Source organism: Panicum virgatum, chromosome 3K (assembly GCF_016808335.1).
Source record: "Panicum virgatum strain AP13 chromosome 3K, P.virgatum_v5, whole genome shotgun sequence".
In the NCBI taxonomy this organism is placed as follows: domain Eukaryota; kingdom Viridiplantae; phylum Streptophyta; class Magnoliopsida; order Poales; family Poaceae; genus Panicum; species Panicum virgatum.
The window spans coordinates 54,471,069-54,612,056 of NC_053138.1; the positions used below are offsets into that span (position 1 = coordinate 54,471,069).

A 140,988-nucleotide genomic window follows, 5' to 3' on the forward strand; every position below is an offset into this window, starting at 1 on the left:
CCATGCTCGAATATGCACTTGACAATGTGGCTGAATCAGAACCTTCTACCCCTGCAAGAATCAAGTTGTGAAAGAAACAAGCAGAAAATAGGTGAAGGCAGCGCGCGCGCACACACACACAAAAACTCAAGTAACATGCAACCGACCACCTAAACTTGGAGGCCATCCATGTGAGAGTTGGTAGAATTTGAATGCTGACACGCAATCCAGTCCAGAGAGTGATGAAGAAGCGAGTGAGCCAGACTGTTGAATAATTTTCAGTAGCCCATGCATGCCCAGATCCAGATGGGCCAACAGAGATCTAAATTTAGAGGAGGGCACAGCAGCTAGCCTAGCACCATACACAAGAATGCATACGCATGGACGCATGGTCCATCAACCAACTCAATTTGTCGGGGGCGGCGGATACGGGCCGTCCGATCTTCGATCCGACGGTTGAGTGAGAGGTGGAGGATGCATGGGCACTGCATCTCGTTTTGATCAGTATTTATTTGGCACCAACGGTGTGTACAGTGTTACTGTGCTATGGTTGGAGTTTCAGGACCATGTATGCATACACATCATGTGCCATGGCCATGGGTCACATGGCATTGAATTAGTATGCTGGCACCCTCACCCATCCTTTATTATTGTAGTAATATCGGTTGCTAATTGCTTGTGCCTGTGTGATGACCTAATATACATAGAGCTCGAGCTTATCTTCTTGCCGGTGCCAATTCGCGCCCATCCCCCCCTCCCGTGATTCGCGCCGCCGCCCTCCGTCCCACCCCGGGCCACCTCTGGCCGCTGCCGCCGCCGCCGCCGACCATCCGGGCGGTGGCGGCGGCCCGCGGCTGAGCCAAAGTTGGGGCAGTTCGCCTTTCCCTCCCTCTCTCTCCTCCCCGCACTTCCTTCCCCACGACCTCCAAACCTTGACTTGCTCGTCGACGCCTCTCCGCCGGCCGCCGGGGCCGGATCCGGTTTCGCCCTTGCCGGATCCGGTTTCGCCCCCTCGGGCCGGATCTGGCTGTTGCCGCCCTCCCTCCCTTGGCCGGGCCGTCGGCGTCGCGCTTCTTGGCTCGGCGTCCTGGTGGCTCGCGTGCATGGGGCTGCCCGTGGCGGTGGCGCCACGTGTGTGGGGGACAGGTGCTGGTGCGTGCAGCGCGGCTGGGATCGTCGCTCGCGGTCGCGTGGTGGCCCTCAGCGGCGGGTGGTTCTTGCGCGTATTCGCCGCGCGTGCCCTGGCTCCGCTGGCCGCGCCTTGGTCACCTACCCCTGGGCCTCCTACGCCCGGCGCGCCGCTCTCGTGCGTTGCGCTCTAGTGGGCGCGCTGTCCTGGGGCCGGTGCTGCCGGGGGGGGGGGGTTGACGCTGCCTCGGCTCGGTGCCGGCCACCGGTCTTCGGCCTGGGTGTCAGCCTTCTGCAAGCTGGCAGGGGCCGATACCGTCGCCCTCCGCGTCTCCGGGGCCGCCGCCATCTCCGGGCCTGTCCGCATCGGCGCCCTTGCTGGCCACCGACGTGGCTCGCCCTCCCTTGGTGGCGTCCGCCACACTGGGTCGTCCTGGCATGGAGGTTGTTCCCCAGTGAAAACCATGTCCGATATTCCAGACCGGCGACGATGGCGCCCGTGCGACATGTCCCTGATGGGTCGTCGTCATGGGACACCTTCATGCCTCCTCTGCCGGCCCTGCCCAGTGACCCGTCCTCCCGGATCGGTGTGCTTCTTGGCACGGCTGCGGTGCTTCGCGTTCAGCTCTCAGCGGTCCTTGGCTTGGGGTTGGATCCCTGGTGAAAACCATGTCTGATGCTTCAGATTGGCGATGTTGGCGCTTGGTGTGTCATATCCCTGTTGAGGGCATCGTCTTGGGATTCCTTCATGCTTATACTGCTAGCAGTCTGATTTCTTTGCAGCTTGCTGTGGGTGGTCGTCCTCGTCTGTTTCGCCTACCTGTGTTCTATCGATACATCATCACCATGTTCATTGGAGCTGCGACTATTAAGACGGTTGCTTTGCCGTCGTTGTGCTGGCGGATGCTTTGCCGCCCCCTGTCGCGTCTGGCGGATGCTTTGTCGCCCTTGCTACTCTTACTCCGATGGATGCTTTGCCGTCATGCTTGCTACTTGTTGGTCGTCCTCGATGGATGCTTTGCCATCGTGGTGATGTTCTGGTGGATGCTTGGCCACCCTCATATTGTTGCAGGGTCTCAGTCTGCGACTTGGTGATGGTGCACTATGTGTAGGTTCAAATGCTTTATGTCGCTTGGTCTGGCTTGGTGGGTTGTGTGGAGCTCTCCTCCTCTTCTGTGGTTTTTGTTCAGCTAGTTTACAGGCCGTTTGTTTTTCTGGCTTTTTTTCATTTTTTTCTTTTTTTTAGTCCTTTGTGTACTTGGGTAGGTCAACTTTTGTTTAGCTTGCTGTAAGAAATGTCTGTAAATTGCTTCTTAATGAAATATGTACTTAGACAAGGTCGCGAAAAAAATAACCTCATACACATGTGAATGTTAATGCCTGTAGAACAAGTTTGTGTTTCAGTTTGTATGGAGATTATGGTTACGTATGATTTTGGCAAGGTAAATGCGGGTACATGGGGTCTATTTGTTTTTTATTATAATCGCCTTATAAGTGGAAATAAACTGTAATCCCACCAATCATGAGATCCCGGGTTTCTGAACACGAACCAGAGCTTTCTCGGATACCATCCGCACAGAAGATCCCGGGTTGGCTGCATACGGTTGGCGTGGCTACGCGTGCGTAGTGTGCAGGCGGGATTCACTGCGCGTCCGCTGAGCTTGCTACGCTCCAAGATCCTCACTGAAAACGTCGCTCCCACTCTTGTCTCAATCGCAAGACAGGAGACGAGAGTCAAATAGATGAGCCCAAACATGTTCAGATACTCTCTCGGTATAAGTCATTCTGGAGTTTCTAGAATAGATTATAATTTTATATAAAAAACTCTTCTATATCTAATTATTAAATATTAGAAATATATTAATTAAATTAGCATGCTCTTTCTCATGCATCTCTCCCATATGCACTTCTCCTTACATGGTTGTATGCGCATTTTTCTATCAGGAAAGACCCGAAAATGATGCGCAATTAAGATGTTTAGGTCTACTCTCAACCTAGAATGATTTATATTTGAGGACAAATTTTAAATCTCAGAATGACTTATATTTGAGGATGGAGGGAGTATGTTTCTTGAAAAAGGTATGAGATAAACAAGATTATGGTTGTGTCCTCAGCACTCAGTAATGAACCATTAACTGCATGTACTTAGGATAAAGTTCCAAACCTGTAGTTCGGCCTTTCGGAGGAGTTCATGTGGGCGCATGGTTGCTACCTTGCGTGCCTATATTCATAGAGATGAGTGTGCGTGCATGTTTGTAAATATTTAGGTTTGTATTTATAGATGTCCATGAAGCCCGAAGCCCGATGACCCGCCCGAAAGCACGTATTTTTGGCCCGGCCCACACCAGGCACGGCCCGGTGGCCTTCGTGCCCATGCTGGCCCTGCCTGGTAGGACGTGCCAGGCCTGAGCCGCCACTCCCGCTCGTCGAGCGGCACGGCACGGCCCGATAAAGAAGGACAGGCCCATTAAGGGCCCACTCTCCTCTCCCTTCCTGGCCTCCCTGGAGTATAAAAGAATAAAAACTGTAGCCTCCAAAACACATCCGCCTTCCTCAGACCACCGCCGCCTCCCTTCGTCTGTGACTCTGTCTTCCAACTTTTCTCCCGACTCCCGACATCCGGCGCTCCCCACCCCTCGCGGCCTCGCCACCGGCCGGCTCAGCGGCGCTCGCCCCGCCCCTCCCGTGCTGGCGCTCACCCCGCCCCTCGCCGCCGCTCGTCGGCTCCGGTGCCCCTTGCCGCTGGCCCCTCCTCGCCCCACCTGCCCCCGACGTCGTCGCTCGCCGGCTGCCACTTGGCCCGCCCCTCCCCAACGGCCGCAGTTCGCGCGCCCCTTGCCGCCGGCCACTGCTCGTCCCGGTGGGCGCAGCTGGCGGGAGGCGTTGCAGACGGCGCCGGTGCGCGCAGCAAAGGCGGGCAACACTTGCTGCAGCGGGATTGCGGGAGGCGCACGCGGCGGCCAGCAGCACAGCACAGCCTGTGATATTTTGTTTTGCTAATAACTTGTGAAATTTGGAATTAAAAAAACTTTTGAAAGTTGGAGTTGTTTGAGGTTTTTTTTTAAGTTTGGACTTCGAGCGGCCCGGCTGTGCCGTAGTGCCGGGCTATGTCGGACTGGCCCGGCATGAAATAAGCTCGTGGGCCCATGTCTGGGCCGTCGAGGGAGCCTGTGGGCTAGCACGGCACGGCCCGCTGGGACATAGGGCCGGGCTAGGCACGGCCCGATAAAGAACGGGCTAGGTCGGGCCCGTGCCTGGGTCGGGCGGTGCGGCCCGAATGGCCATCTATATATTGTATTGTGTTTCGTTAAAAAATGGCAAGAAAAACAAACTTCTGACAAACCAGACAATGAAACGTGGTGTGGAGACCCTGTTTGGAAATTGCTGCAGTTTTACTAGGATTACACGCGAAACAACAAAATTCCTAGTGATGGAGTGAAGCACCGTGATATATTTTTCTAGAGCAATAATCCCCAACACAAAATTGAAAGCCAGAACTGCCTAGTGATTTTTCTAGTGTCGTATAACCCATTCAAAATGCCAGGTGCGACATTCTAATATAAAAGTCTATCTATGCCACCTGATTTCAATTTTATGGTTATGTACTCCTTCCGTTCCAACTTATAGTTAATTTGACTTTTTTGACACCAAATTTGACTACTCATTTTATTTAAAAAAATTTGTGCAAACATTGTCAAATTTAAGCTATCTTTGAAGAATATGTATTGATAAAGCAAGTTACAACCAAAGAAGTAATATTTTGCACATATTTTTTTAATAAGACAAGTGGACAAATTTGAAGTTGAAAAAGTCAAACGACCTATAATTTCGAATGGAGGGAGTACATTGTAAACCACGCTAACGGCCAAAGTATAACGTGGAAATAGTACCTCAAAAAAAAGTACCCAAAAAGTGTACCTCCAAAAAAAAAGTACCCAAAAAGTGTTGCACCTTGAGATGGAGATTAACAACAACAACAATAACAACAACAACAACAATAATAATAATAATAATTTATGGGACCTAAAAGGGTGTTCTGGTGTTCTTCGGTGTCTGGTAGCAAACGAATTCAAACAGTTATTTTTTTTGAAATAAAAGACAGGAGCACTGCCACATCATATAAGAAGAAGAAGCATTTGTACAAAACGCGCCGAAGCGAACACCACCACCACACAAACAACGCACACAAACAACACACTCAACAAAACAGTACACCACCACAAACTGGGAGAGGAAGCGAAAGAAGCCGCCGCGAACTGCGCCGTCGTCGCCAACATTGTGCCATGCCAAAAGCCGTGGCCCGCTGCAAGCCCGAGCGGCAACTCAAACTCCTCCACCAAGGGACTATCACCCTCAAGCCGCACACACACGACCGTCGATCCCCCTGTTCTAGTGGTGCTTCAGCAGGACACTCCCATCGCAGCGCCGATGAAAAACACTGATCCTGGCCACTCTGCGTGGGGGTGTGACACCCTAGGTGTCTGCACAGTAGTTGTGTATCTATTATATGCATCATGTGCTTGAATTGCTTGAAAAAAGATCTTTTTGTAAATATAAAAGGTTATATGTATAATTATGATTTTATGCAAGGTCATTTCTATAGTTTAATTTGAATAGGGTGTGCAATTATTACTTTTGTGGAGGGTGTATTTGCAAATTTCAGTGCAATCATTGCTTGGCAGAAAATCTTACTTTTTAGTCAGCATTTGAGTTGAATTTACAAGGGAAAAGACAAAAGTCCTTTGAATTCAAAATCCCTCTATGTTTTCAAAATTAGCTCTTTATCCTTTAGTCAAATCAATTTTTGCACAACATCAAAGTTGTAGATCTTGAAAAATTGAGCAACTTTCATGTTGGTCACTTTTTCATTTGAGCTTTAGTTTAAAAGTTATTGCTATTTTACAGTTGGGTCCTTGGACTTTTTGAAATTGTGTTTTAGTCCACTTTTTCTTCTTCCTCCAGCTTGCCTGCTCTGCTCCTCTGTCGCCGCGCAGAGCGCCGCCCGCCCGCCGCTCTGGGCCGGCCGCAGGCCAACTCCAGCTTCACCACCGCCCCACACGTCACCCCCTTGACCCCCGGACCTACCTCCCCACGCGCTGTACCTCTTCTCCCCATGCCACGCGCCCCCGCCGAGCCCAGCGGCCGCCACCTCGCCGTCGCGGTGGCGAGCTCGCTGCAGAGCCCCGGCCCTCGATTTCTCGCGCGCAGCCGCACTACAAGTACCCCAGAAAGCTTCTCCCCTCGTTCTTTTGCCATTTCCCCACTCCCAGAGCTCAGAACGCCGCCGCCGCTCCACCCCGAACGCCGGCGAGCCCAGGCCCGCCGTCGACCCGCCTCACCACAGCTTCTCCGCCCGCGCTGACCCCGCCGTTAGCACCACTTGAACCTCGCGTAGCTCACTGGCCTCTTATCGTCACCTATACTCTACCAGAACCCCTAGTCGTCGAGCTCCGCCATCGCTCAGAGCTCCGCCGCCACCTGCTCACTATGGAACTCATAGCTCCGGTCCTTCTCCGCCCGCGCCAACCCCTCCATTAGCTTTGCCTCGTCTCCGCGAAGCTAGCCAACCACTCCTCCTCGCCCAATCCTCACCGGAGCGCCGCCTCCGCCATTCTCCTCCGCCGCCGACCCACCCTACTCCGTTGAGCCGCCGCCTCTGAGCCCCTCCCCACACCCCAAGACCACCCAGAGGTGCGCCTTGACCCGGTGAAGCTCCCACTCCTCTTTCCCCTCGCCGCCGGTGACCCCCTCGCCGGGATTTGGCCGGTCAACGCCGCACCCCCTCTCTGACCACCGGCCAGGGACCTCGGGTTGAGAAGAAACAAAAACTCGGGGGGTTATTTGAATAGCTCGTGACTCAAATGAATAGTAGCAGCAAGGACCTTTTTGCTATGTTTTGCAGTGAACTTTGAAATTCAATAGAAATTCGTAGAAAATTCATAAAATAGCAAATCCAGTTGTTCTGGAATCCTTGTGTAAAGCTCTATGCAGTAGAATCAAAATATGGTGGATGTTTGTTGAAAGTTTTTTCTGTACAAATTAATTTGTGTCACTAGGTATATAAAGACTAGTTGTTTTATCTTTTTCTTAATTGATGATTGAAGCCATGTCTTGCAGTGAAATTTTTATGGTGGTTTTTTCATGTGACACTAGTGTTTCTATAAAACTTCGTGGTCAGATCTCATGTGTAGCTATTTCTTTGTTTTAATCTTTGTTTAGTAGACTTTAATTATGATAAATAGTTTATGTTGATGTTAAATCATGAAAATATTTACGAGTGTTCTTTTTGAATGGTTTAGCTTGTACATGAAGTTTGAGCCCCAGTTCATGGTTATAACATGAGCTAAAAATGAATCTTGTTAAATTGATGTTTGTTTTGTTTATTTTCTCAGAATTAATTGTTTGTAGATAAAATCATGAAAACTTCAAAGTAGCTAATTCATCCCTTTGTCGACCTACCGTTAAATTTTGAGATTCTTTTTTGCTATGGTTTAACCTGTATAATTCAATCTTGTTCTAGGTGTTGGCTAAATGAATGAATTGTTCTGAATAAATGGCTACATATTTTGGCATGAAATTTACAGGATAGCTTAGTCTGTTCATATTCTATTTAGTGTAATTTTTCTAAATTTATTACTGTTTGTTCTCTGAGTTGTCTATTTATTAGCAAACCATGATTTAATTGCTATAGGAAACTACTCCCACTTGTTTAGGAAGTTAGTATAGTTTTCTTGTGCTGTTGATCATGATGCCTTGTGTAGTTAGATATGTTGAGTTACTACTCTATAAACGATTGCCCATGTGTGTATTAATTTTGTTTGCTTAGCTTCACCACATCGTGAGTGTGTTTATAATACTGTTCTTGCATTACATATAGATACGACCGCTTTATCGGATGGGACGTACGAGCTGATCCCGGATTCCGAAGGAGGTAATCTCGAAGCTCAAGTGAACACGGCTGTACTAACTGAAGCCCCGGACCAAAGTTCGGAAGAGCCCAGAGCTGAAATAGTTAGTGACTACCAAGAAGACAAGCCCCGGATATAATATATATTTCAAATTATTATCATTTACTATTATTATTTACTTGTGCATTTACAGTTCTTAGGATTTGAATTAAAACCCTAGATACATGATCCTAGGAACCTATGTACTGAACACTAGACCTGAGTTCGATTAATTGATAAGCTTATAGGATCGGTAAAAGTCAAGTGATTGCCTGTCACTCGCGAGCTCTATAGGAATTGCTTGTTTACTTTCTGCTATCAATATAAGGACGACGGACGGGGTTGTGTTCGATATCATGACTTTATGTGAGACCCCGTCTGTGTTGATGAACTTGCTAAGGTCGCGGTGTGTGTTAGGTCTGACTGGCCGGGTTAACAAATTCGATTCGAATCGTCTGCTTCTCACAGTTTGGGACTGCTTGATCCCTTTGCCACACAGAGTAATAAGAGCAACAATATTATGATCAATCTTGATGTTTGCTTAGAGTTCTACCATGATTGGATAGTAGTTGCTTACATAGAATGGTTAATCAACTAGAATCTTGAAAGCTAAAACTTGAAAGTAAGGACCTACTCTTTATTGCTTTTCAGCAAAAGAAAAACCAGAGCCTCACAGAACCCTGCATAGTCTAGTTAGGTGGGCTACGTATACCCGTTGACGGTTAAGTCTTGCTGAGTATTAGAATACTCAGCCTTGCTGTTGAAACCTTTTTCAGGTATGAGTTTTGAGGACCAACTCGCTAGTTGTCTTGGCCCTGCTCCTTGCCTCCTGCCTGGTCCGTAGAGTGGGATCCGTCTTCGGCCGGCAATGACCCTGACGAGTGATACCATGCTTGGGCTAGCCTGGTATACTTTTGCGACGTGTTGTAGCCGTCGTGTTTTATCTTCCGCTGTTTTAACTCTGAAGTTTTACAATCAAGGCTTGTATAACTGTTTTACTAAAGTTGGTTTTGTAATAATGGTTTGAACTGGTTTGTAATCATTACTTTGCCTGTGTTGTAAAATTGTGGTTGTAATATCTCTGGACTCGCCTTCGTGCAGGGTATGCTTGTTCGATCCGAGAACCGGTGGTTGTATCAGGACGTTACTCGACAGACCAAGAATTGTTCCGTTTGAAGTGCGTTTGAGCTGGTGTTGTCTTTATGGTGATGGCCTGCGCACTTGAGCCGGGATAATTCAGGTGGTTCTACCACAGGGGGCCTCACCTCTCCCACCACCTCACACTCATCTGTCAATGACTCAGATATCTGAAACCGCTCTGAAAGCAACAATATCCGCCCAGCCGTCACCGGGATCTCCACTGCACCAAGTGCGCCAGCTCAAGACCTCCAGTACCCATGGGTCCTCTGCACCTCCCTGCCAACACGAACCAAGCGCACCTCCTCTGCCGCTGCGCGCGGGCGATACCACCAACCAACCGCCGCCACTGCCTAGCCAAGGCGAGTCTCCAGATGCGACGCCTCCAACGAGGGCACGACGCCAAAGGCGCCGCCGTCGCACGTCCATAGATGGACAGAGTTTTCACCCTAAAGAATTCCGTGCAGTAGGAATATGGTGCCTCACAATGGTGCCCCCAACAGGGAGACGACGCCACAAGAGCGCCGCCACCATCGCCACCGACAAAGCGTCAGTGAAGGCTTTCGCCCGACTCAGCACATTGCCTGCCACAAGTTCTTGGCCAAGCCCGTAGCCCGCTCCAACCCGCCTCCGCAACGTCACCACCGAAAGAAGTCCGGCACAGCTCGAAGCACCACCTTGGCGCCCCCAGCATGCACCAGCTAGCCCCCAGCCCCACCACCAAGGCGGCGTCGGACCGACATCGCCGTCGAGGAGGAGAAGAGGAGCACACCACAGATCCCGTCGCCCGTCGCCCGTGCGTAGCACGCCCCCGCCTCCCACCATCTCCAGGCCGCAAGACCCAGATTTGGTCAAGGCAGAGGTCCCCAATCGCAGCCACCGCCACCGCCGGCCACGGCCAACCACGACCGCGGCCAACAGCGGCCAGCCAGAGCCCGTGCCAGGCAAGCCACGACCACCGGCCAGCCGCGACCACGGCCCGCGTCAGCCACGGCCGGCCATGGCCGCCCGCGTGGCCCGCGCCCGCCACAGCCACCGCGATGGCCACGGTCGGCGCACCCATCCGCGCAAGCAGCCGCCGCCGAAAGCCCCCCCCCCCACACACACACCTTCATGCGCCCCCGTCGCGCCGCCACCAGATCTGGCCGGGGCGACACCGAATATGGTGCCCCCCCCCCGCCGCCGCGCAAACACCCGCCGTCGACGAAGGAGCTCCGGGGGAGCAGAGGCGGCTGCACCGACCCCAAGCTGCCGGGGAGAGGGGGGAAGGCCCCGCCGCCGCTTGCACCGTAGGTCGCACGAGCTTTTGGCAGCCCGCTCCGGCGGCGGCGCGGCGGGAGGGGGGAGCGGGAGGTGCAGCGGCTAGGGTTCGAAGGGGCCGCCGCGTCGCCCGAGCAGGGACGACGCGAGCGGACGCGAGCTCGTGTGCGGTTGCGGTTGAGGCCTTCGATTGCGGGGTGGATGTGGGTGCAGATTCAAACAGTTATTTGTAAACCAACAAACCAACAAGTGACAAAATTACGAAAATTTGAAAACGTTAAATGCGGTTTCACATCGAGGTGTAGATGACGTTTACAGCACCTTCTAAAACGGCCATTCATTCATTCCTCCCATGGTCCATTGACTGAGAAAACGGTGACCAGGAGTGACTGACCAGCAGAAGGGAGAGAGGAAGAACCAAGCCGGGACAAGCTCCCCTGTTCATCCGCCGCCCACAGAGGACGAAAAGGCTGCTGCCGCCGCTGCTGCAGATCACACCGCCTTTCTGCAGCCTCTCTCTCTCTCGCTCCCGTTGTTTTCGCTGCAGATTTTGGCTGCGGCGCCGCGTCCTCTGCGGTTCTGTCCCCCATGCTTCACCACCAACCCAACCCCAAGAGGTGGTGCTCCAGTCCAGCTCCTCCTCTCCCTCGTCTTCCTCTCGGGATCGTTCTCCACGCCCTTGATTTCCTTCCTGATTTCTCCCGCATTTCCGGCGTTTGCTGGTCCGCACTGCGATCCGATCCGTGTGGTTTTCGTTTGAGAGGATTTCTTGGTAGTTCCTTTGGGGGCCAAAGGTCAGCATTTTCTGTCTTGTCGGGAATGCTGCTTCTTGGAATCCGAACAATGCGGATGCGTCGCTTCCTCCCAAACGCCTTGCCTCTTGATTTATCCTCGATTCCTGCGCATGTCTTCATGATTGAGCTTTTACTCCCCTTTGCGGTTTCTTGTTCTTCCTCACTACTAGTACTAGACTAGATGGTGGCATTTTGGGGACGATTTTTTTTTCCATGGATTTGTCTGCGGTTCTTGGTCCCCCTGTTTGCCGTCATGATTCGGTCTCTCAACCAACCCCATGTATTTTTTTTTCTCCAGCTGATCTTTGCATTGACTTGACTTGTTTGCGGATAACAGGGGAGGCTGATACCCTGCCCGGCGGCTCGGTTCTGAGCTGGACTGAACTGAACTGGAGAGAGAGCACAGTCCGGAATATGTTTGGTTTCTCGCGGCGCCGGGTGAAACTTGGAAGGTGAATATTACGCCCAGCTCTTTGATTTCTTCGTGCCATGTTTCTTTTTTTCCCCCCTACCTTTTTACTCCTAACTCTTTTTGTACCTGCTGTGTGATGATGGCAAGGGGAGCTTTGACCTGAAACTTGGTTTCTTTGTGTGCTTGAATATCAGTACATCATTTTAGTTTTCGCAGTTAAAGTTGTAACCTTCACCTGAATCGATTCATCACCCGGCGCTTCATGATTATCAGTACATATTGTGAGCATTTTGTTCTTTTGGTAGGCTGTTAATTGATTTGGTTTCACTGACTACCAAACTGCTATGTTCGGTCAGAATAGTACCGTTGATAAAAATTGATGGGATACATTCTAAGTTCGTGAGGTCATGCAGCTTCATGAATCTGAGTCAGCATGTAGATCCCACCATATAAATACATGTTGCCGTGTTCTTGTAGCATTGCATTCAACTGAGGTCAAGCTTCCTTTTACATTTTGGTGCTGATGATCAATCCTATTTCCACATTTGCTTTGGTTGCTATATCCTTGTCTTGATCCCTTGGGGGTTGCCTTTCTTTTTCCAGGTTGAAGGGTGACCATAATGATTCTTTGAATAGCTCCAGGAGTCTTGGTGGCCCCACGAAACAGCTCAGCCTACCTAATGTGAGCCTTTGTGACTGAAGTAATTGTATGTAGTATTGATCTTGTTGTATTTTGGGCACATCGTGACTGTTAGCTCTTGGAATTTTATCTTCATCAGGGGGATGACGCTGCTACAACATCAGTGAGCGGCCGTGCAGATGATCTTTCCTACCGCTGCTCTTCAGATACTTTCAATCTCGACAGTCGTTCTTTCAATATTTCTGAAAACTGGACTGTGTTGTCCACAGAGGGAGACAAACCTATTCCTCGTTTCTATGTAATCGACTGAATATGTAACTAGATAAGTTCATATACCTTGACAAAATTTCTGTCTTCGATTAACACATCTTCAACTATGGTTAAACAGCATGCAGCGGCCATTGTAAGTAGCAAGATGGTAGTGTTTGGTGGTGATTCTGGTCGTCACTTATTAAATGATACAAAGGTAGTGGGATCTTTCTTTTTTTTGTTTCGATTGGAACTCTGCATTGATTATCATGTTATTATCAATTAATCTTATGAATTTACTGTTTATATTAATTAGATACTGAATTTAGAGAAGCTTAGCTGGGATTCTGCACCGCCTAAAGTTCGGCCATCACCAAGTGGACGTTCTACCAAGTTGCCAGCCTGCAGAGGTCATTGTCTGGTATAGTTCTTGTAAATCACTGTTGTTGTGTGCTTCTCAAAACCTAAATTACCGATATGGTCATTCCTTCAAGATGAAAACTTTTAAACTCTTTCAGCTAGATTGGCAGTTGTCCCCAAGTATTTATGGTATGCATTTCTGTTGGTCAAGATTTTCTTACGCCCTTAGCCAATTATGCTAGCTGAAAATTTACAGTGGATGATATAACTTGCACTTGACATCATCTAAACTTGAAGTTACGAAAGTTGGAACACTGGTCAGGGATCTATTAGCCAAAGAAAAAAATGAGTGCTATCGGTTATACACTGTCGTATGCACTCTTTTTGACACTGTAAGAAACATTTGCATGATATACAGGTTCCATGGGAAAATAGTGTCATTCTTGTTGGAGGTAAAACTGAGCCTGCTTCTGATCGTTTATCAGGTTTGCAGATGCTAGATAAATCCGAAAAATACTTATAAGTGTTTGATGCCTTCCTCAACTAGATAATGATTAATAACTCCACTTCTACTGCAGTATGGATTTTCAATACTGAAACAGAACTTTGGTCCCTTGTTGAAGCCAAGGGTGATATCCCTGTAAGTTCTTTTATATTGGGAGTCAACTTTTGTCAGTCTGGCAAACTTTCATGTGAATTGACTGAATTGTCTTCTGGTCCTGAGTTAAGGCAGCTCGAAGCGGCCACACAGTGATCAGAGCCGGTGCTAGATTGATACTTTTTGGCGGCGAGGACACAAAAGGAAAGAAACGACATGACCTTCACATGTTTGATCTCAAATCATCAACATGGCTTCCATTGAACTATAAGTAAGTCATTCCTAGATTTTTGGCCACTACATTTTTGGTACCGATCTATTGTCGTCCCAACTCTCAACATTCCTCATCTAAGTGCATCTGTTTTTTTTTCCAATTTGTGGTTAGATTTAATTCGCACTCTTGGGTTACTGATTAAAGATCATTGTTGTAGAGGCGCTGGACCTTCTCCGAGATCCAATCATGTCGCTGCACTGTATGATGATAGGATCCTCCTGATTTTCGGAGGCCACTCAAAATCGAAGACCCTTAATGACTTGTATTCTTTAGATTTTGAGACAGTAAGTTTGTGAGCTTCCTCTATTCAGGTCATCTCAGTACATTTCCATGTTGCCGGATACTCACAGTTTTTGCTTCCTAACAGATGGTGTGGTCAAGAGTGAAGACTCATGATCATCACCCATCACCCCGAGCAGGTTGCAGCGGAGCTCTGTGTGGAACCAAGTGGTACATAGCTGGCGGCGCAAGCAAGAAAAAACGTATGTCTGAAGCTCTCTACTTATGAATACAGTGACTGGAAAATGATTTGGTGGTTATATTTCTTATACGAACAATACATGTATTGTTAGAATGATGTCCTGTCTTGCTTCATTTGCGATTTCTGACAAGATATCTAATTCTCAGGACACGTGGAAACTTGGGTTTTTGATATCCAACAATCTAAGTGGTCTGTTTGTGTAGTGCCCCCTAGTTCATCAATAACTTCAAAGAAAGTAAGTCCATTTGGTTTCTGACTCCTTTTAACTTCGATAGTGTTAAAACATTCCATGGAGCAAATACTAAAATAGTGGAAGGAAATGTTAACCTTCATGTTTGGATTCTTGCTGATAACAATCCAAAAGATTATCATTATCACTTCAAAATCCTTCTTTCGTTTCCATTGTGCTAAGCGCAGTTTAGTGTCTCATACTCTCACTACTTTAAGTTTACATTATTTCATCTGACCAACCAAAAATCTAAAACAACTGCTCATGCAGGGTTTCAGTATGGTTCCTTTCTACCACAGGGACAAGATCGCTCTTATTGCTTTTGGAGGGAACAAAAAGGAGCCGTGCAACAAGGTGAAACAATGAACTTCGATTAAAGAACCGATTGTCACCTTGCAAAAAGAAAAATGGAGTGTGACTTCCCATAATCTTGGGTTCTGAAATTTTTTTTTGTCATTCCAGCGTCTGTAACATTTAAGATTTATGTTTTCCTCTTACTAAATCATGTGCAGTTAACTGAAAAAGGTTTGAATCTCGAAGCTTTCATATCAACTTGAACTGTATCCCTAACCATATGACCACCTGCAGGTTGAAGTATTTGTGGTACTGCAAAATGAGCATTCTTTTAGTTGGCGGTCAGCCCCAGAAGTGGACCATGTGCTGTATGAGTATTCTCCGAGCAATAAGGAGCTTGTTGATCATCTCAACAAGTGTGCCCCCTTGTACTCTAACAGTTCCGTTGCAAGGTATAGTCTCACTTCTGTGGTAGAACAGCCACCTAGAAGGGAACCCCTCTCTGAGTCACTGTTGAAGCAACACAATTTAGGCACTTCACTCCATGTGAATTTGGATCAAGTAGAAGAGTGCAGCTTAGCTAAAAAACTGCAGAAACCGATCGATGATGACAGATATGACGATGCTGATGACTATTCTTCATGTCAAGAAAGCACTGTAAGTACTGCACCTACTAATCACTTGAGAAACATATTTTGTGGTTCCCTGCATAATAGACTATCTTGCAGCCAAAAGGGCATCGGAGCACAAGGACAGGAGCTGGTATTCAGAATGACCTGGCACAAATAGAAACTATGGTGACTGGGGGATCAAATGTAAGAAGGATCGCTAGATGCTCTTCAGACGTGAGCCAGAGTCACCTATACAACACAAAGATAGCAGATTTAATAAGAAGAAACACCGTGCTCCAAGACCAGCTAGCGACCGCGTTCGCAAGCAAAGACCAGTTGGAGAACAGCCTATCTTCGGTCATTCAAAGCAGGGAGCAGCTAGAAAAGATGCTTGCCAACAAGGATAAGGAGGCGGAGATCTTGAAAGAGAAGATAGCAGCCCTAGAGCTGGCTCAAGAAGAGTCAAACAGCCTTTCGAACACGGTCCATGCCGATAATGTGCGCCTCGAGCATGAGGTGGCGTTCCTGAAGGCCGTTACAGATGAGACCCAGAAGGCAAGGCAACTTGATATTTATAACGTTTGGTGATCTTGTTGTGGTTTGTACTTAGTTGTTCTTGTTGCAGGAGCTGCATTCCACTCGCAGGGTTTTGGCGGGAGAACAGTCGCGCGCGTTCCAGCTCCAGGTACCCCATTTGAGACATATTTTACCCATTCATCGAGAAATTGAATTCTATCAAAATTGTTTTTGTTATGCAACTGAACAAATATACCAACATGGCTGATGATCCGTTTGCGGTTTGCCAGATTGAAGTGTTCCATCTCAAGCAAAGGCTGCAAATACTAGAGGGGAGATCAGGGACGCCCACTAAACAACCCCAATAACATGTGATCGCATCTCTACATTTGTGGACAATTGTTGCGAGCACTGTAACATCGCTATGTAAATTGTGTACTCCCTCCATACCCAAAAAACCTGACGTTTAGGACATGATTGCGGTAACCAAGGAGTGATTAATTTGGGATTAGTTTTCCATCTCTACCCCTAATAAATAGGGTTGCGGTTGCTCTTTGTACGAGAAAGTAAACTAGCCCAACTGGCTAGCGAGCGGAGGAATGAGAGTGTTGAGCTGAGTTCAAATCTCAGGGGTTGCAAATTTTTTGCTGGAGGCTTGATTTGCATGGAATTTTTGCATGGCGCTGTGGAGGCCGCGTTTTTTTTCATCCTGGCGGGCGGAGGAGCACTGGAATTCCAAAATTTTGGCCTCGCGCTGTGGAGGCTCATTTGAGGCCGCGTTTTTTTTTCAGCTGGCCCAAATTTTGTTCCTTTGGCGCTCTGGAAGGCCGACGCTTGGAGTGCTCGTTGCTAATTCTATTTAAGAGCACTCGTTCACCCCTTCATCTACTAGTACTACTCCATTGCCTTGCTTGCTTTTGCCTTGCTTGCTTAGCTAGCTTTTCTCCTTCCACTACTACTACTACGGCGCATGGCTCATTCCTTGTTTGGCTTTGATCTCAACGTTCGTTTAGAGGACGATGACGACGGCGACATTCCCTTGGATTCCAACGAGCATGAAGCTGATGACGGCAACGCTAGCTTTGATCTGAACGAGCCTGTACATGATGAGCATGGCAACGGTACTACTCCTACCTCTTCTTGTCTAGCTGCATGTACTGTACATAATATTCTTCTCTTTGTCGCTGAATTACCATGTTCTATTTTTTTTATAGGATTCAATTTGAACTTGCCACTAGATGAATTTGGAGCTGTTGATTTTGATTATGTACAAAACCTAGCTGGTAAGCATACCTATTATATTGATTATGAATAAGCTTGTTTTTTTCCTATATTTAGCTCATGCCGTGAGTTCTTTGTACTATGAATAAATTTGTTTTTTCCCATATTTAGATCATGCCGATCAAGTAAACCAACGGAAGCATGATTATTCTGATAATGTTAGACAACAAGTGTACCAAGCACTATTGATGAGAAGCAAGAGCGGGAGACTAGGCAAGCACGATTCAACAATTGTTGGTGATCAGTTTGGAGTAAAGATTCGAACAGTTCAGCGCATATGGCAGCAAGGTAAAAACCAACTTGTTCAAAACATTCCAGTCAAGGTTCCTAATCTAAAGAAAGGTAGAAGTGGCCGTAAAGCAATCCCTCTTGATTTGGAAAATTTGAGGAACATTCCTCTCCAACAAAGAATGACCATAGAAGATGTGTCTAATAGACTTGGTATTAGCAAATCTAGGATACAAAGGTATTTGAAAATAGGTGTGCTTAGGCGCCACTCTAGTAGCATCAAACCTTACCTCACTGATGCTAACAAGAAGACTAGGTTGCAGTGGTGCATTGACATGATTGACCAAGGTTTGCTTGATGATCTAAAGTTCAAGGATTTGTTTGACTTTGTGTTTATCGATGAGAAGTGGTTCTACCTCCATCAAAAATCGGAGAGGTACTACTTGCTACCCGATGAAGATGAACCACACCGCACTTGCAAGAACAAAAATTACATCCCTAGGATCATGTTTTTGTGTGTTGTTGCTCGGCCAAGATTTAGAGATGGAGTATGTGTGTTTGATGGCAAAATAGGTTGTTTTCCACTAGTTACTATTGAGCAAGCAATTAGAGGTAGTCATAATCGGCTGCGTGGTGAGCAAGTAATCAAGCCAATCCAATCAATCACAAGGGATGTCATAAGAGATTTCATGATAAATAGAGTGTTGCCGGCAATTAGAGCAAAGTGGCCAAGAGAAGATGTGCACAAGCCAATTTTCATACAACAAGATAATGCTCCTACTCATTTAAAAGTGGATGATCCTCAGTTTTGTGAGGTTGCAAAGCAAGATGGGTTTGACATTAGGCTTATATGTCAGCCACCCAATTCTCCAGATTTTAACGTTCTAGATTTGGGTTTCTTTCGAGCTATCCAAGCTATTCAATACAAGAAAAATGCTAAGACAATGCAAGAACTAATTCCAGTGGTGGAAGAGGTAAATGATCATCCATTTGATTGTTTCAATACAATAAAGATTATAAAACAATGAAAGATCTAATTTTTTTACCACATGTTTTGTAGGCATTCTTGGAGTACAGTCCATGGAAAGCAAACAGAATATTTGTAACACTACAAACTGTTTTGAAGGAAACAATGAAGATTAAAGGTTGCAACAATATAAAGATTCCTCACTTGCAGAAGCAAAGACTAGAGAGGGAAGATAGGCTGCCATTGCAAATCCCTTGTGAAGCTTCACTGCTAGCCGAAGCACAAGCTAGTCTCCCTGCATGAAAGCATTAGAAATAGCAGACTTGTTTCCTAGCGAGATGTGAGATGTAATGCAGACTTGTAACACAGACTTTCCTAGTGGTACTAATTGTCATACATGAAGGAAAAAATAATCTTAAACATGGACATCTTAACTGCTTCAGTATTCTTAGCTTCTGTATTCTGGTCAGCATCCACGATCTTTGCATCCTTGCCATGGTTGCCGTACCCATGACTCATCCAAAGCAGGGACGTTGCAGCACTATTGACGTCGTCATCGTGCTCTCCATACAGGCGAGGCAACAACACAGGGAGCATCAAATTGCAGGCTTCATGTCTTACCTGGTCGGATTGAAACTTGACTGCAAACGACTCTAGGGCATCCACAGCTTCAGTTTCATCATCAAGGTGATCCATGTCGCTCTGGGAATCTTCGGCAACGTCGGCCATGAGGTCTTCATCTTCATCGGTAGAATCAGGTGCCCAATTCACACCTCGCACGTACTGCACTGGGCCGTCGCCATGGTCATCAAGGTGATTCATCGGCAAGGAACAACGAGGCGAGCGAGCGTGTGCAGTAGTGCTGAGGAGATGAGGGCACCAAGATCCCGCGGAGCGCGTGTGAGCAATGCGGCCGCGGCAATGGCGACGCGGCGGCGGCCTCCGGCGACGCGACGGCGGCCTCCTGCGAGGGCGGCAAACGCAATTGGGCGGCGCGTGCACGCGAGCGTCCGTGAGCAAGAGACGTATGATGAGATGAGAAGGGAGGCGAGCGAGCACGTGCAGTAGCGATTCAACGGGTCACGAAAGAAACGATGCGGCGCGCGATTAATGCTTCCAGCGGCGTGCGCGATTAACCAAGGTAATTAAGGTAGGCAGCCGAACGGACTCAGGGGTAAACACGTCCACGAAGGGGGCGCGCGTCCAGAACGTCAGGTTTTGCGAAAATGAGTACCACGCCCAGGACGTCAGGTTTTTTGGGTATGGAGGGAGTATTTGTGCAACAAGTTTTTTCTCTTTTTTTTTTGATCTTATGCAACAATAGGTGTCACCATGTCACATCTGCTGATATGTAATTTGCGGGTATATGATAAAATTATAAATAACTGATGGATTGAATGCAGGCTCTATTTGATGTTCAAATGTACATTGCATGAATTATATTCCTAAGGTATTATTGTCACAACAGATGTTATCTTCCTTTCTCAAAGGCCAGTTTAAATTAACAAAGTTTTGCACCACAATGACACTACTTGTCAGTCCGAAATTTCAATATTTGTAGTGTTTGTTACCTGGACCAAATTCAAACATTGCATCTGAAAAGAATTTTGTTGCATTATTAGTATTAGGTTCTGAGCAAATGTGCAATTACAACATCACTACTGTGCTCAACAGGTAACCCTAAATATAAAATTAGTTTGGTTACTTGAGTAAATGTAAATTCATTGGGAGAACCAAATTAAAAATGAGGCGAGTCAGCAATTTAGTCCCATCCTCCACAAATAACTTAAAACTGAAATGGTACCTTTGTCCAAACATTATCCACTGTACATTTGCCATCACAACATCTTGACCCAACATGGCGAATTACACATGGAGACCACATAATAATCGAATATATTACTATTCCTCATCTTCATCTTCATCGTCATCATCTGGTATGGCTGTATCATCACCGATACCTTGCAACAGGGTATCCACGTCTTCGCCAAGCTCTGCCAGCCTTGCACTTAGCTTCTCGACCTTACTTTGTTCCTGCCCAAGGCAGACGAGAAGATCATTCAGTTCTGCCCCGCTGTCCTTCTCGGCCTCGTCCTTGGCTTGTGCTTTTATCGCTTCCACGTCAGGATAGGGCACACTGCCTCCCTGCCGCAAGGTTTTCACCTCGGCATCCAAGCGGTAGTTAGCCTGCTCAAGGCTGTTGTATGCGTCTGACAAGCTCTTGAGGTCAGACTCCATTTTTAGTGCAAGGTTTCTTTGGTGGTTAGCTTCAGCTTCAATCTGGGACTTCTCAGTTTTGAGCGACTCTATCTGCCGTTTTGCTCCCTCGAGTTCTTGTCTGAGGGCTTCCATCTGGACCCTTTCTCGACCACTGCTAGGTTTCTGGGATGTATCTGCAGTGCTGCCACCACCAGTTTTCACAAACTCTTCTGCTAACATTGCGTTTCGAGCCAGTAAGTCCTGAAAAATACAATTAGCAATGTCATCACTACCTTTTTATTATGTGCCATATACTGCCAGGCAGAGCAGTGCAGTGTCGAAAAAACACTAGCAACAACACACCTCGGTGCTGACCAGTTTCAGAAACCCATCAACCTATATGCAACTATTTATGGCCACTTAAACAAGATATTATATAAGGATGGCCATTCACAACTTATATTGAAGACAACTATGTTAACGAAATATTATCTAAAAGGTAACTTTTCAAATGTTGAATCAACTGACTTTGCAAGAACCAACTCTGCCTAATTAAAAATATAAGATTAAAGTATTTTTACAACTTAGAAAGTACTCCCTCTGTCTCATAATAAGTGCACTTCTAGCTTTGTCCAAGTGAAACCATTTTAAATTTGACCAAATTCATACTAAAAAGTAAAAACTAGAGGTGCACTTATTTTGGAACAGAGGGAGTAGTCAGTACTCGGTAGTGAATAACCTCAGTTCTCATGTAAGAACCACTTGCTGATGCGATAATGGCAGAAGACCCTTCCTAACTGACTTAATCTTCACTTTGGATTATTGAAATACAAATTATGTTCAGGAGTCCCAAAAAATTAATGCCATTTCATTTTTATGGCAATGCATAATAAGAGATTATTTCTTATCTTCAAACTTTCGAAGTACTAAGTAATATAGCAAATGGGAAAGTTTTTGCTTAAGAGCGCACAGCAAGTGGAAACATACCTGCATCTCATTGCACTGTTTCTCCACAAATGACTTTAATCGCTTGATATATTCTCCATCGACCTCCCCATTCTTCTGCTCCAACTCAGCAGGTAGAACTGCAGTTGCAGTTTTTGTCCGACTAAATATGTCCATTATGTTTTCTCTAATATCAGCCTCAAACTTATTGAGGAAATCAACAAACTGTGAATCAAATATTTCTGAGAGGACAGGGTGTTGATCGTCTTTATTTGTTGCATCCTCCTCAATCTCTTGGAAATCTGACATGCTATTTGCACTTGATCGGGAAAGCTCCTTGCGGTGCCGCTGCTCTGACGATGGATGTGCCAAGCTTTTCCGCAATTCATCAAACCTCAAAAAGTAAGTTGTTAGGCCAATCTTTTGACTTATAGCATCTGCAACAGCAAAGGTGTCACGGCCCTTCTCACGGCTAGCATTGTACAGGACGCAAGCACCTAGAACAACAGCAGCCAGTCCACGAACACAAGCAGTGTAACGTTTGCTTGAAGCAAGCTCTATTATGTAGTTCAGATGCACTGCTGATTCCAAAAGGCAGTTGACAGCATTTGAACAGTCAACAAGCCATACGATGAGTAGCCGAAGAATAACAGGTTGAATGTACGATTCTTCTAGGTGGCTGCTTTGGTCATTTTCTCCGTCTGCTGAAGCTGCAATGGACAAACATGTAACAATACGGTGCAGTAGCGGCTCTGTGCGTCCCAAGGATGGTGCAGGTGTCCCAAGCTGGATTTGCAGTACCTGAAGGAATTTTAGCTGTTAGAAAACCTTCTATCTAATGTTATACAGACAATGAGACAAGAGATATAAAAGAAATATGAGAAGCCATAGGATCATGCAAGTGGTCATACGATTGGCAAAAGGAGGCACTTAAGCCCTCCAATAATTTATAGTAAGAAAAATAACATGAGTAATTAGTAGTTACTTTAATATAAAGAAGAATATACCATAATTGTTGATGTATATTGAGCCCATGTATAGAAACTATATATCCCACCCTTCTAGGGTTTGGAGGAAGACAAGACATTATTCTTTCCTACATGGTATCATTAGCCTAGATCTCTCTCCGTCTCCTCCCTCTCCTACCCCAGCCGCCGCCGCCGGCAGCCATGGCCGGCCGCCAGCGCCCCCTCCTCTCTCCCCTTCCTTCCTCCCCTGCTTCGGCAGCCGCTGCCGCGTGGTCCTGGCACACCGCCGCCGCCTCCTCCCTGGCCGATCCCGTCGCCGCGGGTGCAGGGGGCCACACTGCCTGGCACGCTGCCGCCGCTTCCTCCTTAGCCGATCCCGTCGCCGCGGGTGCAGGGGGCCACGCCGCCGCCTTCTCCTTGCCCGATCCCGCCGCCTCTGCCTAGCGCGCCAGGGCCGCGGGGGTCGCAGCCGCCCCTGCAGCGAGCGCTGCTGCCGCCGCGCAGGCCCTCACTGCCGCAGCGGGCGCTGTTGCCGCTGCCGGGCGGCCCCCCTGCAGCCGCGCGCCCTGGCCGCCGCCCTGGTCATCCTTGGGCCGGCGCCAGATGCGGGGGCCGGGGGGGCCGCGGGCACTGCCGCTGCAGCTGCCACCACCGCCGACGGGCAGGGCCCCCAGCTGCCGCCTCCGCCTGTGCAGCCCGACGCCGCTGCTGCAGCGGGTGTGGGTGACGATGCTGCCGCCGCACAGGCCGCAGCCCACCGCGCCACCGGCAAGCAGCCTGCCGCCGACGCCGCGCCCGATCCCGCGTGGTCTGGGCTCAGGATGTCTCCCGCGAATGCGCCGCTCGCCGCCGCCGCCCTCCGTGGGCAGCAAGCCGACGCCGCTCTCGCCGCGGCCCTCCTCGCCGCCATGTCGGAGGCTGCCCTCGCTTGGGAGCGCGAGCGCACCACGGCCGACGCCCTCGCTCTCCGGGTCGCCGAGGCGAAGCACTTCCTTCATGTCTCCTCCGACCAGCTGCCCGTCGTCCCCGAGCACAGCGTCTCTTCCTCCGACCAGGCCCCGCCCGCTAGATCTGGACACCCCGGCCGCGACGTTTTGGCTCAGCTCAGTCGTAGTACCGATGTTCCATGTACTAGGGCTCCTGCTGAGCACCTCTGTCGTGCGTGCCAATTAGGTCGTCATGTCAGACTTCCCTTTTCTTCTTCTTCGCATGCTGCGCATGTTTTTGATCTTGTTCACTATGACATGTGGACATCTCCTGTACTCAGCATGTCTGGCTATAAATATTATCTGGTCGTGGTGGATGATTTCTCTCATTACTCTTGGACTTTTCCTTTGCGCACCAAGTCTGAGACCTTCCCCACCCTCCTCCACTTCTTTGCCTGGGTGTCCACTCAGTTCGGCCTCACCATTAAGGCCGTCCAGTGCGACAATGGGCGTGAGTTCGATAACTCCACCTCCCATTCCTTCTTCCTCTCTCGAGGTGTTCAGTTGCGTATGTCTTGTCCGTATACCTCTCCTTAGAACGACAAGGCTGAGCGGATGATTCGCACGACGAACGACGTCGTGCGCACCCTTCTGATCCAGGCCTCTCTGCCCCCGCGCTTCTGGGCTGAGAGTCTCCACACCGCCACCTACTTGCTTAACCGTCTTCCGTCCACTGCTTCTCCTGCTCCCACCCCACACCACGCTCTTTTCGGTACCCCTCCTCGCTACGACCACCTTCGAGTCTTCGGGTGTGCATGTTACCCTAACACCTCCGCCGCCGCTTCTCACAAGCTGGCGCCCCGCTCGACTCGTGTGTTTCTTGGGTACTCCCCTGACCATAAGGGGTACCGATGCTTTGACCTCACCTCTCGCCACGTCCTGATCTCCCGACACGTCGTTTTTGACGAGTCGAATTTCCCCTACTCCACCTCCTCCACACATTCTCCTGACCCCCGAGTTGGATTCACTGTTTTCGACCGACCCGGTGGTTCAGCCACCGTTACCTGTCTGTCCTTTCCCTGCAGGTTTTTCCGGTACACCGGCACCGCTTCCAGTGATCCATGCTGCGCCGCGCGCGGCACCGGTGCCCGCGGCCGCGCCACGCGCGGCACCCAGACCTCCGGTCATGCCGCGCGCTGAACTGGTGTCTCCTGCTGCGCCACGCGCGGCCCTGGTGCCTTCCCCTGCACCTGCGCGGTACGCTCAGCCGGTGCAGGTGTACTGGCGTCATTTGGCGCCGACACCGGCGCCGCCGCGGTACGCTCAGCCGATGCAGGTGTACCGGCGTCGTTCGGCGCCGACACCGGCGCCGCCTCCGGCTCCGAAAACTCCTGCGGCGCCCACGCCAGAGCCGTCGATGCCGTCTCCTACACCTAAGCCGTCGCCGCCACCGCCTCCGCCGACTCGCTCTCGAGTCGAGCCGGCGGTGTACCACCCGCCAGTCATCCATCGGGATCCTCGGCATATCCATCCCATGGTGACCCGGCGGATGGCGTCTCAGGCCGCGACTCTCTCCGCCTACCCTCCTCTGTCCGCGACGCCTTGGCAGATCCTAACTGGTGTCGCGCGATGCAAGAGGAGTACGCGTCTCTTCTTGCTAACCAGACATGGGACCTCGTGCCGCGTCCGTCTGGTTGCAATGTGGTCACAGGCAAGTGGATCTAGACGCATAAGCGTCGGACTGACGGCACACTGGAGCGCTACAAGGCTCGCTAGGTTCTCCGGGGTTTCATTCAGCGGCCGGGTGTGGACTATGATGAGACATTCAGTCTAGTGGTGAAGCCCGCTACGGTGCGCACGGTCCTCTCGCTTGCGCTCTATTGCTCCTGGCCTGTACACCAACTGGATGTGAAGAATGCGTTTCTTCATGGCACTCTGTCCGAGACTGTCTACTGCTCTCAGCCAGCGGGATTTGTGGACTCCAGTCGTCCGGACATGGTCTATTGCGCTCAACAAGTCTCTCTATGGTCTGAAGCAGGCTCCTCGGGCTTGGTATTCTCGGTTCGCCACGCTCTTGCTGACATTGGGGTTCACCGAGGCCAAGTCTGACATGTCTCTTTTCATCTACCGCCGTGGGGATGAGACTGCCTACCTACTGCTCTATGTCGATGACATTGTGCTCACAGCCTCCTGTCAGCAGGTGCTTCAGCGTGTCATCTCTCTGCAGCAGGAGTTTGCTATAAAGGATCTTGGTAAGCTCCACCACTTCTTGGGCGTCACTGTTGAGACTCGCCCGTCTAGCCTTCTTCACCAGCGGTAGTACGCACTCGATATTCTGGAGCGGGTTGGGATGACTGATTGTAAGGCCTGCTCCACTCCTGTCGACACTCAGGCGAAGCTGTCTGCTGATCTGGGTGATCCTGTGGCTGATCCTACTGCCTACCGGAGTCTGTCCGGTGCCTTGCAGTACCTCACCTTCACCAGGCCGGACCTCACCTACGCTGTTCAGCAGGTCTGTCTCCATATGCATGATCCCCGGGAGTCACACCTTGCTGCGCTGAAGCGTCTCCTCCGCTACATCCGTGGCACTGTGGACCTCAGCCTGGTGCTTCACCGCTCGTCCTCTGCTGAGCTAGTTGTTTACACCGACGCTGACTGGGCTGGCTGCCCGGACACTCGCCGCTCCACTTCCGGTTACGCCGTCTTCCTGGGCGGCAACCTGGTCTCCTGGTCGTCCAAGCGGCAGCCAGTTGTCTCCCGCTCCAGTGCCGAGGCGGATTACCGTGCTGTCGCTAACGGCGTGGTGAAGGCGTCCTGGCTACGACAGCTTCTGGCGGAGCTCCACAGCCTGCTCGCCAAGAGCACGCTCGTCTACTGCGACAACGTCAGCGCCGTATATCACTCCACCTACCCCGTTCAGCATCAGCGGACGAAGCATGTGGAGATCGACTTGCACTTTGTGCGCGACAGGTCGCCATCGGCGATGTTCGGTTACTCCATGTCCCGACCACATCCCAGTTTGCCGACCTCTTCACCAAGGGACTACCCTCCTCGACCTTCTCGGAGTTTCGCTCCAGCCTCAACTTAGCATGTGGCTAGTTGTGACTGTGGGGGGTGTTTGCCCTTTGTACTTTCTTCTTATCCAGTCTTGAACACCGCTGCGACGGTAATTCAGACTGCGGGGGGTGTTGGTTTTCTTGTTGTCCAGTCTTGAACACCGTTGCGCCGGTAGTTCAGATTGCGAGGGGTGTTGGTGTATATTGAGCCCATGTATAGAGGCCCATCTAGAGGCCCATATATAGGAACTATATATCCCACCCTTCAAGGTGTTGACAGCCAATTCTGACAGTTTAGAGGCCGACTGGTCTGTCCAGTTGTAATCCGAGTAGGCTTCGTTTTATTTTGGAAATTCTTGTATAAACCGACTTGGAGAGGGGTACGACTTCCCCGGCCTATAAATATAAAGGCTAAGGCCGATTGAGGTATTCCCAATCGAATCAAATCAAAATATCGCATTATTTTTTGTCATCAAACCCTAGCCTTTTCCAACCCTAGATTGCTTTCTTCCTTCGTCTCTACGGCGTTTGAAGACAGAGTGGCCTACCGACTTCAGAGCAACCCTAGCTGCGCAAGCTCCGACGGGGTCCCTCCCGAGCTCGCGTTTCTAGGTCTTCGCGGTTCTCTGCTCCACACCGGTCAGACCGGTCCGCGGAACCGGTCAGACCGGTCTGCCAGGGCATCGCTGGTTCAGATAGTTTTGACGATCTCCTGCGCGTTCTAGCGTATTCGAGTGTGTTTGCGCGATTCTGTGTCAACATACTTTTTGGCGACTCCGCTGGGGAGAGATTAATCTGTTTTTAAAACCGATCTAGTCTACTCCTTGAAGAAGATGGGCTCTTCAGAGATCGACAAGGAAAACATCATCACGGCTACAATGGAGGAGCTCACCGAAGAGGAGCGCAAGGCTTACCTTCTTGTGGAGGAGCACGTCAAGGCACAATTCTTGAAAGGCTTCAAGAAGGATCGTGGTGGCCTCGTCAAGAGGGTATAGGAGTTCGTACTGCCGTCTCTCAAGCTTAGCAAGGATAAGATTGAAGAGATCCCCAATGTAAGCCTCTCTCCCTCTGATATGTTTGATCGAATGTCATCTATAATGGATCAAAAGATTGTTGCTGCACAAGCTACTGCGGGTGATATTTTGATTAAACTGAGTAGTGATGTTGATGCGCTTAAAGGTAAACAACCAATGTCAGATCCTAACTCATTAGATTAGAGTTCGGCTACCCCTGAGTTCACATCTGAACCACTTTATGGTATGCCGCCGAACTCGTTCTCAGAGCAAACCCCGCCACTGTCGACCGTGCACACAGCACCAGCCGGACCGGTCCCACAGACCGGTCCGACCGGTCAGACCGGTTATCAAACCGGTCAGACCAGTCCGACCGGTCAGACCGGTTATCAAACCGGTCAGACCGGTTACTCAGTACCGTCGCCGACGCCTCTCGAGACAATTCCAGGTTCGGCTGCCCCTAGCCGAACTAATGAATTGTCACTGTATACACCACCTCGCACTACTACTGTAGCGGGAGGGCCACGAGGATCTGGATCTAACCAAGGACCGATCCCGACATCTTCACAAACAATGGCGCATGGAAATTCTAATGCACATCGTTTTTCTAAGTTTTATACCAGCAAGCACTATCAGGCCGATCTCCTTAAGTTCAAAAAGGATCTGGCAAATGCGATTAAAAGTAAGCTTGGGGTGGATATGGGTACTACACGTTTATATCAAAAACCTTATCCCGCTGAGTTTGATTTCTCTTTTTCCTGCTGGTTAGCGTATTCCTGAGTTTACTAAATTTAATGGTGATAATTCTCGTACAACTTGGGAACACGTTAGTCAATATGTCTTGCAATTAGGAGAAGCCGGTTTCAATGATGCTTTGCGTGTGCGTTTATTTTCTTTATCTTTGACTGGAACGGCTTTCTCTTGGTTTTCCTCGCTTGCTCCTAATTCTATTCGCAATTGGGCTCAGTTGGAGCATAAGTTTCATGATCATTTCTTTAGTGGGGAAACCGAAGCAAAATTGTTGGACTTAACATCGATTAAGCAAGGATGTGATGAATCTTCTTCAGATTATTTTAAAAGATTTAATGAAATTAAAAATTGGTGTTTTAGTTTGACAATTTCCGAAAAGGATTTGGCGAATTTGGCATTTAATGGTTTACGTTCTTATTTGAAAGAGAAACTCGAGGGCTTTGAATATCATACTGTGAACTTCTTGTAGGTCAAAGTCATGGGTTTAGAGTTTAAACTTAAAAATGCCAAAGATACTTTCAAGCCTCATCGGTCCAACACACATATTCTTGATCATGATTCGGATAGTTCGGACGATGATAGTAAGGAAGTATATGCTGCTGAGTTTGTTTGGCCATTAAAGACCAAACCCGGTTCAGATCCGTCTCTCAAGCCGATTCAAAAGAATGGCAAGAGGAGCTGAAATTTACTTTTGATGTTTCTAAGTGTGATCGGATTTTTAATGAATTGATTAAGAATGGTAACATCCGATTGTCACATGCTATTCCGTCTCCCGACGAACTTAAACGACATACATATTGTAAGTGGCATAACACTACATCTCATGCTACTAATGATTGTAATGTTTTTCGTCGACAGGTACAATCGGCCATTAATGAAGGACGATTAGTACTTTCTGAGATGCAAATTGACAAGGCTCCTTTCCATGTTCATACGCTGGAATTGAACAATCCAAATGTGCTCATTCGGCCGGAACAAGCCGAAGGAGCAAAGGGGAAGCATGTTGTCATCGGTGATCCAAGACCGATGAATACAAGTGACAAGATCTTTGCCCGGGAAGTTATCAAAAAGAAGACTGATGATGGCAAGGATACTCTGAAGATCATTGTCAGAAATCCCAGACTCGGAGGGCAAGTAAGCTCTCCACCAGAAAATCGGTCTGCTGATCAGGCACGATCGGTCAGACCGGTGTCTCCGACCAGCCAGACCGGTCCAACCGGTCAGACCGCTCTGGTGACCATCCCCGGACTTTCAAGCCAAAGCGTCCGGAAGTGGGTACTTGGAAGACCAACGAGGTGAAGGTGCAGGGAAGGGCTGCTAATCAGAAGCCCACCTTCGACCAGTTGTTGAACAAATACACAAAGGCCGTTCAAAAAGATCGGCCGCTAAAAAAGAGACCGCGATCGCCACCGCGCCAAGATCGTCCAGTGTCTCCAAGGAGGGAATCCAGCAGGCGCAGAGGTGATGTCGTCACATTGTATCCTCCCCAGAAGATATATGCTACCATGCCATGGATGCCACCGGCGTCAAGTGCAACAAATCCGGCATGGGAGCATGAAGGGATATGGATGCAGTGTTTCCCGATGCCTTATCCTCCACATTATCAAGGGGAAAACTCCAGGGTGCCCGTGCACGACCGATTGGGACAAAACCAATCTGGTCCAGTGCAGCCGGTCAGACCGATCACCTCTGACCGGTCAGACCGGTCTCACCAGAGGCCGGGCTAGGTTCCTGCTCCAAGATTCGAGTATCGCATCAAGGAAAAGAAAGAGGAGCAGAAGCTTGTTGCAAATCCAGAGAAGCCTAAAACCGATGTTGTTCAAATCAGTGAAGTCAAGGTGCCCATAAAGAATACGGGCAAAAAGACGATGGACATAGAGAAATCGGTTGAGGTTCCTTCACAAAAGCCGGTCATGGCCAATGATCATGAGACCAGTGGCAGTAAGAACGCAGCGGACAAGTACCACCAGCCTAGGTGGTGCCCTTCAGGTTTAACTCATACACAGAAGAGGAAATTGCAGCGCCTTCGCAACAAAGAAAAGGAGCAGGATAAAGAGAAGATGAGGGATGAGGACTTCAACAAATACAAGCCCATGTTCCCTCAGAGCAAGGTTTGGAAAGTCAAGACAGCTGATCAGCCAGCTACACCGGTCGGACCGCCGCAGCCGACCGGTCAGACCGCTCTGACCAACCGGTTAGACCGGTAGAGCCTACTGCAGAGCCAGCAACCGAATCGGCACCGCCCGTTTCGGTTACTTCTGTAGACGAAGCCCCAGCAGTTCCTCTGACAGCAGAAGACGAGGAATTGGTGGATTATGAAGCGTCTCCGGAGCGCACCAACTTGGAGATTAATGTGGTGCACTTGTCTTCGGATTACTTCGTGGTTCCAGAAGAGGATTTGACTCATCTTCAGTTTGGGCCCCGTGAAGCTGTGTTCCAGAAGCCAAGCGAGAAGACAACCATCTGAAGGCTCTTTACCTGAGGGGACATAAATGAGAAGCCTGTGGCTCGCATGCTAGTGGATGGTGGGGCCATTTTAAATCTTATGCCCTACTCGCTGTACAAGAAGCTCGGTGGCCAAGACGAGCACTTGATCAAGACAAACATGACGGTCAGTGGTGTTGGAGGGAGCGAGCCTCTTAGCGCCAAGAGAGTTGCTTCCATGGAGCTCACCATTGGGAGCAAGACGCTTGCTACGGCTTTCTTCGTCTCCGAGGTGCAATGTAACTACAATTTGATTCTTGTGAGGGATTGGATTCATGCAAATCAGTGCATTCCTTCTACCTTGCATCAGTTTCTAGTTCAGTGGATCGGCGATGAGGTTGAGATTGTCCATGGGACACTTCATCCTTTGTTGCTTTAGCCGATTCGGATTCTATTAGTGCACACGACAACGTCAAGTGTTTATCGGGCGTGGATCTGTCCGATTATGATTTGATTAGTTGCACTAAGGATGGTTTTGTTTCTGCTGTACTAAAGCCGATGGATAATCGACTAAATCATTTAATGTAAATCAGATGAATACAACAGAAGCTCCAGAAGCGACCGGTCAGACCGCTTGTGCCGACCGGTCAGACCGGTCCAGTCCCGTTCAGTGCACAGAGCCGACCGGTCAGACCGGACACCCCGATCGGTCCAACTCAGAGTGGTTACAGCAGAGGCTAGATCAGTATCGGGCGCGTACGAACAATATGTGTGAAGCCATTGAAGATCCTTTAGAAAAGGTAGACATTGGTGACGGAACTATCCCTAGGCCGACCTTTGTAAACAAAAATTTATCGGCTGAATATAAAACCGATTTGGTTAATTTATTGAAGGAATATGTTGATTGCTTTGCTTGGGAGTATCATGAAATATCCGGTTTAAGTCGTGATCTTGTTGAGCATCGTTTACCGATTAAAGCCGGTTTTAGACCTTATAAACAACCAGTTAGGTGTTTCAATCCCATTATTTATGACCGAATTAAAACTGAAATTAATTGTTTACTTGATGCTGAATTTATTCGGTCTTGTCGTTATGCTGATTGGATCTCTAATATTGTGCCCGTTGAGAAAAAGAATTCGGGGAAAAATAGAGTATGCATTGATTTTAGAGATCTTAATAAAACTACTCCCAAGGATGAATATTCTATGCCTATAGCCGATATGTTGATCAATGAGACTTCCGGACATCGTATCATTAGTTTTCTTGATGGTAACGCCGGTTACAATCAAATATTCATGGCCGAAGAAGATATATCTAAAACGGCCTTTAGATGTCCAGGATTTGTCGGCTTGTTTGAGTGGGTTGTTATGACTTTTTGTTTGAAAAATGCGAGTGCGACTTATCAAAGAGCTATGAATTTAATCTTCCATGATTTGTTTGGTGTCATCTTGGAGGTGTACATTGATATTGTCATTAAATCGGCCGGTTTGGATCATCATTTAGCCGATTTGAGACTTGCTCTTGAGAGGATGCGCCGGTATGGTTTGAAGATGAATCCACTCAAATGTGCTTTTGGTGTATCGGCTGGAAAGTTTGTTTGCTTCATTATTCATGAGAATGGAATAAAGGTTGATCCTAAAAAAATTGAAGCCATGAGGAAGGTTGAAGCCCCTACATGCAAGAAGGATTTACAGAAGTTCTTGGGCAAGATAAATTTCTTGAGAAGGTTTATATCTAACTTGTCCGGGAAGATCGATTCTTTTACTCTTATGCAAAACAGCAAGAAGCGTTTGAGAGGATCAAGATTTATTTGTCTTCGCCACCCGTACTCAAAGCACCTAGGAGAGGAGTACCTTTCAGACTTTATGTGGCTGCTGAAGACAAAGTTATTGGGGTTGTTTTGACTCGAGAAACCAAAGAGAAGGAGTATATCATTACATATTTAAGCCGAAGACTTATTGATGCGGAGACGAGGTATACATTTATTGAGAAATTGTGTTTGTCTCTTTATTATGCTTGTACCAAATTAAGACATTATCTACTATATAGTACTTGCATAGTGGTATGTCAAACCGATGTGACCAAGCATATGTTACAAAAACCAATTTTGTGTGGTAGAATCGGTAAGTGGGCTTATGCTTTGGTTGAATATGATTTGGCTTGTGAACCTTTAAAATCTATGAAAGACCAAATTGTAGCGGATTTTATTGTTGAGCATCGGATTAATGACAAGCATAATCTAAAAGTCGGCTATATTAGTTGCACACCATGGAAGTTGTACTTTGATGGATTAGTTTGTGATGATGGTTAAGGGATTGGTGCTGTTCTTGTTTCTCCAAATGGTGCTGTTTTTGAATTTTCAAACCGATTAGAAGAAGAGTGCACAAATAACCAAGTTGAATATGAGGCTCTTCTATTTGGCTTGGAATTATTGCAATCCATTGACGTGAAACATGTTGAAGCCTTCGGAGATTCTCTTCTCGTGGTGCAGCAAGTCTCTAAGGTATGCCAGTGCTATAATGGTTCTCTAAATGCAAATCTTAATAAATGCCTCAATATTATTTCTTCCTTCGATGAATTTATTATCAAACATATTCCGAGAGAAGAGAATGAAAAGGCAAATACTCTGGCTCAGCAAGCATCTGGCTATAATGTTACGAAAAAATATTTCAATATTCGCAAGCCGATGCAAACGAAAGCTGAGTGTCTGGTTCTGGACGCACCGGTCCGACCGGTCAGCGAGACCGGTCTGACTGCCCAGACCGGTCTGACCGGTCCAGAGACCGGTCTGACCGGTGATGCAGATTCGGCCAAAAAAGATGATTCAATTGTCTCGGCCGAAGCCTATGATTGGAGGGTTCCTCTTATATCGTATTTGAGAGATCCTGGTCGTGCAGAGAGAAATATTCGGCGTTTGGCTTTGAAGTACGTTTTAATTGACGATGAACCTTATCGTCGAACTGCCGAAGATTTGCTTCTCAAGTATTTAGACTCGGATCAGGCCCGGGTTGCTATGGGTGAGGTTCATGAAAGTATTTGTGGTACTTATCAATCGGCTCCCAAGATGAAGTGGTTACTTAGAAAAGCCGGTTTCTATTGGCCCACCATGATATCCGATTGTTTCAAGTACTATAAAGAATGTGAAGAATGTCAGCGATTTGGTGATTTGCAATTGGTCCCTGTTGCGCTGATGCATCCTATTATTAAACCATGGCCGTTCCGAGGTTGGGGGTTGGATTTCATTGGACAAATTAATCCTCCATCTTCAATGGGGCATCGCTTCGTATTGGTTGCTACGGATTATTTCACTAAATGGACCGAAACGGTTCCTTTGAATAATATGACACATAAGGAGGTAATTGAGTTTATTACTGAGCATATTATTCATATATTCGGCATTCCACAAACTTTGACAACGGATCAAAGTTCTTCATTTATATCAAAAGAGATGCGTGCCTTTGCCGAATCTTACAAGATTAAGTTGCTCAATTCATCTCCATACTATGCTCAGGCCAATGGGCAGGCCGAGTCTAGTAATAAGATTTTGATCAAACTTGTCAAGAAGAAGATAGAAGAAAATCCTAAGAGGTGGCATGAAGTGTTATCCGAAGCATTGTGGGTTCATCGTATATCTAGACATGGTGCTATTAAGATTACTCCTTTTGAGCTTGTGTATGGTCAAGAGGCCGTTTTACCTGTTGAGGTAAATCTGGATGCATATAGATTGGCAAAGCAAAATGACCTCTCCGCTGTTGATTACCATGATTTGATGATGGATAATATTGATGAGGTGACCGACAAGCGTTTGAAGGCTTTGAAGGAGATTGAGAAAGACAAGCTTCGGGTGACCAGAGCTTACAACAAAAAGGTAAAACTTAATCTTTTCAGGTTAGGGATCTAGTTTGGAAGACAATTTTGTCTCTTGGGATGAAAAGCAACAAATTTGGCAAATAGTCGCCAAGTTGGGAGGGTCCATACAAGATTATTAAAGTTATCTCCGGTAATTCGTATATGGTGGAGACGGTGCAAGGTGAGCGTCTACCAAGGACTATCAATGAGAGGTACTTCAAGAAGTTCTATCCTAGCGTATGGCAAAGTGCATGAGGACGAAGATGGTCGGTATTGGATATGCCCTTAGTTTTATTTTTAGACTTGTATGCTCTGTGTAAAACATGTACATCAGGATAGTTTTTGCTTTTTGGCTTGTGAAACTCACCAAAAAATAGGGGGCATATGTTGACAGCCAATTCTGGCAGTTTAGAGGCCGACCGGTCAGACCGGTCTGTCCAGTTGTAATCCGAGTAGGCTTCGTTTTATTTTAGAAATTCTTGTATAAACCGACTTGGAGAGGGGTACGACTTCCCCAGCCTATAAATATAAAGGCTAAGACCGATTGAGGTATTCCCAATCGAATCAAATCAAAATATCGCATTACTTTTTGTCTTTCAAACCCTAGCCTTTTCCAACCCAGATTGCTTTCTTCTTTCGTCTCTACGGCGTTTGAAGACGTTCTGAGTGGCCTGCTGACCTCAGAGCAACCCTAGCCGCCCAAGCTCCGACAGGATCCCTCCCGAGCTCGCGTTTCTAGGTCTTCGCGGTTCTCTGCTCTACACCGGTCTGCGGAACCGGTCAGACCGGTCCGCCAGGGCATCGCTGGTTCAGATCGTTTTGACGATCTCCTGCGCGTTCTAGCGCATTCGAGTGTGTTGGCGCGATTCTGTGTCAACACTAGGGTTTAGAGGAAGACAAGCCATTATTCTCCTACAATAATAACCAGCAAATTTAGTAAATCTCAACAAAAGCAAGGAAGGATGTACTAAGGAAGAAAGACCATGTGTCACATCGTAGATACTTATTTTTTATTTTATTTTTTGAAATTATGAACAGTAGTACAGTAGTGGAGTCACTCAACAGTAAACTTTTAGCAGTTGGATAGCTGCTTCTCTACACAGGTAGAATGACACTAAAAGTAAAAGGACAAAGGCTACATACACGATCCTTGCTTTGCAAGTTGTCCTTTATAATGTGAGAAAGAACACTAGATGCTCTGCAACATGCCTGCATATTTTAGGTTGCAACGTCAGAGAAACTTGCTTACAACAATGCTAAACAGGAACCACTAGTAGAAATTTCCTGTAAAGTGGAGTTTAGGTTTACAAAGCTTCACCTCCATATCTTCATTAACATCACTTGAAACCAGAGCTTGCAGAAGTATACTGTCATTAAATAGCAATGTAAGGCAATGCACAATGGTGCAGATGATGAATGATGAAATCAATACTACAATGAGCCATTAAATTTGGCAGAAGCAACAAGAGCACTGCCAGAATGGAATGGCAAAATTATCTAATAGTGAAGATATATGTTATTCTACCCTTGGCCAGGCAATAATTTATAAATGTAAGAGAAGGCAGCAAAGGCTAATGTTCGCAGTAATGTAAACTGCTGCTACTTGTGTACAACCAACAGACCAACCTTCCAAAAGGCATGTCACTTGCAGCCCGATGTGTATCTCCTTGGTTCGGATGTGGAGCAATAGTTGATGCTAATAATGCTTGACCATTGGGATTTTTCTGTTTCACAAATGACAAACCATTATACACTTTGTCTAGGGAATTAACATTAAAGGCGTAGTTTAACACAAATACTAGCCAAATATTTTCATGTCAAGAATTTAGAACATTATTATAATACTGAACAAGTAATCCTAGATTACTAAAAAATAGAAGTATACTTTGTGAGTTCCAGTCATGTTAGTCCTATTTCTAGTTTGTCTACAATGTTATGTAGTTTTATGATGGGCCTTTCATTCCGACTTTTCATCTTTTATTTCTGATTTACATATGTGCTAGCAATGATTATTGTGATCCAGATGATAATAACGTAAATTGAACATTTACTTCTATGATTACCTGCCTTCTTAGTACTCCATTACAAATTAGAGGTCGTTTTGACTTTTCTAGATACATACATATGTTTTGCTATGCACCTAGATATACACTAGAAGTGTATATCTAGGTGCATAGCAAAACATATGTATGTATCTAGAAAAGTCAAAACGACCTATAATTTGGAACGGGGGAAGTATTTGCTAGTTTAGACATAGTTAAATAAGACAGACAAATATCAGAAGAACAACCACCTCACAGAAACACTTGAATACAAAATCAGCAGCAACAAATTCCTGTGCTATAGAGGTCCGCAAGATTATAGACAAGATGGCATTCAGTGCAGGCTGAACATGAGGCTCCTCTCCAACTTGCTTTTTCGCAAGAGAATCAAGATTCTGAGGATTTCTCAACACCAAATTGCCAATACATCGCAGTGCCTAAAAAATATATATGGTCAATGCTAAACAAGGAAGCAGAATTCACAAGTTGGAAAAGACAAATACAGGAACTAATCAACCAAATAGAAAGTAATAATGCACAGAACTAAGGGAATTACCATACAGCGAAGAGCAACAGGGGCCCACTGACTCTCAACACCCAATAACAGAAGATGGTCCAGTATATTTTTCTATCATTATAAGGGGGATTCATATAAATCTTAGTTACAAGTGGTTCAGATGTCACATAAACAATGTGAAGGGAGAAAAGGATACCTGAGCCAATGCAGCTTGATTGGCGTTCTTGTTAGCATCTTTACCTGATTCGCTGGATGGGCCCCCCCGTCAAAAGTAATTCAACAGTATTTAAAGCACCAAGAAGATTTACTGTCTAAATAGACACAGTTTATGGCTTCAGTAAAGATGCAGCTAATGCAAACTAAGAAAGAACTTTTGATATATAATCCCGAGAAATCTATCATAAAAAACAGATAGGTGAATAATACCTTTTGTTGAGTAAAATTAAATGCACTGCCTCTCCTGATCTTTAGTATTGCTATCAATGGGTCAAAGCCCATTGTCTCTTTTAAAAGCATCTGATTGTCGGCACAAAGTAAAGAATGGTGTCAAAAAATAGATCTGAAGAACTAAAACTTCAGAATGGTTTTTGGGAACGAGGATGAACCTGATTGGACGAACTGTGTCGAATTAAATTATTTAGCAATTCAAGGCAATCCTGCTCGATGGAGGAACATATTAGCATTAACTAAACTTTATATACCCATAGAAAATTAGAAATGGCTTAACTGAAACAAATACGTTTTGCGGCCAATTTCAGACAAAGAACACCAATAAACAAATTTTCGAAAGGCCAATCATGTTGTTCCAAGATAATCACCTGAACAACTACACCTCCATCAGAGGAGCCCTCCTCTCTTATAATGCTAAATATCTTCTCAAACACACCCTCAAATACAACAATTTTTTGAATTTCCTGGAAGAAAGAGAATTAATAATTAATTTAATTATAGGAATCTAGAGAAAATATTATTAACATAACAGATCAACATTGAATGTTAAAAAGGTTTAACCTCTGCATCACGGGTCAGATAAGTAAGAAGCAACAGTGCTTCATTCCTTATGACCTGCAAGACAACCAAAAATAGGCAATCATATGAGAAACGAGATATACCAAAAGGGCTGGTGGTGATTAACTGATTATTATTACAACGAACTTTGGATAAAAAAAGAAACCTCATCGGGTAATACGTTGTTAGCATTTACAAGAGAAATGCATTTTTCAAAATTGTAACTCATACTGGAGTCTATGACAGAATTAGGTGCCGATAAAGTAAAAATATTTTTCTGTGTTAGTAGAAAGTCTGAGTACACACGTAACAGACCTTTAGAAAACGATAGATAATGATCCAGACTTAATGATTGCATAGTTATTGATTTAGGACCACTCTAGTCTGAGCACACAAATAATTTTCATACAAAAGAGCATGCAGTCTTCCCACAGAGGTTTATACAATCCTCGTACAAGGATAAATAATCAATAAAGCATATGAGGAATGGCATGTGTTCTTCCTAAGAGAAATTGAGAAAATAGATGAGACCTCACGATCCATAAGCATGTCCATCAGAACTGTTATACCACGAGGAATCAATAGAATTGCCTCCTGTAATCTGACATACCGAAAGAAAAGCAGTTACATGGGATTCTAGTGTAGTTTTTGCATCTCAACAGGACACACAAGACTTACTGGGCACCTTTTCAGCGAGTTTGTAAGTAAAGCTGTTAAAAGTTGGATTGTGTAGTATCTCACATAGAAGTCTTCCTCTGGCTTCAGACCAAACAAGAGCAAAAGTCAGGACCCAGGACACATGAAACAGGTGATGCCAGTTGCATGTTTTGAAAGCATAAGATGCGCACTCACCAATAAGCTCAAAAGAAGGGAAATATTTTCTGTTTCTCGGGAAAGCAGATCTGAGTTCAGCGATGCAGGTTGAACCTCAGTCTTGGGCCCTTGTGACGTCTCAATAGGAGTCAATGCACTCACAAAGGTCTCCAAGGCACCTCTCACAAGCTCTACGTCCTCCCGATCCTCTTTCAAAACATTGAGGAGGATAGGAAAACCTGTTTCGCAAATTAGCAAGAAATGTAAACATGCATCAATCTTGCCAGAGCGTCTCGGGAGCAGATATCAGCATGACGAGAGAATACCCATTGCTCCAAATGACATCTGCGCGGCGCGGCTCTCCGCCACCAGCGACTGCAGCTCGGTCATGGCCGACCTCCGGTCATCGGGTATGGTGCCATTGCTTATCCGGTCAAGATATCTCTCGACGTAGCTGCATCCACAGGGCACAATAGTAGGATAACTGATATAAGTAATGCACACCAATCAATTTGCTACTTACCTTACATTGGGCCAGTATTACAGCAGTAGTGAAGCAAAAAACAAAACATGGAATTTGCAAGTAAACCCACCTATCTTCCTTGGACTCTGGACCCTCATTGCCGAAAACGAATTTCCCCATCCCCTGCAAGGACACACGCCAGGAGAAAACCCGAGGTTAGTAAGCATCGAACCGGCTCTACAAGCCACTAGGCACCACCGGGAGACTGCACTTGACTCTGCCACTACGATAGATCACACCGTGCGAGAATTCAAAACCGGTGAACGCCCAGCAAGCAGCAAGGCAGCGGCTAGTCCCCCAGCCGCCGCAGCGGGAGCTAGCTAGGGGGTCGGTCAAGGGGCGTGGGGGAGGCGAGCGGGCGGGCGGGCGGGCGTACCTGCATGATGTTGCCGGCGCTCCCTGCGATGCCGCGGAAGTTGATCGACCGGTCCATGGATCCGCCACGGCGGCGCCCCTGCGGGAGCGCGGGGGCAGACGGCGAAGGGAGGGAGGGAAGGAGGAGGGAACCGCCCGGGCGGCGGATCAACTGGCCCGGGGAAGGTCCTCGGCGGGAAGGGAGAGGTGGGGGAGGGAGGGGTCGGCGCCGGCGCCGGCGCGCGGCGGCGGAGGAGATCGGAGCGGGGGAAGTGGGGTCGGATGCGGCGGAGGCGAGTCGGGCAAGCTGGCTTGGCTCGGGAGAGAGAGAGAGAACGGAGCCGATCGGGTCACGGGGGGGTTAACGTCTTGCTTTGCTTGATTTTGCTACTCCTGTAAGCGAGATGACGTGGCAGCCCAGGTTGCGATTTGGAGTATACTCGCTCCGTCCCAAAATAAAATTATTTTAGAAATTGTAGAACAGATTGTCTAAAAGATAAAATAATTATATTTGTCTTTATTTATTACAATATTTGATATTAATTGATTTTTATATATACATGTACTTTCTAAATAAAAAAGTGACTTGTTTGTTGGAACAAATTTTGAATCCTAAAATGACAAGGTTTTTTTGGAACGGAGAGAGTATGCAGATACTAAAGACTCGTATGAGTTTTCGAATCTTGTTGACTCGCCAAGTTGGATCTCGTCTACCATCCAGCATTGCCAACATCCAGATTTGCGAGGGTTTTCTTCTTGGAACTCATTTTATCCTTCTTCGTTGCGCATTACTAGTTATGTAAATTTCTGCAGAACTTGCTAGTTCAGATGCGTATCGTAAACTTACTAAAAATGCGTATCAAAAACTGCTAAAGACTCCTGGCACTATTTTTTGTGTTTGATAAAGATTCAATAGTTTTGTTCTTCCTCCATGAGTGTCATCCCATGGCATCGCCTTAACTCGCATGACACAGTGGGGTCCTATTGAAGCCTCGCAAAACCACTGTATTACCCCTATTATATCATCCTCTCCATTCTACCCCTATTCAGCAATGTTCATTACTGCTACCCTCACTACTCCATGCCCATCAGCAAGCCTACTATCGCCCGCTATCCCCCTTTGTAAGCCCGCCAGCAACAAATGAAACCCTAGCCAAGTCAGGGCTCGATCATCAATCTCCAAACATATCTCGTTGGAGATGATAGAGGGACTTCATTGGATTTGGACGCAAGCAAAGAACTAACCAAGTTTAGAATGTGCATGACTTTTACCTTATATAGTGCAACCTGCATGACACATCAAACAACACATGAAAATGACAAATATATGAGGAGTGACAAAAACAAACGCCGCAACATATATGTAGGAAACAACTAAAAATATGCTACTTGCAGCCTTGAAGAGGTGAGATTCCAAATGCTCGAACGGTGAAGGTTCATACATCATCCAAAGGTATAATTGTATAGAGCTAAAAGAAAACAATCAAATGCAACATATCCCTTTCGTGAAGCATTTCATTGTATTTGGATATAGGATCAACAATGTATGAAAGCAATTGTTGGCCATGAAAGACATGTTAGACTATCTCCAACAGCGGATACCTAAATGCGAGATGCATTCGTTCGTTTGGGTCACACGCAGGAAAAAAGGGTCACCACCCAAACCTTCCATTTCCAACACCCAAACACGCAGGAAAAAAGGGTCACCACCCAAACCTTCCATTTCCAACAGCGGACCCAAAAGGAGAGCTCAGATCCCCGCCGAGCAGATGGCTCGCCGCCGCCATCGTCATCGTTCGCGGGCCGACCTTGCCGTGGTCGTCCGTGGGCGGCCTGGCAGCGCTGGCCGCACCCCATCGCGGTCCCGCCTAGCTGTTGTAGCAGCACCGTCTAAATTAAACCGGCTTAAGTGCACTAATCATCATCTTAATACTTAATCAAGTTATTGTGCAATTAAAACGGTGTAATCTGACAGGCTGTCGGGTAAATCCCGATTAAACTACTATACTCCAGGATCACAATTGCACTAGTAGACCCGTACGAAGACGAGCACAGGTGATACAAGCATACAACAAAACCAAATTAAATTACAACAATAAGTTTTACGGATAAGTTAGATAGATCAAAAATACAGAGTTTTTAAACGTACAGCGGAAGTTTAAAACGGAGTTTCAAAAACCATACGGTAGAGACAAACGACGATATAAGGTGAACTCCACATCCTGCCCACCGATGTGATGCCGAGCTGCCCGACCTTCACGGAGAAGACGGGACCCACTTGACAGTCCACCCAGGAGGAAGCGGTTGTCCAAACCAGGACGCACAAACCTCCTCGAAGTCAGCAGAGACACAACCTGCTCAAAGGGGTTACAACAACAACCCTGAGTATACTAATACTCAGCAAGTCTTACCCGACTATGGTATATACTTAGCCGACTCCTAGACATGTAAAGATGTTTGGCTCTGGAGTTGTTTTGCTGAAAAGCTACTAATAGTGGATCCTTACTTTCAGTATTTTAGCTCAAGTTTATTATACCAATACCGACTAGATTTGCCTATACATCTAGAGCACACATGGTTGATCACATTATCTTTGCAGAATACCACAGCCATACCTCATATTCTCAACTTTCCATTCCCAATTACATCATTTACTACGATGTGACAGAGAAATCAAGGTTCTCATATCCGCGAGTCACGGCGAATCGATTCCATTTAACCCTGCAAGATAGACCTAACCAACACGACACATGTAAACCCCGTCGGGCCACACGCATCAACTGTTTCCATCGTTACCACAACATCTGAATCGCGCCTGCTAAAACCCAGGTGTTGGGCCCCTAACGGCGAACTCCCAGAGAACCCGAAGGTGGCATCCATCCAACACCCGCCAACTCCCACGCCCAGCGTAGCAGGTAGGGATTCAAAGTATCGTTGTAAAGCGGTACACAGCTTACCGGTTTCGACTACCTCCTACTTCCGGCATGTGGTTAGTACTGTCCTCAATCGACACAGGCGGAGACTCACTTTCCATACCTTTCATATCCATAACCAAATTCATCTCCGCCCGGTCTCCATTTTTCCTTTCTGTCCCAAAGATTCATTCTCTAGCAACTCTTTCATAAGTAACAAGGACCTATATCTCGCGAGTGACAGGGATCACTCGACTTCTACTGAATCCTGATTAAGCATTGCAGTACTAACGACCTGTACACTAGTAGAGACTCATAGGTACTTAGGGAGACATGCATACTAGGGTTTCATTCAACTCCTAGAAAACTTAATGCACAATACTTAAATAATAACATTGGATACTGAAAGTAGGGGTTATGCTCCGGGGCTTGCCTTGCAGGTCAGCAGGGTTAGTGACTTCTTCGGGAGCTTGATCAACTGACTTCTCCTGGCTGCGGTTCTCCTGCGGAAGGCTCCTGGACCGGCTCGGCAATCAGCTTGTAGGTGACTTTGTTTTCAGCGTCTATACGAATAAAATATGCCATGCACGAGACTCATGAAATGATGCAATGCACTATGCACAATGAAAGGCATGGACCAAACTCCAAAAGCGTCTACGGAGCAACCTCCCAACTAGGGTTACGACAGAAATGGTTTAGAACTGATGTACAAGCTTTGGTTCTAATGCCTTTTAGCCTGAAGTGTTTCCTATCAAACAAAAGTTACTAAACTCGCTTTGAAGGATTAAATACAACCCTAGAACAACATGGATCAAAATAATCAATGGCTTGTTTTGTTGCAAAAACACATGCATGAAAGAATTAATTACCACAAATATAAAAGAAAAGAGCCTAGCTAGGAACAAATTAAAAGCAAGTACCCAACTTGCAGATATGATCAAGCCACAAGAATTTATCAAAATAACATGATTTGGATAAAGCATGCCACACAATTTTTCCAACATTTATTGCTAACCGAAAATATTTATTTTAACTCTAGCAAGTTAAACTAAACATAAATAGATTTACCCAAAAGTGCACAGCACCAACACATAAAATTTTTACAGTGGATTACACATGCAAAGATTAGGCTAATGCATAAATTTCATGATTTTTAGAACAACGAAACAGCAGGAATAAATTAATTATGATTAAACACAAGGCAATTTGTAGCACAAATACAACTGATGTAGCACAAGCAAGGATAATTTTCCTCTGAAGTTCGGAATTTAACTAAGCCAATAAAATTGAATTTGCATTTTTTGCATTTTTCTATGATTTTCTACGAATTTTGGAAGATTTCAGTCATTTAAACAAATAAATAAAAGAAACCATAAACCCTAAACCGGCTGACAGCTGGGCCCCACATGGCAGTGGAAGGCCCAGCCCAGCCTCCTCTGTTTTGCACCCGCACGCCATGGCCATGGCCGTGGCCATGGGCGGACGCGGCGACGGCGGCGTTCCCCACCGGCGGGGCGGCGAGGCAGCTCGGCAACCAGGGCGGCTGGCTGGCCCCGGGGTGCGCGGCGGCGGCCCGCGGGCTCGTGCAGAGCAGCCCCGCGACGGGCGAGCGGCGGCAAGCGGCGGCGCGATGTGTTCCCGGCGATGGTGGCGCTTGAACCCAAGGGAAACCAGGTCAGAGAGATGGAGTAGGGCATTGGGAAGCTCACTGTGCTCTCGGATTGGATGGAGGAAGGCCGGAAGATGGACATCGACGAGAGGGGGCGGAGCTTGGGTTAGGGTTAATGGCGGCCGGCAATTTCGGGCGCGATTCCGGCCGAGGAACGGCAAAACCGGCTCGGGGCAGGGGGTTGGAGGCAGAGGATGGGGTGGAGGAGCTTCTGGAGGGTTCGAGGCATGAGGAAATGGCGGCGAGACGGTGGAGGGCGGCCAGCGCAACTCCGGCGGGGGGGGGCTTTGCGCAGCCCGCTGCGTGCTCCGCACGAGCGAAGAAGGGGAATCAGGGAGGCGAAACTAGGGTTGAAAATGGGACGGGAAAATCCCGTCCCGACCGGCTCCGTTTACTATTTAAACTGACCGTAAACCGTTTCCGCGGAAAAAATAGGAAAATGGGAAAACAAAATGGGAAAACGGGCGGGAACGGGAACGGTTGGGGTGTTTTCCCGACCGTTTTCACGGTTCCCGTTTTCAGCTGGGAAAATTCCCGCGGGAATTCCCGTATTTGTCGTAGTCGGCTGTGTTACCTGTGTTGGAAACGTGAATTGTTGTTTGCATGTGTTACAACGTGAATTGTGAATTCGTGATTCAGTTTACCTGTGTTTCTTAGTTATATGAGTCTTGTTTCCATGTTATTTATGCATAGTTGTAATTATTTTATCGAGTTAAATGTTTGAAGTGGTTGTATGTATTTTCCCGTTTTGAGTTATCGATTCCCGATCGTAATCGGCATGCTCCCGACCGATTGATTCCGTTCCCGATATCCCGTAATACCGATTTCGTTTTCCCGTCTGATTTTTCCGTTCCCGTTTCCATTCCCGACCAAAAAATACAGTTGCGGGAACAGTTAAGGGGTTTTCCCGACCATTTTCATCCCTAGGCGAAACTGGACTTGGCGTCCGACTCGACAGCGGGGGGGGGGGGGGGGGGCTTAAGTGACGATGGGCTCGCCGGCGCGATGCGTGGCGACTCCGACGTCGAGATCGGCGTGGTAACCGGCAACACAGGGGAGGCACCGTGACCGTTTCAATTGCATTTGAGCTTCTTTTGACCGTCCAAACTTGAAATTTCATATTGGCACCTGAATTTTGGCCAAAATAGAAGTTGCAGAGCCAAAGAAGAGCTACAACTTTCGTTTTGGGCGAAAGTTGATTTGAGGCTCGGATCAAGGAGAAAAACATAGTCGATCACGGCTAAAACGATGTTTAACACGCGAACTCGGTTAACGCTAATGACGCTCTTAAGCCATGATTAGCGATTAAACACATGATTAGCGAGCACAATTAACACAGGGGTGTTACAGCTGTGCCCCGCCGCAGCGGCTGCTCCTCGCTGCGGCCGGTCTTCGCCACGCCGGCTACTCCCCGCCGCGGGCTCGCCCGCAGGAGCTCCTCGCCGTCGTCGTCCGCGGGACCGCCTGGCAGCACCGGCCATGGAGGAGATCGGCCCCGGCCCAGTCATGGAAGAGCTCGACCGCCTCTCAGTCGTTTGGGTGCGGGGCACCGCCGGAGGACGAGCCGGCGGCGCAGAGCAGTGGGAGGACGAGGCGGAGGGTGACGCAAGGCCGTGGGATGTGGGGGTGGCGCAGCAGAGGCGCACATTTGGGTCGAGACGAGAGGAAGACGCATATTTGCCTATCCTCTCACCTACGACGCAAAAATGGGTAGTGTGTTTGGGTGCTCCGTTGGGACAACGGTTTTGGTACCCAAAACACTGTGCACGATCATTTTTGGGTTTGGTTCGCCGTTTGGGTGCTCTGTTGGAGATAGCGTTAGGCAGCTATCCATCCATGGTTGTAGGCCCCAATACAATGTAGATTGACAATTTGTGCCCTCATCGAGGCAATCCAACAACAATAGCAAGCCGGAACCCAATCACACATCAAAGCTCTCCTCAGGATCAGTCGATCCGAAGCAAGGGAGAAAAATCCTTCTGACATTTTTTTTCTTATGCCTACTAGATACTTCAAATGTAATGATTTACCTAATAGCTTGAGGAAATAGGATGCGGTAGCTTTTTCTTTCTTATTCATACATTCAAGTGTGCCTCGAAACTTCTAAGAGAAATGTATATGAGACAGAAAAACACTATAACATTAAGAGACTATAACAGACTCCACTTACCTTGGACTCTAATGGCAAAAACAGTGTGCAAGCATGCATTGTCATTTTGTGCTTATGACTATTTTCCATCCATGGATCCCTAGCACAGCATGACTAACCAGTCTACAGGTTTGTGTGCATTGCAATCAGTAACCATTCTTGCATGAAACTTATACAAAAGAGGATATAGTTCTTGCTGTGAACAAACAATCAGTTTGAAAGCAAGCATGATATTTCCTCTTGTGTAGATGGACAAAGAAATTAATGACAGTTTCAAATTTAAAATGAAGTACTACAAATTTAGATCATATCAACAAACATACTAATGAGCTGCACAGTTGGTATGTTTCATCAGTGGTATAAAGAATGTAGCGAATAACCGATATACCCACTCTAATACTGTAACAGGTTCATTTTGTTCATGACCCAGACTCACAGATATGCCTACAACTTCAAATGTAAGTTTTCAAGCAAAATACTGTAGATAGCATGATAAAATAGGATGCGACAGTTCTTTTTCCTTGTTTGTACATTCAATTGTCTTGCAACTTGTAAGAGATGTAAAATTGTCAATGAGGCAGAAAACTGAGTCTGTGCCACAAATTCATATAGTCCTAGTAAGATAAATGGGATGAAAAATCATCACAAATTAAATGCTGGAATTACTTTGATCATCTTGGCTAAAATAGTTGAAGTAGTATGATGTGCTGCATAACAAAAGGCACACATACTACAAAAACAAACCAAATCTCTCACATGTTTTTCTGCATAATACAAATTAGTTCTAGCCAACTATTCGTGCATCATATCGGCATATTATAATGCAAATTAGTTCTAGCCAACTATTCGTGCATCATATCGGCATATTGCACATAAGCAGTCTAATAAAAAGGCCTACAGTTCATATGGCAAAAAAACCCTACAATTGTCTGAAATCTCACATCCTCCACTGCCACTCACCAAGATGCCTTCATGGGCCCATCAGTCCTTTCATATCTAGCCCCATGAACTCAGCACCCACCATAACCCTAACTCACTGAATATGATGAGTGTGGTAACCAAAGAACACAGCTGCAAGAGCACAAATCTCGAGGAGAATAATTAGATATCCCACTAGCAACCAATGATTGTCTAAACCTGTAATAACGATTGGACATATAGGGCCAGGGTTAAGAACATTCAGTTGATGTTTGTCCATGGCAACTGTACACAGTAGACAGGCACAACATATAATAAGCAAGATGGCTTAAGGTATAATCTTGGTTGATCACTGCTGAAATTCCGTTTACCTCCATTTCAGATCAAAAGCAGCATTTCTGTTGGGAAGGTTGAATTGGCAATAAACAGCATATCAAGATGAAACATTTTAATGAAAAAGAAAAAAAGCATAATCAGACCAAACTAGGAATGTTTCCCATGAAACTCCAGAGCCTATGCAAACACGAGTGTATTTAACAGCAAACAAATAAATGTCACAAATCAACAGCCCATGCCCTCAACAACTCATGAGAGGTGGGCTAATTTGGTGTTGTTCCCTTCAACTTTGTTATTAATAACTATTATAATCCATCTAAAAAACATGCATAGTTCATCACCCTAAGGTTGAATCGAACGTAACTAATAAGTCTGCACCCAAACCAAAGCAGCAGTAGGAGATGACACATAGTAAGATTATTTTTATTTTTATTCAAAAAAAAGATTATTTTTATTCCAGCATCATCAACCATTGTTCTTGGATCGATGTTGCTGGCAACGATGGCTGGTTAGTGACGAACATCTGCCAGATCCTCTCCAGCTACCTGCCATGGCGGGAAGCGACGACGGAAATACTCCGCGCGCTCCTCCGCCGTGTGATCCGCCCACTTGGTGAGCTGCTTGGTGTAGGACGCGCCGGACTTGTTGAACTCGTGGATGCTGCGCGCCTTGACCTTGAAGCCCCCGAACCGCCGGAGCATGCCGTCGCGGCCGCGCTCGACGCCGTGGAAGGCGCACCACCGCTCGTACATCCCCCACATGGCCTCCTCCGACGCGAGGTGCTCCTCGCCGTAGTTGAAGTAGGTGGCTGGGTCGACTACAGCGGCGGCGCGCGCAATCAAAATCAACAACGGGGATTATTAAGAGTTCATCGATCAACTCGGTTGAAGCGGAGGAAATTGCAAACTGCGCAGCCATGATTACGCGATGAAGCTGCTCGGAAAGGGAGGAGAAGAGGGACGAGATCGCGGAGGTCCGGTACTCCGGTTACTTGGGGCTTCGGGGTCAACCCAGCAAAGGGGCACGTAATTCATGGATCCGTGGTAGTAGTAGTCGTCGTCGGGGGTCGTCGCCAGGCTGCGCCGAAGAAGGCGGGTGGCTGGTGGTGGCGTGGCCACGGCGGCAGCGGCGGCGTGCGACGGCAGCGGGCGTGTCCGGGCAGCGGGGAGGGCGGTGCCGGCCGCGACCCCACGCCGAGGAAAGCGGGTACTGAAGCGGCCGGTGGCCGAAGCGACGTGACGGGCAGCGGCTACGCCGGCGCCGGCGCCGGCGATCGAACGGGCCGCGCTGGCGGCGGCAGCGATGAATGCCATCTCTAATGAACGAAACCTGCGGAGTAAAGTAGGCTCGGGCTGCTCGTTTGTAAAAAGTAAATAGTTTTAATTTCAATTAGATCATTGTAACAAAATAATAATAAGGAAGTTATACGTTGGTGTTCTATAAAAACGCTTGAATTTTTTACTATATCTATTGTTGGGTACCACAATTAGGGACGCCCTAATCGGGGTACTAAGACCGTCTTTAAAAACGCAAACACCTGACAAGGCAGCTGAGCCCACGAAGGCCCACGGCCTGCTTCCCATTCAGAGGAAAGGAAAGGACTCAAAGAAGCCCAGCGTGCGGCCCATTCACATCCCCCTCGAACCCGCGGAACGATCTCCGCCTCGCTCGAGGGTCCCTCTCAGGCCCACTGGGCAATCTCCGCCTCGCTCGAGGGTAGCGGATCTACCCTCGAGCAGGTAACTCATCTCCGCCTCGCTCGAGGGTAGCGGACCTACCCTCGAGCAGGCGACTCATCTCCGCCTCGCTCGAGGCCACCCCTCGGCACAAGGGACAAACAGCCCCGCCGCCCAACCGCTCGCCGTACGAAGACATTAAAGGCGAGCCGCTCCGCCACGGCTCAGAGGACAGGCGACATCAGGCCGCCACTCCCACAGTAGATGTGACCGGGGTCCCATCCGCTGACTCTGGTCACCACTCTGCCATCCCAAACACTGTAGCAGCACCTTGGGACCAGCGACGCAGGACAAGACAGGCTCGGTACTGCTCCCGTCGACCATCCGGACCCGCCTCCCACTGGGGAAGGGGTCCGGCGATGTCACATGACCGACCAAGAGGGGCGCTCAGATCACATGGATGGAGTCCCGGACCTCCCCACTTTAGGAGTCCGGGTCCCCCACGTGTCCCCCGGACCTTCTGGTGTGCACACCCGCACTCCGACCAGGGGGTCCGGGGCCGTCGCGCGCCACCACTACCACGGGCACATGCAGGACCCTCATTCGTAGGGCCCACCGAATGCCACCACGCCAAGTACCATGCACCAGCAATGACTACGCCGCCTGCGGGGGCTGGCAGGACGACCGCCGCAATCTTCACAGGACCAAGGACGATATCTAGGATGACTGCGACGCGCGCCGCCTTCTCACAGTGTACTTCCTACAGTGTCCGACCACTGTACCCCCGCAATTTAGGGGAAAACGACGACTTCTGTGCTCCCACTCATGTACACCGCCCCTTCTTACAACTATAAAAGGAGAAGGTGGGCTTCCTTTAGAAGAGGCTGGCTGGTCTCCTTGGTCACGTTGGTCTTTCGCTCTCTGGTTTCTCTCTCCAAGAGGACGTTCAGGGACTACTGAGCACTCATCTCAACCGACTCCACTCCTAGCAGAGACTTGGGAGCTTCCCTCCCTCTCTCGCCTCGCTTGTAAGATAATATAGTGCCCTCACAAACCCCCTTTGCTGGACGTACGGCCCCGCGGCCGGAACCAGGATAAACCGTGCGTTACTGTGTTGCCTCTTGCATCATCATCTGGGACGAGGAAACACGCAGCATTCACTAGTTGGGATCCGGGCCCCCGGGTCGGGACACCGACAGTTGGCGCGCCAGGTAGGGGCCGCGGCGTGACATTTTCTCTCTTTTTCCCATTTGATCTCCAGGGATGGCGGGCAGATCCTACCCATACCCCATGGGTGTTTCGGATCCGCTTCCAGCAGGACGCGTGATCTCATTCGGGAATCTCGAGTTCAGAGCAACCGACAACGGTTACCTCATGCAGCTCCTCTCGCCCGGATGCAACCCCATCACCCCGACTTCACCAGCCCGGCGCAACGAGCGCTCGAGCCGACGTTCGCGACAGGCACGGGCGGAGCGGCGTCGCGCGGCACGCCACCACTCCCCCACGTGGGTCGAGGCTGGCATGTCGCAACTCAGCATCACGGCCAACGGGGCCACCGCTTCGTCATCACATGCCTCGGCGTCCTCTACGTCGGCATGGTCACCTGCTGCGGCACTAGTGCCTCCCAGGGGGGGTTCGACTTCGGCGTCGCCCTTCCCCTTCGGGATGCGCAACACTGCCGCCCACGCCTCATCAACCGGCGCTATCTTCTTCAGGCATGAGGATCTGCCGGGTAATCGTCCTCTGTCGATCCGCAGCCTCATCACGTCGTCTCCTGACGAATCCTACCCCGAGACGGCGACCTCGATCGCCGACGACGTCAACTTCTTTATGAACAACTTCACGGCCGAGGAGGCCGAGGACTACTCCGGGGTTCGCGACCCCGACGCTCTTCGTTCGTTCCAGCTGGCGACGGCTTACTGTCTCACCTGCTCCGAAGACTCCAGCGAGGGGGATTTCGATCCTTCCCGGGAGTGCTTCATGGCGGACCTTGCGGATGAGCAAAACGACAACGCCCCGAGCAACGGCGCGAACGGCAGGGCGGACGCGCAGGCAAACCAACCAGTGGTCCCGCCTGCAGCCCCTTCCACGTCAAGCTCGGCGGCGCAACTAGCTCAGCTGGCGCAGCTCAATGAGCTTCAAGCCAAGCTCGACGAGCAGCGTCAACAAACCCAGGAGCTGCGCGCCGCACTCGAGTAGCAGCGGACCGCGCGTGGTGCACTTGCCCAGACGGCGGGACGTGTTGCCCGGGAGCGCATCCTGGCCGACGACAACGCCGATAAATCTCCGAAACTGAAGACGACTGGCAAAAAGCTCGTCGCTGCAGCCTACCTACTTCAAGCTATGCCCGAACCAGCGACACCTTCGGGCCGCAACCTGCGCCGCGAGGCACAGGAGCTCATCGAGCAAACTGCCGTGCAGCAGGCCGAGAGTTCTGTGTCTCGCATACGCTCGAAAGCCCCGGAGCAGCCTGATGGGACTGCGCACCAGGACCGCGAGGTTTCTGTGCACACACCCCCAGCAGGGAAGGGCAAGGCAGCAGTAGCGCCCGGTGCGAAGGCACCTTCGGTGCACGAGCGCATCGGGAGAGTTCCCGTAAGGGAGCGAATTCGTGACACTCGCGGGCACGCTGGCGACGGCGACGCCCGCAACGTCATCGACGGCAGGAGGTACACCCCTCGAAGGGGTGGACGCTTCAACCCCGAGCACGACAGGGGTGAGTCCCCGGAGCCTCCGGGCACCCGGGTATTCAGCCGGGAGATTCGAACTGCACTTTTTCCCCCGCGCTTTCGACAACCCAACACCCTCGTCAAGTACTCGGGGGAGACCGATCCTGCAGTCTGGCTTAATGACTACCGCCTAGCATGCCAGCTAGGCGGCGCGACGGAGGACGCGGTCATCATCCGCAACCTTCCTCTTCATCTTGCTGACGCCACACGAACATGGCTCGAGCACCTGCCTGCGGATCAGATCCACAACTGGGTCGACTTGGTCCATATCTTCGTGGGCAACTTCCAAGGCACGTACGTGCGCCCTGGGAACTCCTGGGACCTCAAGGGGTGTCGCCAGAAGCCCCGCGAGTCCCTGCATGACTATGTGCGACGCTTCTCCAAGCAGTGCACCGAGCTCCCCAGCGTCACCCACGTCGAGGTCATCAACGCTTTCCTCGAGGGTACGACGTGCCGGAACCTGGTGCATGAGCTTGCGAGAAGCCGACCTGTGAACACCAATGAGTTGTTCGATGCTGCCACCAACTACGCCGCCGGCGAGGAGGCTGTTGTTGCCATATTCGACGACAAATCGAGCAAGCGCAAGGACGATGCGCCCGGCGAGGGTAGCAACGCCAAGCCCAACGCCCCCGCCAAGAAACAGAAGCGGGGGAGGAAGGGAAAGAAGCCAGTCCCACCAAATCAACGCGGGTCGGGGCAGGCAGAGGACTCAGAGGAGGCCTTCGCAGCCGCCCCAGACCGCAGAGGACCTCGAGGCGGTGGTGGCCAGTTCGACGACATGCTTAAGAAGCCGTGCCCTTACCACAAGGGCCCGGTCAATCATACCCACGAGCAGTGCGAGATGCTCAAGAAGTACTACAACCGCGTCGCGCATCGCGATGAAGACAAGAAGAAGGACGCTGGCGACAAAGGTGGAGATGACGAGTTCCCCCAGTGGAGAACGCCTTCTTCATCTTTGGAGGAACAACGACGAATATGACTTCTCAGCAGCGCAAGCGTGAGCGCCGCGAAGTCTTTTCCGTCACCAAAGCCACGCCATCCTACCTCGACTGGTCGAAGGATGCCATCACCTTCGGCCGCGAGGACCACCCCGACTACGTCCCACATCCGGGATGGTATCCGCTCGTTGTCGACCCCATCATCGGCAACACCCGCTTCTCCAAGGTGCTCATGGACGGAGGCAGCAGCCTCAACATCATGTACGCCCACACCCTAGAGCTCATGGGGATCGGGCTGGACAAGTTCCGCCCCAGCAAGTCGCCATTTCACGGCGTCGCACCGGGAAAGCGAGTCCAACCCCTCGGCTAGATCGACCTGCCTATCTGCTTCGGCACGGCAGCCAGCTTCCGCAAGGAGGTACTCACTTTTGAGGTGGTGGGGTTTCGAGGGTCCTACCTTGCCATCCTTGGTTGTCCTTGTTACGCCAAGTTCATGGTCATCCCCAACTACACCTACCTCAAGCTCAAGATGCCGGGTCCAAAGGGCGTCATCACCTTCGGCTCTTCGTTCGAGCATGCCTACGAGTGCGACGTCGAGTGCGTTGAGCGTGCGGAAGCTCAAGCGGAGGACGAGGCCCTCGCAGCCACCCTCAACAAAATGGCAAGCGAGGCCTTGGACTCCACGCACCGACACGCCGGGAGCTTCGAACTCGCCGAGGGTATCAAGAAGGTGCCCCTCGATCCGAGCCACTCCGACGACAAGATGTTGCAGATCAGCGCCACCCTCGACGGCAAATAGGAAGTGGTGCTCGTCGATTTCCTCCGCGCCAACGCAAACATCTTTGCATGGAGCCCCTCGGATATGCCTGGCATACCGAGGGAGGTCGCCGAGCACTCCCTTGTTGTCCGACCCAACTCCAAGCCGGTGAAGCAATGCCTGCGACGCTTCGACTAGCTCAAGCGCCGGGCGATCGGCGATGAATTGCAGAAACTTCTGGCGGCCGGATTCATCAAAGAGGTATTCCATCCCGAGTGGCTAGCTAATGCAGTATTAGTAAAGAAAAAGAGTGGAAACTTGAGGATGTGTGTAGATTATACTAGTTTAAATAAGACATGTCCGAAGGTTCCCTTTCATTTGCCACGAATTGATCAGATCGTAGATTCTACTGCGGGGTGTGAGCTCTTATCCTTTCTTGATGCTTACTCTAGTTACCACCAAATCAAGATGAAAGAGTCCGACCAGCTCGCGACTTCTTTTATCACACCTTTCGGCATGTACTGCTACGTTACGATGCCCTTCGGCCTCAGAAACGCTGGAGCCACCTATCAACGGTGCATGCTCCACGTCTTCGGGGACCATCTCGGGCGGAGCGTAGAGGCATATGTTGATGACATCGTTGTAAAATCCAGGAAGGCGGACGACCTGGTTGCCAATCTCAGGATCGCATTCGACTGCTTACGGGCCAAAGGGGTAAAACTTAACCCCGAGAAGTGCGTGTTCGGGGTGCCTCGAGGTATGCTCTTGGGCTTCATTGTCTCCCAGCGGGGCATCGAACCCAACCCTGAAAAAGTCTCGGCCATCACTCAGATGGGACCGATCCGAGACCTAAAGGGGGTACAGAGGGTCATGGGATGCCTAGCGTCTCTTAGTCGGTTCATCTCGCGTCTCGGCGAGAAAGGCCTGCCCCTGTATCGACTCTTGAGGAAAACCGAACGCTTCACATGGACCCCCGAAGCTCAAGAAGCCCTCGAAAGGCTGAAGGCGTCGCTCACTCGTGCTCCCATTCTTACGCCGCCCACGGATGGCGAGCCCCTCTATCTGTACGTAGCTGCGACGACCCAAGTGGTCAGCGCGGTGATCGTGGTCGAAAGACAAGAGGAGGGCCATGCTCTGCCCGTCCAACGGCCGGTGTACTACATCAGCGAGGTGTTGTCTGAAACTAAGACACGCTATCCACAGATTCGGAAGCTGCTCTACGCAGTAGTTCTGGCCCGGCGCAAGCTGCGCCACTACTTCGAGGCCCACCCCGTCACCGTGGTCTCGTCTTTCCCTTTGGGAGAGATAGCCCACAACCGGGAAGACGAGGGTAGAATTGCCAAATAGTCTGTGGAGCTGATGGGAGAGACACTCACCTACGCCCCCCGCAAGGCGATCAAGTCCCAAATCTTGGCTGACTTCGTGGCTGAGTGGACGGACACTCAGCTACCCCCATCGCTGTCACAGAACAGTCCAAATAATACTGATCAAGTGCACTAAATAACCATTTACTTAATCCTCCGCTACTGCACTTCACCAGTACACTCAGACTGCCTGCTTTAACCAGGATCGATTGCACAGGAACTCTCGCCAAAAGACGAGCACAGGTGATTACAAGCAACAAAAGTTTTCAAACTTAACTTACAACCAGGGTTAAATAAAAGTCCCAAATTAAATTACAATAAAGTGCTACAAGCCAGGGTTACAATTAGAATACAGAGTTCAAACGCAGCGGAAATACAAACAGGTTTGAAACAAGCTTCAAAATACAATACGATAACTAACGTCGATGACCAAAAGACGAACTTCACATCTCGCCCACTGATGTGAGGCTCACCTGCCTTCACTTCACGGAGAAGACGGAACCCACTCGACCGTCCAACCTGGAGGAAGAGGCTGACCACTCCAGGACGCACTAATTTCCTCGAAGTTCTCCGGAATACAACCTGCTCAGAAGAGTTACAACCAAACCCTGAGTATTCTAATACTCAGCAAGGCTTACCCGTCTATGGGTATACTTAGCCCATTACCTAGACATGCACAGCTATTTGGCTCTGGGTTATTTTGCTGAAAAGCTACTAATGCTGGATCCTTACTTTCAATATTTTAGCTCCAATTGTTTTGATAGCTAGAAACTAGGTTTGCCTAATTCTCTAGGGCACACATGGTTAATCATATTATCTTTTCAAGAATATCAACAAAAGTCCAACTTTTCTCTTTCTGTCCTTTCAATCCTTACTACGATGTGACGCATTGACCAAGGCTCTCATATCCGCGAGTCACGGCGAATCGATCCAATTTAACCTTGCAAGGTGGACCTAACCAACACGGCACGTATATGCCCCATCGGGCTATACACACCAACCCTTCACATATGCACACCGAATAGGCGAACTGCCCTGCGACCCGGGACTGCTAGCCCCACCGATACCAACGAAGGGTCAGCCATGAGTTTCTGTACTAGCTCCACTGGTGAAGACAGTATCAAGTCCGCCTACCAGTGCACATATGGTACTGAGTTTACCGGTTTCGACTACCTCCTACTTCCGGCATGCGGTTAGTACTGTTCAATCCTCAGTCAAAGGGCCAACAACGGAACGGTCCTCAATCGACGCAGGCAGAGGCTCAACTTTCCTTAGTCAAAATCATATCCAACTTTACCTCCGCCCGGTCTCCAATTTCCCTTCTCATTGCATTACTTCTCATAACACTGCCTGAAGAACAACCCTATATCTCGCGGGTGACAGGAAATCACCCATCTTTTACCGGTTTACTTAAGCATAGCGGTGCTAATGATAACTACACTAGTAAGGACATTGGGTATTCAAGATTATGCATCTATGGTTCCAATCAATTCCTCAACGTAAATGAACAATACTTTAATATAACAAGGAGTAATTAAAATAAGGGATATGCTCCGGGGCTTGCCTTGCAGGTCAGCGGGGTTAGCGATTTCTTCGGGAGCGTGTTCGACTGCGTCCTCCTGCTGTGCTCCTGCTTGTGGCTCCTGGACCGGCTCAGCAACCAGCTCGTAAACCGCTTCATTCGTGACGTCTACACGTATGAAAAGATGCCATGCAGGAGTTACAACGGTGCAAGGCACTCAGGAGGTAATGCAATGTGAGTAAAAGAAGATAAGACTGGCAATCATTTAACGAACAACCATGAAACTAGCGATAAAGGAAACGACTTGGTGCTGCGTGGCAGGTTTAATTTCCGATTGAGCTTAGCCTGAAGTGTTTCCTTTCAACAACACTACTAGACTTGCATTAAGAAGGCTAGGTGCACCACAACAAAAAGAAGCAATAAGGCATTGCTTAGACACGGTGAAAATAAAGAAAGACTAAAGCTAGGAACTAGCTAAACACAAAAACTTAACAAACCACAACGATCTAGCAGCACAACTTTTCTATCAAGAAACACTACTGATAAGGAGTGCATAAATAAATTACCAACATTTATTGATATATAAAAGTATTTACTTTAACTCAAGAAAAGGAAATCAAACAACAATAGATCCACAACATGTACACAGGCTATGCACCTAAAACTTTTCCAGTGTACTACACATCCAAAGAGTAATTTACTGAATAAATTTCATAATTTTTAGAGCAACGGAACAACCGGTATTAAATAAACTAGACTAAACACAAAACACAATTTAAGCAGGGGCAAAAGTGACATTTTTCCTGCATGAGTATTTTTCTTCTGACGATCTCGATTTTAGAAACCTAACAAAATTTATTTTGTATTTTTCTCATTTTTCTTTATTTTTCTACAAAATCTTGAAGTTTTCAGCCAAAAGATAATAAAGAAAATCTATCCTTAACCCCCCCTCTCACTGACCCGCGGGGCCCATCCGGCAGTGGGACAGAGAGAGGAGAGGGGGGCTCCCCTGCTTCGCTGCCCCGGCCGCGCACGCCGGCGGCGTGCCGGGCGCGCGCGAGCGCGGTGGCCGCGGCGGGTCGGCCGGCCAGGAGGGCCGCGCGGCGGTGCGCGCAGTGAGGCCCGCGCACTCGCAGCCGCGCAGGGGCAGCGCGATGGTGGGTGCGCACGCAGTGGTGCTGCAATCCGGGCGGCCGGGGAGCTAGGTGGCAGAGGAGAGGGGCGGCGCGACGGTCAGTGGGGGCGGGCGGGTCCGGGGCGCGCGGGAGCGCAGCGCAGGGGCGCTCGACGGCGGCCCGTGGCGGCGCCATGGCAAGAGCGGGGCGGCGCACGGCATTCTAGCTCGGCCGTGGCCGGTCGGCGACGGAGGAGGGGTACACCGCGGCCAGGGTGCCCAGGCGACCCTAGGGCTCGCGGCGGCACTCCGCGAGGGCGCGCAGAGCGGCCCCGCGGCGTGCGCGCGGCGGAGGCGGCGCGACCACGGCGGGGCGACGGCGCTGCAGTGGCGGTGGTGGGGCTTTCGTGCGGGGAAGAGAACTGGGAGGTAGAGGTGGTTACAGGGGAGCTCACTGAGGCTCGATTCGGGCAGAGGAAGGCCGGCGGTGGGGGCTCGGCGAAGAGGACGGAGCTCAGCAGGGACAGCAATGGCGGACGACGGCGACGGCTCGATTTCGGTCGGGAAACGGCTCGAACGAGCACGGAATGGGGTAGAGGAGGTGAAGGGCGAGGTTGTGCGGCTTGGGGCGCAGCGAATCGAGGCACGGCGGCGAGGATGGCCGGCGTGGACGCCGACGGGGCACTGAGCTTGAGCTCGGCTTGGTGTGAGTGCGAGGAAGGAATGGGGAGGGCGAAAACGAGCACGACTCCGTGCGGATAAGGATGGGTGTGTGAGCACGAGGGGCGAGGTTCGTCGGCACGACGCGTGGACACGGACGTCGAAGAGCGGCGACGACTCCGGCGGCGTGTCGAGCGACGAGCAGAGGAGGATATGTAGCAATGGCATTTCTATAAATAGCTCAAAGTTTCAAATTCCAGTTGGTAAATTTAATTTTCCCCTTGTTCTTGAACTCAAATGAAAAACTTTTGAATACGAAAGTTGTTCAAAATTTTGAGATCTTCAACTTTTGTTTCTGGCACTTTTTCATTTGAACAATGGTTTGAAAGATAAAATTTAAACTTGGGTGCATTTGCAAATGTCCTATTCAAAATAAAATTAAAGATTTTCTTTAAATTTCGTGATGAAACTTGAATTTTGGCCAAAATGAAAGTTGCAAAGGAAGAAAAGTTCTACAACATTGATGTTGGGCAAAAATTGATTTAGAGCTCGAATTAGGGAGAAAAACAAGATCAGACGTACCTTAATCGAAGTTACTTTGCGAACTCAATTAGCGCTAAAGACGATGATTAGCCACGATTAGCGATTAAGCACAAAGTTAGCACCAAAATTAACACCGGGGTGTTACAATCGCAAATCCAGGGCGAATGCTGGACTATGTACTTCGACGGGTCGGTGATGAAAACCGGCGCCGGTGCCGGCATCCTCTTCATCTCACCCCTCGGAGAACACATGTGGTACGTGATACGCTTGCATTTCCCTACTTCAAACAACATGGCGGAGTACGAGGCCCTCCTCGGTGGCCTCCGCATCGCCATCGAACTCGGCGTCAAGCGCCTCGACGTCCGCGGGGACTCTCAACTTGTCGTCGATCAAGTCATGAAGGAGTCTAGCTGTCATGACCCGAAGATGGAGGCGTACTGCAATGCAGTGCGCCGCCTCGAAGACAAATTCGACGGCCTTGAGCTCAACCATGTCCCGCGCAAGTACAACGAGGACACCGACGGATTAGCCAAGATCACATCGGGGCGGACCACAGTCCCCCCGAACATCTTCACTCACGACATCACCAAGCCCTCCGTCGAGTTCAAGGAACCGACGGAGCCAGGCCCCTCGTCCACCGGGCCCCCCAGCAAGAACCCACCGGCGGACGAGGCCGAGGCCATGGACACTGACTTCGGGACAACCTCCGCGGACGAGGCCGAAGCAATGGAAGTCGACGAGGCCCCCACTTCGCGAGACTGACTCGTTCAGTACCTTGACTAGATCATTCGAGGGGTCTTACCCTCGAACCGCGCTCAGGCGCGGCGCCTCGCTAGGCGGGCCAAGTCCTTTGTCCTAATCGACGACGCGCTATACAAGCGCAGTCCCTCGGGCGTTATGCAGCGATGCATCCCCGTTCCCGAGGGCAAGGAGCTGATCCGCGACATCCATGCCGGCATCTGCGGCCATCGTGCCGCGCCGCGCACCCTCGTGGGTAACGCGTTTCGGCAAGGTTTCTACTGGCCCACCGCGGTCGCCGACGCCATTGACGTCGTGCGGACTTGCGAGGGTTGCTAGTTCTACGCTCGAAAAACATACCTCCCGGCCCATGCTCTGCAGACCATCCCCATCATGTGGCCGTTTGCCGTGTGGGGACTAGACCTCGTCGGTCCGCTGAAGAAGGTCCCCGGGGGCTTCACCCACTTGCTGGTGGCGGTCGACAAATTCTCCAAGTGGATCGAGGCTCGACCAATCGGCAAGATCAAATCCGAGCAAGCAGTTCTATTCTTCACCAACATCGTCTTCAGGTTCGGGATCCCGAACTCGATCATCACCGACAACGGCACCCAGTTCACAGGCAAGAGGTTCTTGGCGTTCTGTGACAGTTTCCACATACGTGTGGACTGGTCGGCTGTGGCACACCCACAGACGAACGGGCAAGTGGAGCGTGCCAATGGCATGATCCTCCAAGGACTAAAGCCAAGAATCTTCAACAAGCTGAACAAGTTTGGCCGGAGATGGCTCACAGAGCTACCCTCGTCATTTGGAGCCTGAGGACGACCCCAAGCAGAGCCACGGGCTTTTCCCCGTTCTTCCTCGTCTATGGCGCCGAGGCCATACTCCCCACTGACTTGAAATACGGATCGCCAAGGCTCAAGGCATACCAAGAGCAGCAAAACCAGCGACCTCACGAAGACTCGCTGGACCAAGTGGATGAGGCTCGAGACGTGGCGCTCCTCCACTCTGCGCGCTACCAGTAGTCCTTACGAAGGTATCAAGCGCAGAAGGTCCGGTGCCGAGACCTCAACGAAGGGGACTTGGTGTTGAGGCTTCGACAGGACAACAGGGGCCGCCACAAGCTCTCACCTCCATGGGAAGGACCGTACATAATTGCCGAGGTGCTCAAACCTGGCACGTACAAGCTGGCAAACGAAAACGGCGAAGTCCTCACCAACGCTTGGAACATACAACAGCTACGTCGCTTCTATCCTTAAAATTTCAAGCTATTCGTACATTGTTCATACTCGCATTTTCAATTTTCTGAAATAATAAGAAAGTACGCTTTACTTATTACTTTTTGGGAACCATCCGGGCCCTCGAGGGCTAGGATGCGCGCTAACACTGAGGTACGCTCGGCTTTCCCCTCGGCAAAGCCGAGCCTCCCTCGAGGGCTACTACGGGGGGAACCCCCGAACGTCCCCAAAAAGTTGCTAATGTTTTTCGAAATATTTCCGTTTTGACCCTAAGCTTCTCGTATCCTTGGAAAAAACGGAAGTGAGGCGTAAGCAACTACGGTACGGGGCTGGCCGAGTCGTGGGGCCGCCTACGCCTCCTGGATACAGCACACCCCTCACCACCCTACGCCTACGTTGCTTATGAACGCAAACTTCCTCGCAGATGTTTATCTAAGTCGCATACGAAGAACACGGAAATAAAGTAAAGAAATATAGGCTCGAACGCACAAGGCCTCGACGGGCCACACATTCAAATTACGAAAGCAAATCTCTTATATTCATAAGGTGCGATTACAAGGCATGACTATGATAGATTCACTAATCTATTTACATGGGCTTCGAGGCCCAGCTTTCCTACAGGCTACCATCCCCCCTTGCGGGCCCTCAGGGGCGTCGAATTCGGCGATGGGAGGGATGTCTGCTTCGAGCTTCTCGGCGAGGACGGTGGTGAACTCCTCCGCGGCCGTGTCGGCTTCGTCCATGATAACCGACGCGGCGTCCGCATCAGCATCATCGGGAACGACGTACCCCGACGACACCCTCTGGAGGTCCATGAGGTAATGCGTCGAGGCCACAGCGAGAGCTCGCAGAACGCCAAGACGGAAGGTGCTCTTGGCGTGCTCGGCAATCCGGCTGCCTAGCGCGCGTAGGCGGCTGATCACCGAACTGCCCGAGACAGCACCCTCCCCTCGAGCTCTTGACACACGCTCACGGCGGTCTGCTCTAGCTCAGCAAACTCCATCTGTGCCACCGTGAGCGCGGTGTCGACCGCTTCCTTTGCCGCGGTCTCGTCCGCCACCTTCTGCCTCAGCTCTGGGCAAAGGAAATCAACGTCAGCTACGAAAAGAAACAAATCAGTGAAAACTCGAAGGTACTCACCCGTGATGTTCCTTTGCGCCTCCTCCCTTTGGGCTCGAGCGGCCTCTTCGAGCGAGGACATGGAGGCTTCCTTTTCCTTAAGGGTAGCCCCCATGTTTTGGAGGGCCACCTCCTTCTCTTCGAGGGCCTCGCCCTGTCCCCGGAGGGTCCCAGTGAGCGCAACCACGGCCACCTCCTTGTGGAGGAGCTCGGCCTTCTGCTGCTCAAGCGTGGTGCTGAGGCGCTGCAGCTCGGCGCTCTGCGCCTCAGCCTCCCGAGCTCTTTCCTCGAGCGCCGTCCGAAAGCGCTGCAGCTCGGCAGCTTGCGCCTCGGCCTCCCGAGCCTTCTGCTCCGCTGCAACCCTCTGGGCATTCCGCTCATCAGTGACCCGCGCCGGCTCCTCCTCCAGCGCCTGCTGACGCGCTCCCAGATCCGCCATTTTCGTATTGGCGTCGATGTTCTTGAGCACCAGCTCGGCATTGTGCTGACCGAGCTGGCTCATCTGGGAGTACAGCCGGGTCATCTCGGCGCTCTTTTCGCGCGAGATTTCCCTCAGCTGCTGCAAAGGGGAGGGCGTGGGTCAAGACACGTTAAAACTAAACCGAATCCGAGCAAGTTTCGGGGGGAAATATTTACCTGGCTGACCTGGTAATCCGCATTCTGGTGGAGCTAGAAGACGCGGTCGAGGGCTTGCAAGATCTCGCGACCGACACCCATATGCTTGTTCCAGGCTTTCTCCTCCTCTTGCTCCTTGCGGAGGAACTCCGAGGGGACCCCGGACGGGACAATCGCCCCGAGGTGGCCCCCCTCGGACGTCCCCGCCTCGAGCATGCCCGCGCCGGCCGACGCGAACTCGGCGATGTGCGCGGCGGCGCTTGCCGCAGCAGTGGGGTCGATGTCCATCGAGTCCCCGTACTCCTCGCTGCTGTCCGGCAGCTCCACCACCACCGTCGCGCCCTCCTGTGCTGTTGGCACGGGCACTACCGCGACGGTACTCTCGTCCCGGGCCTCGGTGGTCTCCGAGATAGGGGCTCCTCCCACCCCTGGCGCCTCCTGCGCCGTCTCCTCCTCTGCGACACCCTCGCCCTCGGCCCTCGGGGGCTCGTGGACGAGGGTATCCTCCTCTGCTTGACCGGCAGGGCGCTCCTGCGCGCCCCCGCCAGTTTCTCCTTCCGTATCTGGTCGGGCGGCACTGGCCACGTCGCCCTGACCGGCCTCAACTTCAATGGCCGCCTGGGCGGCGCCACCGGCACTGTCCCGGCCGATCTCCTCGGCGTCGTCAGCCCGAGCAGCCGCTTCGGCACCGCTCTGGCCGGCGTCGCCCTCCTCCTGTGCCCGCACCTGCTGCGCCGCCCGGGCCCCTCGGGCCAGGGCCTCCCGTAGCCTCGCAGCCGCCACCTCAAGATCCACAGCATGCGAGGGCTGCGGCGCCGTGTGCGGCGTGCTGCGTGCCCCGGTCTTGAGAGCCTTGGCCGGGGCAAGCTGCACCGCATCTTTGGGAACGACCCCAGGGCTGGAAATCAAGAGACACGAGTTGAGGACAACAGGATCGAGAAACCCACCAAACACGCAACAAAAATGAAACCCAAATTACTTACCCAGATCGAGCACTCATTCTCCACTTCCTCGTGGCGCTCCTTCGAGCCCGGGGCACCGTACCGCCCCTCAAAGACTACCCCGAGGGCGCCCCCCTCGTGTCAGCCTGGTGGCTCGAGGCTGCCAGCACGGACGACTCCTCGCCCGCCGCAGCCTCGTCGCCACGGATCAGCACCTGGGGCGCGGGCGTCTCCCCGCCGGCCGCCGGCGGGGATGACTCCCTCTCTGCCCCCTCGAGGGATGGACGCGCCGAGGCCGTGGCCCTTGTCTCTTCTCGCGCTGCGGGCGCCCCCTCGTCATCATCCCACAGATAGAACGGCGGGGGCCTCACACCCGCACTTTCCCCGTCGCTCCTCAGAGCATGGTCCTCGGCATCCGAGGCCTCCTCCTCGTCCTCCTCCGAAGACTCGGGCGTGGCGGGCTGCGGCTTCCCCTCCACGCGAGCGAACTTGCACGCCTTGTTGTGTCTCGCCGTCCTCTTCCTCTTCCTCTCGACCTTTGCCTCTGCCGCGTCCTTCCGCCTTTTCATCTTCTCCGCGTGGAGGCGATTGATCAGACGTTGTTCCGGGAGCGGGGGCTTCGAGATACCACTCGTCAACCCCTGCAAAGCATGCCCAAGATGGAATCAGGAAAAGAGGGCTACACGACGCACGCAGAGTTCGAAGCCAAAACTTACCAGAGAAATGTACCCCGGCTCGGGGCGCATCTTGATCCTCCAAAGATCCTCGGGATTTTGGGGGAAATCTGCCACCGCGTACTTCGCTCTCCGGGCGGCGGTGGTGTGGGGGAGGAGCTTGCTTGACGTCCTCGAGCCTTCAACCCGGCTCCCGGGAGTGAGCTGGAAGATCGGTAGGGCCCTCTCCACGAGAGGGATCACCCTCTGCTGATGGAAGTTCGCGATGACGGCCGTCATCGTCAACCCCTTCTTCGCCAAACGCGTCAGCGCATCGGTGAGGCCCTCGAGCTTGTCCTGCTGCGCTTGGGGCGACACCCCCCAATCCCACTTCGCCGGTCGCTCCCGGAGCACCCGGTTGGTGAACGCCGGGAGCGCGCCACGGAAGTTCCGAAGGTAGAACCACCCTCGGCTCAACCCGGCGTTGTTTGTCGTCATTCTGCTGTGGATGTAGAGGTTTCTCCGGGAGTGGCGCACGTGGAACGTCAGGCCACCGGCGTGTGCAAACCGCCTCGGCTGGCCCCGCCCGCTCTCGACAAAGAGTTCGCCGCGGAACAGGTGGATCCAGAGATCCCAATGCACCTCTATCCCGAGGTAGGCCTCACAGACGGCGACAAAGACCGCCGCCTGCGAGATGGCGTTGAGGCTGAAGTTGTGCAGCTCCGCTCCATAGTACTCGCACAAGGCCCTCATGAACTTGCTGACGGTGATGCCGAAGCCTCGTTCGTGGAGGCGCATGAAGCTTACGACGTAGCCCTGCGGGGGCTTCGGCTCGGTCTCGTCCGGGTGTGGGGAAATCCACGCCGGCACCCCCGCGTCGGGGTTCCGCGGCAGCAGCCGGTCGGCGACCAGCTGCTCCAGAACCGCGACGGTGGCGGAGGACTTCCCCCACGGCAAGGGCTCCTGGATGTCCGACATGTCTTCGATTCGAGGGAGAATGTGGGAGCAAAGGCTCTGGGATGGCTAAGGTGCTCTAGTTTTCTCTCTTTCTCTCTTCTCTTCCTCCTTTCGCTCTTGGCTGCGGGCTCAGGATGCAGGGGAGGCAGAGAAGGCGAAGCAGGAAGGAGACGAATGGCCAGGTGAACCCAAAACACACACTCTCTCTCTTTATTTTTATTCACCATGACGGGCGCAGCCGCAGCCGCGGCCCAAATCTACCGCATTGAATGCGGTAGATTTTGCTATCACTGACGGCTGGGCCCCACGACCGTGGAGTCTCCCACGCGCGCATGCGGCAATAACTGCGGCACGGTAACCGGCGGGCACGGCGCGACTGTTGCGCTATCCCATCCATCAGCCGCCGCCCACGCCGCTTCACTTACCCGAGGCTGTCGCCTGAAAAGGCGCGCCCTCACCGCACCGCACAAATCGGGCCACGTCGCCCACTACCAGCGGAAGACCCGCGCGCGTGACTCGCGAATTTGCGACGTTTTCGAATCAAGACGGAATATTCCTTCGGGGGTTTCTTTACCCTCGAAGGAATCGCATTCCGAGGCCTTACTGATCAGGGGTTCGAAGCCTGGCCCTTCAGGGGGTTCGACAGGCGCCCCAGATCGCCAGAGTCAGGGACTGTAGGGATGTGCCATACAAGCTACCCTCGAACACGGAGTTCGAGACATCCTACGCGGTGTTCAAGGCCAGTCGAGGGTGCCTAGAAGGGGGATCCCATCGAGGGAGAGCTTCGAGCCCTCGGACCCTATCGAATGGGTCCGAGCCCCGCCTAGCGAACCTTCGCAAGCGCTTTATGTGACGTGTCTATGGACCACGAGCCGACCCCTATCGAATGGGGCACGGACGTCCGCTTGAACAACCCGCTAATAGCTCACTGAAGCAGCCATGGCTCACGGCCCGGGCATGGTTAGCATGGTGCGTTTCACCCCTCCTCCCTGCGGAAGGGCGACGAGGGTCGTAATCGAAGTCGAGGGTTCCCCTGAACGCCTTCACATGAGCCTAGGCTCGGGGGCTCACCACGGTTCAAACCACACCCTCGAATAAGTCAACAACCTTCAATTGCGAAGCTCCACGTGTCTAAACAAACCCTCCGCTGTTGGCGTACGCTCCCCTGATGGTTAAGCTAAACACCGAGCCACTGTTCCAGCACTAAGAACGCCGAGGCCGGCTGAAAGAGTGCCAATGCCGGCTGAAAAAGACGCTGGACGGCCACCCCAGTAAAGCTACCCAGTGGGACAACGTTTATAGCCCTTGGACGAGCACAAACTCTCCTCCAAGGCCTCGGGGGCTACACCCGCGGGTGCGCTGACGCGCCCCCGCGGAGGAGACTTCACGCATATTCGAGGGTCGTAACTCTCTGTTCTCCCCTATACCCTCGATCATCCTCCCCATAGAGGAGAAAGGGGACTTTATTGCTCAATGCAAATAAAGATTACAAAGGGTTACCGGCGCGAAGCCATCGAAAGATACAAACACATTGCCACCTACGTGGCAATTTTCCCTGTCTTGGGGAGGAATGAATGACGAAGAAAAGCACCGAGCCCCTGGCTAATGCAATGGCCAGGCTGCTAGGGATGCGCGGAACAGCCCGCGGACCGCACGGGTCCAGCAGGACGCTTTCCTCGCAAGCCTTCTTCTAGCGTCTCCTCCACCGAAGACCATACGGGGGGTCGAGCTGGCGGACAGCGCCCTCCGCACCGTCTCCCCGAGAGCAACCTTGTCGCGGGGGGGGGGGGGACGATGCGAAAACAACCACCGGACCTGGCGCCAGCGCCACGGAACAGACGTCTCCATCCCCCTTCAGGCTAGGGGACATCGCAGGAGCAGGACCCCACGGGCCCAATGCTCTTCTGCTGATCCCACTTGACCTGAGGGATGGAGCGCATGCCCACTCCGGTCTTCCCCTACCGCTCGCAAGCATTCTTCTAGCACCAAAAGCCTAAAAAAGCCAGGCCACCCCATCTGGGGACCGGCCACAAAAAGGCAAAGAAAACATTCCAAGAGTTGGGTAATGCTGGAAAAAAGAGCTGGGAGGTTGGAAAGGAAAGGGAACCCCACGACCCTTATTTATAGCTTCACCAGGCACCAAACTTCAAAGCTCGTCGAAGAGCGGAGGCTTGTGCCACCCGTGACGACGCGGCGCTCCATGAGCAAAGGATGTCCTCGGTTACCACACCGAGACACGACCGAACGAAATAAAGCAAAGCTGAGCCCCTGGACGCTAAGCAGCGCAGCATCGGCTCAGGCTGACCGGCATCGAACGGCACGCCACAAAGCAACCAGGGAAGCCAGGGCCAAGGCCCTGAGCACGGGACAGCGAGACGAAAGCATCCACTGCCGAGCAGCAGGCACCATCGTCGCCCTGGCCCCCCCTTAGCGTGCGGACACGTCTTGTCCTTTAAATAAACAAACAAAGAGGCGCGCGCCTCGAAGTACTCCCCCCACGGGCGTACTACCCCGACCGGCGTATTGTCACATCTGCCGGGCTGGCGCTCAGGTGCGTCAGGCGGGTGCGCGGCATCGACTGATCACGTCAAAGGGGAAATCGTCGAATCACCCTTTGGCTGAATCCATTGACTCGGCCAAAGCCTCGGGGGCTACTATCGGGTACCACAATTAGGGACGCCCTAATCGGGGTACTAAGACCGCCTTTAAAAACGCAAACACCTGATAAGGCAACTAAGCCCACGAAGGCCCACGACCTGCTTCCCATTCAGAGGAAAGAAAAGGACTCAAAGAAGCCCAGCGTGCGGCCCATTCACATCCCCCTCGAACCCGCGGAACGATCTCCGCCTCGCTCGAGGGTCCCTCTCAGGCCCACTGGGCAATCTCCGCCTTGCTCGAGGGTAGCGGATCTACCCTCGAGCAAGTGACTCATCTCCGCCTCGCTCGAGGGTAGCGGACCTACCCTTGAGTAGGCGACTCATCTCCGCCTTGCTCGAGGCCACCCCTCGGCACAAGGGACAAACAGCCCCGCCGCCCAACCGCTCGCCGTACGAAGGCATTAAAGGCCAGCCGCTCCGCCACGGCTCAGAGGAAAGGCGACATCAGGCCGCCACTCCCACAGTAGATGTGACCGGGGTCCCATCCGCTGACTCTGGTCACCACTCCGCCATCCCAGACGCTGTAGCAGCACCTTGGGACCTGCGACGCAGGACAAGACAGGCTCGGTACTGCTCCCGCCGACCATCTAGACCCGCCTCCCACTGGGGAAGGGGTCCGGCGACATCACAGGACCGACCAAGAGGGGCACTCAGATCACATGGATGGAGTCCCGGACCTCCCCCCTTTAGGAGTCCGGGTCCCCCACGTGTCCCCCGGACCTTCTGGTGTGCACACCCGCACTCCGACTAGGGGGTCCGGGGCCGTCGCGCGCCACCACTACCACGGGCACATGCAGGACCCTCATTCGTAGGGCCCACCGAATGCCACCACGCCAAGTACCATGCACCAGCAATGACTACGCTGCCTGCGGGGGCTGGCAGGACGACCACCGCAATCTTCACATGACCAAGGACGATATCTAGGATGACTGTGACGTGCGCCGCCTTCTCACAGTGTACTTCCTACAGTGTCCGACCACTGTACCCCCGCAATTTAGGGGAAAACGATGACTTCCGTGCTCCCACTCATGTACACCGCCCCTCCTTACAACTATAAAAGGAGAAGGTGGGCTTCCTTTAGAAGAGGCTGGCTGGTCTCCTTGGTCACGTTGGTCTTTCGCTCTCTGCCTTCTCTCTCCAAGAGGACGTTCAGGGACTACTGAGCACTCATCTCAACCGACTCCACTCCTAGCAGAGACTTGGGAGCTTCCCTCCCTCTCTCGCCTCGCTTGTATCCCCTACTACAAGCACTCTGGGTGCAAGATAATATAGTGCCCTCGCACACCCCCTTTGCTGGACGTACGGCCCCGCGGCCGGAACCAGGATAAACCATGCGTTACTGTGTTGCCTCTTGCATCATCATCTGGGACGAGAAAACACGCAACATTCACTAGTTGGGATCCGGGCCCCCGGGTCGGGACACCGACATCTATCTATATTTATATTTATATCTAATCTAATACTATAAAATCTATGAAACAATTGAAATCCTTTTTCATCAAAATTAGACTCACCATATTTCTCACGGAGGTCCCATGTGTTGGACCAAAAGTTTGACGAAAAAGAGTATAGACCAACGAAATTGATAGAAAAAATGTTTATTTTCACCAAAATCTTAAGGGAAAATTCGATTCATGCCACCACAACTCCGTGAAATTGGGTTTCACGTTGAAAATCATGCCACTCAATGGCATGGATTTCAACATGAAATCCAACTTTGTGAAATTGTAGTGGCATGAATCCAACTGACCCAAATCTTAATACTTTTTACACTAAGCATTCATCTATCCATCTTTTGTATCTATATATTACTTTCCTTTGGTATACACTGTACTTTCTTTTACACATGCACTCACTCATAATTCGCCTCGTTATTTATTTTGGAAGATAATATTTGACATCATTATTTTATAGAAGGAAAAGAAAGACGTGCATTATTTTGGGAAGGAAAGAAATGACATCATTATTTAATGGAATAAAAAATTAAATAGTCAAAATAGGCACTTTGGTCCTTCAATTTTGCTCTAAATTTGGCCCCTCAACTTTCAAAAAGATTAATTTGGTCCCTCAACTTTTGTTTTTAGGTCAAATTTATCTCTATACTGATGTAATCCTCCATAATAAGTCATCTTTACCTTTGGCTATTTTCTCTCCTCACAATTTGTATGTTTAGCAGTGGTGCAACAAGTCAATCAAATATGTACATGATATTCTTATATGACGTAGAGTAAATTAAATACGAAATGGCATTTCAACAAATACGAGCGACATCAAACCAGTAGACAGAATAATAGATCTATTGTGACCTATTATTGATTAATTACAACTATACAATAATGGAAATTGAGTATGAAAAGGGACTAAAGGTAAAAATAAATTTTCACATCTATCTCATAGTATTATGGAGCATCATATCAATATAGAGACAAATTTGACCTAAAAATAAAAGTTGAAGGATCAAATTAATCTTTTTGAAAGTTGAAGAACCAAATTGACCCTTGAAGCAAAATTGAAGAACCAAAGTGGCTATTTTGTCAATTAAATACGTGCATCTTGGCCTTGTTTAGATGCAAAAATTTTTGGGTGTAAAATACTGTAACACTTTTGTTAACTAGGGTCAAAAGATTCGTCTCGCAAATTATAGACAAACTGTGTAATTAATTATAGACAAACTTTATCTTGTATGTGCGGCAATTTATATTTTATATGTGTGGCAACTCAAGTGTATGAAACATTGTGTTTTGTGGCAACTTATGTGTATAGTATATAGCAGCTTGCTATCTGTGCAAAATATTTTCAAAATATATACAAGTGTGATCTTATTTTGACCGTCTCATCACGTAGAACACAGTGGTGCAATCGATATTCAAAACGGAGCTCATACGAAAGAAATAAAATATTTTTTAAAAAATTATGTTATAAAAAAACTTAATGTAGTATATTTTTATAGATCAGCACGAAAGCTGAACACAGATTTGACATGACAACGCTACGCATGTGTAAAAGCAGACGGGAATGGTGTCGCGCGCTGCGCCAGCAGCTGGCGCAGCGCGACCGTCGCGTCGCGCATTAGCGTTGTCTAGAGGACGCAAATAATCGCAACGGGCCGAAAACCCAACACGTCGCGCCCAAAACCGCCGACCAAGGCTCACACGCGGCGGCTCCTTCCAAACCCGCCCCCTCCCTTCTCCCTCCTCCCGCTCGCCGCCGCCGGCGGCGGCCGGAGGCCCGAAGGCGCATGGGCCAGGCTCTGCGCCGCGCCTCGGGCCGCGTGAGGCCCCCTACTCCGGCGCCCTCGCCCCCGGCGAGGCCCCCTCCCCCGCCTCCGCCGCGGGCGCCGCCGGCGGCCGCGGGCGGCGCGCCCACCAATGGCGGTAAGGCAGCTTCCGCTTCTCCGGGTTTCTCTCCTCCCGCTCTAGCTTTGCTCGCCGCGTTGCTATATCGCGCGACGGCGCGGCGCCCTGCTTCCGGACCTCCGATTTTCCCTAGGTTCTTGGTCCACTGGGCCCGCATTTCCTTTGGTTAGTAGTCTTGACAGTATGATGTTGTTGTGGATTGAAGTCTGCTCTACAAATTGAGGGCCGAGAGTGGTATGCTGCGGCAATTTTGGTTGCTTAGGAAGCTAGCTCTTGATCCTCGACCCCTTCTGTCATGTCCTGTGTCAAGGCATTTAATCAGATGTGGGGAAATGTATGCTGATGGTTAGAACAAGACACCGGTATCTTGGGCCATGGTGATGTTACTTGTAGTGTTTACTGTTCAATTGGAATTTGATTTGTTTAAGCAGGTTCACTGAACCTAGTGTGACTATTAAGTTGAGTTGTATTTAATTTACAACTGCGAATTCCTACTGGTTACAGATAGCTTTCGAAATTGAACTTATGCACAGAGTTATCACATCACACTAGTATTTTAGAAGATGGAAATGTATCATACTGTTTTGTATTTCCCTCTTAATGAAAAACATGCTTAGGCACGGTCGCTAAAAAACCATACTGTATTGTATGATATATATTTTTACTGGATACAGCATAATTTCTACAGTTCCTCTAGTTTTTAGCTTAGCAAGATGCTGTATGGTCTAGTGTTCCACCAGAACTCAGTGCAACTATTTATTCACAGATCACAAATCATATTGATTTAAGAATCTGATCGGTTGTTCTGCTTGATGGCTTCTGTTGATCTGTAAATCCTTTCTTATTTGATTTTTCAAGGTGTGAGCCCCATACACCCTAGATTATACAAGGTGCCATATCCATGCCTATTGTAAACTCCACTACAACAGTCCTCTGTTTTGTGCCCTGCAGTACAAGTGTTGACATAATTTCATTCAGTTCAGTGCTGAATCCTGCTAGATATGGATACCGGTGTCAAATGTGTAATCAAAGAAAGGAAGATTAAAACAGCTAAGAGTAGACAAGAACTGGCATCTATCTAATCTGCACTCCTGAATATTTTAAATTGATTTGCGCAAGCAGTGTTATCATACAAAATAGGCATTAGACACCTTTTAATGTTTATGGACGTGACAACCAGTGCCGAACTAGCTGGTAGTCAAGAGCATAAATTTTGAGATTTAAGATAGTGTTTGATCCACGTTGTAGTTGCATGGCATTTGATATCTCTGTGTTGATGCTTTGAAGAAAAAGATCATTGTTTTTTAGATCAAAATCTACAATACTGAAACATTTGTGTGGGTGATTGGGTATGAGTTTTAACTAATCCCATTTTAGTCGTCTTTGGATAAGGTTTATTTTAGTAGCTATAAACCAAGCCTTCATATACCTTTTTTTTTGCAGCATAAATGATTCCATTTTGTTAACTGCAAATAAAATCTTCAATGAAACCTTTTACTGTAATATACTGAGGCATCTGTTTACTGGTTTCATAAGCCAGATTGTTGTGGTCTATTTCTTTTTTCTCACCAGTCTTTAACTTTTTGAAGTGTTTCGCGGATGTCACAGAGCCAACAAAAAATGCCCATGGTGTAGTTGAGGAGCGTGATCCAAGTTACGAGGAGATGCTTAAGCACATGGTTGGGAGAATCACTACTAAGCCTGGAGGAAAACCAGAAATGGGTGACGTAAGTCTTCTAATTCCAAAATGCTCTCCCTTTGTTAATAAAATGTTAGATGAAGGAATGCTTGCAACCATTATATGTCCGAATCATGAAAGCTCTATTATTCCTTTTCAGATACTGATATAGTAAGTATGTGCTCTTCTTGGTGACCTTTATATGAGAGAAAACATTGGCCAACAAATGTTTGAGTTGAACAATACTGTAGTCGTATGAATTGAAGTAGCATGTTGTCCGCTTACTCCAAACACTCATTTCAGTGGAAACATTTTAACAGAGGTTGCTATGTTACAGGCTTCCGTCGTACAACGGTATGACAGGCCTCTCCCAAAGGTCAGAACATCAAAGGCTGACCCTGGGCAAAGCGGGAGCAGGCAGCTACCATCAGGAGCCCTGAACGTCCAGCACATCCAGGAGATCATCCAGCTGTACCAGGGCAAGTCCAGCACCCACAATGGTCCCATGAGCGTGGACGACATCGCCTCGAAGTTCAGGGTGGAAGCCTCCGTCGTCCGGAACATCGTGCAGTTTGTCTCGTTGCCCCAGGACGAAACCGCCCAGAAGAAAGAGGACTTCTGAGAGTCCGGGTGGCCCTGCTGCTGACGCTAAGCCTTTTTCTTGCCCCCAAGTTTCATAGTGCCTTTATGTTTTTGTTTGTTGTTGCTCCTCCTCCTGCTGAGATGAGATGATGGAAATCAAAATGTGTCGTGTTTCCTTACCTGAATAAAGATGACAGCCTGCGTTTTTTTTTTACCCCACGGGCTTGTCATTCTTGTCATGGATATGAACATTGGTCTGGTTTATACTTAGTCTTCTAAAAGAACTATGAACTACTGGAGATCAGTGTCAACAATCAAAAGCGTACAATTGTAACGGTGGCTTAAATACTTAATGTTGCTTTTGCACCCCCTTGTGAGATTGTTGCGTTTTGCTTTCATGCAGCTTCTCTACTACAGGTGGATCAACCCATATGGATATCCTCCTTATAAAAAAAACCATCTGGATATCCTAATAATCTTTTAAATTTTATTATAGTTGCAACCCTGCCAGAATAGTTTGGTCGGCGACACGGCAGCTTTGCCGGACGCCTTTGAATCTCACTCTTTCTTGCTGATCCGCGCCCGCACGAATCTCGACGCGCTGGCCCATTTCGCGGGTCGCCGGCGCGCCACACGAGCGAGCCCCGCCCGGCCGCCCCGCTCCCCCTCCGGATCTCGGGGCTTTCCAGAATCGCCGCTCCGGCCACCCCCCAGCCTCCGCCGGATCCAGAACCTTCCAGAACCCTGCGCCCCGCCCTCCTCCCCTCCGCCGGATCTCGACACCCCTTGGCGGGCGCGGCGCCGGCCGCAAGATGGCGGTGAGTGAACCCCTCGTGGGGGGATTAGCAGCTTTCCGCAGCTGCCGCTGCGGCGGCCGCCCAAGCTTTAGCGGCGTGGAAACACCACCATTCGGGAGTTGTTGTCGGTGCCCGTGCAGCAAACCACTCGATGTTTTAAGCTCTTTATCACATCTTGGCACCTTGCGGGGGGCGGTTTTCCCCTTTCCATTCTGTTGTTCCTTTTCGATCAGCATCTGTACATTCCCGTGATTATGGTAGGCTCTGACAATCCGGTGCACGGAAATGCTGCTAGTTATCAGGATACTGGATTCAGGACTGCTTCGATGTGTGATCATGACTTCTCGCTAACATAACGTAATTGCTTACTGCTTGTCTTCTTTGTTTCTTTCATCTTGCGATAGGCTGTACAAGAACCAGTGCCCCTTGGAACTGCTAGCCGCAACGGCATCGCCTCTGAGGAGCCTAAACTTGTCGTGGCAGAGAATGGGAAGACGGTTGATGTTCAGGACAAGGAAGTCTGCACGGAAGGCCTCTGCTCCATAAGTGCTTATGATCAGTGGACGCCTCTCTCTGTCTCGGGGCAGCTTCCAAGACCCCGCTACAAGGTCCTCTTTGGCTTTGTTGACCGCCTGCTGCTTTCACTTCTGCACATGTCACGACCTGTTGCGCCTTGTTGATTCTGATGTATTTGTCTGTGATGGTTGCAGCATGGAGCTGTTGTGGTTCAGGAGAAGATGTATGTCTTTGGTGGCAATCACAATGGCCGTTACCTTGGCGACATTCAGGTAGGTTGGATGCCTTGCTCGTCTTACAGAAGATTGTGCCTCTAGGTGTTGTATTGTTGGTAGTTGCGTTTACAGTTAGGAATTCTTGTGGACAACGTGAATTGAGATGTTATAGAGTCATCACCTCAATGGTTTTCATCTTACTTACAATGGCATTGTTAGGTTCACCTCAATGGTTTCAGTCTTATTTACAATAGCATTGTTAGGTTCACCTCAATGGTTTCAAGCTTACTTACAATGGCATTGTTAGGTTCTGGATTTCAAAAGTCTTTCATGGTCAAAGCTGGAAGCTAAATCACAATCAGGACCTTCAGAATCAGCTGAAGCGGTTTCATGTGCTGGTCATTCACTGGTAACCACCAAATGCTCTGTACATGTGCATTGAGCGAAATTGGTCGATTCCCAATTGGTTAGCTTATAACTGTATAGTGTATTCGCATCTGGCTTTAATATCTTCCAGATTCCATGGGGAAATAAGATCCTATGTCTTGCAGGACATACCAGGGAACCTACAGAAAGTCTCAGTGGTTAGGCTAATATTTCTCTCTTTTTTTCCTATTCATTTCTCAGCGTATTCGTTATACTTTTAGCATTTCTTATACAATGTACTTTTGACAGTTAAAGAATTTGATCCACAAACATGCACTTGGTCAACCTTGCGTACTTATGGAAGCTCACCGGTATGATTGCTCTATCTGTATTTTATCGTTAGAAAGCTTCTAAAGTATTTGCACATATTACCTTACCTGAAACTTGCTTCATGTATTTTCCTAATCTGTGCTGGTATTTTTCTATTTACTTTAGAGCTCATGTGGTGGTCAATCAGTGACTCTTGTTGGCGATACATTGGTTGTGTTTGGCGGTGAAGGTAACGGGAGATCTCTTTTGAATGATCTTCACATTCTTGATCTCGAGACCATGACTTGGGATGAATTTGCGACCACGTAAGTTCTTTGAAGAAAATATGTTTTCAGTTGGTTAACGATATTAGTAAATTTTATATGAAATAATTTCATTTTTATGTTCCTGGTCCCTACTGGATAGGAATACTCAGCCTTCCTGTACATGTTGAACTGCTTTCTTATAAAACTGTGGAGACCCAAACTTGAAAGTGACACAACAATGCTGCTGCATAGTTTAGCTTGCAGTTGGTAATTACACTTGGTCTAGGACATGCAATGAAATTTGTATTATACTTGCTCTGCTTTGAGGTGCAGGACAAATATCTGACTTTGTAAAACTGTGCTATTGCTCTTCAGAGGTACTCCTTCTCCAAGATCAGAGCATGCTGCTGCTTGCTTTGCAGAGCGGTATCTTCTGATATTTGGTGGGGGATCTCATTCTACATGTTTCAGTGACCTGCACGTCCTCGACACCCAGACAGTGAGAATCGATTCTTTTCGCTAAAGCTGGTAATCATTTTGGGAACAAATCATTCACTTTGTTACAGATGGAATGGTCAAGACCAGAGCAACAAGGTGTTACTCCAGAACCAAGAGCAGGCATGCAGGTGTAACTATTGGAGAATATTAGTTTATTACTGGTGGGGGAAATAGTAGGAAAGCTAATATTGAGATATCTTACATGTTTATTGCATTATGATTTTTTTTGAAACCGAGGCTTTACCCCATTTCCATTAATGAGAACGGAAATAACACATTATGATTTATGACACAAATGTACCTTCTTCTGTACATTGTCCATTTTCCTTGTTTAGACTTTAGACCAGACATTTTTTGATGAATGTAGCTGCCTACTTGTTACTTGTCTATCTTTTGTGTGCCAAATCATCTTCTTTTCTCTTGGAGCTGTTCTTTGAATAATATCATTTGGCTTTCTACAAAGTATCATAAAATAGTTCCATCTCACGTGCTCCTAACCACTGCAGGTGTCTCGGATACTCTTGTACTTAACATGTCTACTTATGAATGGTCAGTTGTCGCTGGTCTTGAGGCCCGTGCACCCCCAACAAGTGAGGTGAGCTCATTTATATTCTGAGTACTCTATCCATATGAGGAAAAAAGTTTCTTGGGTTGCAAAGTTGAAATTGCAAATGAATCAACATCACCATATATGGATTTAAGGATCTCATGACGGTGAAACTCAGCTGGAGCAAATTTCATTAGTTGCACTACTTTAGTTAAAGACTCTTACTGTTACTAATGTTAAGGGGCTTCTTTATCACAGGGCTCGAGTTTAGTAATGCACACGATTAATGGAGAAAATTTTCTGGTGTCATTTGGAGGATACAGTGGGCGTTATAGTAATCAGGCATGCTTCTCCATGAGCACTCTACTGTTTCTTATTTCCCTGTGTTTAGCTGAGCAATTATTTTTTTTTGTTTAGGTTTATGCCCTCAAGGCAAGTCTAAAACCAAGTGTCCCATTTCCACAAATAAACGAAGCTGGGACAAATGGCATTGCCCTCGTACCCCCCATATCTGAAGCAGCAAATTCTAGTAGGAAAGTCATATTTGAAATCGAGGAACTTCAAGATAAGGTAATGTTCGGATTCATAAATATGTTTTCTATTCTTTTTTTTCCTCTTAATAATTTGTGTGCCCGAACACAATTGCTGGATGGTTTTCTTGGCCTATTCATTAATAACATATGCATTTTTTCCCCAACTTTTCAGCCTGGCAATAAGGCAGATACCAGCAAAACCGCAGCACAAGTAGTTAAGGGTGAAAGAAACCAAATAGAGGACAAACTTAACCAAGAGCAGTTGCAGAGTCTTCGCCTGAAGCAGGAACTAGCTAATGTGGAGAGAAGAAATACAGAACTTACTGAGGCAAGCTATATCACACTTACCAAATTGCACAGAAAATGTCAATTTATCAATATTGTTTCCTTGTAGTGCTACCGCTAATGCTAAAGTGATGCTCTATTTACATGTTGATCTCTTTGCCCATGATCTCTGTAGAAATTTCTTGTGACTGCCCATTTAAAACTCACAATATAAGGCTCAGCTAAGTATTATATAAAATTTATTTTAAATTGATGCAATTCAATGAAGTTATAGGTTGCTATTTGTAACACCCCGGTGTTGATTTTGGTGCTAATCCTGTGATTAATCGCTAATCATGGCTTAGTAATGTCTTTAGCTTGATCATGATCGTCAATAGTACTCAACTCTAGCCGAACGGTGAGCACGTTTTTCTCCGTAATCCAAACTCTGAATCAAATTTTGCCCAATATCAAAGTGGTAGAACTAATCTTCTTCTACAACTTCTATTTTGGCCGAATTCCAAGTTTCAATGGAAAATTTTGAGTTTTGGGCAGTTAAAAGTGGAATATGGAATTATTGATCGTGTCTGGCCGGGACCGGTTAGACCGGTATGGGGCGCCGGTTAGACCGGCCATCTCTCCTGTTCTTCTTAAGCGGCGGCGACAGTGCCGGCGTCGCCACGCGTCGCCTCTCCGGCGAGTCCCAGCGCCGCTTAAGCCTCTGCAGCCGTTCCAGTAGCCAATCCCGTTTTGCCTTCGTCGTACCCTTGCTCGCGCCGCGAGCGCAGCAAGCAAACCCTAGCGCCGCCGCTCGCCGTGCCGACCATTCCGTCGCCGTCTCGCCGCCATTCTTCGAGCCCGAGCCCTCCCCGAGCCGCTCCACCTTACCCCGCACCTCCACAGTCCCGCCCCGACCTCGATTGGGCCGTTACCCGGCCGGAATCGAAGCCGCCGCCGCCGACCACCCGAAACCCGACCGCTGGAGCTCCGCCCTCTCGTCGACGCCCATTCTCCGCCCCTCGAACCGATTCTAGGTAGTGGTGGGATTCCCCTTGCCCTACTCGACCTCCCCGACCCTTTTCCTCTTTGGTTTGTGCGCCACCGCCGCCGGGAACGCCTCTCGCCGGCGTGCGCCGCCGCCTGCTCGTCATCTGCCGCCCTGGAGCGAGCTCTTGTGCTGCTGCCGCGCGCACGGGCGCCGCCTTCCTCTGTGGATCGCGTTCTTGCCCTCCCTTGCCGCCGCCGTGCCCCTCACCGGCGGGAACGCCGCCGCCGGGCCGCCGCGCTGAGCAGAGCTCTACTCTGCAGCCGGTGCCGCCTGGGAGCGGTCTAACCGCTAGGCAAGACCGGTTGGACCGGTATAGTCCGGTCTAACCGGTGTAGTGGACCGGTCCAACCGGTCCACTGTTCAATCTTGTGTGCTGAAACTCCCACAATTCATAGAAATTCGTAGAAAAATCCTAAAAAGGCAAAACCAGTTTCTATAGTTCCAGAATTTCATGCTCTATCTGTTAGAATCATGAGATGGGTAGTTCACACTCTTTTGCTAGGTGGTTTTGCCTATGCTTGTTTGATAGTCGCTAGGGTTTAGAACATTTCTTATCCATTCCAGAGTTAAGCCTGATCTGATTAATTGTACCCTCTCGTCTTCTTTGATGGAGACAATGCAGGCTAAAAGACATTTGAAGCAGGAATCCATCTCAGCACTGAATCATCCCTTTGAACCATAGTTAGGGCTGTTGTTATCCGTTTTATCCATGCATTCTTGTATGTTTACTGCATTGCCTTGCATCATTTCATGAGTCTCATGCATGACATATTTTATTCGTATAGACGCTGAAACCGAAGTCTCCTACGAGCTGATTGCCGAGCCGGTCCAGGAGCCTTCCGCAGGAGAACCGCAGCCAGGAGAAGTTGTTGATCAAGCTCCCGAAGAAGTCACTAACCCTGCTGACTTGCAAGGCAAGCCCCGGAGCATAACCCTTACTTTAAATTTACAAAGTGTTATTAAAGTATGTACTTGTGCATTAAGTTTCTAGGAGTTGTATGGAACCCTAGATGCATAATCCTTAGATTACTCTAGTGTCTCTACTAGTATGTGCAGGACGATAGCACTGCTACGCGTAAAGAAGATTCGGTAGAAGACGGGTGATATCTTGTCACCCGCGAGATATAGGGTTGTTATTTCAGAAGGTTATGGAAAAAGAGTACTGTATGATTGAAAGTGGAGACCGGGTGGAGGAAAGTTGGACATGACTATGGAATAAAGGAAAAACCGAGACTCCACCTGTGTCGATTGAGGACCGTACCGTTGTTGGCATTACTGATCGAGGATTGAACAGTCCTAACCACATGCCGGGAGTAGGAGGTAGTCGAAACCGGTAAGCTAATTACCTAAATTGCGTCGAACTCTGATTCTCGACCTGCGGGGCTAGGTAGGGATGACCAGGGTTCACCAAACCGTCAGTAACCGGTCCGGTTCGGTCCGGACTGGTTCCGGTTTGGTCCGGTATGAAACCGGTCCAAATTCAAAATTTAAATTTGAATTCAAAAAAAATGAAAAATTCTCAAAAAATTCCTAAAAATACTTCAAGGTGCGACGAATCTAATGGTGTCAAATTTTCTTCAAAATTCGTTCATTTAGTATAGTTTGCGGGGATTTGATGTTAAATAAAAAAACGTGCATACAAAAGTATACAAATACAATGTAAAAGTAGTACAAAAGAGGGTTGAAGGGTTCATTTAGACTAAAATATGTTATACAAACATTTATTTAGTATACTTTGCGGGCATTTGAATTTAAACTAAAAAAGAAAAAAAATTGAATTTGACCGGTTACCAGTCAAACCGATCGGTTACCAGTCAAACCGGCCGGTAAACCGGTACGAACCCGTTGAACTGTACCATTTGAATTTGACCGGTTTCTACCGGTAACCGGTCAAACCGGTCCGGTAAACCGGAACCGGAGGCCGGCGGTTACCGCTAACCGGTCGGATATTTTAACCCTGGGGATGACGGATGGTGTAGTCGTCCACGGGTTCACCGGGTGTTCGCTGTGTGGGGCTCATCATCCGGGTGCTGGCGGGCTTGATTCAGGCTTCGGGGTAATCGTGGGAATGGTTGCTCGGTGTGACTCGACGGGGTCGCACTTGGCGTGTGAGTTAGGTCCACCTTGCAAGGTTAAATCGGATCGATTCGCCGTGACTCGCGGATATGAGAACCTTGATCTCTCTGTCACATCGTAGTAAAGAAGTAGAATGAGACTGGAATGGAAATGTTGAGTTGTATGTTACTAAAATATAATATGATCAACCATGTATGCTCTAGAGAAATAGGCGAACCTAGTCTGTAGCTGTCAAATCAATTGGAGCTAAAATATTGAAAGTAAGGATTCAGTATTAGTATTTTTTCCGCAAAACAACTCCAGAGCCAAAGAGCTTTGCATGTCTAGGTAATGGGCTAAATATACCCATAGACGGGTAAGTCTTGCTGAGTATTAGAGTACTCAGGGTTTTGGTTGTACCCCTTCTGAGCAGACTGTGTTCTGAAAGACTTCGAGGAGATCTGCGCGTCTTGGATTGGTCAGCCTCTTCCTCCGGGTTGGACTGTCGAGTGGGTTCTGTCTTCTCCGTGAAGTGCAGGCAGGTGAGCCTCACATCAGTGGGCAAGATGTGAAGCTCGTCTTTTGTCATCGACGTTATCTACCGTATTGTATTTTCGAAGCTTGTTTCAAACTTGTTATTTCCACTGTGTTTGAACTCTGATATTTGAAATGTAATCCTGGATTGTAAAACTTTATTGTAAATTATTTCGGAAGCCTGTGTTAACTTCTGTTGTAAATTAATTTGAACTCTGCTTTTGCTCGTAATCACCTGTGCTCATCTTTTGGCGAGAGTTCCTGTGTAATCGATCCTGGTTACAGCAGGCAGTCTGGGTGTACTGGTTGAGTGCAATAACTGAGGATTAAACTTAAATGGTGGATTAGTGCACTTGATCGGTATTATTTGGACCGTTCTGTGACACTATTGCTGTGAATTTGTCAAATACTTGAATTGAGCTCTTAAAAGTGAAATCACGAAATACATATAATACACATACAAGAGAAATTGCAATGCTTGATACACAGCATCCACTGAGGAAACATGCTTTTCATTTCTCAGTGATCAATTTACATTTCTGTGCAAGACTCTCTGTTATGCAGGAGCTCCACTTAGTTCGAGATCAAATTTCTGCCGAACAAGAGAGGGCTTCCAAACTTGAGGTAAAAAACATGTTGGGCAGGATCTGAGCTAATGCTATAGCGCTTGGTCATTGTAGTACCTTATGCCACAATATGAATGGTTTTAGACAACATAGGGTTGCTTTGTAATTTATCTTTTCCCTGAACTAACAGGGATAGGATAGGTTAATTAGACCAGCTCAGTATAATCAGGAACAAACAAATTCGATTATTTGTCACAGAATTGTGTTCCTTGCCACTTTGCTTATATAACTGGCGTAATAGAATATAACCATTATAACTTTGTCCTTTACACAAAAAAGAAAGAAAAAAAATAAACTTGGCTATTTTAAACAAAACAATGAAGGGGCCCTCACAGTAATCAGGTGAGGCTTAATTATCAGTTAGTGCCCCTTTTAACTCTGACCTGAAAATTATACAATTTATTTGTGTCGTCTTTCATGTGCTGGTACGACCTTGGTATTGAGATAACAATAACATGAACCCCGTTTGCCCAATTGACAGGATGAGGTTTCAGAGATTCAAGAACAGCTACAGAAGATGGATGCCCTAGAAAAGGAGTTTAAATTGCTTCGTGGTGAAATAGACTCTGGGTTTGACACAGCAGCAGCAAGTACAAACCAACCGCCCGGTGGTGTGGGATTCTGGAGGTGGAGTGGATGACTGTGGGCTGGAGTGTCGGAGAGAAGATACATCTGGCGTTGCATTCATTTGATTTTGTCATTTCTCAAAATTTTGATGGAAAATACAATATGAATCCTTGGACTCGATCGGAAGCATATATATGGTTTTACAGGCAAAGAACAGACTGTAAGCAAATCGCAGTCCATCAGCTGTGCAAAGCGTTGAATGTCAATTTCATGTGTAGCCAAGTATTTCTGGGTACTGCTTGTCAACATTTTTCATTCCGTTTGTCCTCTTCATGGCAACGATCGGTATTGTGACATGGTTATTTTAGGCCACTTGAGCATTCTCTTTGGTAAAGAAAAATATGTTTTGGGTATTTCTATCGGAACATGTTTTCAATATCCAATAAATTTGACATGACTTTTAAGACAGTACATTAGATTTTTCTTGTTTCCAAATTAAACATTTTCGAAGTTACTCGTAAAGAATTTCGAAAGTATGAACAGTTGTGACTTGAGAGTATTACAATACTAACTGAAAGCAGTTCAACTCTTTTTATATTTTTTGTATCAAGTGTTTTCATCATCAACTCAAGCGCGTCGATCTCTTCTGATTCACATAAAGTGCACTCAAGATCTACACTGATGGACCATGCTTGAGATGCAAACTTAAGTAAGATCATGTATTGAACTATTGATTTATAATAATATAAAACTCAACCTGTTTGAACAGGACAGATGGCCAAGATCGCATAGATAGATCCAAGGGTATAATAAGGGGACACACTAGCCACAGAGTTCTACAAATCCCATAAATTCTCCCTAAGAACAAAAATGTTCTTCCCAGCTTGTCATCAGCCAAACATTTTGGGAAGCGGCCTGACTGCCATGAATGCATCAACCATCTGCACAAACAAAAAATTGTTAGTGCAGTCAAATTGCGACGAAGCATCTCATTCAGCACATGTGGTCAGAGTGCTCGCCTAAGGGACATAGGCAACATGAGTTGGATACATGCTTGGGTTATGCGAATACTATGTTATGCAACAGATGTGGTGCATGTGTGAGCACAGAAGCGGTAGTTAACCAAGGTGCAATTGTGCGACACAACCAGATCCAATGAATTATGTACCTCATCAGTCACTTGAGCTCTAGCTCTTTGATGCCTGGCAACCAGCTCAGATAGAACTGCGATGAGTCTCTGCTTCACTTCACCAGTCAACATCCTTCCTTCCTTGTACTCCTGGTGTTGAGCTACTTAGTATTATAGAAAAAAAGGGAAGGCACCATGCAAATTATTTTTATGAATCGTAATCTAAATTACCTTCTTTATGTGCTCAAGCTCGTCATCATCTTCAAGAAAGAAGTTTAAGTACTTGATTGGAACATCCACCTGAACATAACAATGATAATTCACCAGTTAATTATGTGTCACTTATGAAAAGTACAATAATTAAGTGAGAACTGGAACTATTGCAGGAAGATTGTGGAAAACATCTTGCAATTGAGAATTTTTAGAAACAAAAGGCCATTAAGAATTGGTAGCTTCCAGTTATATATTCATATTTCTTCTGGAGTATAACTTTTCAGTTCCAAGCAAAACTCAGTATATGTCGCATAATTCAGGCACACTATTTGGTATGTACTAACATTCAAAAATAAATAACAGGGAAAGGGCTTACATCAAGGTTAGCTCCAAGTTTTCTGTGGAGCTCTATCGAGTCCTGTCCACCTGAGAAGGCATATTTATTCACCTGCAAAATTATAGAAGGTATATTTTATAAGCCAGTGGAACAAAAGAACATTACCAAAAGAGCAGTATTTCACTCAGATCTACATATCCGCCAAAATATAAACGGATTAACTAAAACATGTAGTTGATTGGTAATATTTTTTCCAGCTAAAAGTAAAAGTTCAGGATTAACCTTTGTCTTTATTTCTTTAACACTATCTGTAACATATATCGCGGAATTTGCGTCACTGGCTGACATTTTTGTGTTCTCCCCCTAAAAGAAGAAAAGAAAACAGAACCCACATAAAAATCAAAAAATTATAATGAGACAGTTTGTAGTAAAAAAGTAAACAAAATCCCTAGCTTAGTTAAAATATTAATGCCAAATACAGCAAACCTGAAGAGCAGGGAAAAATCTTGATTCAATCAGTGATGGTTTCTGATAACCAATTCTGGGAGCAACATCACGAGTCATCCTAAAATAAGGATCCTGTGGAAAAAAACACAAAATGACTCAAACTTTCAGAACAAAAGCGTAAACATGTACATTGATAGCTTTAAATCAAAATAAATTGATGCAATTTCATAATTTCTGAAGATTTACCCATAATTTGCATATGTTGGAGAGAATTCAAATTTAGTGCTGGAAATAACCAAGAATTCAACAAGGACCAGTTCAAATTATCAAAAGATTTTAATACTTTCCATATATCAGTGGGGCTCCATTGAAATCTAGTTCTTTAAAAAGAGTCCAAAACAGGCACTAATTCTGAATTTTGTGCTGCCAGACATATTGTAAGTATGCAAGCAAGTCGATACGAAGCTAATTTGTTAGTCACAATCATCATATAAAGATATGTTTGTACCTGGTCAATGGCACATGGGATAAGGCAGCGCAGTTGGTCCTTGCCAGCAAAGAGATGGGGAAACGAAGAAGGAAAGGATGGAACTGCTTGCACTGGAGGAAAGCTACACTTTCCTATGTGATCCTCAGGTGAGAATCCAAATATTCCTACAGCCTGTTATTCAAGCATAAAAATATTTAGTTAAGGATAATGCGTGAAGGTAAGTAATCAAGCTCTGGAGGTTTCAAAATATTGTTCTTAACTGAATAGCTTTACCTTATTGTATGTCACACATCTGGCAACTTTAGCCATATTTTCATAAAAGGCGCTGCAAGAAGAGTACAGAGGGTTATTACTTATTACTTTCCCACTAAATTAAACCAATCCAAAGCCAACAGCATGCTCTTGCACTTGTCGTTTAGTGACATAATGAAAAAAAATCAGTCAAACCTTTAAATATTAGTTAGCCTCAGAAAGAGTAATCTTACCCTCCGACATAACCGAAATCCGTGAAAATGAAAGTTCTGTCAACATCAAAACCGCATGCTATAATGTCTTTAGCATTTTCACGAGCAAGCCTTTTGCTTTCCTCAACAGTCAAGTTCTTCCAGTAGAACTTCTCATCGTCAGTTAGCTGTATAACTAAGGGCACCTTGAAAGCCTCCTGCAGATATCTGAGAAAAAGATCATGATGGTTAATCAACAACACCCATGGTTACGTGAAAAAAATCAGAACTGGGACTGATGTAGATTTATCAAAGAATAGTGTAGTGCGTACATCTAAGATAACATTATGGAGTGCATAAGTGTGAATAACCACATTGTTTGGAATACAACATTAGGATGACAAACAAATCTACTTGAGATTTTTAAAGATGGTTTTAAAACACACAATTTCATTGCCTTGAAGGAATATGTTAAAATGATTTATTCCTGGACATCTTTCATGGTACAAACATTGCGACACATCTGCCCTCCTATCCTGTCCATCAGTTGATTTATCAGGTAACTACCACAAGGAACGCCTCAAATTCCAGAACAGCTCATATTTTCCACAATTACAAGGATAGCCCACTGCTCGTTTTTGCTAGGTTTGTCTGTTTGCTAATCAAGAAAAGCTTTCGTGTCATTAATGGATCCGAATCGGTATTTTCTAGTGAAGAAACGTCACACGATACTCCCTTGCTGACACAGCATTGTCGAAGTACGCAACACATCCGTGAATCAAGAACAGAACAGAATACTACCTGCCAGAGTTTTGGACTGGGAACAATGCTTACTTGGTGAACATGAAAGGGATGAGGTGGCCGAGGTGCAGCGCCTCCGACGAGGGCCCCCTCCCCGTGTACAGGTAGAATTTCTCCCTCTTCTCATACAGTTCCAGTATCTCGTTAAAATCCCTATAAAAAAATCACACCGAAATTCGTCAGCACCGCCTCACCGAAAAAAAAAAGAAGGTACTTTGCTGGCGTGTCAGTACCGGTGGGCGAAGAAGAGGCCCCGGCGGAGGAAGACGTGCGGCGGGCGGCCGGTGAGGCGCGCGACGCGGTCGACGATCGCGGCGTCGAGGCGCTGGCACCCGAACTGGTCCACGAGCTTGTCGTAGTCGATGCCGCCCTTCCCCGCCGACACCTCCCACGGGCTCACCACCTGCTCCTGCTCCTCCTTCTCCTTCACGGCGTCCGCCGCCGCCATGGTCCCGCTCCCGCGAAGCAGATCTCTTCGCCCTTGCTCGCCGGCGGCGCGGAAGGGATTGAGGCGGAACAGCTAAACCTCGGGCGGCTGTTGCTGACGTGCGGGCCCGCGGGACAGCGTGAGGCGAAGAGGCGCAACTTGCCCTGGCCGCCCCCCTGGTCTCGGGTTTTATGGAGACGGAGCTGCCGCCCGGCCCGGGCCCGAGGAGTCCAAGTCCAAGTCCAACCCGGTCAGAAAGCCGCTTCCCACGTCACATCGAAATACGCCAACTGCACGCGAATACGTATTTGAGTGCGGTTTACGCTTTCTAGTGGGCCAGCTGACCAACTCACCAACCCACCCAACTAATCCCCATCCTGCCGCCGGAGGGATCTCTCGCCATGGCGCCGCCGCCCGCCACCGCCACCGCCGCGGCGGCCGCCGCCGTCCGCCCGCACCTGCTACTCCGCCGCGGAGGGGGCCTCAACCTCCCCTCGCCGCCGTGCCCCACCGCGCTCCCCTTCGCCTCGCGGGACGCGGCCGCGCGGCGCCTCCGCCTCCCGCCGCCGCGGTTCTCGCTCTCGCCCGTCCCGAAGAGCCTCTCCGCCGCCTCCCACGTCCCCGTACGGTCCCTCTTCACCGGCATCGTCGAGGAGGTCGGCCTCGTGCGCCGCCTCGGCCCGCCGCTCGCGCCGTCCGGCGGCGGCGGCGGCGAGGCTCCCGGCCTCGACCTGGAGGTCGAGACGAAGACCCTCCTCGCCGGGACGCAGCTCGGGGACAGCGTCGCGGTCGACGGCACCTGCCTCACCGTGGCGGCGATCGACCCGGCCGCGTCCACGCTCACCTTCGGCGTCGCGCCCGAGACGCTCCGCCGGACGTCGCTGGGCGAGCGCGCCCCGGGCGACGGCATCAACCTCGAGCGGGCGCTCACGCCGTCGTCCCGGATGGGGGGCCACTTCGTGCAGGGCCACGTCGACGGGACCGGCGAGATCGCCGCGTTCCGGCCCGACGGGGACTCGCTCTGGGTCACCGTGCGCGCACCGCCGGAGATCCTCAGGCTGCTCGTGCCCAAGGGCTTCGTCGCCGTCGACGGGAGCAGCCTCACCGTCGTCAGCGTCGACGACGAGGGCGGGTGGTTCGACTTCATGCTCGTGAGGTACACGCAGGACAACATCGTGCTGCCGACCAAGAAGGTTAGCGACAAGGTGAACCTGGAGGCAGATATACTGGGGAAGTATGTCGAGAAGCTCCTCGCTGGGAGGGTGGAGGCGATGGCGAAGTCCGATTCTTGAAATGCCATTGTTGAGCTGCTGAATTGCTCGTCATTCTATAGGTATTACAGCAAGGTTATGTTCATCAATAACAGCTCAGTTCATTTTGTGTAGTTGGTTGCAGCCTTTTTTTTTCTTTGAGAGAAACAGTAAAGCATCAAGTTATCGCACAAATTACTCATCATTTCGAGAAATTTAGAATTATCCATACTCTATTGCAACATATGCGGCCAAATGAAGAAGTTTCTTTTGTTGTCAGTTTAGACAAACATTAGGAAGAGGCAAACAAGAGCAACATTAAGACAATAACTGAGTAACAATGCTGCCAAATAAATGATGAACCACTTCAGAATACTCATATCTGAAGAACTTTGAAGTCTCACCATGCTGAATGTACTGTCTCATAAAAGGATCATGCAACCATGAGCCCATGACCCAGAAATTAATTTATTTTTCAACAACAGCAAATTTGGATCGATTACAAGTGTCAAATCAATTGCATCTGCGCACTCCCCTGACTGCCCTGCAGGTAGTTGCCGGGCCAAATACTGGCAGCTTCGTGGCCTCGAAAATATTATGAATGTGCCTGAAACAGTTTTGATGTTTGTCTCAATAAAGTTGCCTGTTTTGATGTTATTTGCAGAATGATACAGTAACTGATAACCAGTAACCACAACAAATAGTGCAGACCGCTGTCTTCCTCGCTTGCTTCAAGAGCATACTTGATACGTTGATTGATGCATTTTCTGTTGCCGGTATGTTGCTAAATTTTTCAAACTGCTTATTTATTCTATGCAGAGATGGAGGACTTGGATTCAATGCTTGTGCCGACTCAGCTTGGGTCCTAAGATGGAGATGAAGGCACTTCACCAATTTCACGCATGAAGTTTTTGTTATGACGTTTGGGAGATGTTCATTTGGTTGCTGCAACCTGCAACCCCAACATGGGACTCTACTGCACCTCTCCCTCTGCTGTTTGGTTCGTGAGGTCTGAGCTTTGCGATCGGAACAATGCAATTGCAGCTCCCTTTCAAATTGCAGCTGGCTGTGTAAACCCTTTCATTGATTCCAGAAAATAAGACTGTTGACTGTAGTGTACTGCAGTTTTTTTTCGTCTGTTTGGATGAACGTTAGCAGGAGGGAAAAAACAAAAAAAGGGAGAAAACAGGACACTTCTGCGTGAAAAAGGAAGAAGAAAAAACAAAAATAACAAGTGACTGATCAACAATACTGCCAGTTCCGACCAACGGAGATAACAAGAGGGTGAAAGCTTGCTGGAATGTACTGCCCCGGAGGCCCAGAGAAGGATGATGCGTGAAGGTTATGGCCTGTACACCTAGATCGTACCGGACTGGCGGTCCGTCTAGCATTGATCGAACCAGAGACTATAGCGGCTTGATTTGCTTCATGGACCGTCCATGCAATTGGATCGGTAAAAACTGGTTGGACTAGCTGTTTTTTTACAGAACCGGCGAACCGGCCGGTTTCAATTGAACCGGATGGTTTTTGATATTGGCTTCAAATGAGCTCCAAATTAGATAAATAATATATCCATTTTAATTATTTTGACGAGCTCTTTGCGATGGTAAACTTTATTTTAGCATTTGAGATTATTTTATAATGGTAAATATTTAAATTAAACTTTTTAATTTTATTAATGCAATATATATTATCTTTTCATACATATTTATTTTTGTTATGTCCCGTAAAACAACTCTAGAGCACCAAAATTTATGAAATTTATTAAATTAAGACACATCTTGCTATGATGCATTATGAAACATTGTTATTTTATTATTTTATTCGTATTCGAAAAATACGACAACATCCGTATTCGTATAGAATATAACAAAAGTGAGACTATTTAAAAGTTATATATGGATTGATGATATTAATTTTACTAGTGATTTATATTTTGAGAGTATATTAAATTTAATTATAATTATATACCTATTGAAACTACATCATTTTTAATAAATTTAATTCCTATTGTTTAATAAAATTAATATAAATGATTTTGATATGGATAATCTAATTGGTTTAAGTACTACATGTACTTATATTTAACACAATTAAAAATATTGTATCTATTTTAAATTATTAACTATTAACTATTAATTATTAAGTATTATTTACTAATTATTAATTAGTATGACGTACTTAGAGTTATATGACTAGTCATAGATTTTTAATTTTGTAAATTATTATTGGAATTATTAATATCATTAACAAATAATGATTCACTATAATTAATAATTAAAATAACCATTTATGTGTAATTTATATCGATATTAAAATAATTGAAAATATTTTTATTTTTATAATTATATTTTGACTTTTATTATATAGTTTTATTTTCTTAATTTCTCGTAGTAGATATCCGAATACAAATCCAAATCCGAACTATTCATTTTGTATTTGTATTCGAGAATATCCGTATCCGTATTCGAATTCGGATTAAAATATGGTAAATTACGACATCCGAATTCGTATCTGTGCGAATACGATCCGTTTCCACCCCTAGTCGCATCTACATCACTGCCATCACTAGCTATTTCACCATTCTATGCATGCTGAGAACACTGTGAGCTCGGGGTACAAGCTCGCGTGCAGGCACGGTACGAGCATGGCTGTCCCTTTTTTCTTTTTGAAAATCAGTACGAGCGAGTAGACTTTTCAGTGGCGCCTTCAGTGGCGCCAAGCTCGGCATCACAAATCTTAGCGTTGAGCTCGGCACGTGATCCGTGGCGCCGAGATGCTGCCACGTCACCTGCCATGCTGGTCTGGTGACGCGGACCTCGGCGCCGCGGGTCGTGGCGCCGAGACGTGTTACCTCGCCCACTCTAGGGTCAAAAACACAATTTGTTTTTTCATAGATCTAAATGTGATATTTTTTCGTGCAAGCCTCAAAAAGCAAAAAAGTCGGTTGTGCACCGCTCCACTTGCAACTTGACGTTCGCGTCGGCGCCGGCGCCGCACCTGCATGTAGATAACGTGTTCTTCTTACAATATTTCTTTAAAATTATTTTATTTTATTTAAAAAATGTGTGCTCGTAGCATCTTACGGTCTATACCTAGTATACTAATACGATCGGCCATGGGGCAACTGGGAAGCACGCGGGCGGTTACGCTTAATTAAACATTTTAACTCGGCGGGTCTGTCATCATCTCCGGATCGTCGTCGGTCCGTTGTTCATCAAGCTTCTCCTTCAGCTAGACGGCGAAAGTGAGGAGGCAACCACTGGACTGCCCCGGCCGGTCTCCAGCTCCTCTCCGGTTCGCTTCCCTCTCGCCGTCGCCACGGACAGACAGATACTGAAACCATCGCAGTCGCAGTGCCAGTGGGTGACGACGCTCTTGAGTTCCCAATTGGCTCGTACCGGAATGGGGATGTCCTAACTGACGCTGGGCACTGCTGCTGGACCCGTCCCGCCTTCCTTTCTTCCACACGACGTTTTTGGATGGACGCGTGCGGCTGGCGGCCGGGGAACTGCCCACACGGCTGGCCCGGCGCCACACACCGCGCCGTTCACCGACGGGGAATCTAATCCGCCGTGCTTTCTGAAGATACGCCCGGTCAGTGTCTGTGCGATCGTTCCGTCTGCTTGGAAAGACCCGCGCCGCAAGGATCTGTTGCTGAAGGAAGAAGAAACCGATGGATCGCCTCACGAGTAGAGCAGACAGCGGCGGGAGCTGCTCCGATCCTGGGCATGATGGCATGTGGAGCTCGACGAGTTCGTCCTATTGTGACAGACCCGCCGAGTTAAAACGCTTAATTAAGCGTAACCGCCATCATGCGTAACCCCCCGTGCGGATTCTCGGTTGGGGGTGTGGTGCTGCTGTCAGTCTCAGTTTTTTTTATAAGGTAAACTGCTTAATTTCATTGAAAGATTGTCATGAGCAGATTACAGAGAGGGGCGAAAAATATCCCCAATTAAAAGAGCACAATGATTGTAAAATATAACATTGATTAGAACTATGAGTGGCTTGACAGGAGAAGAGACAAGGTCCTAATGGTGAGACTTGTCTGGCCTGTTTAGCGATAGAATCGGCTAGCCGATTTGAAGAGCGACTAATCTTGAGGACTGAGATGTGCTGAAGATCATGTCCTGCTTGAAATTCAGCTATGAGGGGTCTCAATTTCCAATCAGAGATGTTATGTGTGTTTCGGTATGCATCGAAGCATTTGACGATCTTCTCGCTATCCGTCATGAAAGTTATCTGCTGCATACGCAAGAAGGCTGAAATTCTTGCTGCAAGGACAGCAGCCAGCGATTCAGCTTGGAGAACATCCATGGGGTTTGGAATGGAGGCCTGAATCTGTACATGCATTCTTTGTGAAGCTCCGGGCTCGCACAGGATGACAATTCGATCCGATTCCAGCGCGCTGTGAGGCTAGAAATATCAATAGCTTAGGCCCAATGCAAGAAAAACTTGCGTCCTACATCGTCTCAGTTAGAGTTACATGTTAATTTGTTCTACAAGCTTCTATTTTTTTTTAATTTTAATATGCATTATTATTTATTTTGTTAAAAATACTAAAACGTATCCACGTATCGGATTTTTTAGGAAAATGTCATATCCGCTTATCCGTATCGGCCCGATACGGGCTGGAACACGGGAAGAGAGCTTCGGGCCATGGTTGGGGCTTGGAATCGGCTCGAGCCGTGGTTCGGGATTGGAGGCTTTGAGCTGCAGAAGCACAACGGGTTGGACCACGGTTTGCCGGTGGCTCAGTCGGATTCACCCGTCCGGCTGCAGAATAGATTATTGTGTGGTCGACCACAGAGATAAATACATCTAATACTCAACATCTCTCGACAAGTTTCGTACCATGCTTATTCTACGTAGCATGTACAACATGTACCTCGCACTCCTGATGCGTATATATATGAACGCCATATTATATGTCTTCACACGAAAATTATTGAGTACTAGCTAGTCAGTCAGCGCTTTCTTGATGCTCTGCTGGAGTTCGTCTTCCTTGAGGCCGACGACCTTGCCCACCTGCTTGCAGTTCTTGAATAGCACGAACGTCGGATACGCTCCCTCCACTCCGCAAATCCGCGCCAAAAGCTGCACGGTTAATTAATTGATTGCAATAATCACGCGCTCCGCTTCCAACTAAATAATAATACATGCATGGAATCATCTGGTTGTGTCTGCTGTACCTCGAAGTTGTCGACGTCCAACTTGCAGAACTCTGCCTGGCCTTTATACTTCTTGGCGAGGTCCTCCAACAGCTCGTCCATGGCCTTGTACAGTGTGGATTTCTTGTCGTAGAACTCATACACCAACTAGATAATTTCAAACATTATTAGAGTTCTACTAGATGTCGAGTCTCCAGAAAAGAAAAGATAAAATTAAGAAACTTGAGAGATCGAAAAGCTGCTACTAGCTAGGTTATTAGGCACGTACCAGCTTGTGTGGAGCAGCCCGGTCCCAACGCGATTGCCATTCCTTCATATCTTTGATCGAGATCACATGGTCGGGAGAGTTATCCTGAGGGGGTTTGGTTAATATTGGTTTGTCTCCCAACGCATGTATTGCCACCGCATAACGGAAGGTGTCCGGAGTTAATATTACTATATTAACTGCAGGATAGCGTCTACCTACAGAATTAAACAAAATCAAGTAAGTGGTGTAGTTAAAATTACAGGAAAGTAATAAAGTTTTTTTATTGGATAATAAATCAGTTTGAAGAGAACACAACAACAGGGATCCAGAACCGAAAATCCGAGATCTGTGTGCTCTGCGCACATCGTTTCTGTTAGCGGGCTCGAATAGAAAGAGGAAGAAAGAAAGAAAGAAAAAAGATGGAGCAGGGAGCACCGCGGCATGCATACCATCCGTAGTAGGTTCGAGCCACATCCCCAATCTCCCCGACCACCATTTCCACTGGTTGCGCCGATTGTAGTAATAGTAGCTGTTCATGCTGGATTAGGAGGGGTGAGCTCGTGAGAAAGGAGCTAGTAAGACAGTGCAATGTGATCGATGGCATTATTATATAGTGGGCCGGTGAGCTAAGACTGGCTCCAAGGGAGCCCCCCTATAGCTCCCCCACCCAATATAGGGGGAGTTTTAGAGAAACTTGGCTCCAACGGTTCCCCTAAACCTTCCCCCATACGGGGGGAGTTGATTCTCCCCTTATACTCTAATCATGCTATTTGTTTATGATAAAAAATTTACTTGAATTCCGTAACATAATAATAATACACATTATGGTAGTATAAATATAGTATGATTTTTTTTTAAATTTAAAAATAATAAATAAATGATTAATGAATGAGGTACAGTGTATAGGAGAATGGATATGGGGGAATGATTGGAAAGGAAGAAATATAGAGGGATGAATCTTTTAGGAGGAAATAGTAAAATATAATATAAAGTACATATAAGGAGAGTTGGATGGGAGGAATGGTTGAAGACAGACTAAGGCCTACGGGTGGATCAGCCGTATGGATGCGGCAAAGAATGTCCTCACAAAGCTTAGTCTTGCGGGTCTCGTGTACGCGCTCCACGTCCCCCTGTATTAAGTCGTACCTATCTTCAATCCAAAAACTTTAGCGAATAGAAAAATATGCACAATTCACTTATATTCCATCGCTGTGCGTGGGGTAAAGAATAGATGCTCGGAAGGTTTTGCGCACCGGCCTGTCGTGTACCTGATCCAAGGCTGCGCTGTCTGGCGGCCGGCAAAGTATAATGCTTTCAATTATTTTCTTTGCTGCTTTCTAAAACACAAGTTTATTTTTGCACACTGCTACTACTACCTCCAGTCAACAATGCACCACTGATCTAGATGTTGGTTTCATTTATCTAACAATGTATTTTTCTTGGGGATTTATTCTCAAAAGTTATAAACGAAGGCCACCTTCCTATCAAATCCCAGATGCTCACATCTGCAGCGCACCCACTTGATAGCTAACGCACCTGCGGTGCAAACTCGAACTTTGCTCCATCAAAGAATCAGAGAATATTAGGCGCAGCGGGCATCAAAGAAAGACACCTAAAGGAATGAAGATGGGGTGGCGTGTGTGTCTTTAAAGATTCCGACTCCACTCCTTTAGACAAGAAGAATTCCCAATTCCCCACTCACACTACTTTTGTCAACATAGATTTACTATATTCCCAGCCCTCGATTCCTGGGGCCAGAAACTATGTAGGACCTGTTTGAAACGTGAATTTTTCCCCCCGTTCTAGCATTGTTATGTAAAATCAAACTGATTCTTATGATTTTTTTTTGCAGAATTCTGACGTTCCAAACAACGAATGGGGAGTGCGTGCTGGGTGGGGGGGGGGGGGGGGGGGGGGGAGGGGGGGGGGGGGGGCATCGCCACTGTTGGCACTGTTTTGCGCCAAATACCAGGTGCACACTTAGTGCAAATCCGATCTCTTCGTGGCTGCTGAGAAAACCAGAGCCTTCGGAATTAACGTGTCCACCGTGAAAGCCGGGTGGATAGCGCTGCGGCCAAGATATAGCTATCACATTTACGTGGTGAAGGACGACTGGTTTACGAGCAAACCAGCAAAGGGTAAGTATCGTGCTTACATGGCGACGGATGATTAGTTTACGAGCAAACTAGCAAAGGCCGATGAAGATCTCGCCCGGAAGGGATCGGACCCAGTCAGGGTGTGAGCATCGTCAGGTTGCCCTAAATCGGTCGGCGAGCCTAGGGCGCCATCTCTGGTCGTTGGATCAGAAGATGAACAGATACTAGGGTTTGGAAAAGAGAGGTAAAAGGAGAAACACGATAAAAGTAGTAAATTCGATTGGATTGTGTGTGTTGTTTTTTCAATCGGCTGTAACCATTTATATTTATTGGGTGGAGTGATTTTTTTCCCATCAGGAATCGGAGTAGATACATAGAAAGGTGCCAGATTACAATTCTCACTAGAATTCTGTACCAAATCCGAAGCCTCTGGAATTTAATTTCGGGCCCTCCGGTTTCCAGCAGCAGTGAATAAATCAATCTTCATAACTCTTGCATTCGAAGTCCAAATTGGGCAATCCATATATGCATTTTGATCGTCTCGACAAGTTCTATGTGATGGTATGCTCCATTTCCTTATTTTAGGTCATCTATAAATCCGGACCCACTGGTTTTGGAAACCAAAGTCTCCGGTCTTTTCCAGAAATTCCCGGGACTCTCCAACTTTGGTCCACATGGCTGCTCTATCCAATCTGCATATATGACTTCCTTGACCTTCAAGCTATACCATATTCATGAAACAATAAGCATTAGTTCCTTTATTCTCCGATCTTGCCAAAAAAAATTCAACATATGCCCCCTGATTTTTTTTTGGCAAAGCTTGCGTGCAAAAAAAATACTCTTTCGACCAGAATGCTCAGGGCGATATCTACTCCACTGGCTATATTATTTCTAAGGGCGATACTCGTGTTATCGGCCATATGTCTCCAAGCACTTTGTCACAAATATTGTCATTAAGAACTCAAAGCTAGCATTCATATCTTCCACACGAATGATCTCAACTTCACTTCTATGTTGTACGCATTGGAAATTCTAGCTTTGTCTCTCTTAGTTTCCTGAAAGCATCCAAATTCACCTCTATGGGCAAAACGGCCTCTGGATCATAGACAAGCTTGAAAAGACTAGCTTTAGTAGCATATGTCTAGATATGCAATGAGCTTATAAAGTTTCAGAGAAAACCTCATGCCATCTTCTAGGATTATCTTCAAAATCATATTACTCAACTCGGCTTGAATTGACCTCTTTATGCATCACACTCTTGAAAAGAATAGCTTTGCTCCACTTTGAACTATCCATGGCTTGATGAGAACATTTCAGTAAGCACCAATTGAACCTTAGCGAATTTCTGGCTCTCCTCACATCCTTTGTAATATCAAAATCAATCGGTAATCATAATGGATCAATAAAGCCCACTCATCTTTGGAACTGCTTGATGCGTAGGAAAAAGTCCGTTGGTAGCCCCACAACTATTACTGGTGTCCTAGTTTGGCCCTTGAACTCGAAAACCAGATACCGGTGGCCCTCCAACTATCAAAACCATTCACATTTGGCCCTCCAGGCGGTTTCGGCTGACATGGCAGTGGGGCCCAGAGGTCAGCTTCTTTTCCCTTCCTCCTCTCCCCCATTCTCTCTCTGACATATGGGCCCATGGTCTTCTTCCTCTCTCTGCGGGGAGCTGCTGCCTTCTCTCCTCGTCTCTCTCCCTCTAACGTTTGGCCGCCGCTGCCTTCTCGGCCGCGCCGAGTCGAACCGCTCTAGGTCGATCCCTGTCACCTGCGCGGCCGCGCGAAGCGCCACCTTGCCCGCTGCCACTGCCGTGAGCGCGGTGGTCAGCACCCGCCGCGCAACCTGCCACAACACCTCCTCCGACTCTAGGAATGTGAAGGAGAAGGCCGCGACAGTAGGGAGCTTCCAGAGCACGCTGAGGTCGTCGTCGCCGCCCGAGAGGTCAATTTGGAGGGGGAAGGCTGGGGAGGTGGGTATCAATGTATCACCGTGCGGGGCGGTCCCGGCGGACATGACGGCGCAGGCGGTCAGGGTTTGTCGACGTGAAGCTGCTCTGGTGGACGGTGGCTCGACACGAGAGGTCAGGAAGGTCGAGGTGGACCAAGCGCAGCTCCCTGCCGATGGAATCGGCGCCCGACGGCTTAGGCGGCCCGGATTTGGGGCGGCATTGCAAGGTGGTCCGAAACAGGGGTGGCCCCCATGGGGAACTGAGCTCTTGTGAACTTGTGCTTCAGCTCTGGTGGCTTGGCGATACACCGCAGTGCATGATGGAGCAAGCAGGCAGGCGTGCGACAAAGCGGAGGGGACAATGGGGAGGAAGGACACCCGGGCAACGGCTCGGCTCAGCTCTAGCGATGCCGTCGCGCGGCAGTTCTCACTCGCGCAAGGCAGAGCAGAGCACAGGGCGTGGCGAGGATGGCACGATGCGGTGGTGAGCTCTTCCCGGACGGCAGCTTGGCTCACTTGCGGAAGGCCGGCAATGGCCTAGGCAACAACACGAGCGATGGCATGCAGCAGCTTGGTGCTCTGCTCGGTGGTGAAGAGAGAGAAAGGGGAGAAAAGAGAGAAGAAGGCCATGGGCCCACATGTCAGAGAGAGAAAGAGGAGAGAGGCAAGGAAGGGAAAAGGAGCTGACATGTGGGCCCACTGCCACGTTAGCCGAAACCACCATCAAAATCGCCCGGAGGGCCAAATGTGAACGGTTTTGGTGGTTGGAGGGCCGCCGGTGTCTGGTTTTCAAGTTCAGGGGCCAAACGTGGACTCCAGTGATAGTTGAGGGGCCACCAATGAACTTTTTTTCTTGACGCGTACCACAAATACCTTTATGAATTGTATCTGAGCTATTCTAGTTTGATTTTGATACAAACACTTCAGCAGCAAATCATCAAAAGTTCAGCGATATAATTCATCATCTACTAGGACATATTTAAATGCCATAAGTCGAACCTTTCTATTAGCTCCTTTGCTGGGATCTCGTACATAATCTTCAGTAGGCTCCCTCCAAACATCAGATTCAGCAATTTATTGTTTGAATAATCTAAAGCCGAATTGGCATTTTCCTGAACAATTCCGAATCTTCGGATTCAAAAACCGGAGCCTCCTGTTTTTCATTTTCCAGAACATTAACATCAGCTTCAAGCATTGGCTTTTTCATTATAGCAATTATGCGTCGTCAGCTGCTTCTCTGCCTCCACGAATGACGATGACTCCTACGCGGTGGTGAAGTACAGCTCGCCGCTGTTGAGTACGCACGCCGCAAACCCAAGCGGCGACCCCAGCCCCATGACGGTGCGGAGCCAAGGGCCTTGTCATCATGATCGGCATCCAACATGTCCTCTAGATCACCAGGCGGTGATACGAAATCGATCGGTGTGGGTGACTGTTGAAATTTTTTAGCGTTAGGAATGAATCCGCAAGGGCAAAGATATCATCGTAGTTTTCACCTAGAAGTATTTCAGGATATCGTATCTACAGGGGGAACGTGAGTATACTATCTAAGGCTCGAGTTCGTCCAAGGACACCACACTACCAAATAGGGAAGGGGTAGAGAGGATTTCTAAGGCTTAGGGTCAAAGGTAAGATAACGCTAACTAGTTGTTCACTTCGGGCTACCAGCTTCCTGTGGATAAAACCAGCAAGCTCTGGTAATCAAGGCTACTATGATATACCCAGACGTGGAGGGTTTCGCTAGCACAAAATAAGGCTGTCACCACCTGCAAGCTACCTCTACAAACCGTGGGGTGATATCACAACTAAAGGAAGAGTCTAGTCTAGACACCACGTCTACACCGTCTTCTACTAACTCTAGAGGTGTACAGAACATCCGTCTCTGTCAGGAGTCATACTCTAGAGGCATCCACTAAACTAGTGAATGATGGTCCCGTAAACAACTAGGGAACTAGCACTACTTAACTAAGAACCTAAAACACAAAGAAGATCATGAACACTTACTATGATTAATAAGCATCCGTCGAGGTACAAACTGGAGGAGCGTGCCAGTAGCACAACACCGGCACCTCCCCGACTCTCCCTCACTCTCTCCCTATTTTTCTAGCACTAGCTAACTAGCACTAAGCCTCCAAGAGAGCCCAAAGCTCAAATGTGCAAAGTGGAAACTCAAGAGAGGAAGTGTGAAGTGTGTCTCCATTTGAGTCCCCCATCTACTATTTATGGAAGGGTGCCATGGCCTCTTCTGCTGCGAGATGAAGCCCCAGCCTCCTTGAATAGCCTTTGCCGTCCAATGGAGAGCTGACACGTGCAAGATGGTGGTTAGAGGCGCCGAGATTAGCTCGGCCGACCTAGGTGGTCGGCCAACCTAAAGGCACCGCCTTTGGTCACCTCCTTTGGCTGTGAGACTGTCTGGTGGGTCCCTATGTCAGTTATGGTTGAGTGGGCCTATTCCAAGTCGGTTTGCTAGCTTTGGTGGGCCCATAGATCCTCGTGCACGCGTCTGATTCGTCGAGAAGGTGTTGCCTTGGATCGATGACGTGTCACCTTGCTTATGGGTTGTGCTTCCCTCTCATTCCCATGCATAAGTAACCTGCATACAAATATTCACCAGCACTTTATGAAATTCGTTAGTAATAACTCCTACCACTAATGTTGACGCTCATCTTTTATGCGCTCATGCAGGTGCTGGTGGCTTGCTCTAAACCATGGGAGGCTAACCGGCGTGCTCTGATGGTCGGGTTTTTTAGCTTGATGTTTGGAGCCCGTTTTACCTGTATTTCTGCCCAAATTCTGATATAGCAATATTTCAAAGGGGAAACGCGGAATTGGTCCTTTTTAGGTAAAATATGCAGCCATGAGATTTTAATTCTCATGATTTTTAGATCAAAATGATGCTCAAAATGGATTGTTATTGAGCGTGAACAGTGATGCGAGCGCAGTGACTAGCGTCACGCCAGGGGCCGGAGTGGTTGGCATCACAGGTGTGTTGGTCGCCGCGAGCGGGGAGTGTACTGCCGCAGGGCTCCTCCGTGCAGCCTCCGCTGCCGCGGTTGTGAGCTCCGTCCCCTCAGATACTCGATGATGAATGAATCTCGCCCGCTCTCCTCAAGCGCGTCTCCGCGCCCTCGTTCCACCGTGCTTCCTCGTCGAACATGGCGTTGCGTGTCACATGCACACGCCCATCCACAGGATTGTACATCCTGTAGGCGTTAGATCCCGCTTCATAGCCGACGAAGATCATCGGTGTGCTGCGCTCCTCTAGCTTGTTCAAGTGTGGCTTGGTGTTCGAAATAGAGCAATACACCCAAACGTACGAAAGAAGCCCACCAACGGCTTCTCACAATGCCAGGCTTCATAGGGCGTCTTTCCCTCGAGGCTGCATGTCAGAGAGCGGTTCAGGATGAACCCCGCCTCACCCCAAAAATTCCAGGCTGACCCTTTGCGATCACCAGCATGCTTCTTGCGATACCAACAATGTTTTGATTACGGTGCTCGACTTCACTGTTTTGTTGAGGCGAGTAGGAGGTCGTGAGTTGCCGCTAAACTCCCTCCACAACACAGTAGGCCCCAAACTACACCAACATGAACTCCCCTCCGCAGTCGGTGCGGAGTGCTTTCAACTTGCGGCCAGACACCACCTCAGCTCCGGCCTCGAAGCGCTTGATCACCATCGACGCCTGATCCTTCCTCGCTAGTAGCATGAGCCACATCAAGTGACTCAAGTCGTCCACCAGCAGCAGGAAATAGCAGTTGCCACTTGGAGTCATTGGCGAGATCAGCCCGCAGATGTCGTCGTGCAAAAAGTCGAGGACGCCTATGGCTCGATGTTGTGCACGCTCTGGGAATGGATTGCACCGCTGCTTCCCCCACAAAGCAGCTCTCACACAATTGATCTACGTGATCAATCTGCGGGAGACCTCGCACCATGTCCCTGTGAGGGACCGAAACTGGCGACCAGAGGGGGGTGAATGGGAGCCGATCAAAATTTCTTCGAAATTTGAAACGTCGGCCTATGTCCCAAAATCACCGCAAGCCCTCGAACCTAGGTCAGCGAGAATAACTATGGACAAGCTATCTCGAAGCAGAAGACCTAAGTCGCAGCGCGGAAGCAAAGGCGAGAGAAACTTCTCAAACCGCAGCGCAGCACACACAGACCGGTCCAACCGGTGCACTGGACCGGTCTGACCGGTCGGGCAGTTCAAACCCAGACAGACCGGTCTCGCCCACCGGTCTGACCGGTGTCATCCAGAAAATCCGCAAACAAACCTTCAAACCACGAATCTCGAGCAAACGAAGTCCAAATCCAACCAAACTTGGAGGAAAGCTTCGTAACTACCCCGTGAACATATCCCCAAAAGATCTCACCCAAAAGATTCACGGATCGAGAGAAATCGAGGAAAGATCAAAGAGGATTGGGGTTTTCTCAAGAACACAAAATCGCCAATTCGTGAGAACCCATGATTCCAGGGGGTTTGGCACTGGCTATATGCATAGGAATCGTTCCAAAGAGTTCATCAAACCACGAAATCAAAGGTTGTTCTCCTCCAAACAAGAAATACACCAAAAGAGGAGAATTGAACACAAAACGCAAGAGAGAATGGGAGGATGAGATGCTCAGCACATACAAGTGAATCTCAAACAAATTTCATCCATTAATCTCAGAGGAATTCACCTATACAAAGGCTAGAGCCATCCGCCCATCATCCACCCTCTAGATTGGAGAGAAAAGCTATAATCTAAACTCTCTTTGTGTTGGAGACCTTGGCCCTAACCTGAGCAGGGGGAGGGGGAAGGAAAAACCGAAAAGGACTCAAGAGACTCGAAACCCTCCACCTGGAGAAGGGGGGGCTTTTATACCCGGCTGCTGCGGCCAGACCGGTCAGACCGGTCTAGGGGACCGGTCAGACCGGTCGGGTCTGCAGTAGCCCACTGTACAGACTCGATCGACGACTGAGCTCCTTTCTTCGACTCAAAGTCTTTGATGCGATGCCGCCACATTAACGAAGTACCGGTCCGCGGTTTTGGAGGGTCCGCGAAACTTGGGTAGGTGGCCGGTTTTGAGAAAACCGCCAAAACTCCACGCGCGGGAAGATTCCCGCCTCCACGCCATGGCCCTAGACGGCGTTTCTGCCTCGGCCTTCTGATGGCTCTAGACGCCGCCCGACGCCCGTCACCTCCTCGCCCGCAGCGAGGCCCTAGACGTCGTCGACGCCCGTCGCCTCCGTCAGTCCCGAGACCGATGCCCGTGCCTCCACGACTTGGCGTCTTCAACCGCTGTCCACCCCCTTGGTTTTGTGGCACAAACCATGAAACCCGCCTTCCGTTGCCGCTTGCGCCCTCGATCCAGGAGTGAACGCCACAGCTACCGCCCGGTTCGAGCTCCGGTCCCGGCTGCCCTTCACCGCCGTCCACCGCACGCCACAGCAGCTCCCCGTCGACACTCGACGCCCGTGTACCTGCAATCCACAAACCAAGCGCACGATCACACCGCACGATTGACAATTCACTCATCACAGGCGGGATAGAGTACTCACATTTCTCAATCTCTCCCTTGATGAGTGCATTGTCAACACACCACAAACGAACCAAGAGAAGTGAAACCAGAGAAGAACAAAGAAGCACGAAAGAGAAGAACTCAAGCAAGTGACGAAAAGCTCAGAAAGGCAAGAACAGTCACTTACTCAAGCAAAATCGATCCCCTAAGACAAGGGCAATGGCTCGACGCAATCGAACAAAAGCCAAAACATGACTCATCAAAGACAGAGGTAACGCTCGACGCAGTCATGCTGAAAGCGGAGAGAAAACCAGTAGCCAACCAAAGAAGAAACTCCCAAACCAAAGTTTTTCCCTCTCACAGGTGCAACTCTCCCAAAATGATGCACTCTCAAAGCCCTGTGCACAACAAGTTTTTCAAAAATCAAACAGGTCTCCCCCTTGTTCGATCACTTCCCCCAAAATTCTCCCTCTTGTTGGCATATGCACACATCAAGCCTAAAAAGACCGAAAGTTCCCCCTGAAGCTGAGACTCCCCCTAAACAGATGCTATGCAATGCAGGAGGTGTAGGTGAAAGCATTCAGGGATACAAAGATATGAGCGACATCTAGTCACAAGCATGTGTGCATCCATAAACAAGACCTGTATCTAGCTCAACAGGGTATATCAAATCAGTCTAGAGCTAGGCAAGATCAGTTTAGGAGAAATAAAAGCATCACTCATGATCTAGCACTAACAGGTAGGGAATGGAAAGCATTGCTAATCATACTCATACAGGTGATCCAAACTCAGTCAAAAAAGTTGCCAACATTCATTTTTCAATCAAATTTATAGCAATCAATTCTTAATGCCAGGGGTTGAAAACTTGTCATGCTTTACTTAGCAACGAGGCCAAGCCTATGCCAAAAGACAATTAGAAGCTTAAAGCACTCGTTTCAGTCATGCACAGCCTTGCTCGGGTTCTCACAAGTGCAAAGTGAGCCGTCCCGAAAGCTCGATCAGTGCGACAAGCAATCCCACCTGGATCTTTCCAATCCATTTCAAGAACAGTTCAAGCAATTTTATCAAATTTAGATCATTTCAAGTATGAATTGCTGAACGAAAAGCTACACTAGCATGAATAAGATAGCAAAGCATATCAATATGCCATAACATGCTAGTAGCCAAGACAGGGTGATCATGTTTTCAGATTTTTAAATCAAAAAAAGCTTCACTCAAATGATGTCATATACACAATGGAGCAAGCTATACATGATCAAATTTATCAACTCACACTAGCAGGCACTATAAGGTCATAGCAACGTATACAAGAATGCTAGTGCAAATGAGACAATGCAAAATGCAAACATGTACAATGCATATGCACAGTGCAACTACCAAACCTAGAAACCAAAAAGAACAAATAGGACCTACAATGCTAACCAAAGAAAAGTCAGTGATCAAAAGGGGTAACAAACCCCAAGCTCCCCTCGCAAGCGAGCAAAGGTGTCATGCTCTAGCGGTTTGGTGAGGATATCTGCGGTTTGCCTCTCTGAAGGGACATGGATCAGGTCTATGTGTCCTCTCTCATAGTTATCTCGCAGGAAATGGAACCGGATATGTATGTGTTTGGTTCTGGAGTGTAGGACAGTGTTCTTTGCAATGCTAATAGCGGACATGTTGTCTACAAAGATGGGAACCCTACCAAAACTCAATCCGTAATCCTGCAAAGGTTTGTTTCATCCATAGGATCTGGGAGCAACAGCTAGCAGCGGCAACATACTCAGCTTCTATGGAAGAAAGCGCTACACTAGCCTGCTTGCGAGAGGACCAAGACACCAAAGATGTACCGAGAAATTGACAAGTGCCGGATGTTGACTTGCGATCCAACCGACACCCACCTAAATCGGCATCAGAAAAACCCACCAAAACCAGAGAAGAATCCGCAGAATACCAAAAACCAAATTCAGGGGTGAATTTATGATACTTGAAGATGCGTTTCACCACCTGCCTGTGGGAGGTGCACGGAGAAGCCTGGTACTGCGCACAAAGGCCGACGCCGAACTGAATGTCCGGCCGCGTCGCCGTCAGGTATAGGAGAGAGCCGATCATGCTCCTGTACTCCTTCTGGTCCACCGCCTCACCGTCCAAGTCCTCATCAAGCGCCGTCGAAGTGCTGATCGGAGTCGGCTGAGGGGACAAGTCACTCATGTCGAACTTCCGCAGCAAGTCCCTAGTGTACTTGGCTTGACGGACAAAAGTGCCCTGAGGAGTTTGCTTGATCTGCAGCCCGAGGAAGAACTGCAACTCACCCGTCATGCTCATCTCGAACTACCTAGACATCTGCTCAGAAAACTTGGAAACAAGGGCGTGAGAAGAGCCACCAAAGATAATATCATCAACATATATCTGAACTAAAAGAAAGTCAGTGCCAGATCGCATGAGGAACAAAGTTTTATCAACACATCCCATTTTAAAGCCCTGAGCCAGCAAAAAGGTTTTCAGTCTATCATACCAAGCTCTAGGTGCCTGTTTCAAACCGTAAAGAGCTTTCTGAAGTTTATAAACACGGTTTGGAAACTTGGGATTTTCGAAACCAGCGGGGTTGTTTCACATACACCTCTTCTTCGATAAAACCATTTAAGAAGGAAGATTTCACATCCATTTAGAAAACTTTAAAACCCTTGGAAGCAGCAAATGCAAGAAAGATTCGAATAGCTTCCAAACGAGCAACAGGGGCAAAAGTTTCCTCAAAATCAATCCCTTCTTTTTGGCAAAACCCCTGGGCAACAAGACGAGCCTTGTTTTGAACAACCAACCCATCCTCACCCTGCTTGTTTTTGAAAACCCACTTCGTTCCGATGGGATTACAAGCAGGTGGAGGCTCGACTAAAACCCAAACTTGGTTTCTTTCAAAATTTTCAAGTTCCTCATGCATGGCATTGACCCAATTAGAATCAGAAAGAGCGTGTCCAATATCTTTGGGCTCAAAAGAGGCAACAAACGCTGAATGAGCAAAGCCAGCGATACTTGTTACCTTGGACCTGGTGACTCGCTCGTTGAGATCACCTAGCATCTGTTGAGGTGGATGACATCGCTGAATGTGTCGAGGTGCTTCCTGCGTCGAAGTCGCCTCCTCCTCAACCAAATCTGGTGTCTCCTCAGGTGCAGCTGGTGAAGCCTGAGTCACCTGTTCGATCGGCCCCCGTGAAGTAGACGTAGTCGGATCGGGGCCGTCATCATCGTCCGAGCTCGTGGCAGAGGCAACTGGGTCCACAGCACGCGTGGTAGCCTCAGCGTCGCCCTCTGCAGCTTCTTCCTCCTCATCTTCAAAGATGGAGGTGCCGATCTCATCATCTCCTGCAACTTCAAAGACAGAAGAATTGCACGGTGCAGTCTCGTTGAAAGTGACTTCACAAGTCTCTCTGACGATGTTAGTATTAATAATCAGCACACGGTACGCTCTAGAGTGAGAAGCATAACCGAGAAAAATGCCGTCAGACGAGCGAGACTCGAACTTATCAAGATTTCCATCTTTCAGTACAAAGTACCGGTAACCGAAAACTCTGAGATGGTCAACACGGGGCTGGCGTTCAAATCGCAACTCATAAGAAGTTCTGTGCATGAAAGCACGCAAGAAAATGCGGTTGGACACGTAACAAGCGGTGTTAACCGCCTCAGCCCAGTATTTGCGAGGAGTCCAATGCTCATCGAGCATCGTCCTCACCATCTCAACCAGCGTCCGATTCTTCTGTTCTATAACTCCATTCTGCTATGGAGTGTAGGGAGAAGAATACTGGTGTTCAAGCCCTTGATCACTGCAAAAGGCATCAAAACGAGCATTTTTTAATTATGTGCCATTATCACTGCGAATCACTCTCATGACCTGGGGTAACTCGTTTTTCAACCTCAAGATCAAGTCTCGAACAAACTCGAAAGCCTCATCCTTGGTTCTCATGAAAAAGACCCAAGAATAGCGAGAAAAGTCGTCCACGATCACAAGGACGTACCACTTCCCTCCAACAGACATCACCCTAGAAGGACCGAATGTGTCCATGTGTAGCAACTCTCCAGGGTGAGAGGTCATCACCTGATTAACAGGTGGATGAGAAGTAGCAATCATCTTCCCGTGGCGACACGGATGGCAAACAAAGTCCTTGTCAAACTTCCATTTGGGCAATCCTCGGATTAGGCCAAGTGAGCTAAGTCTCGACAACAAATCGAAGCTCAAATGTCCAAGTCTCCTATGCCACTTCCACAAATCAGAAGAAGGACCAGCCATCAAGCAACGAGAAGGGCCAAGAGGAGTTCCAGAGAAATCAACCAAGAAAACCCGATCGCGATGTGTAATCCGGCAAACCAAATCTCCTCTGGAATCAAGAACACGCGAACAGCCCTCCTTAAAGCGAACCTCAAACCCCTCATCGAAGTTGCGAAACAGACAGCAAATTGAATCCAAGGTTCGAAACCAAAGCAACTTCTCTCAGGGTAAAGTGATCAGAAACTCGAACAGCGCCAAGTCCACGTACCTTTCCTCTTCCATTATCCCCGAACACAATGTACTCCTTTGAGCGCAACGGGGTGAGGCTGGAGAACCATTTGTCATTCCCGGTCATGTGGCGCGAACAACCGGAGTCCATGATCCACCTGTTCTCCAAGCCTCCAACCTGCACATCAGTAGCGAGACAAAGGGTGAGCAAATGTCTCAACACTGGGGTTAGCAAAGTGAGAAGCAAACCAGTGTCGAGCCATTTGCTCTACAGAAGGGTTAGCAAAACAAGGAAAAATGTATCCCCTGTCCCATCTACCGCGAGGCTGACGAGCACCACCGCGAGAAAAACGTGGAGCCTCAAAACCTCCTCCAAAGCCTCGGTCTCGTGGTCCATAGTCGAACTGAAAATGACCAGGAGCACGGCCGGCAAAGCGACCACCCGCTGGAGCGCGGTAACCACCACCGTCTCCCTGACCTCCACCTACACGGCGCGCCCTCGCATCTTACCTACCACCACGCCGAGAAGGACCATGCACCCGAGCAGAGTACATGTCCGCGTTCCGTCTCTCCTGCTCTCGCCTCACTTCAAGCTTCCTCCTGAAGCAAAACTCCTCCAGGTGACCTTCCCTGTCACAGAACTCGTAGTGGTACCTCACCTCACGCTTGGGAGGTGGAGGCCTAGCCTGCGGACGGGGAGGAGAAGCCCCCTTCTTCTGGGCAACCTGGGCTGCGGCAGCAGGGAGCGTGTCGAGGGGATTCCTCAGCTCATTGGGTTTTGGAACCCAAACTTGCTTCTGCGGAGGTGTTTTCGGTGGTTCTTTAAGCACACCATCCGTGGGGTCAACAAGCGAAGGCTGCGTGCTCGTGCTAGCAGTGTTTCCAGCAGCCTTGCCAATCTTACCATACAACCTGTCAAAGTCTAACTTCGTGTATGTGTAACCGACCCCAAACCCATCACCACGCTTGAACTGCTTAATCATCATGCCCAACTGTGGCTCACTACTAGAAACCCAACTCAGAATCGCCCTAAGATAGGTATTCTCATTCTCTAAGTTGGCTTTCTCTACCGCAAGACTATCCAGATCAGCAATCAAACCAGGGCAAACAGAGCAGTCAATAGGTGGGCTAAACTCTATGACCTTAGTCTTCCCAAAAGACTTGATCAAAGCGTTCTTATCATCTAGCTCCGACCTAAGCGTGGGACAAAGTTTACAAGCACCAAGCAGAACTGGTCTAAACCTAAGCTCCTCTAGCTCGCACACAACAGTAGCAAATTTGGACTGCAACGAAGCTAGATCGGACTTAAAGATAGGACACTCATCACATTCAAGCACATCGCTAACAATAGGAGCGTCCTTAACCAGTTCTAGTTCATGCTTGGCCTTAGCGAGCTCATGAGACACGCCAGCAAGCGAAGTCTTAGCAACATCTAAGTTCGCGACGTTCTCACCATGCTTGGCACGGAGAGCAACAAGATCGTTCATGTGAGATATGCAGCCAGCGCACTCATCCTCACTAGATTTCTCCCTAGCACAAGCCAGCTCAGCCCTAAGCTTTCTACGCTCTCTAGCTGCTTCCTTAAGCAGCCTCTTCTGGTTGTCGAGAGCAGCGTACAACTCCCTAACCTCTATATCAAGCAGGTCGATTATGGAGTTTACCTCTGAATCGCTCTCGGATCCAGGAGAAGAGTCGGCATGCGTCGGTGTAGCATGTCCACCTGAAGATGCACTAGCACCATCGGCTTCCTTATCCCTCTTCTTCTTCTTCTTGTCGTCGTCGTCGGAGGTCGGTGAAGAAGAGCGGTCGGTGTCGGAGCTCTTGTCGAGGTCGCTAAGCTGCACCAGGAAAGCCTTCTCCCGCTTCTTGGCCTTGTACTGGAAGCGCTTCTTGAGCGACTCTTTGTTGAAGCATCCTCCCCGGTCTCTACTGCAGTTCTTGTGGCGCCGGTGCTCCTTGTTGGAGCCTCCCTCATCGCGGTCGCGGTGGCGGTAGTTGTCGAAGTGGTTATTCTGGCCACCGTCGGATTTCTTGGGGCAATCGGCGATGAAGTGGTTCAAATCGCCGGAGTTGTAGCACCCGGGGTTCTTCTTCCTCTACCTGTTGTGGTAGACGCGCTGAAACTTGCTGATGAGGAGGCACAAGTCGTCGTTGCCCAGCATCTCCAGCTGTTCATCTGAAACAGAAGGCAAAGAGGCAAGAGAAAAGCCAAGAGCAGAGTTAGCGTTAGAGCTCGATCCGCCTGGGCCAGTCACAAGAGCGATGCTCTTGGAAGGAGGGGCACCATTGAGCTTGGCTCGTGTCTGGTTATCCACCTCCATGGCCTTGAGCTTGCTAAAAATCTCGTTCACCGTCAGAGTCTCATAGCCAGCAGACTCAATGATGGTGTTCACCTTGAGATCCCACACAGAGCGGCCAAGTGCGTAGAGCAACTTGAGGGCCTTCTCGTGCTCTGTGTACTCAAGGGCATCAGCAGATCTATTCGCATTGACTTTGTTCAAAATCAACTGAAAACGACTGAACATCAAGTCAATGCTCTCACCCGGCTCCTGTGTGAAGTTCTCGTACTCACGCCAGTGAGTCTCGAACAGTCTGGCCTTGACCTGAGGTGTGCCCTCGTGGTAGTTCTTAAGGCACGTCCAAATCTTGTGGGCTTCCTGAAAACCCTGGACGCGTGAGAACTCCGCACGAGAAATGCTAGCGAACAAGTCATTGACAGCCTTGGCGTTAGCCTCGTGCTCGGTAACTTGAAGAGGAGTGACCCGAGCGGCAAGCACCACGTAAGCCTGGTTCTTGGTAATATCCCAGACCTCGGCTCCCATGCTCTGCAAGAAGGCTCTCATGCGAACTTTTCAGTAGGCATAGTCCTTGCCAGAAAACACCGGGATCTTCCCAAGACTCGCCATGGTCGCCAAGTGGTTTTCGAATCGGTTAAGGTACTGAAAACCTCAACAAAGCTCTGATACTAATTGAGGGACCGAAACTGGCAACCAGAGGGGGGGGGGGGTGAATGGGAGCCGATCAAAATTTCTTCGAAATTTGAAACGTCGGCCTATGTCCCAAAATCACCGCAAGCCCTCGAACCTAGGTCAGCGAGAATAGCTATGGACAAGCTATCTCGAAGCAGAAGACCCATGTCGCAGTGCGGAAGCAAAGGCGAGAGAAACTTCTCAAACCGCAGCGCAGCACACACAGACCGGTCTAACCGGTGCACTGGACTGGTTTGACCGGTCGGGCAGTTCAAACCCAGACAGACCGGTCTGACCGGTCTCGCCCACCGGTCTGACCGGTGTCATCTAGAAAACCCGCAAACAAACCTTCAAACCAAGAATCTCGAGCAAACGAAGTCCAAATCCAACCAAACTTGGAGGAAAGCTTCGTAACTACCCCGTGAACATATCCCCAAAAGATCTCACCCAAAAGATTCACGGATCGAGAGAAATCAAGGAAAGATCAAAGAGGATTGGGGTTTTCTCAAAAACACAAAATCGCCAATTCGTGAGAACCCATGATTCCAGGGGGTTTGGCACTAGGCTATATGCATAGGAATCGTTCCAAAGAGTTCATCAAACCACGAAATCAAAGGTTGTTCTCCTCCAAACAAGAAATACACCAAAAGAGGAGAATTGAACCCAAAACGCAAGAGAGAAGGGGAGGACGAGATGCTCAGCACATACAAATGAATCTCAAACAAATTTCATCCATCAATCTCAGAGGAATTCACCTATACAAAGGCTAGAGCCATCCGCCCATCATCCACCCTCTAGATTGGAGAGAAAAGCTATAATCTAAACTCTCTTTGCGTTGGAGACCTTGGCCCTAACCTGAGCAGGGGGAAGGGGGATGGAAAAACTGAAAAGGACTTAAGAGACTCGAAGCCCTCCACCTGGAGAAGGGGGGCTTTTATACCCGGCTGCTGCGGCCAGACCGGTCAGACCGGTCCAGGGGACCGGTCAGACCGGTCGGGTCTGCAGCAGCCCGCTATACAGACTCGATCGACGGCGGAGCTCCTTTCTTCGACTCGAAGTCTTTGATGCGATGCCGCCACATCGACGAAGTACCGGTCCGCGGTTTTGGAGGGTTCGCGAAACCCGGGTAGGTGGCCGGTTTTGAGAAAACCGCCAAAACTCCATGCGCGGGAAGATTCCCGCCTCCACGCCGTGGCCCTAGACGCCGTTCCTGCCTCGGCCTTCTGACGGCTCTAGACGCCGCCCGACGCCCATCACCTCCTCGCCCGCAGCGAGGCCCTAGACGCCGTCGACGCCCGTCGCCTCCGTCAGTCCCGAGACCGACGCCCGTGCCTCCACGACATGGCATCTTCAACCGCCGTCCGCCTCCTTGGTTTTGTGGCGCAAACCAAGAAACCCGACTTCCGTCGGCGCTTGCGCCCTCGATCCAGGAGTGAACGGCACAGCTGCCGCCCGGTCCGAGCTCCGGTCCCGGCTGCCCTTCACCGCCGTCCACCGCACGGTCCATCGGCCACAGCACCTCCACGGCAGCTCCCCGTCGACACTCGACGCCCGTGTACCTGCAATACAAAGACCAAGCGCACGATCACACCACACGGTTGACAATTCACTCATCACAGGCGGGATAGAGTACTCACATTCCTCACCCTGCTCGCCAGCTTCCGCAGAGCCTAGAAGTTAGACGTGGCTGAACCGTTTGTGGCAGAGCCTGGAAGTCGAAAAAGCAATCCGCATAACTACAATGCCTAGCGAGGAACTAATGCTTATTTGAGTTTAATTCTATGCTTCAAACTAGTGAAAACTGTACTATGTTGGTAATGGGGGAAGTAGATTTTGACTAGGAGCCATTTAATTTGCTCTATAGAAATATAGATTGACCACTTTTGTTTTTCGTTTTGCAAAAATTGCATATACATGTTCGGTAAAGCCTGAATTTTTTTTTGAGGGTCAACGGGAGGGGAGAGAATCCGCTACCTGAATATATTGATGGGGCTATGTTCAAGCCAAAAGCTTACAAGCATTGATGTTCAGCAATTTTGGAAAACAACCCAACAGAGCAAGATAAGCGTACTACATGGAAACAGGCGTTTGGCACCAGGACGCAGCGACTGTGCGGTCAGGGATCTTCAGGCGGTACCGCCACAGGCCCACGTCTTCTTTGCAAGCAGCGATCAGTCTTGATTGTGACAGAGGGAGTTGTCTAAACACCACATCATTTCTGTGCTTCCAGATATGCCAGCAGATGAGGAGGATGAAGCATTCATGGTGTTTCTCAGGTACATTGGTCGGCCGTTTGATCTCCCAAATTCGCCTGGTCGTGCATCCGGACGAGACAAAACCGATGAGTGACCAAATACTAGCAGCAAAAGGGCACTCCAGGAGCAGGTGATGACCAGTTTCGGTTGCGCCATGGCAGAGTTCACAGTTGGCTTCAGAGGTGTCAATTATACCTTTTTTCACCAGATTCGCCCGGCACTGCAGGCGTTCCTACACCATCAGCCAGCCAAAGAACTGAACTCTTGGAGGAGCACGGTTTTTCCAAATGAAGTTGTAGAAATCACAGTGCGGGGCACCAGTGACACTCATAATTGTGAGGTAGATCGGTGCAGAGCTGAGTGTCTGGGCGTTGGGAGAAAGCGGGGATGTGCGCTGGTCGCACTCATCAGACAACGAGATGGAGCTCATGATTTGTTGTACCTACATCAGTTCCTCCCGAGCAGCAGCAGTGAGGCGGGGCTTCAGGTACACGCCCAGCCCATCGATGACAATGTCAGGTACTGAAGGCTCCGTGCTCACAGCGTGGCTATAGAGGAGAGGGAAAAGATCCATCATCCTCCCCTGTGTGTGACATCGAGCGGTCCTGCCAGAAGTTTGTTGATTCCCCATTGTGCACCTTGCAAACTGTCACCGCACGGTATAGTGGAAGGAGTTCAACCAGGTCAGACCAGTGCGCTCCCTCGACATCACCATGCATGGTAACAATGTCAATTCGGTTCCTGATCCAGCCAGCCCAGGCCGACTCCCCCGGATTATGAAGTCGGTGAAGCATTTTCAGCAGCAGGCACTTGTTTTGGAGCGAAAGATCCCTGATCCCGAGGCCACCTTGCATCTTCGATTGGCATACATTCTCCCATGCGATGAGGCATTGCGCTCCATGTACTTTCACCTCCCCGGACCAGAGGAAAGCCTGGCGCCGTCGATCAAGCTCGTCGATGGTCCCCTGTGGTAACATGATTGAGGACATGGCATACCCCAGCTGGCTGTCCAAGACCGTGTTTACCAAGACGGCGCACCCCATTGGGTTCAGCAATGATGCCTGCCACCCACTGAGGTATCTGTCTGCTTTGCTGATAAGCGGAGCGAAAGCTGAAAGCCGCAACTTCTCATTGGATAGAGGGAGCCCCAGATATGTCTGCGGGAATTGCCCACGCTGGCAGCCTATGATAGCTGTGAGAAGCTCGGCATCCGCGGGGTTGACGTGCATAGGGACAGCAGTGCTCATATGATAATTGATCTTGAGGCCTGTAGCTGCGGAGAAGGCGTCCAATACTTCCTTGAGCTGCCGCACGTCTTGCTGGTCTGCTTTTAAGATGATGAGAGTATCGTTATCATCCGCGTACTGGTCTACTGGATGACGGGGCATGGCTACAGCGGCTCCACAGGGTGCCTGATGTCACCGGAGAATTGGACCAGCTTCTGTAGCACGTCGGCGAGGATGAGGAAGAGGTATGGGGAGAGCGGGTCACCCTGGCGCAAACCCCGTTTGCAACTGAACCACGGCCCCGGGCATCCGTTGACAATGACGGCTGACCTTGAGGACTGAAGGATGTCTGAGATCCGTAGGCACCACTGTGACGGGAAGCCTCTGGCTTTCATGATGGTGTCCAGGCTCGACCAATTGACCGAATCAAATGCCTTGGCAAAATCAAGCTTCCGCACCAGTGACGGGATCTTACGTTTGTTGCAGCACTGCACAAGCTCCATCGCATAGATAAAATTCTCCGAGATTGATCGGCCCCGAATGAACCCTGTCTGATCTACATCGATAAGCTTGGGGATCTCTTGCTGCAGCCGAGTGGTGAGTATTTTAGTCGTCACAATCTTCAGAGGGCAATTTTGTAGGCAGATAGGACGGAAGTCGCCGGGTGTGACAGCAGCACGTACTGTGTTTCGGAAGCATTACAATGAACGATCTGTTCAGGCTGCCCAGCATGGCCCTCCTTTCGTGGAACGCAGCGGCAAATTCTTCCACCCGCGCTGCGACTATGTCCCAGGCTGCTGCATAAAACCCCGGGCCAAAACCATCCGGACCTGGACTGCTGTTCTTGTTCATAGCGTTGATCGCAACATGTATTTCCTGTAGTGTGAAAGGTGCCACGATTGTTTACCTTGGCAGAATCCTGGAGTAGGCTGTGGCGCTGTGCACATCGAAGCTCCATTGAGAGGGAACTTCCACGGATTGCAGGTTCTTCAGGCTATCAACGCCCGGATTTTTGCATCATGTGCAGACACACTCACCCCGTTAATTTCCAAGGCTCGGATTTGATTTTGTCGCAGCCGCTGACTTGCATGTGCGTGGAAAAACTTTGTATTTGGGTCCCCTTTGCAGACTGCACGTTTGAAGGACCGAAGCCGGCGACCAGAGGTGGGTGAATGGAAGCCGATCAAAATTTCTTCGAAATTCGAATCGTCGGCCTATGTCCCAAAATCGCCCAAACCCTCAAGCGTTCTGACCAAAGTTTGGAGTAGCTATTGAAAAGCTAAACCAACACAAAAGGCCTCGAATGAGCGAGCGAAACCACGAAGCAAATCGGAAGCAAAACGAAAAAACTGCAGAACTAATCTGTCTGGACCGGTCTGACCGGTGCGCTGGACCGGTCTGACCGGTCGTGTCTGTTCAAAATCAAGCAGACCGGTCTGACCGGTCTTGCCTACCGGTCTGACCGGTGGCACCCAGAAAACACCGAAAAACTTTGATTCAAACGGTGAATCTCGACCAAACGACCATGAAAATCGATGAACCTTGGGGGATTTCTTCGCCCCTACCCCGTGAACATATCCCCAAAAGATCTCGGCCTAAAGATCAACGAATCTTGAGAATTGTGGGGGAGATCAAAAGGGATTGGGGTTTTCTCAAATACTCAAAAACTTCAATTCTGATGAGCTCGTGATTCCAGAAGATTTGGCACGCAGCTAGAAGCACGGGAATCACTCCAAAGAGCTCTACGAAACGTCACAATCAAGTGCATTAAAATCGAAACAAAAATCCATCACAAAAAGCACAAGAGAGACAAAATTGGATTGATTCAAAAGCCCAGATGGCACAAGGAGGATGTGGCCTCCTTTCCCAATCACATCCAATACAAAGTCTCACAAATCCATGGACAAATCTACTCTAAAGAGAGGAACAGGGAGAGGAAGACACAGGGCCGGCGGCCTGGAGAACAGAGATGTCCACGAGTAGATTACAAAAACCGCAATTAACCTAACACAAGTAAAGGGGTATTTATACCCGCGGGACTGGTCAGACCGGTATGCTGGACCGGTCAGACCGGTTTGTTAGACCAGTCAGACCGGTGCTAGGGATCGGTCAGACCGGTTGGCCTGCAGCACCCCCTGTACACGATCTCATCCGACGGCCGAGGTTCTTTCTTCGAAACGAAGTCTTCTCCGCGATCCCGCCGTCTTGATGAAGATCCAGTCCGCGGTTTTGGAGGGTCCGCGAAACCCGGGTAGGTGGCCGGTTTTGAGAAAACCACCAAAACCTCACGCGCGGGAAGATTCCCGCCTCCACGCCGTGGCCCTAGACGCCGTTCCCGCCTCGGCCTTTTGACGGCCCTAGACGCTGCCCGACGCCCGTCATCTCCTCGCCCGCAGCGAGGCCCTAGACGCCGTCGACGCCCGTCGCCTCCGTCAGTTCCGAGACCGACGCCCGTGCCTCCATGACTTGGTGTCTTCAACCGCCGTCCGCCTCCTTGGTTTTGTGGCGCAAACCAAGAAACCCGCCTTCCGTCGCCGCTTGCGCCCTCAATCCAGGAGTGGAGGCCACAGCTGCCGCCCAGTCCGAGCTCCGGTCCCGGCTGCCCTTCACCGCCGTCCACCGTACGGTCCATCGGCCACAGCACCTCCACGACAGCTCCCCGTCGACACATGACGCCCGTGTACCTGCAATCCAAAGACCAAGTGCACGATCACACCGCACGGTTGACAATTCACTCATCACAAGCAGGATAGAGTACTCAACATTACTCAATCTCCCACTTGATGAGTGCATTGTCAACACACCACCTGAAACCAGAGAAGTGATGAAAAGAGAAGCAAAAAAGCGAAGAACTCAAGCAAGTGACAAAAAGCTCAGAAAGGCAAGAACAGTCACTTACTCAAGCACAGATCGATCCCCTAAGACAAGGGCAACGACTCGACGCAATCGATCAAAAGCCAAAACATGACTCCTCAAAGACAGAGGTAACGCTCGACGCAGTCATGCAAGAGGCAGAGGGAAAACGAGGAAACCAGGAGCCAAGAACAAAGCAGAAACTCCACATGCAAAGCTTTTCCCTCTCACAAATGCAACTCTCCCAAAATGATGCACTCTCAAAGCCCTGTGCACAACAAGTTTTTCAAAAATTAAACAAGTCTCCCCCTTGTTGGATCACTTCTCTCAAAATTCTCCCCCTTGTTGGCACATGCACACATCAAGGCTACAAAGACCTAAAGCTCCCCCTGAAGCTAAAACTCCCCCTAAACGGATGCTATGTAATGAATGCAATGCAGGAGGTGGAAGTGAAAGCATTCAGGGATACAATGATATGAGCAACATCTAGTCACAAGCACATGTGCTTCCATAAACAAAACCTGCATCTAGCTCAACAAGGTATATCAAATCAGTCTAGAGCTAGGCAAGTTCAGTTTAGGAGCAATAAAAGCATCACCCATGATCTAGTACCAACAAGTAGGAAATGGAAAGCAGTGCTACTCAAACTCATACAGGTGAGCCAAACCAGCCAAAAGCATATTCCACACATTCATTTTTCAACCAAATTTATATGAAGCAATTCTTAATGCCAGGGGTTGAAAGCTTGTAATGCTTTACTTAGCAACGAGGCCAAGCCTATGTCAAAGACAATCAGAAGCTTAAAGCACTCATTTCAGTCATGCACAGCCTTGCCCGGGTTCTCACAAGTGCAAAGTGAGCCGTCCCGAAACCTCGATCAGTGAGACAAGCAATCCCACCTGGATCTTTTCAATCCATTTCAAGAACAGTTCAAGCAACTTTATCAGATTTAGATCATTTCAAGAATGAATTGCTGAACGAAATGCTATACTAGCATGAATAAGATAGCAAAGCATATCAACACGCCCTAACATGCTATTAGCCAAGACAGGGTGATCATGTTTTCAGATTTTCAAATCAAAATAGCTTAACTCAGATGAAGTCATATACACAATGGAGCAAGCTATACATGATCAAGTTTATCAACTCACACTAGCAGGCACTAGAAGATCATAGCAATGTATACAAGAATGCTAGTGCAAGTGAGACAATGCAAAATGCAAACATGTACAATGCATATGCACAATACAACTACCAAACCTAGAAATCAAAGAGAAGTAAAACAAAGACCTACCAAGCTAACCAAAACAAAAGTCAGCGATCAAAAGGGGTAACAAACCCCAAGCTCCCCTCGCAAGCGAGCAAAGGTGTCCTGCTCTAGAGGTTTGGTGAGGATATCTGCGGTTTGCCTCTCTGAAGGGACATGGATCAAGTCTATGTGTCCTCTCTCATGATTATCTCGCAGGAAATGGAATCTGATATCTATGTGTTTGGTTCTGGAGTGTAGGACAGGGTTCTTTGCAATGCTAATGGCTGACATGTTGTCTACAAAGATGGGAACCCTACCAAAACTCAATCCATAATCCTGCAAGGTATGTTTCATCCAAAGTATCTGGGAGCAGCAGCTAGCAGCGGCAACATACTCAGCTTCTGTGGAAGAAAGCGCTACGCTAGCCTGCTTGCGAGAGGACCAAGACACCAATGATGTACCGAGAAATTGACAAGTGCCGGATGTCGACTTGCGATCCAACCGACACCCACCGAAATCGGCATCAGAAAAGCCCACCAAAACCAGAGAAGAATTCGCAGAATACCAAAGACCAAATTCAGGGGTGAATTTCAGATACCTGAAGATGCGTTTCACCACCTGCCTGTGAGAGGTGCGCGGAGAAGCCTGGTAGCACGCACAAAAGCAGACGCCGAACTAGATGTCCAGTCGCGTCGCCGTCAGGTACAAGAGCGAGCCGATTATGCTCCTGTACTCCTTCTGGTCCACCGCCTCACCATCCAAGTCCTCATCAAGCGCCGTAGATGTACTGATCGGCTGAGGAGACAAGTCACTCATGTCGAACTTCCGCAGCAAGTCTCTAGTGTACTTGGCTTGATGGACAAAAGTGCCCTGAGGAGTTTGCTTGATCTGCAGCCCGAGGAAGAACTGCAGCTCGCCCATCATGCTCATCTCGAACTCCCTGGACATCTGCTCAGAAAACTTGGAGACAAGAGCGTGAGAAGAGCCACCAAAGATAATATCATCCACGTATATCTGAACTAATAGAAAGTCATTGCCAGACCGCATGAGGAACAAAGTTTTATCCACACATCCCATTTTAAAGCCCTGAGCCAATAAAAATATTTTCAATCTATCATACCATGCTCTAGGTGCCTGTTTCAAACCGTAAAGAGCTTTCTGAAGTTTATAAACACGGTTTGGAAACTTGGGATTTTCGAAACCAGGGGGTTGCTTCACATAAACCTCTTCTTCGATAAAACCATTCAAGAAGGCAGATTTAGCATCCATTTGGAAAACTTTAAAACCCTTGGAAGCAGCAAATGCAAGAAAGATTCGAATAGCTTCCAACTAGCAACAGGGGCAAAAGTTTCCTCAAAATCAATACCCTCTTTTTGGCAAAACGCCTGGGCAACAAGACGAGACTAGTTTCGAACAACCAACCCATCCTCACCCTGCTTGATTTTAAAAACCCACTTCGTTCCGATGGGATTACAAGCAGGTGGAGGCTTGACCAAAACCCAAACTTGGTTTCTTTCAAAATTTTCAAGTACCTCATGCATGGCATTGACCCAATTAGGATCAGAAAGAGCGTGTCCAATATCTTTGGGCTCAAAAGAGGCAACAAACGCTAAATGAGCAAAGCCAGCGATACTTGTTACCTTGGACCTGGTGACTCGCTCGTTGAGATCACCTAGCATCTGTTGAGGTGGATGGCGACGCTGAATGTGTCGCGGTGCTTCCCGTGTTGAAGTCGCCTCCTCCTCAACCAAAGCTGGTGTCTCCTCAGGTGCAGCTGGTGAAGCCCGAGTCACCTCCTCGAACAGCCCCCGGGAAGTAGACGTAGTCGGGTTGGAGCCGTCGTCATCATCCGAGCTCGTAGCAGAGATAGCTGGGTCCACAGCACGCGTGGTAGCTTCAGCCTCGCCATCTGCAGCTTCTTCCTCCTCATCTTCAAAGATGGAGGTGCCGAGCTCATCATCTCCTGCAACTTCAAAGACAGAAGAATTGCACGGTGCAGTCTCGTCGAAAGTGACTTCACAAGTCTCTCTGACGATGTTAGTATCAATAATCAGCACACGGTACGCTCTAGAGTGAGAAGCATAACTGAGAAAGACACCGTCAGACGAGTAAGACTCAAACTTATCAAGATTTCCATCTTTCAGCACAAAGCACCGGCAACCGAAAACTCTGAGATGGTCAACACGGGGCTGGCGTCCAAACCGCAACTCATAAGAGGTCATGTGCATGAAAGCACGCAAGAAAATGCGGTTAGACACGTAACAAGCGGTGTTAACCGCCTCAGCCCAGTATTTGCGAGGAGTCCTATGCTCATCGAGCATCGTCCTCGCCATCTCAACCAGTGTCCGATTCTTCCGCTCTACAACTCCATTCTGCTGTGGAGTGTAGGGAGAAGAATACTGATGTTCAAGCCCTTGATCACTGCAAAAGGCGTCAAAACGAGCGTTTTTGAATTCTGTGCCATTATCACTGCGAATCGCTCGCATGGCCTGGGGTAGCTCGTTTTTCAACCTCAAGATCAAGTCTTGAACAAACTCGAAAGCCTCATCCTTGGTTCTCATGAAAAAGACCCAAGAATAGCGAGAAAAGTCGTCCACAATCATAAGCACGTACCACTTCCCACCAACAGACATCACCCTAGAAGGACCAACTGTGTCCATATGTAGCAATTCTCTAGGGTGAGTGGTCATCACCTGATTAACAGGCGGATGAGAAGCGGCAATCATCTTCCCGTGGCGACACGGATGGCAAACAAGGTCCTTTTCAAACTTCAATTTGGGCAATCCTCGGATCAGGCCAAGTGAGCTCAGTCTCGACAGCAAGTCAAAGCTCAAATGCCCAAGTCTCCTATGCCACTTCCATAAATCAGAAGAAGGACCAGCCATCAAGCAATGAGAAGGGCCAAAAGGAGTTCCAGAGAAGTCAACCAAGAAAACCCGATCGCGAGGTGTAAGCCGGCAAACCAAATCTCCCCTGGAATCCAAAACACGCGAACAGCCCTCCTTGAAGCGAACCTCAAACCCCTCATCAAGAAGTTGCGAGACAGAGAGCAAATTAAAACCAAGACTCGAAACCAAAGCAACTTCTCTCAGGGTAAAGCGATCAGAAACCCGAACAGCGCCAAGTCCACGTACCTTTCCTCTTCCATTATCCCCGAACACAATGTACTCCTTTGAGCGCATCGGGGTGAGGCTGGAGAACCATTTGTCATTCCCGATCATGTGGCGCGAACAACCGGAGTCCATGATCCACCTGTTCTCCAAGCCTCCGACCTGCACATCAGTAGTGAGACAAAGGGTGAGCAAATGTCTCAACACTGGGGTTAGCAAAGTGAGAAGCAAACCAGTGTCGAGCCATTTGCTCTACAGAAGGGTTAGCAAAACCAGACAAAGCGTGTCCCCCGTCCCCCACCGCGAGGAAAGCGTGGAGTCTCAAAACCTCCTCCAAAGCCTCGGTCCCGTGGTCCATAGCCGTACTAAAAACGACCAGGAGCACGACCAGCAAAGCGACCACCCGCTGGAGCACGGTAATCACCACCGTCTCCCTGACCTCCACCTACACGGCGCGCCCTAGCATCTCGCCTATCACCACACCGAGAAGGACCATGCACCCGAGCAGAGTACATGTCCGCGTTCCATCTCTCCTGCTCTCTCCTCACAGCCCGCTTCCTCCTGAAGCAAAACTCCTCCAGGTGACCTTCCCTGTCACAGAACTCGTAGTGGTACCTCACCTCACGCTTGGGAGGTGGAGGCTTGGCCTGCGGACGGGGAGGAGCAGCCCTCTTCTTCTGGGCAACCTGGGTTGTGGTAGCAGGGAGCGTGTCGAGGGAGTTCCTCAGCTCATTGGGCTTTGGAACCCAAACCTGCTTCTGCGGAGGTGCTTTCGGTGGTTCTTTAAGCACACCATCCGCGGGGTCAACAAGCGAAGACTGTGTGCTCGTGCTAACAGTGTTTCCAGCAGCCTTGCCAATCTTACCATACAACTTGTCAAAGTCTGACTTCGTGTATGTGTAACCGACCCCAAACCCATCACCACGCTTGAACTGCTTGATCATCATGCCCAACTGCGGCTCACTAGCAGAAACCCAACTAGCGTTCTTCTCCTCTAGCTCCGACCTAAGCGTGGGACAAAGCTTACAAGCACCAAACAAAACTGGCCTAGACTTTATCTCCTCTAGCTCGCACACAACAGTAGCAAACTTGGACTGCAACGAAGCTAGATCGGACTTAAAGATAGGACACTCATCACATTCAAGCACATCGCTAACAATAGGAGCATCCTTAACCAGTTCTAGTTCATGCTTGGCCTTAGCGAGCTCATGAGACACGTCAGCAAGCGAAATCTTAGCAACATCTAAGTTCGCGACGTTCTCATCATGCTTGGCACGGAGAGCAACAAGATCATTCATGTGAGATATGCAGCCAGCGCACTCATCCTTACTTGATTTCTCCCTAGCACAAGCCAGCTCAGCCCTAAGCTTTCTATGCTCTCTAGCTACTTCCTTAAGCAGCCTCTTCTGGTTGTCAAGAGCGGCGTACAACTCCCTAACCTCTGTATCAAGAAGGTCGATTGTGGAGTTTACCTCTGAATCGCTCTTGGATCCAGGAGAAGAGCCGGAGTGCGTCGGTGTAGCGTGTCCACCTGAAGACGCACGAGCACCATCAGCTTTGCCCGCCATGGTGCAGAAGCTCTTGCGCCGACCGCTTCCTTGTCCCGCTTCTTCTTCTTGTCGTCGTCGTCGGAGGTCGGTGAAGAAGAGCGGTCGGTGTCGGAGCTCTTGTCGAGGTCGCTGAGCTGCGCCAGGAAGGCCTTCTCCTACTTCTTGGCCTTGTATTTGAAGCGCTTCTTGAGCGACTCCTTGTCGAAGCGTCCTCCCCGGTCACGACTGCGGTGCTTGTGGTGCCGACGCTCCTTGTTGGAGCCTCCCTCGTCGCTGTCGCGGTGGCGGTAGTAGTCGAAGGAGTTGTTCTAGCCACCGCCGGACTTCCTGGGGCAATCAGCGATGAAGTGGTTCAGATCGCCGCAGTTGTAGCACCCGGGGTTCTTCTTCCTCTGCCTGTTGTGGTAGACGCGCTGGAACTTGCTGATGAGGAGGCACAAGTCGTCGTTGCCCAGCGTCTCCAGCTGCTCGTCTGAAACAGAAGGCAAAGAGGCAAGAGAAAAGCCAAGAGCAGGGTTAGCATTAGAGCACGATCCACCTGGGCCAGTCACAAGAGCGACGCTCTTGGAAGGAGGGGCGCCATTGAGCTTGGCTAGTGTCTGGTTATCCACCTCCGTGGCCTTGAGCTTGCTGAAAAGCTCGTTCACGGTCAGAGTCTCATAGCCTGTAGACTCAATGATCGTGTTCACCTTGAGATCCCACACAGAGCGGTCAAGTGCATAGAGCAACTTGAGAGCCTTCTCGTGCTCTGTGTACTCAAGGGCACCAACAGATCTGTTCGCATTGACCTTGTTCACAATCGACTGAAAATGACTGAACATCAGGTCAATGCTCTCACCTGGCTCCTGTGTGAAGTTCTCGTACTCACGCCGGAGAGTCTCGAACAATCTGGCCTTCACCTGAGGTGTACCCTCATGGTAGTTCTCAAGGCACGTCCAAATTTTGTGGGCTTCCTGAAAACCCTAGATGCGTGAGAACTCCGCACGAGAAACACCAGCGAACAAGGCATTGACGGCCTTGGCGTTAGCCTCGTGCTGGGTCACCTGAAGAGGCGTGGTCCGAACAGCCAGCACCTCGTAAAGCTGGTTCTTGGTAATCTCCCAGACCTCGGTTCCCATGCTCTGCAAGGAGGCTCTCATGCGAACCTTCCAGTAGGCATAGTCCTTGCCGGAAAACACCGGGATCTTACCAAGACTCGCCATGGTCGCCAAGTGATTTTCGAACCGGTTAAGGTATTGAAAACCTCAACCAAGCTCTGATACCAATTGAAGGACCGAAGCCGGCGACCAGAGGGGGGGGGGGGTGAATGGGAGCCGATCAAAATTTCTTTGAAATTCGAATCGTCGGCCTATGTCCCAAAATCGCCCAAACCCTCAAGCGTTCTGACCAAAGTTTGGAGTAGCTATTGAAAAGCTAAACCAACACAAAAGGCCTCGAACGAGCGGGCGAAACCACGAAGCAAATCGGAAGCAAAACGGAAAAACTGAAGAACTGATCTGCCTGGATCGGTCTGACCGGTGTGCTAGGTCTGACCGGTCGTGTGTTGACGCTTTCAAAGCGCCAATTTACGTACCGCAAGCGCACGGATCGTGTATAGCTTTTCCCTTAGAGTATTCCCCCAAGGTTTATCAATCCACGGAACAAGTGTATTACTATGCTTAACTAAGCACTAATGATGTTGGTAAAAGATCTATATTGAGTGATTGAGTGTGAAATAGATCTAATCTAACCAATCTAATCTAATCTAGACTAGTGAGCAATGATAGATGTGTGCACAAGATATGAAGAGCATTTGTCTATAGGGTCTAGGATCACTAGAGATGTAATCGCCGAGCAATGAAGAACGGATCTAATCTACCAAAGGTGTGTTCAAAGATCGAAACCTTTCCCTCCCGCATACTGTCACTACACGAGGATAATCGGTAACGAATCAGCAAGAACACGATAGTTGATGTAATCTAAGTAAACCATGCAAGAGCAAAGCAAACCCAAAGCCAAGTCGCGAACTATTAGGCATTAAAGCATCATCAACAAGAATTGTGATAGATCAATCTCATAAAGGATTCGGCAATTACAACTCAAGATCTCCTTACAACCTCATGAACAAATGAGGACTTTACCCCATGAAGCTAAGCGAAGCGTAGTCGATCATGGTGACGAAATCTCCAGCAAGGGATGGATCCCTTGCTGTCCTCCAACTTGCAGTGGCACCGAGGGACGATGAGGCCTCTGGTGTCGCCTTTCTCTTGTGTCTAACTCGAATGTATCTCTGGATGCTCTTCTCTGCGATCTCCTCTGCCGTCCCCCCACGATGATCTCCCTTTGACGGCGGCTTCGGGGTATTTATAGGCAGATATGGTCGGTGGTTTTGGTAAAACATAGATTAGGGTTGACGCATACTTCGTGATGAAGAAAACCGAGATTGATTGGACTCCGAAAAGGGCTAGGCCGGCCGGCCCAAGGACTCCAGGCCGGCCGGCCTGGACCTTTTCTGGCTCCTTTCGGTCCCATCTTTTGCGTGTTGAATCTCCCTTTTATTCCTCATCTTAGCCCAGTTGTAACCATGCATCAAAACATCTCTGAAAATGTCCAAATTCCTGTCAAAATGCAACATGCTCCAAAATCCAGGACAAAATCGAAAACGGTCAAGTTCGGGTGCCAAGTGGCGGGCTAGTACATAAATCATCCCGAAGAATTTACCAAAACAACTCCTAATTGTATAATAAAATGGGTACTTAAGGAGCGCCAACATTCCCCCCATGCTTAGCTTTTGCTCGTCCTCGAGCAAATCAAATCATCAAATCCTTCCATGGGTTGCTCAAGAGTTCTCGAACTGCAAAATTTACTTATGCAAACAAGTCTAACAATATTTCTTCAAACAAAGGTCAGAGGAGCAGCGAGGATAATCATATCATGGGCGTTTAGAAACTCATCCAATATTACTCCACAACTCTTACCTTTAGCCGGCAACTCGAATATCGACAACACTTGCTTTTCTTGCCATCCTTGGAGGTTTTTCTCTTTTTTTATAAGCAAAATACCCTGCAACAAAGGTTAGACAAAAAATTCTTGCACAAGTCCTTTCATGTCTCTCAATATAAGTGGCTATCCTATTTTTATTTTGCAAGCTCTCATCTCCCAAAAGTCTCTCAAGTATAAAGTGGGGCTATAGGTGAGGCTTAGCAAAGTATATACATATATTGTCAAATTAAGAAAACCTTCTAATGATTGCTTACCTTCCGAGCCAATGATCATGAGAGTTTCTCCATAGTGTAAAGGGTTCAAGGGTAAGAAGATTTAGAATGGTGGACATGTGCAAAGGCATACCAAAAGATTGACTTCAAGGCACAAGCATCGTCCTCATTGTCGGATTGCACATGGTTGGAATTGAGGATATTGTTCTCAAACAACAAGGTAATATCTCTTTGCACTTCTCTAACCATAGAATCCCTTCATTTATTTTTTCTTCTCATACATTTTTTCCTTTCTTTCTTTCTCTCGAATTTTCTTTCTCTTCTCCGAACCTTTTCATAGGACACTTTCTATAAAACATAGATATGCAAATCTCCAAAGTGACTCCCTAAATTTTTAGAGCCCGAAACGAGACCAGAGAGGCCTAGGCCGGCCGGCTCAAGGGGTGTAGGCCGGCCGGCCTGGGGCTTTCCCAGGTCAGATTCGGTCCATATTTTGAATACTCCTTCCTTTCTTCATCCCAAAATTATGTTTTATACAAATCATGCGCAGAAACAGAACGTATCCTCATAATTGGGTTGTGGTCAAGGAAGACGATAATAAACAAGATAATCTCGGGTTCGGGTTTTGGAATCCGGTAGATCTCATGAGTTGTTCCAATGAGGAATTCTCATTACCGAATATTGACGTGGCTAGCAATTCAGAGATGAAAAATATGGACATGATCATTGCTCGAAATTAAAACTCCCAAGAGAAAGAAATCCTAACTCAACTCAATATACATCCAATACTTATGGTGGAACGAATAAAGCTTTTGGATGATAGGATTTTTACTCTCGACTTGTCAAGGACTTGATCAACCTTATGTTTGTAGGAGTTTTATTATTTTTATGAAATTAAAGTCCTCCAAATCATGCCTTACTCGCAAGCGTAATCAAAACCAAGTGCTAGATCAAAGCTCAAGTGTGGGTATTAACATGGACGAATAATCTACTAAGCTCCACAAATACGAAATAAATTTCATGACAACGCTCGTGAACAATTTCTTTAAAGAAAATAAAGTAAAACTGAATGCATAAATAAAATTGCACGATCCAACAAAAACAAAGACTCTTTTTATTTTGTTTTCATGACTCAACACTAATTTAAGACTCATTCTCACACATGCGAAAAATAAAGCACACAACGCTAAACTATGACTCTCACACATGCGGAATTAAAGCACACTCACACGACGAAGTTTCAAGTAAACAAAGACCAAAATTCAATCTAGGAGTCGTCACACCTCCCCCCATGCTTAGATTATGCGGTGTCCTCGTCGCAATGATATAAAAGACGGGTGTGACGCTCGTTGGTGGTCTCAACAGCACCTCGGGCAATTGCATCTTGGGCGCCCTCCTCCTTGCTTTTGTAGATCTCCGACCATCCCGAATAACTTCCTTATGTTGCGGACAAGGAAGTTGTAGTCTTTTTCGGCCAAGCTCTCGATGTCGTTCATCCTTCGATCCATTGCCACGATTCGATCATGGCACCTATCAATGGTGGCGCGGAGATCCGCGATTTCATTGCGGCACTTGAAACAGCACCCGGAGTAATGCCCGCTGCGGTTGGGGCTGTCGTCCTCGGGCTCGTCGTCATCCTTCTTCTTCTTGCTGCTATCACCTCCAGAGGGGTCGTCTTCCTCTTTTCTCTCCTCTTCGGCCCACCCCGGCCAATCATCATCGTAGTCACGACCGGTGGTGCCCCATGAACCAGGGCTCATGATGCTCTCCCAATCGCTGTCCCCCGCATAATCCTTCAGCTCCGGGGTGTGCTCGATGTAGTTCTTTCTTTTGACTCCGAGGAGGTGCAAGGAATGCCTAGGTGCGGGTGGCTTTTTGTCTTGTCGCTTCTCGCCTTCGTCTTCATCGCTGCTGATGACAACGACCACCCTTTGGGCTTGAGCTAGCCTCTCGTTGTACCATTGACGGCCCTTCCCTCCGACGTTCATCCGTGCTTGGGTATTGAATTTCTTCGGAGGGGCCTTTGCTTCACATTGCTTTGCTTCAACAAGGAGGGGCTGCACACCGGTTGCTGAGATGGGGCTAGGCGTCTTTGGCGTGGGGGTGTCAGGCGTCCAACCCCTCTCCTCGATCTCCATTGCTGCAATCATGGCTCTTGCGCTCTCTGGACCGGCCATTGTCGACGTCTCTCTCGAGGTGGTGGTGTAGATTGAAAAGTATGAGAGAATAGATCTACCCTGCCCCTCTATTTATGTCCCGAAAAGACTTGGACGAGAAGTCCAAAATCTCTTCGGTTTTGGCATGCGAAATCTATAAGGCACAGGTTTGAAATTTCCTTATCTCGCACCTACCAAAAATTGAGACCGATTCGCACACGAGGAGGCTTAGGCCGGCCGGCCTAGGGGTGTTGGGCCGGCCGGCCCAGGGGGTTTTTCAGCCCCCTGGACTCCAACTTTTTCCGAGGTGCACACCAATAAATTAGAAGCCTATGTTTTACTCAAAGTTCGTCCAGAATAGAAATAAAACTATGAAAATAAAATCTAAAAGAGAATATTTACAAACTTACCTTGCTTAACGTCGTTAGGCTTGACGTTCCGGTTCCTCCTCCATGGTGTATATGTCGATGTAATGAAGGGGCACGACGTCGGGCTCCAAGAATACCTTTAGTCGCTGTCCATTCACCATATATTGGTCGCCTTTCACACCCATGATTGTCACCGCTCCCGTGGGTGAAACCGAGTGTACGACGTATGGTCCATCCCATTTGCTTTGTAATTTTCCTTTGCCAAAAAGTTTGAATCTTGAATTGTAGAGTAGGACCTTGTCTCCTTCTTTGAATTCCTTGTTTTGTAATCGTTTGTCGTACCATCTCTTCATCCTTTCTTTGTAAATTGATGCACTATTGTACGCTTTCAATCTTAACTCCTCCAATTCGCTTATTTGGATTCTCCTTTTAATTCCAGCGGCTTTCGCATCAAAGTTCATTTCCTTCATTGCCCAATACGCCTTATGTTCTAGCTCAACCGGCAAGTGGCATGTTTTTCCATAAACAAATTGATAAGGAGTCATACCAATCGGGGTTTTATGCGCCGTACGATATGTCCATAGTGCATCATCTAGTCTCTTCGACCAATCTTTTCCCCCTTTTACCACGGTCTTCTTTAAAATATCCTTCAATTGCTTGTTCGAAGTTTCCGCTTGTCCGTTTGTTTGGGGGTGATAAGCCGTGGACACTCTATGTTCAATTCCCAATTTCTTCAAGCATTTACCAAAGTCTTTGCCCGTGAAGTGTGTTCCTCCATCGCTTATCAAGATTCTCGGTACGCCATATCGAGGGAAGATTACCGATTTAATCATGTGTATGGACTCCTCCGTTGATGCCTTCCGACATGGCATAGCTTCAACCCATTTCGAAACATAGTCCACCATCACCAATATATGCTCAAATCCATGTGAGTTCACAAATGGTCCCATGAAATCGATTCCCCAGACATCAAATAGATCTATTTGCAAATTGTAGTTCAATGGCATGGCATTCCTTTGCGAGATATTCCCCGTCCTTTGGCATTCCGGACAAGTCGAAACGAATCTTTTCGCGTCTTCATGCATCTCGGGCCAATAGAATCCACTAGCCCATACCTTAGCTTGAGTTCTAAAGTGCCCATAATGTCCTCCATATCCCGATGAGTGACACTTTCTTAGAACTTCTTCACGTTCCTCTCTCGGTATGCATCTTCTTAGGACTCCATCTTCTCCATATCTACATAAGTATGGTGGATCCCAATAGTATTTTCTTCTTTCCATGATCACTCTTCTCTTTGCATTCTTGTCCAAGTGATCCAAGGGCATCCCTTTTATTGCCCTTATTATTTCATTCATCCAACTATCTTTGTTGAGAATTCTATATAGGTGATCATCTCTCATTTGATCCTCGATAGGTTCTTTTCCATCATCACCATGGTTCATCCTTGATAGGTGGTCGGTCACAACATTTTCTGCCCCTTTCTTGTCCCTTATCTCCACATCGAATTCTTGTAGCAATAGGATCCATCGAATCAAGCGTGGCTTAGCATCTTTCTTGGACAAGAGATACCTGATTGCCACATGGTCGGTATAAACTATCCCCTTAGAGTTTACTATGTATGATCTGAATTTTTCGAAGGCGAATACCATGACAAGCAATTCTTTCTCCGTTGTTGCATAATTAACTTGGGCTTCATTGAGAGTCTTGCTTGCGTAGTAGATAGCATTTAACTTCCCCTCTTTCCTTTGTCCAAGAACGGCTCCTACGGCGTAGTCGCTTGCATCACACATGATTTCAAAAGGTAGATTCCAATCTGGAGGTTGCATGATAGGAGCACTTATGAGGGATTACTTGAGTGTTCGAAATGCGTGAAGACAATCACTATCGAAGATGTATTCCACATCTTTTTGGAGAAGTTGTGTCAATGGCTTGGTGATTTTTGAAAAATCCTTTATGAACCTCCTATAGAATCCGGCATGACCGAGGAAGCTCCTCAAAGACTTGATGTCCGTAGGTGGTGGCAACTTCTCAATGGTTTCTATCTTTGCTCTGTCCACTTCTATCCCTCTCTCAGAGATAACATGACTGAGAACAATTCCTTCTTTCACCATGAAATGACACTTCTCCCAATTAAGCACAAGATCAACCTCTCCACACCTTTTAAGAACTTTCTCCAAATTTGCCAAGCAATTATCAAAGCTAGTACCATGCACCGAGAAATCATCCATGAATACCTCCATAATCTCTTCTATGAAATCTGAAAATATAGCCATCATGCACCTTTGAAAAGAAGCTGGCGCATTTCACAATCCAAAAGGCATCCTCCGATATGCAAAAGTTCCATACGGGCAAGTAAACGTGGTCTTATGTTGATCATCCGGATGAATAGGTATTTGGAAGAATCCCGAGTATCCATCAAGGTAACAAAAGTGTGAATGCTTTGCCAACCTTTCTAGCATCTCGTCAATGAATGGTAGTGGAAAATGATCCTTCCTTGTTGCCTTATTCAATTTTCTATAATCGATGCACATCCTCCATCCCGTGATGGTTTTTTGTGGTATTAATTGCTCCTTCTCATTTTTCACAACCGTGAGTCCTCCTTTCTTCGGAACGCAATGAACGGGGCTTACCCATTCACTATGAGACATGGGGTATATTATTCCGGCATTCAACAATTTGATAACCTCCTTCTTCACCACATCACGCATCGCATGGCTCAACCTTCTTTGATGCTCTACGACCGGCTTGTATTGCTCCTCGAGCTGTATACGATGTGTGCAAAAAGCGGGGCTAATACCTTTCAAGTCGTTAATCGAGTAGCCGATCACCTTTTTGTGCTTCTTCAATAAATTCAGCAACTTCTCCGTCTCTTCCGGGCTCAATTCATCGCTAATAATCACCGGAAAAGTCTTGCCATCTCCCAAAAATTCATATTTCAATCCCTTGGGGAGTGGCTTCATCTCAACATCGGGCGCATCATCCTCTTCTTGATCTAACTCTCCAATGTCTTCAAATTTTTCTTCCTCCAAATTCCCGTGTTGCGGCTTCAACTCTTCCATTGTTTCCACTAGTTCTCCATCTCGATCATCTTGAGCGTCTTCATTCTCCAAAGCGCGTTGGAGAGGATCCCTGAAAGAATCAATGGAACGAATGTTCTCTACCTCTTCGTTATCAAGAGGTATAAGTGAAGCAAAAGACGGTTTTGAATGAAATTCGAATGAGCGCTTCTCTCCATCTAGATCAAAAGTGACAATTCCTTTTCCAACATCTAGAACATCATTTACTAATTTGAGAAAGGGTTTTCCAAGGATTATGCCTTCATGCTCATCATCACTAGCATTAATCACAAAAAAATCGGTAGGAATTTTTTTACCCGCTATAGCAACATTTAGATTTCTAAGCACTCCTAGCGGTTTGATTAATCTACCATCTCCCATGATCAATTTAATGATTGTGGTATCTAGGTTTGATGTTTTGTTAAAAAGCTCAACATAAAACTTGGAACTCATCACACTAACATGGGCGCCAACGTCACATAGAACATTGCAACATTCTATTCCTTCTATCATACAATCAACACGAGGTGTGGGTGATGGATTATCTTCGCCTTGATCGCTTCCAATCGCATATACTTGGGCTATGTGCGCGTAAGGTGACGATTCCGAGTTCACTCCCAGGGTCCTTTTGATCTCCAGCACTTCGTCCAAGTCAATCTCTTCATCTTTTTCTTCAAAAAGTTTCTGAATAATATCACCGGCTGATTTCTTGCCAAATGTATATCCTGTGTGATTATCCAGCGGGAAGTCTTCAGCTATCACCTTCGCTATTCCTCGCTGATTTGGATGCGGTCTTGCTTTGTCGAACAATCTTCCGAAGTCAATTGGTATCCAATCCATTTGCTCGAATTCCCTTAGCGATTCGGCGGTGCCCATGGTTCTTCCTTTCTTTTCCGGGTCGTCTTTCGTTGTACTCCGGATTGATGCTTCTTCATCGTGGTTTGTCTCTATGACTTTCCCATACTTCGGTTGTTCTACCTTCACTTCCGATGCCTCTTTTCTGAAAATTCCAGCAAACACCCGCATTGAGATTCTTCCTCGGAGCTTGCCGAACATCGTTTTTCCCAATCTCTTCGCATGGCCGCCCCCTTGCTGATTTTTTGTAGGAGTTGGGCGGCTTCCGTGAGTGTTTTCTCCATGAGATCTCCTCCTGCACACATTTGGACAAACTGCATGCACTCGGGGGTTAGGGAAAAGTAAAAGGTATGCAAGAGTACTTCACCAAAAAATCCGAGCTTCGGTCCTTGTTCAATCAATCCATTGAATCTATCCCATGCTTGATCTATCCCTTCTTCTTCTCCTTACGCGAAGTTGATCACTTGCTTCCGAATATGTTGAACCTTGCTTAACGGAAAGAACCGCTCGCAAAATTTCTTCATCAAGTCATCCCAATTTCCTTTTACCTCGAAGGATGCAAGTGCAAACCATCTTCTCGCTTCTTCTGCAAGTGAGTATGGGAAAAGATTCCATCTAAACCAAGCTAGCGGAACTCTGTCTTGTTGTACCGTGTTGCATAGCATTGTGAACCACTTGATATGTCTATATGGATTGTTCGTCTCATCTCCTCTAAAGGGGTTTGCCGCCGCCATCTTGATGATTTGAGGCTTGATCTCGTACTCGGTGGCTCGCAACACCGAATCTGATTTTTGCATGTCGAAGTCCTCCGATCGCGGGCTTGCATAATCCCTCAGTGATTTTTCTCCTTCCTCCACGTGTTGAATGAGATGGCCCATCCAGACAATCAAAACAAAAACAAAAACAAAAATTTTCTAGGGAAAAGGTTAGGTGTTAGTAACCAACAAAATTAATACAAAGTTAAACGTAGCAAAATCGCTTGTTCCCCGGCAACGGCGCCAGAAAAGCTTGTTGACGCTTCTTAAAGCGCCAATTTACGTACCGCAAGTGCACGGATCGTGTATAGCTTTTCCCTTAGAGTATTCCCCCAAGGTTTATCAATCCACGGAACAAGTGTATTACTATGCTTAACTAAGCACTAATGATGTTGGTAAAAGATCTATATTGAGTGATTGAGTGTGAAATAGATCTAATCTAACCAATCTAATCTAATCTAGACTAGTGAGCAATGATAGATGTGTGCACAAGATATGAAGAGCATTTGTCTATAGGGTCTAGGATCACTAGAGATGTAATCGCCGAGCAATGAAGAACGGATCTAATCTACCAAAGGTGTGTTCAAAGATCGAAACCTTTCCCTCCCGCATACTGTCACTACACGAGGATAATCGGTAACGAATCAACAAGAACACGATAGTTGATGTAATCTAAGTAAACCATGCAAGAGCAAAGCAAACCCAAAGCCAAGTCGCGAACTATTAGGCATTAAAGCATCATCAACAAGAATTGTGATAGATCAATCTCATAAAGGATTCGGCAATTACAACTCAAGATCTCCTTACAACCTTATGAACAAACGAGGACTTTACCCCATGAAGCTAAGCGAAGCGTAGTCGATCATGGTGACGAAATCTCCAGCAAGGGACGGATCCCTTGCTGTCCTCCAACTTGCAGTGGCACCGAGGGACGATGAGGCCTCCGGTGTCGCCTTTCTCTTGTGTCTAACTCGAATGTATCTCTGGATGCTCTTCTCTGCGATCTCCTCTGCCGTCCCCCCGCGATGATCTCCCTTTGACGGCGGCTTCGGGGTATTTATAGGCAGATATGGTCGGTGGTTTTGGTAAAACATAGATTAGGGTTGACGCATACTTCGTGATGAAGAAAACCGAGATTGATTGGACTCCGAAAAGGGCTAGGCCGGCCGGCCCAAGGACTCCAGGCCGGCCGGCCTGGGCCTTTTCTGGCTCCTTTCGGTCCCATCTTTTGCGTGTTGAATCTCCCTTTTATTCCTCATCTTAGCCCAGTTGTAACCATGCGTCAAAACATCTCCGAAAATGTCCAAATTCCTGTCAAAATGCAACATGCTCCAAAATCCAGGACAAAATCAAAAACGGTCAAGTTCGGGTGCCAAGTGGCGGGTTAGTACATAAATCATCCCGAAGAATTTACCAAAACAACTCCTAATTGTATAATAAAATGGGTACTTAAGGGGCGCCAACATCGTGTCTGTTCAAAATCAAGCAGACCGGTCTGACCGGTCTTGCCTACCGGTCTGACCGGTGGCACCCAGAAAACCCCGAAAAACTTTGATTCAAACGATGAATCTCGACCAAACGATCATGAAAATCGATGAAACTTGGGGGATTGCTTCGCCCCTACCCCGTGAACATATCCCGAAAAGATCTCGGCCTAAAGATCAACGAATCCTGTGAATTGTGGGGGAGATCAAAAGGGATTGGGGTTTTCTCGAATACTCAAAAACTTCAATTTTGATGAGCTTGTGATTCCAGAAGATTTGGCACGCAGCTAGAAGCACGGGAATCACTCCAAAGAGCTCTACGAAATGTCACAATCAAGTGCATCAAAATCGAAATGAAAATCCATCACAAAAAGCACAAGAGAGACAGAATTGGATTGATTCAAAAGCCCAGAGGACACAAGGAGGATGGGGTCTCCTTTCCCAATCACATCCAATACAAAGTCTCACAAATCCATGGACAAATCTACTCTAAAGAGAGGAACAGGGGGAGGAAGACACAGGGGCGGCGGCCTGGAGAACAGAGGTGTCCACGAGTAGATTACAAAAGCCGCAATTAACCTAACACAAGTGAAGGGGTATTTATACCTGCGGGACCGGTCAGACCGGTATGCTGGACTGGTCAGACCGGTTGGTTAGACCAGTTAGACCGGTGCCAGGGACCGGTCAGACCGGTTGGCCTGCAGCACCCCCTGTACACGATCTCATCCGACGGCCGAGGTTCTTTCTTTGAAGCGAAGTCTTCTCCGCGATACCGCCGTCTTGATGAAGATCCAGTCCGTGGTTTTGGAGGGTCCGCGAAACCCGGGTAGGTGGCCGGTTTTGAGAAAACCGCCAAAACCTCACGCGCGGGAAGATTCCCGCCTCCACGCCGTGGCCCTAGACGTCGTTCCTGCCTCGGCCTTCTGACGGCCCTAGACGCCGCCCGACGCCCGTCACCTCCTCGCCCGCAGCGAGGCCCTAGACGTCGTCGAGGCCCGTCGCCTCCGTCAGTCCCGAGACCGACGCCCGTGCCTCCACGACTTGGCGTCTTCAACCGCCGTCCGCCTCCTTGGTTTTGTGGCGCAAATCAAGAAACCCGCCTTCCGTCGCCGCTTGCGCCCTCGATCTAGGAGTGGACACCACAGCTGCCGCCCGGTCCGAGCTTCGGTCCCGGCTGCCCTTTACCGCCGTCCACCGCACGGTCCATCGGCCACAACACCTCCACGGCAGCTCCCCGTCGACACTTGACGCCCGTGTACCTGCAATCCAAAGACCAAGCGCACGATCACACCGCACGGTTGACAATTCACTCATCACAAGCAAGATAGAGTACTCAACATTCCTTAACGTTGCTTGCCCCGTTGTTTCCAGTAGGCAGCTCGCTCACGCAATGCAAGCGCCAGGCGGTCTTGGCATTGTAGGCGCAGCGTGTGTTCCCCTGCAGACAGAGAACGACGTTCTTCCTCGAGCACGTCAAAAAGGTAGATCACAAACTTGCAATTTTGAATGAGAGCTGGAGGAGCGCGCTTACCCTGTGCCCATACCTTTGCTGCGCACCGGACCGCTTTCAACGATCGGGCTAAACTACAGGCCGCGTCCTGGGACAAACCATCAGATCACCAGGCAGGGAGCACAGTAGGGAGGATGTCACGGTGTTTCAGCCAGGCGTTTTCACAGCGAAAAACGTTGGATTTTGGGATGGTGGTAGAAATATTCAGAAGGAGCGGGGTATGATCGGAGATTGGTTTTGGCAGGGAGCAGAGGGAGGAGTTGGGAAAGGACAGGCTCATCGAATTATTAAAGAAGGCAAGTGCAAAGTCAGTTGTGCGCGGTTGCAGCGTCCGATCGACCATGTTGGCGGGGCTGGGAATTATTGATTTAGAGCTTTTCAGTCGAGCCTTATTTGCACCTAAGGTGGCTGTGGGGTCAATGGAAGTACCCTGAGAGACCTTGGAATGGCATGGAACTGCCAATTGATGACACTGATCAAGCTCTATTTACAGCAGCAACGAAGATGACCGTCAATAATAGGAAGATAGCACGGTTCTGGACGGCGAGCTGGATTGATGGCTCTTCACCAGAACTCCTTTTCCTGAACCTATACAGTCACAGCAAAAGGAAGAACAGAACCGTTTCGGAAGCAATGACCAATGATCAGTGGGTACGTGACATTTCTCACGACCTAACTGTTGGCCTGATTTCGGAGTTTGTGCAACTCTGGACGACACTTGTTGAGGAAGCCCATTTTGACCCTTCTAGCGCGGCGGAGGACACAATCACTTGGACTCGGACAGCGTCAGGTGAATACACGGCAAAGTCTGCATACCTGATGCAGTTCAACGGGGGTATGTCCTCTCTGTACCCCAAAATGGTTTGGCATGTGTATGGGCTCCATCAAGATGCAAGTTTTTCCTATGGTTGCTGCTTCAGAACCGGGTTTGGACAGCGGACAGACTTCTCTCGAGGGAATGGCCAAATTCATACTTCTGTCCATTATGCTACCGCAATTTGGAGACTGCGCAACATCTCTTCTCAGAATGTGCCGAGTCAAGGAGGATCTGGACAGCGATCAATTCCTAGGTCGATTCTCAGGGTTTGGACCCGGCAAATTGGACTACAACGGCCACATTAATGGATTGGTTCCATGGGTTGGTCGGCGACTCTAGCTCGACTACAGCTGCAGGCTTGCGGTCACTTGCGATTTTGGTGACTTGTTGGTCCATCTGGAAGGAAAGGAATGCTCGTGTCTTCAACAACACGGAGAAAACGGTTGATAGGCTGGTTGAGGAAATCAAGGATGAAGTAAGGTTGTGGTGCCAGGCGGGTGCAAAACACCTGGCCGCTTTAGTTGTGAACCCAAGTAGCAAGTAATCTCTTTTGCTTTCTTTTCAGTTGGGAGTTTTCCGATGCTCCACCTATTTAGAACCTTTCTAAGTAGATTTTCCATGTAAACTGTTTTCTCTTTATTAATTCATGCTGGAATCTGTCCGGGTCTTTCAAAAAAAATATTAAAGAAAACGCGATCAAGCCGCGCAAGAGTGGGCTCAGCGCGATGGTTTGACCACGTAAATAAGCGATCAAGAAGAGGGATTTCGATCAGAGCCAAGGCATGGATGGTGTCATTGAACAGCTCGGCAAGGTTCTTGTGCAAGGTGCCATTGCTTTTCTCGTCAGCATTCCTTGTGAGGTTGAAATCACCAGCCACGAGCCAGTTGCTATCAACATGGCTGGCAATTAACTTCAACCCAATCCTCAAGGAAATGCTGAATGGTCGGCCGGAGCGTAAACATTGGTGACGGCGAAGGTGGCATCAGAGGCTTTACTCATGAAGAAGAGTGTTAGAGAGTTGCGCCTAGTAATGAAGGAAGTCATGGTCAAGGCGCGATCATCCCATGCAGTGAGGATGCCACCCCGCGCCCTGGCCGCGTCAACGCAGTGGAAATTGGAGAGGTTTGGAGGGAGAAAATTTCTAGCTTTGGCAGGCGACACAGAGGGGAGCTTAGTTTCTTGGATGCAAGCAATAGTGATATTGTTAGAATTAGTCCTTTGGATCTAGGCCGGAGAACCTTTCCACTAGCGGGTAATCGGACGGTAATTACATAAATCGTTTATAGAATGGGATAGAGAGAGATCTCGGGTTATACCTTCGGGTTGATGACGGGCACGGCCGATGCCAAGGGGGCAACGGTGTTGAGCTACCTATCGTCGTGGGCGATCTTGTCCTGGGCCTCCTTGATGCGGCGCTCCTCTGCTGCCTGCTCTGCTTCTCTCCTCCTCTGTTCTTCTTGGTGGGAGAGGATACCGGGAACTGGATCGGCCACCGGAGGGTTGGAGGAGGATGACGGCGCTGCAGGGTCTGCCATCGGGGTCGGGGAAGATGATGGTGGCGGCGCTTCCAGTCACTAGGTGCGCCGGGAGATCGGGTCCCTCCGTGTATGTCGGCTATGGTTTCACGGACGTCCAAAACGCGTTGGCATCCGCGCCGGCCCCTGGGCCTATTAATATAGCGCACTAGTGACCGGGGGCCACGACCTAAGGCCACACCCCCGATCAGGGCGCGAAGCCTACTCGTTCTCGGTTCGGTTGCAACCGTTCCGAGATCAATCTAACATTCTCCCCCTTGATCTCGGTCTTATCAGTCTTATAGTCATTCTGTGCTCAGTTGCTTGATAGGTCAACATACCGAGACCAATGCGTTTAGTTGGCCAGTTACGTGCCACCGAACTCATTGACTATAGTACATCTTTCTATCTTAGTGCCAAGCTTTCTGTGAGACGGTCGCTTTTACAGCCCTTCAATCCAGAATCATAGGTATTCCTTTAACCCCATGACGGCTCTATGTTTCTCAAACACTCTGAGGGGAACACCTTTTGTCAGCGGATCTGCAAGCATTTCTTCGGTTCCTAAATGCTCAACGTCAATAGTGTGATCCTGGATTCTTTCCTTCACAACATAGAATTTAATGTCGATGTGCTTGGTAGCACCACTCGATCTGTTGTTGTGACAGTAATCTACTGCTGGTGAGTTGTCGCAGTATATCTTGAGTGGTCTTTCAATACTATATACCACTCTCAGACCGGGTACAAATTTCTTTAGCCACATGGCCTACCCCGTCGCCTCAAAACAAGCAATAAACTCAGCATACATTGTCAACGATGCAACGATGGATTGCTTGCAACTCTTCCATGATACGGCCCCTCCTACTAGAGTGAACACGTATCGAGACGTGGACTTCTTGGTGTCTCTACACCCTGCCCAGTCTGCATCTGCATAGCCTACTAACTGTAGGCTGTCAGTCTTTCTGTATATCAACATGAGGTCTTTTGTTCCTTGCATATATCGCAAAGATTTCTTTGCTCCTACCCATTGAGCTCTACATGGGTTGGACTGATATCTACCAAGCATCCCGGTTGTAAAAGCCAAATCTGGGCATGTGCACACTTGTGCATACATTATGCTGCCAACAGCAGAAGCGCATGGAACCGATTTACAGCCTACTTTCTTTGTTCCTTTGGAAATTTCTTCTAAGTCCCAGACTTTATTCGTGTCCATGGACCTCATTTCATCCTCCATAGTGGCAAGCCACTTGGATGAGTCAGAACTTCTCATGGCTTCCTCATATGTAGTGGGATCTCCCTCCAGGGTCATATCCTCACTAAGATATACCTCGTAATCGTTAGGGGTCGCAGGTCTCCTAACTCTGTGTAACCTTCTCAAGGGCGCATCTTGCTCTTCTATTTGAGGCTGCTCTGGTGGTGGATTGTCAGGCATATGTTCTTGTCCCGATCCCGTAGCCTCAGCTGCTGCAGGTGACTCAGGAATCGCAGCAGGAAACGAGGGCTCAGGAGTAATTTCTTGTTCATTCAATATTGTGCTTGACGGACCAACATCCACAGCAGGGGTCGCAACAACAGTTGGCTGGACTGGTGATGCTACCTCAGCAGGTATCGAGAAGTAAGGTTCTTCCACCATGGGAAATGGAACATACATCCTCTTATCTTGAAGGTTCACTTCTCGAGGTACCGTGCTCCCCTGGATCATGTCATTTTCTAGAAACAAAGCATGTCTTGTTTCAACAAATTTTGTGTGTCTGTCTAAACAGTAGAATCTAAAGCCTTTCGACTTTTCAGGGTAGCCAATGAAATGGCAACTCACTGCCCGTTCGTCTAATTTCCCTTGTGAAGGGTTAAATATTCTGGCCTCAGCTGGGCAGCCCCAAACGTGCAAGTAGTTTAACGTGGGCTTTCTCCCAGTCCATAACTCGTATGGCGTCTTAAGAACGGACTTACTGGGAACCCGATTAAGTATATGAATGGCGGTTTTCAACACCTCCATCCACAGTCTAACCGGAAGTGTCGAGTAGCTTATCATGCTCCGCACCATGTCCATCAAGGTGCGATTTTTTCTTTCTGCTACTCCATTCTGCTGAGGTTCGCCCGGTGTAGAATACTGGGCTACTATTCCATTCTCTCGCAGAAACCTTGCAAATGGTCCAGAAACTTGTCCATACTGCGTGTGTCGACCGTAGTACTCCCCTCCACGGTCAGATCTCACTATCTTTATCTTTAAGTCATGCTAATTTTCAACTTCAGCTTTGAATATCTTGAATTTATCTAACGCCTCAAATCTTTCTTTGATGGGGTAAATGTAGCCATATCGAGAGTAATTGTTTGTGAACGTTATAAACGAGTCATAACCATCCACACTC

General features: G+C 48.7%; 8 protein-coding genes and 1 pseudogene across 16 annotated transcripts; 5 read left to right on the forward strand and 4 right to left on the reverse strand.

Annotated features, from left to right (window-relative positions):
• The first annotated feature begins 10,816 nt into the window (after positions 1-10,816).
• On the forward strand, positions 10,817-19,811 carry LOC120699682 (acyl-CoA-binding domain-containing protein 5-like). Of its 4 annotated transcripts, none has more exons than XM_039983707.1 (18): positions 10,817-11,068; positions 11,583-11,697; positions 12,261-12,339; positions 12,437-12,595; positions 12,686-12,763; positions 12,863-12,967; positions 13,325-13,391; positions 13,485-13,546; positions 13,636-13,775; positions 13,936-14,062; positions 14,146-14,260; positions 14,406-14,494; positions 14,759-14,842; positions 15,077-15,439; positions 15,511-15,948; positions 16,019-16,078; positions 16,200-16,344; positions 19,657-19,811. In XM_039983707.1, the coding sequence occupies exons 2-17, from the start codon at positions 11,660-11,662 to the stop codon at positions 16,275-16,277; spliced, it is 2,082 nt and encodes a 693-aa protein (XP_039839641.1). In that variant the 5' UTR covers positions 10,817-11,068; positions 11,583-11,659; the 3' UTR covers positions 16,278-16,344; positions 19,657-19,811. The 4 variants fall into 4 exon arrangements, with proteins under 4 accessions (XP_039839641.1, XP_039839642.1, XP_039839643.1 ...); XM_039983708.1 differs by lacking the exon at positions 10,817-11,068 and adding an exon at positions 11,091-11,245; XM_039983709.1 differs by lacking the exon at positions 10,817-11,068 and adding an exon at positions 11,282-11,506.
• Positions 16,352-18,827, forward strand: LOC120699683. 2 transcript variants are annotated; one of them, XM_039983712.1, is made up of 4 exons: positions 16,352-17,030; positions 17,124-17,192; positions 17,302-18,392; positions 18,479-18,827. In XM_039983712.1, the coding sequence occupies exons 1-4, from the start codon at positions 16,880-16,882 to the stop codon at positions 18,686-18,688; spliced, it is 1,521 nt and encodes a 506-aa protein (XP_039839646.1). In that variant the 5' UTR covers positions 16,352-16,879; the 3' UTR covers positions 18,689-18,827. The 2 variants fall into 2 exon arrangements, with proteins under 2 accessions (XP_039839646.1, XP_039839647.1); XM_039983713.1 differs by having other exon boundaries at positions 17,302-17,478.
• A 236-nt stretch (positions 19,812-20,047) lies between the features above and the next one.
• LOC120699681 lies at positions 20,048-40,070 on the reverse strand (annotated as a pseudogene). Its single transcript, XR_005685537.1, has 18 exons — positions 39,795-40,070; positions 39,489-39,541; positions 39,222-39,349; positions 38,935-39,134; positions 38,768-38,841; positions 38,614-38,683; positions 38,086-38,139; positions 37,893-37,988; positions 37,680-37,730; positions 37,501-37,590; positions 37,271-37,385; positions 37,114-37,185; positions 36,809-36,994; positions 36,142-36,239; positions 35,834-35,882; positions 35,659-35,724; positions 21,572-22,330; positions 20,048-20,845 (listed from the first exon to the last, which is right to left on the reverse strand). The product of XR_005685537.1 is annotated as a golgin candidate 6-like (transcript).
• An 8,195-nt stretch (positions 40,071-48,265) lies between these two features.
• Positions 48,266-49,069, reverse strand: LOC120701058. Its single transcript, XM_039985228.1, has 2 exons — positions 48,748-49,069; positions 48,266-48,573 (listed from the first exon to the last, which is right to left on the reverse strand). Exons 1-2 carry the CDS (start codon positions 49,067-49,069, stop codon positions 48,266-48,268), a joined length of 630 nt encoding a protein of 209 aa, XP_039841162.1.
• Positions 49,070-71,086: 22,017 nt separating this feature from the next.
• On the forward strand, positions 71,087-73,956 carry LOC120699687 (leiomodin-2-like). 3 transcript variants are annotated; one of them, XM_039983717.1, is made up of 3 exons: positions 71,087-71,348; positions 72,930-73,057; positions 73,346-73,956. In XM_039983717.1, the coding sequence occupies exons 1-3, from the start codon at positions 71,213-71,215 to the stop codon at positions 73,628-73,630; spliced, it is 549 nt and encodes a 182-aa protein (XP_039839651.1). In that variant the 5' UTR covers positions 71,087-71,212; the 3' UTR covers positions 73,631-73,956. The 3 variants fall into 3 exon arrangements, with proteins under 3 accessions (XP_039839651.1, XP_039839652.1, XP_039839653.1); XM_039983718.1 differs by having other exon boundaries at positions 72,939-73,057; positions 73,346-73,804; XM_039983719.1 differs by having other exon boundaries at positions 71,239-71,348; positions 72,920-73,057; positions 73,346-73,804.
• A 150-nt stretch (positions 73,957-74,106) lies between these two features.
• On the forward strand, positions 74,107-83,026 carry LOC120699684 (acyl-CoA-binding domain-containing protein 6-like). The gene is made up of 15 exons (XM_039983714.1): positions 74,107-74,408; positions 74,792-74,995; positions 75,098-75,175; positions 75,426-75,527; positions 75,636-75,702; positions 75,794-75,855; positions 75,980-76,119; positions 76,435-76,558; positions 76,640-76,685; positions 77,064-77,152; positions 77,363-77,446; positions 77,522-77,674; positions 77,810-77,965; positions 82,103-82,162; positions 82,646-83,026. Exons 1-15 carry the CDS (start codon positions 74,403-74,405, stop codon positions 82,802-82,804), a joined length of 1,530 nt encoding a protein of 509 aa, XP_039839648.1. The 5' UTR covers positions 74,107-74,402; the 3' UTR covers positions 82,805-83,026.
• A 397-nt stretch (positions 83,027-83,423) lies between these two features.
• LOC120699685 (tryptophan--tRNA ligase, cytoplasmic-like) lies at positions 83,424-87,181 on the reverse strand. The gene is made up of 11 exons (XM_039983715.1): positions 86,825-87,181; positions 86,625-86,744; positions 85,833-86,018; positions 85,621-85,672; positions 85,366-85,518; positions 84,897-84,989; positions 84,693-84,773; positions 84,450-84,521; positions 84,092-84,160; positions 83,900-84,010; positions 83,424-83,672 (listed from the first exon to the last, which is right to left on the reverse strand). The coding sequence occupies exons 1-11, from the start codon at positions 87,037-87,039 to the stop codon at positions 83,622-83,624; spliced, it is 1,203 nt and encodes a 400-aa protein (XP_039839649.1). The 5' UTR covers positions 87,040-87,181; the 3' UTR covers positions 83,424-83,621.
• A 172-nt stretch (positions 87,182-87,353) lies between these two features.
• LOC120699686 (riboflavin synthase-like) lies at positions 87,354-89,401 on the forward strand. 2 transcript variants are annotated; one of them, XR_005685538.1, is made up of 2 exons: positions 87,354-88,364; positions 89,088-89,401. XR_005685538.1 is itself a non-coding variant. In XM_039983716.1 (2 exons), the coding sequence occupies exon 1, from the start codon at positions 87,420-87,422 to the stop codon at positions 88,308-88,310; it is 891 nt and encodes a 296-aa protein (XP_039839650.1). In that variant the 5' UTR covers positions 87,362-87,419; the 3' UTR covers positions 88,311-88,351; positions 89,088-89,401. The 2 variants fall into 2 exon arrangements, 1 of the variants encoding a protein (XP_039839650.1); XM_039983716.1 differs by having other exon boundaries at positions 87,362-88,351.
• Positions 89,402-92,970: 3,569 nt separating this feature from the next.
• Positions 92,971-94,337, reverse strand: LOC120699688 (thioredoxin H-type 2-like). The gene is made up of 4 exons (XM_039983721.1): positions 94,136-94,337; positions 93,708-93,901; positions 93,461-93,586; positions 92,971-93,365 (listed from the first exon to the last, which is right to left on the reverse strand). Exons 1-4 carry the CDS (start codon positions 94,221-94,223, stop codon positions 93,228-93,230), a joined length of 546 nt encoding a protein of 181 aa, XP_039839655.1. The 5' UTR covers positions 94,224-94,337; the 3' UTR covers positions 92,971-93,227.
• Positions 94,338-140,988: the final 46,651 nt, after the last annotated feature.

Coding starts and splice junctions, on each gene's coding strand:
- LOC120699682 (XM_039983707.1), top strand. CDS start 11,660: ATGTTTGGTTTCTCGCGGCGCCGGGTGAAACTTGGAAG. Junction 12,764..12,862: donor ACTTATTAAATGATACAAAG/GTAGTGGGATCT, acceptor TATATTAATTAG/ATACTGAATTTAGAGAAGCT. Junction 14,261..14,405: donor CGGCGCAAGCAAGAAAAAAC/GTATGTCTGAAG, acceptor TCTAATTCTCAG/GACACGTGGAAACTTGGGTT.
- LOC120699683 (XM_039983712.1), top strand. CDS start 16,880: ATGGCTCATTCCTTGTTTGGCTTTGATCTCAACGTTCGTTTAGAGGAC. Junction 17,031..17,123: donor ACATGATGAGCATGGCAACG/GTACTACTCCTA, acceptor TTTTTTTTATAG/GATTCAATTTGAACTTGCCA. Junction 18,393..18,478: donor TAATTCCAGTGGTGGAAGAG/GTAAATGATCAT, acceptor CATGTTTTGTAG/GCATTCTTGGAGTACAGTCC.
- LOC120701058 (XM_039985228.1), bottom strand. CDS start 49,069: ATGGCATTCATCGCTGCCGCCGCCAGCGCGGCCCGTTCGATCGCCGGC. Junction 48,574..48,747: donor GGTTGACCCCGAAGCCCCAA/GTAACCGGAGTA, acceptor CCGCCGCTGTAG/TCGACCCAGCCACCTACTTC.
- LOC120699687 (XM_039983717.1), top strand. CDS start 71,213: ATGGGCCAGGCTCTGCGCCGCGCCTCGGGCCGCGTGAGGCCCCCTACT. Junction 71,349..72,929: donor CGGCGCGCCCACCAATGGCG/GTAAGGCAGCTT, acceptor AGTGTTTCGCGG/ATGTCACAGAGCCAACAAAA. Junction 73,058..73,345: donor GAAAACCAGAAATGGGTGAC/GTAAGTCTTCTA, acceptor GCTATGTTACAG/GCTTCCGTCGTACAACGGTA.
- LOC120699684 (XM_039983714.1), top strand. Junction 76,559..76,639: donor ACGTCCTCGACACCCAGACA/GTGAGAATCGAT, acceptor GGAATGGTCAAG/ACCAGAGCAACAAGGTGTTA. Junction 82,163..82,645: donor AGAGGGCTTCCAAACTTGAG/GTAAAAAACATG, acceptor CCCAATTGACAG/GATGAGGTTTCAGAGATTCA.
- LOC120699685 (XM_039983715.1), bottom strand. CDS start 87,039: ATGGCGGCGGCGGACGCCGTGAAGGAGAAGGAGGAGCAGGAGCAGGTG. Junction 85,673..85,832: donor GATTTCGGTTATGTCGGAGG/GTAAGATTACTC, acceptor CTCTTCTTGCAG/CGCCTTTTATGAAAATATGG. Junction 84,011..84,091: donor AGCTTGAGCACATAAAGAAG/GTAATTTAGATT, acceptor GCTCAACACCAG/GAGTACAAGGAAGGAAGGAT.
- LOC120699686 (XM_039983716.1), top strand. CDS start 87,420: ATGGCGCCGCCGCCCGCCACCGCCACCGCCGCGGCGGCCGCCGCCGTC.
- LOC120699688 (XM_039983721.1), bottom strand. CDS start 94,223: ATGAACAGCTACTATTACTACAATCGGCGCAACCAGTGGAAATGGTGG. Junction 93,902..94,135: donor GCTCGAACCTACTACGGATG/GTATGCATGCCG, acceptor TTAATTCTGTAG/GTAGACGCTATCCTGCAGTT. Junction 93,366..93,460: donor TGGACGTCGACAACTTCGAG/GTACAGCAGACA, acceptor TTAACCGTGCAG/CTTTTGGCGCGGATTTGCGG.